The sequence below is a fragment of the Emys orbicularis genome, chromosome 15, assembly GCF_028017835.1.
Source record: "Emys orbicularis isolate rEmyOrb1 chromosome 15, rEmyOrb1.hap1, whole genome shotgun sequence".
Lineage (NCBI taxonomy): Eukaryota > Metazoa > Chordata > Testudines > Emydidae > Emys > Emys orbicularis.
Window position 1 is genome coordinate 26,076,135 of NC_088697.1, and position 144,179 is coordinate 26,220,313.

Here is a 144,179-nt window from a genome sequence, read left to right on the forward strand (position 1 = left end):
AAAGCGTGCAGCACAAAACAGTAAGTTATCAATGGAATTTAAATATACAGTGAAACCCAAATTATTTTTGGTTTGATTGTCTGTTTATTCATTTAATTAAATAAACTCCTTTGCGAGTTTGTGGTAAGTAAGCATGGAGGAAAACAAGCAATAAACACTCTTCAGAATGTCTGTACACAGCTAAAAATAGTTTAAATTATAATTAAAATAAAAAAATGACAGCAATATAACTGCACAGATACTGATGCAGTTTAGATACTGAGGCAGTTTCTTTCTGTCATCGCATAAGTTATCTCCCTGACTTTTCAGTATACATCCCTGGTATAATAATGCATTTATTGATGTCCTACTATGTATTACATATATTGTAAATGTACAAATAATAGATGACGGTTATGGTCATATTGCACAAGTTGAGCTGTTTGTTGACTTAAATTCTGTACAGAATCTGCTGTATATTCCTTGCAAGGTACACATCATAAACTAGTTAAAATTGTTCTAGACCAACCTGATCTTAAAACCCTTAAGATTTGCTCTTGCTGTTGCCACATGGGCGAAATTCCCATTGAATCTGGTGGGCCTTTTACCTGCATCACATATGAAAGATTAGGCTCTCTTATTTTATATGTGATATACTGATTGTGTGGCCAAATCCCAATCCCACTGATGACAATGGGAATTCTGCTATTGACAGGCCTAGCATTTAACAGGATTACTCCCCCCAACCCCTGCCCAAATCTGGACATTTATATGGATAACAAGAATATTCTGAATTATGGCCAGGAAAACAACTCTATTCAGGACAGTGCTTAACTCCCATTTATTCAATATAAGCATGTGCTTTAGTGTTTTCCTGAATTGGGGCCTAAAATAGTAAATATTTTTACAAAATAGTTTTGGAACCCTCATGCTTCAGGGCATAAGCCAACATCCTACTATTGTGAGTCAGGAAGAAACTTTCCTGGAGGCAGGTTATCCTATAACTGCTCATTGCAGACTTTCTTGCATCTTTTCCTGAAGCAGCTGATACTGGCCACTGTCAAAGAGAGGATGCCGGACTAAAAGGACCATTGGGTCTGATCTACTATGGCAATTCCTCATGACTTTAATGGGATTGAGATTTTAGCTCAATATGAAACAAATCACCTCATAAGTAACAGCTTCTTGGGTTCAGTGTGTTGCTTTTTTCATCACAGTGTATTCTTTCTCAGCTCTGGTTTCTATGCGTGACAGATGGCACTTAAAATGTAAAGAAAACGAAGGGGGAAAAACAAAAAACAAACAAAATCCCCCACAAAAACAACAACCCCCCCCACACCTTAAATCTAAATTATTAGCATATCCTTTTGACCTTGTCATTATCCTTGATGAAGGCTGATTACTGTAGAACATCACTAGGGCTGTGAGAAATATTCACAAAGGGGTGAAATTCACCTCTGTGTAGAGAAATCAGCAAAAGGCCCATGTATCATATAAAACCCTGTTGTGAGGTCTTAAACAGGATTTGAGTGATGCATAGGATTTTATGCTGGTCCTCTGCATAGTGGTGAATTTCAGCCAAGAAAACCAGAAAACCTTCAAATTTGGAGTACTCTTTTCATTTCCATTTAGCAAAATTGCTCCAGTTCTTCACTGAAAAATGATCCTCTTTTTCATGTGAGAACTTCACCTCTGACAGCTTTGAAGTTCAAAATTGTGTTCTGATGCAGATCAACGTCATGTGCTTCAGTCTACCTCAGGCATCTGCAACGTACCCACCTGTGTAATATGTAGGCATCTAATATGGTAAGGAAAAGGAATAGTTTGATGCTAGTCTATAATTGGAATAGAGAACTCCCTTCCTCCTGGAGATGAGACAGGATATCTTATGGAACACATTGAGTGTAGCTATTTTGGGGGAACACGAAACTGCTATTTAGCAAAATTTGGGAGTAATGGGGAAGGTGCCAACATAGCCCAGAACAAAATTGCAAATATTTGTTCTGCAAAAGTTTGCAAATGAAAAAGACGCAAAATTCACCATTTTCACACAGTCACTAACATGGTGCAGAAGGCGGTGTTGTCTGAGTTCAGTTCAAGATGAAAAATATATCCTGGCTATGTAGCCTTAGATAACATAGACATTTCCTGCAGTGCAGAAGCCTGGACATATAGTTATATTCTTCCATCAATTAAGCCCTTTCTTATATTCGCCTAGTTTTACATATGAGAACTTTTTGCACGAATGTGACTCTATAGGTGATATGCTAGAATGTTTTTGTGAATGATTCACCTAAAATGTTACGAATATTTTTTTTCCACTGTCATTAAACACAAGAAATAAGAGACATTCTCCAATGCTTAGAAAGGCCATTTTTTGTTTGTTTGTAAGTTTAGCGTTGCCTATTCTTGTAGTAAGGTCTCTCGCCAGTTAAAGCCTCCAGTTGGTCCATGTGTGAGAGGGAGGATGGGGGGGTCTGTTAGTTGCCAAATACCTGTCTCTCCCAATTCTTCGCAGGAACAGAACCCCAAGTATGGAATCTGTCAGGAAATATTAAAATACAGAAAGGCAATGAGAAGGAATAGATCTGGAGCAAGGGTGAAGTTTTCAAACGAGCCAAGTCAATGGGACTTGTGTTCCTAAATTATTTGAGCTCCTTTGAACATTCCATCTCAAATTCAGAAGATACTTTTAATCTGAGACACAGCAGGATTCAGGAGTAACACTCAGATGGGAGCTGAGTGAATTTTTTCAGACTTAATAGTTTATTCTCTCAAAAATGCAGTGGTGGATTGCCCTAAAAATGCATGGATTTGGGTAAAATGCAGCAAATAGTTTTAGTTTTGCTGCTCCCCCCCCCCCAAAAAAGGAGGAAAAGTTTTTTGAAAAAGTTGAGTTGTTGTTTCGAAGAATGTTTCATTTTGACGGTTAGGTAAATGTGTTGGTTTTTTTTAAACAAAAAAGGGTAAACAAATTTTCTCAAAACAAATACAAAAAGATATTTTGTTTCAGGTTGAACTAAATATTTTGTTTGATGTGAAAAGAAATAAAAATAAAAATTTTCAGTTTTTCATTTTGGCAAGAAAAACTGATAAATTTCCATTTCAAGTTGATCTGAACCACCAGATTGAAAAATCAGTTATTTGTTCATCTCTAATTCAGACATGCTTTTTAAAGCACTTCACTGTGAATATAAAATATTTGAGGGCCAGACTCCAACTTTACAATCTCCACTAAATAATGTACAGCACATAGCTCTGTGTGTGTTTATGTCCAGGTCTTGTTGGCTGGCTTAACACTATTAAGAGTCAGTACAGCTATGGGAGAGTGACCTGCATTCTATTCTGGCTCACTTATCAACACAAGGGTCAGCTTGTGTAATAAAAGGTGATGATATGAAAAAAAGAAAGAGCGCAGATGGATTTCCAGCTGCCTGGTTGTGTTTGCAGGCTTGGCACACAGACAGCGCTATCTCCTGACATGAAGTCAAGGAAAGGGAATAAATCTGGATGCCCACAATGACATTTTTCAAATCACTTTCCTGACTATAACAAGGTGCATAAGAAGGGGGACCATAAGTTGCTACCAACCCATAAGCATAAAAGTGCAGTTGAGAAATGCAGCTCTTTTGTATGCTCACTCCCCTGTCTGTTGTGAAACGGACTTGTAAGATAAGCCTCTTAAACCAATCTTCTCTACTCACATGATTTCTGAAGCCTGCAAAGCTCAAACAATGGACTGAATTATCAGACTCTAGGAACAAAGTCTCCTCTGGCTTGTAAAGAGATTTTAATTTTTTTTTTATCTGAAGCGCTTTACCCAGAGGTAATTACCTTTCTGACCATCTGTACAAAGTCCTTGGAATTCTGAGGCGAGAGGCCCTGGAGTTGACAAGTACAGGCCTCCAGAGACGATGCGTGAGCCACTATCAAAATGTTATTTCCTGCAACAAAATGAATAAACACTGATTGTTTGGGAGTTAGAGAAAAAAGCGCTATACAGTGACAACTGTCCAAGGCAAAACCTATCAGTTTGAGGCTTTTAAAGATGGGTTTAATTTTATACAGAACAACACAGTTGATATATGTGGGAAAATATTGCTTATGAATAATACTTCTATCACTTTTTAATCTTCAAAGTGCTTATGGCTAGAACTGGTTGAAAAGTCTTTGTGCTGTTTGTTGTTTTTTGGGCAACCAATAGCTTTGTGAAGAACACAAGAATTTTGGTGAAAAGATTTTGCCTGCTTTGAAATTTTTGATTTTTCAAATGATACAAATATATTTGTTTCAATTTGCTTTGTGAAAAAAAAAATCTCAGCAAAAGTTTTTTTTTCAATTCAAATAAAATGTTTCATTTCATTTGAAATTTTTCAAATTTTGGCCCTACTTCTGGCCAACATTTTCAAACCCAGGTTGCCTAAAGTTTATTCAATCGCCTAAATAAAATCTCCCTGATTAATAGAGATTTCAGTGTGAGCAGTTCTGAAAACCAAGCCACTTTTATTCACATGGATAGGTATGGATTTGGGAGCTAATGTTAGGCACCCAGGTGTGAATATAATGCCTATATTCCTAATTCAAACTGGAAATAAGGCACAGGGTTTTTTGTAAGTGAGGATAATTAATCATTGGAACAATTTACTAAGGGATATGGTTGATTCTCTGTGATTTGAAGTCTTGAAGGTCTGGCCTATATTAGGTCGGCATAACTAAGTCGTGTGAAAAATCCACACCCCATAGCGGCGTAGTTAAACCAACCTAAATCCCCATATAGCCAGCGCTAGGTGGATAGAAGAATTGTTCCGTTGACCTAGCTACTGCCTCTTGGGGAGGTGGATAACCTATGCTGATGGGAGAATCCCTCAGCATAGGTAGTGTGTACACTGAAGTGCTACAGTGGCACAGCTGTGCTGATGTAGCATTTTAAGTGTAGACAAGCCCTCAGCTACAACTGGCTGGCTTTCTACAAGATATGTACCAGTTTAATCACAAGTTATTAGACTTGATGCAGGAATCGGTGAGTGAAATTCTCTGGTTTGTGTTCTATAGGAGGTCAGACGAGATGATCACAATAATGGTCCCTTCCGGCTTTAAAATCTACAAATCTGAATATAATCTGGGGCTCAAATCTGCAAATCTTTATACTGAGCTTAGTGCTTGCTACACTAAGTAATGCCATTATTTTAACAGTACTGCATTTGACTGGAAGCACTTCTAGGATCAGGCCTTTAGCGTTAAAAGTGGGGTTTTATTGTTTTTCCCCCTAAATTCAAATTTGGCCATGTCAGTGCTGACCATTGGTTTTTCAGTTCTTAAGTGTTAGCCAGAGTGTATTTTATTTTAGAATGATTTTTTTTAATTCAACATATGGCTAGTTGTAAAATTCTCAAAGAAATTCATGAGAACGACTGAAAAAGAGCAGAAATTGTTTTGTGTTCACCCATGTTTTCAGGAATTCTATTCAGTAGTAGATCTGGTAGAAACATTTTCATGCTGTTTTTATTTTTCCTCACAAAATTCCAGATTTTCAAAAATGCTCAACCAGCTCTATTTGATAGAATAACTTTGCTGAATCAAACAAGGTGAAAGGAAACAATGCTATAGTAATCCAAGAATCACACCCAATTCTTTCCATTTTCTAAAAGTACTTTATTAACATTAACTCATTATGCCTCAAATATCCATGTGAGATGTGTATTACCCTCATAACGCAAGAACTAGGGGTCACCAAATGAAATTAATAGGCAGCAGGTTTAAAATAAACAAAAGGAAGTATTTTTTCACACAATGCACAGTCAACCTGTGGAACTCCTTGCCAGAGGATGTTGTGAAGGCCAAGACTATAACAAGGTTAAAAAAAGAGCTAGTTAAGTTCATGGAGAATAGGTCCATGAATGGCTATTAACCGGGATGGGCAGGGATGGTGTCCCTAGCCTCTGTTTGCCAGAAGCTGGGAATGGGCAACAGGGGATGGATCACTTGATGATTACGTGTTCTGTTCATTCCCTCTGAAGCACTTGGCATTGGCCACTGTCAGAAGACAGAATACTGGGCTAAATGGACCTTTGGTCTGACCCAGTATGGCCGTTCTTATATTCTTATTTAACAGATAGAGAAACAGGCAGAGAGGTTAAGGCCAAGATTTTCAAACATGACTAGTGATTCTGAGTGCCTCAGTTTGTGAGTGTCCAGCTTGAGGTATCTTAAAGGATCTTGATTTTCAGAAAGCCTTCAATACCTACCCTCTGAAAATCAGGTCCCTTTAAGGAGACTCAAGTCGGGCATGCACAAATTGTCAGCTTCTTTAGAGGCCAATGTTTTCACGCTGGGTTCTTCTACCTGCTTTTTGGGGCAAATTATTTCTAAAAAAGCTTGCGAAAGTATCAGTAAACACAAACAAGTAAAACAGCTGGGGTTCTAGAAATATCCCATCCCAACGCTTTTAATGTTCGGTTTCTATTCACCATAACTGATTTCAACATTTTATTTGAAACATTTTTTTTGGTTTTGTCCGGGTGCAAAACAAGCCTGTGCAGCAGCGATGACCAGCCTAAGGCATCCATACTAGGGCACACAAAGACTCTCCTTCTGGTCCTGGTGGTGGAGATGGGAGGGAGGAAATGGCCTGGAGTGGAGTTGTTCCGTGGCCAGAGAAGACAGGGGAAACCTGCACAGATTGTATAGGTTGTAGGGCCCCTAAAACAATAGGGTCTCATGTGACCACTGGTTCTGGTTCTAGACAAACCTGGTAATAACAGACAATAGAATATTTTACCTAGAAATGGGCCTGAACTACACAGTTTCACCCAGGTCTTGAATCCCCAATGTCTGTGGGCTGAGAGGATTCAGACATGGGGTTTTGACAGAGACAGCAGCTAGCCATTGTTGTTCAGTCCCAGAGTGCCTAATAGTGGTTTTGGATCACTATTGAGGCATTAGATCCCTTTGTACCATGGTGCAGAACAACTTACCTTTGCCTTTGCATTCACTTATGATTTCTTTCGTTACTTGATAGCTTCTACTTATGTACGTGTCGTAAGACTCTGAAACCACTAACTTGCTGACTGGTATATGAGGTCTATGGACAGAAAAATGAACACAGTAAGTTTTCAGGAGGAGAGATTTTAAATGCAAGTTACTTAGACCCTGTACACACTGGTTGAAAACATGCATGCCAATGCCCGTGTGTTAAACAAGAAATCTCTGTTGTTTCTCTAATTCTTCTAAATAACTCAACCCCCTAGACCTTGTTGTTTGTGTAAGGAGCATTTCCATAGGTTATCAGTGGGCTTTGAACCTTGGACTTTAAGCACCCAAGTACAGACCTCCATCTCTTGAGCTAAAGGAGTAATTCCATTAGCTGGCAGCAGTAGTTAACTGTTTTCCTCTATGTACACCAGTCACTAGAGATGGAAAGCAGCATACTTAAACAAGCATGTTACACTTGCAGTCACGTGTAATAGTAATAATAACAATACTTTGCACTTGGATAGGTCCTTTGATCAGAGAATCTCAAAGCAAGTAATTAAACTCCCCAGCACCCAGGAAAGTTTGTGAGTGATATTGACCTTGTTTTAGAGATGGGTAAAATGAAACAGAGACTATGTCTTCACTGAGTTCTTCAAATTTTCCACCAGTACAGCTCTGCCAGTGGTAGCAATGGTGGGAACTCTAGTATAGATGAGGCGCTGGTGTTATTAATCACAGTGTTGTCTAGACCTGCTCAGAGCAGGATCAGATGAAGTGGTGGTAAAAACACCAGGGGCTGCTGCTGCCTTAGAAAAGTATGGTACTGCACTGGTGGGAAATGTTTAAGACCAGCTCAGTGCAACAAGGCCAGAGTGGTTAAGTGACTTGCAGTGTGATTTTGGCCAATGAATTCAATGGGAGTGGTATTGGAGGCAAGCCATTGGAGGAGCTTGAGCCTGGTCTACACTAGGGGGGGGTAGATCTAAGATACGTAACTTCAGCTACGAGAATAGCGTAGCTGAAGTCGACGTATCTTAGATCGACTTACCTCCCATCCTCACGGCACAGGATCGACGGCCGCGGCTCCCCTGTCGACTCCGCTTCCGCCTCTCGCCCTGGTGGAGTTCCGGAGTCGACGGGGAGCATGTAGATGAGACGCGATAAATCGATCCCCGATAGATCTATCGCTACCCGCCGATCCGGCGGGTAGTGTGGACGTACCCTTGGGGTGGGGGAACAGAAGGCCCTATTCCTCTCCCTGGGACACAAGGAAAAGCCCTGTCTCCTCATTCCATCCCAGGATATGAGGAAACTCCCATTGGTGTCAGAAGGAATTACTCATCTCCGACAGCAGGAGACTAGGGCTCCAGGCGTTCATCCGGGCCTCTAGTTTAACCATCAGACCACACAAGAGCAGGTTTCCTTTTTGGCTAGGAGAACATACTTTATAGTCTTCCCAGAAGCTTTGTGTTTCCTGAACTGGCTATTTTCCTGTGGTTCCACTGCTTTGCTTAGTGCTAGCAATGTGATGATACCCTTTTTGGAATAAGTGCAGTGTAAGTATCTCTATTTAGGTGCAATATGCACAATGACTATATATTTCCACAGACCCAAAAAGGTAATTTGTAGGCAGGGAGGACAAAATATAAGCAGCTATATGGTATAATTAGGCATGAAAGGATTGAACGGGTTTTTGGTTTTTTTTGCTTTGGTTGCTTATTTCTACTAGGTCATCCTAAAATAGAGTAACTCTGGTGTAATAGATGGATTCAGGGTTTCTGATGATATCACAAACCACAAAAAGCAGCTGCCAAATAAGTTGTCACCAAACCCCCATGTGTTGGAATTTCCCGTGTTACATTATTTATAAGGTGGGAATGATTTTATCGGAGACCTTTTAGTTTGCATTTAAGATCCTTCCCTTCTTTCTAAAACAGATGGTTTACTGTTGATGAGAATTCACAATAATTCTGAGATTTCACCAATGTGACTGAGTGCTGACCAGGACCACATGACCTTTCCCTAGAATCTATTGCTGTATGGGATTTTTCAGAAGCTGTTTAGGCCTGGTCTACACTGGCAGGGGGGAAGGGGGGGAATCGATCTAAGTTATGCAACTTCAGCTACATGAATAACAGCTGAAGTTGACGTACTTAGATCGACTTACCGTGATGTCTTCACCACAGTGAGTCGACTGCTGCCACTCCCCCATCGACTCTGCCTGCGCCTCTCGCGGTGGTGGAGTACAGGAGTTGACGGGAGAGCGCTCAGGGGTTGATTTATCGCATCTAGACTAGACACGATAAATCGATCCCCTCTGGATTGATCGCTGCCCGCCGATCCGGCGAGTAGTGTAGACATACCCTTAGCATAAATGAATCATAGATTTGGAAGCAGGGAAAACCCAGCAGGTCATCTTGTCTATTCCTTAATTCCTTGCGCGATATGTGGGACTATTCCTACCAAACTGTTTTATTTAGCATCTCTGTATGCCTTCCAGCTGTTTACAACACAGGTAGGCACTGTGCATGAGTCAGCATCCTTACATTTCAAGCAGCAACTCCCTTGGTGCGAGATGGAGCTGTGGTTAGCAGTTGCTGAGAACTTGAGGCTAAATGCAATAGTATTCGACAGCAGAAGCTGCTGGCACCAAAGGGGTTTTATAGAGTTTTAAAAGAACTGGCTGAGGAGCTCACTGGACTGTCAATTGTTGATTTTTCAATAAGTCTTGGAGCACTGGGGAAGTTCCAGAAGACTGAAAGAAAAACTCATGTTGTGCCAATTTTTAAAAAGGACGTGTCAGTTTCCTCTGATTAGAAATGATCAGAAACTTTCCATCAAAATGTTTATTTGAGCGGGAAATGGTTTTTCAATTAAATGAAAATTTTAATGAAAACATTTCTGGTTTCATCAGTAATTTCTGAGTTTTTGCTGAAAACCCCAACCGAAACATTTTAAACTGAAAATGTTCAGCTTTTGGTTGCTGAAAAGTAGAAACAATGTTTGTTTTCAGGCTTCTAGATGAAAACCTCAAAAATTCTGACGAAAATGATTATTTTTTAAAAACCTGTTGTTGAAATTTTTCACTGGGTGGGGAGACAACACCCTTCATTCCACCTCTCATGGAGAATACTTCACTCAGAGGAGCATTTGCGAGGGTTCAGAAGTTAATGTCTGAGCTCCTCTGATGGAAGGCACAACGATCAGTGCTTACTATTAAGCAGTATTAACCACTCAGCTGTATTTTGTACACATACAGATAAAAAAAGGAAACTGGAGTTGGCTTTAAAGCCTCGTCTCCTGCTACTTTACAGGAGAGGGTCGTGAGAGAAAAGAGCCTTCTCCAATAAGAGTTTCATTTGCAATAATATTGAAAGTTCAAAAAAAACATGTGTGTTCTGCATTTGTTCCAGTAACATTTAATGCTCACTTTAGGGAACATGAGCTTTTCGGAAGGGAAACTGAAGACTTATATGGGCACTTCATACCTGGCAATGTCAAATGTGGGAATGATTAAAAAGCAGGGGGGCCACTGCAGGAGCTTCTCATGTTGATTAACCATTAACTTACAATTCTTGTGGACTTTGGCTGCCTTCCCAGCCACAATGAAATAGTAGTCCAGGAAGGAAGGACAAACATCAGAGGAAAATTGAACATTAAGGGCCAGACCTTCCGCTAGTGTAAATTGGTTTAGCTCCTGGAGGAGCCTGGCCCTAAAATGGAGGCATCATAGGGGTGGACAAAGGCAGGAGTCTTGAGACTGGTGGATGCTAACATGTTCCTCAGCATGTTGCCAAGTGTATAATTAAGGGTCCCAACCATGCAATCAGAAACCCAAATCCATATCCAAGATTTGCATCAGTGGGGTAGCTGGGTGTGACTGAGGTCACGAGTTAGCCCAGGCTATAAATGTCCACCACAGAGAACTGACTCAGCTCAGCTAGCTGTTTTTTTACCTTTTGAAGCAGAGATAAGCCTGGACTGCAGAGTTCAGATCCAGAGCCCAAATCCCAAAGCTTTGAAACATGGTTAAAAAAAATAAAAATGCAGGGCTACACCCTGGCCCATGAAATGCCCCACTTTGCACGGCTCAGCTGCACTAATGGAGCATATGAGGATTCCACGGGAATGGGGGAACCTTAGCTCAGGGGGCACAGTTTATCAAGGACATACCTAGAGTGCAGCAATTCTCTGGTGAGCCCTGGCTTCTAGGGCACCATTACTGGCTAATGCAAATTAGAGCAGACCTGAGCCTGCTCTAATTTAGGCTGGGAACTCAATAAGCTCCCAGCAGCCCCAGGGACAGTACAAAGGTAGTCAACAGCTCAGCCAGAGCTTAGGTTTGGGTCCCTGGTGTTTCGTTCCTTTTTCTCCTATGCATTAAATTCAAGATTATTCATTGCTAAGGAAACTCTGTGAGAGTGACATGCCAAGTTCTGCTACCTGTAGGTTGTATCAACACACAGATTGGCTGCAGCTAAATCCACTGCGGGTATCCAGGCAGGTAATGTGGTACCAGAGACCCATTTTGTCCACTCAAATAAGCCCGGCTCTACTCGAATCTTTAGGTTATTTTCTTGTTGCAAACCTGAAAGAAAAAAAAAAAGGGGGGGGGAATCCCTGGAAGCAGGGGGTGGGACTGGGGACAAGAGGATTTAGGATTGGGGTTTTTCTTTTTGGTGGTATTTTGATTAGAAATCAACAAATTCTTCTACGGGTTGGGAGTCAGGGCCAGATGTGCACAACTCCAGTATTTTGCTTGTGCATGTAGCTAGTTGACCATATATATGAATGGCAGGTATGGGCATGTGTCACGTAGGTGCACAGAACTAAAGAAGTGCCCCTCATCTAGACACAACTCTGTATTTTGTATGGAGCACTCTTTGGATTATACGTTTCGAAGGGTTCAGAGCCGATAAGCATGCTGATGATTCTGAAGAGAAGACGATGGCAGCTCCGTGCACACCTTACACTACCACTGGCCAAGGGAGCTAACATGTTAGCCTTTGCTTCCCAGCCCAGTCTGTGCAGCAGCATCTTTCTTGATGACATCAGCATGTTTACTGGTGAAAGAAATTAGTATTAGTTAATAGCTGCAGAACCAGCAGGGGGAGCTCACATTTCCTTACATCACAGAGTGTTGGCATTGGGATGGTGAAGTTAAAAAGGATGTACTGAACACTAAACGTATACATATAGTGCACCATACAAAAGATTTAAAAATCGTATGTTTGGGCACCTGGAAATGGGTAATCGCCCCCCCCCCCCCTCTTTACAGGCTCACATATAAACTACAAAGGCAGTGTTAATATTATAGTAGCACCTAGAGACCAGGGCCCCAGCGTGGTAGGCACTTGTTCAAACATATAACAAAGAGACAGACCCTGTCCTGAGGAGTTCACAATCGAAGCAATATGTACAATCTATGCCTACTAAGAGAATAATCAAGGGAAGGCAACTATTTGCAGAGGGCTTTACTTAGTTGAAAAGCATATACCCATGAATGTTGCCCACGACCCCTGTCCCCCAGGAATATGCCCTGTAATAGTCTGTATGCTGCTATGTACTCAATAGCTCACACATGGTCTAGGGCAGTGGCTCTCAACCTTTCCTGACTACTGTACCCCTTTCAGGCATCTGATTTGTCTTGCGTACGCCCAAATTTCACCTCGCTTACAAAATCAGAGCTAAAAATACAAAAGCGTCACATTGCAGTGTTACTGAAAATTTGCTTACTTTCTCATTTTTATCATATCATTATAAAATAAATCAATTTGAATATAAATACTGTACTTACATTTCAGCATTCAGTATAACTGTAAAACCAAGTACTGACTTTGCTAGTGCTTTTTATGTAGCCTGTTGTAAAACTAGGCAAATATCTAGATGAGTTGATGTACCCCCAGGAAGGTCTCTGTGTACCCCCAGGGGTACATGTACCTCTGGTTGAGAACCACTCATCTAGGGCATTGGAATCTGTTAGACTGAGAATGTAATGTTAATCAGGGCGCTTGGACACAGGAACTGCCATATGAAAACAGGCCATTGATCCATCTAGCTGGTATCCTGACTTCAGTAGAAGCCTCGTATTGTGCCTGACTATTGTACAATGCTATGCAATGGAGGAGAGGAAAGAAAATCCATTTCCTGCCTCAGCTGGCAGTGGCTTCATACCCCAAAGCATGAGGATCCATGTCCCTTGTAACTTAAGCTGTATAGTGCAGGAAAGAGCCGTGCTGTTTTTGAGGCCTTCCATTAAACAAATGGGGTTTCTGTTGCTGGCTTCCCCGGAAAACAGGAAAAATCCAGACTCTCCCCCTTGTCTGCTTCTTACCTTTCAGAATATTGTGTGCTGTCTGTACGCAGCGCAGTGACGGGGAACAGTAGACATGTTCAATAACAGTGTTACTTTCCAGCAAGGCTTCACCTGCAAGCAAAAGTTTAGCATCACTGATACAAACGTTATAGTAGACATCACAGTAATTGCATCATGCATGCTTCAATGAAGTTGTAACATAGCAGGAAGCTAATGAAGTTCTCCAGTTGGACTGGTTATTTTTTTGTAGACCTATTTATCCATCAGATTTTATTTCAGTAGTATACTATGCTTTGTGTCATAGACAGCTGTGAAACGGTGGTACCTTTTTCTGTGCACTGTCCTTTTCAATTTCTAAGAACTCAGTCAGTGTACAGAGAGACAGCAGCCATTTTGTGCTCAGAATGGCTGTAGCCTGTTTCAGGACAGACACACCAACACTGTGCTCTCTCCTGGAGACTTGATTCTTATTTGTTCTTGTAGATTTCTCTATTTTAGATTGCAATCTTACACTGAAAACATAGATTTGCTCTTTGTGCATGGGGAAAAATATAACAGGCTTGAGTCTCATTTCATTTATACTCATGTAAATCAGGAATAACTCCACTTAACTCAGTAGTCCAGAGCCTCATCTGGTGTAAATTACCATGGCTCCATAGTCTTATTTAGTTAATCTGGTGTAAAACCAGTGGAAGTAAGATGAGAATCAGGCCCAACATTATGATTATTTATATTACGGTAGTGCCTCAGGGACCCAAATGAGATTGGGAATCCATTGTGCAAGGTGCTGTACATGTACATTCACATAGTAAGAGACGGTCCCTGCCCTATAAAAAGCTTACAATTTAAATAGACAGGCAGGAGCAGCGCCAGGGTTTTTGCCGCCCTAGGTGGCAGCACTCCTCCTCTGAGCATTCAGGGGGCCTGGGGTCTTCGGCAGCGGGGGTCCTTCCGCTCCGCGTCTTCGGGCACTTTGGCGGTGGGTCCTGGAGCAAGTGAAGGACCCGCTGCCGAATTTCCGCCGAAGATCCAGAGCGGAAGGACCCCCCGCCGCCGAATTTCCGCCGAGGGCGGCAAAATGCCGTCCCCCAAATCCTGCTGCCCTAGGCGACCACCTATTGGAAGCGCCAGCCCTGTAGGCAGGGCAGACAAAGGGAGGGAGAATACAAGGGTTATTAATCTTGTTAAATGTTTAATTATAACTGTACGTATGTTTAACTGGTTTTCGAACCTGTGGGGAAAGCGGAGTGTGCAGCTGAAGGAGATGCATGTATGAAAATCTTTCGCCACTTGATTCTGAGCTGCTGTTTTACTAACCAGGTCAGAGGATTGTTTGAAATGATAGCTCTGGGATTCTTCAAGGTCATGCTAGCATTTGTGCAGAACAGAGATTTCGCCTGTAGATGGCAGGCATGCTGTAACAGTGCTAACAAGCTCTTTTATGTAAGGTAGTGTTGGTCATGTATACATTTCACACACAGAGACCCCTGTGAATGGTGCCAGCGAAGTGTTCTCATTGCTTCCGAATTAGCCCTTCTGTTGTGTATATTATGAGTGCAGGTTTTACTGACCTTCCTTGAGAACTGCCCCTGCAGTCTGACCATACTATTATTATATCCTGATCTGGTTTTATTTAAAAGACCTACATTTTTCAAAGTGTGCAGTAATCTTGGGTTCCCAACATGAGACACTTTAAAGAGGCCTGATGTTCAGAAAGTGCTTTGAAAATCCGATCCTTAAAGGTGTCTCAAGTTGGACAAACCAAAATCTGTAACATTTTCAGGGGTTGTTTCTGAACTCACCAAATAACTTACTCTCACTCTGTAAAAGTAGAGTGGTAGAAGGCTACGTATTCCCCTTATGAAACAGGCCAAGAACAGAATCGGGGAAATGCCTGATTTGACTTGAACTATACTTGACAGTGTAAATATGAAACCCCACTGGGGAGATAAAACCGTGTTTGTGCTGCAAATTACAGATCAAAAATTAAGCGTGTCAAAATCAAGTCAGGAACATATTTTGCATACAGCAACTGTCATGTTAACTGTAATACTTTTACTACCATCATTATCAACAATCTTCCACAGTGTGGCAAATTTACAGGGCACTTTTATGTGCAACGCAGCTGCATGCCTAATTGCTTTGATTTTGTGCATTGTTCTTCCTGCCGCAATGGCAGCTGAATGGGGCCAGGCTGACTTTAAAGGAAGTTCTTTTCTAATTAAATTGAAGAAACTTTCTGAAGGCTCTCAACGTGTCTAAACTCTTTTAGCTTCTGGCACCTGATTGAATTTTTCCGTATTGCACTGCTCTTTCTTTTCTGGGGCGTGGGGGAGGAGATATAAATGCTTCTTGCACAAACTATTGTCTCAGCCGACGAGAGCTTACCAACAAGTCTTGCTTGTGTGCAACCAAACACGGTGATTGGTGCATCTTTTTCATAATCCCTGAAACCACCACTTCTTTGAGGTAAGCTGTGAGGCATATTCAGGTTTGTACGCATATACCTTCCTGTTAGGGGAAAGTTTAGAAGCAGGTGCTGGAATTAGTGGATGACTGAGAAAAGCACTCAGTATCATGCCCATTACAACCCTTCATTCACAACAACTTGCACACAACAGATGTTAACCAGAACTGAGCGGGAAAGGGTTTTCACGTTGTGGGAGCACTTTTCAGAATTCAAAATTTTTCCTGTTCTGAATCAGGAGGAACTATTTCATGAAAATTTTCAGGATTTCCACGGCAATCTGAGAACAATTTCAGTTTGGGCCAATTGAAATGTTTCATTTTGATCATTTCAAAATGTTTGATTTTATTTTGGACCTTTTCAAATTTTAATATTTTTAACTATACTTAGCTTAATTTTCTACATGAAAAGTAATTTGAAACCAAAAAATGGGGATGAATTTTTGTTTCAAAAATGTCAGGAATGGGAGGTTTTGACATTTTCAAGTTTTTTTCCAAACTTTTTTCGAAAGGTAGAGCTGACCCTTTCCCGCAAACAGGGTTGGTTTCAACGAATCGACATGTTCTGATGAAAAAAAAAAATTAATTGAAAAAATCCCAACCAGCTCAAGTACTAACTATGCCTGGAATTACTGTGGATAACTTATTACTATCAGGAATACTGAGGCTTTGTCTATATTGGGGAGTTGCCCCAATTTTAGCCACCAGGGATCACCTAATGGCATTGCTGCAAATCCTAGTGTAGACAAGGCAAACTGTTCTAAGCCGAGATTTGTTCTCATGCCATTTACCCTGGTTTCAATTAGGATTAAGAGCTACCAGTGCAAAGAGTGGCTTTGTCTGTCTGCACTTCTCGCTCCAGTGGAGTACTGGAGTCAACGGGAGAGCGCTCGGCGGTTGATTTATTGCATCTTCACTAGACGCGATAAATCGACCCCCGCTGGATCGATCGCTCCAGAGGTAAGTGTAGACATGCCCTAAGAGTTTGCATTGGGCCCCAATGGCTGGATTACCAATGGCTAGAATCAGGGAAAATCCCTGGTGTAGGAATGGCTTTAGCTTACAAATAAGAATGATTATGGAGAGGTTTTATTGTTTCAGTGAGATCTTAGATTCAGATGATTTCCCACCCCACCTGCAGGGCAGACCAATGTGGTCAAGCATGGTATTCATCCACCACATCCCCACCCCAAGTTGGTAGTTTGCAGTGGCTGCAACCACAGATTAATATTGATGTGGATGGGCTAGATCCACTGAGTGCCTAACCCCACTATGATACAACCCTACTTAATCAAAGGCCTAATTCAAGACTGCAGAGAAGGAGCAGAGCTGTTGGTATTTCACACTGTCCCTTTCCTAACCACTTCAGAGTGCTGTTAAAATGGTATCTCAATCAGCCTTCCCCTATGAGTTACATTCCAGCGGAGTTTGCCCAGGAGACAATCCACTTAAACTTTTCTTGCGCGGTTATTACCCCCAATCTACCCCAAAAGCTAGGGATTAACCGATCCTGCAGCAACTGACTCACCTTTGGCATCAAAACACTGGGACAACCAGTACTTTCCAAACACAACATCCATTCTCTCCCCATGCCGGCAGACAAAAAGACATCGTTTTTGAAGCCCTGGCTGGCTGGTTACTCTCAGGGGCTGAAAGCAAAGTGACAGGAAGTTTGGCCATGGTGAGAATCCAAGTGCCTTTTTCTTAGTTCCAATTTATTTAAGAGTAAGGACCTAACTCTTGAATTAATCCTAGTATGAACAAGGGGCAATGGTCACTCCACTGAAGTAAATTATTTATATCAGTGTAAATGTGGTGTACATGAAAGAAGAAGGCCCTATGTATCCTTGTTCCATAGGTATTCTGGGGACAGATGTTATCTTCAGAGCTTGTGATCTGTAATATCCCCTTAAAGCCAGCAGAGAATTGTAACCTGAGCTCCCCAGCACAGCCAGTCCAATCAGATGTAGAGAATGAGCTGTTGGTGTGAAACTAGCTGCTGGAGATTTGCCATTAAAACCACGCAGAACCTGTTCACCTGGGTTTACTTTAACAGTACCTGATGTACCCCAAGTGAGACTAGATTCCAGTGCCAAGTATGGGGAGCGAGTTTCACTAGCACAGTGAAAGCTTCGGGATTCTTAAGTTTCATTACTCCGGCAAAAAGAGAGCAGACAGGCAGAATGGGAAGATGGCACAATGTTGTGTGCAGATACTACAAACCAATTGCAAAGCTGGTCAATCTAACGTTTAGGCCCCCGTGGTCTTGACAGGGTGACCCTTTAGCTACTGGGAGGGGTGGGGGATGCTTCTGAATATTTTAAAATAAACGTACTGCTGCATTGACATCTTTGGAGAGAGAGACATATTTCATCCACAGAACAGGTATAGCACAGGCAGTGGTAGTGCAAGATTCCCCCCACATTACCCCATGTGTCTCCTTCCTGACCACCTCCACGGTTCAGTTTCTGTCTCCTCCCGCCTCCCTCTCCCCCCCCCCACACACACATTCAGATCTTTGCATTTCTGTCAACACTGGTGGCAGCTTTGTGACATGGACAGCTGTCCGCTGGGAGCAGGACCGAAAGCAACTCATTCAATATATGCCACCAAACAGCCATCTGATTCTAAGGGCTTGTCTTGGAAGCCGGCAAGCTGGGGCATATATTTATATAACTGTCTGTGTGGGTCCTTCTGCTGAGCACTAAGGGTATGTCTACACTGCTGTTAAGTCACTGGCAGCTGGCCTGGGCCAGCTGTCTCGGGCTCAGTTAAGGGGTTGTTTAATTGTGGTGTAGACATTCAGGATTGGGCTCCAGCCTGAACTCTGGGACCCTCCCATCTCAGAGGGTCCTAGAGCCCAGGCTCCAGCCTAGCCCAGCCAGTTCCAGCTGGATTCCAACAGACAGCTTAGCAGCAAATGACTCCCTAGTCTGTTCCCAGTCCTTAGGCCACTGAGTCCTTGTGGGCAAGCCCACCTACATTTTGAAATAGGCTGTGACTCCTGCCTTGCCAAGTTTTCTATATCACTCACCTCCAGGACCCCACCCTGCTTTAATCTGAGTTCCCAAACTTGGGGTGGCAAAGAAGTCTGAGGGACATGACCAGCATTCCTGGCGTATGGCTAGATCAGGGGAGGGCACCCGGGGGTGGGGGGGCAGAGGACTCCGTGCGCTGCCCTCGCCTGCAGACACCGCCCCCCACAGCTCCCATTGGCCGGGAACGGGGAACTGCGGTCAATGGAAGCTTTGGGGTTGGTACCCGCAGGCGAGGGCAGCATGCGGCGGAGCCACCTGCCCCACCCCACCTCCAGGAGCTGCTGCCAGATGCTGGCCACTTCCGGGAGTGGTGCAGCGCCAGGGCAGGCAGGGAGCCATTCGAGGTAAGCAGCGCCGGGCCAGAGCCCGAACTCCTCTTGCACCCCAACCCCTGCCCTGAGCCTGCTAACCCCCTGCCTTGAGCCCCCGCTGCACCCCTTCTGCACCCCAACCACCTGCCCTGAGACCCCTGCTGCACCTGCACCCCAACCCCCTGCTCTGTGCCCCCTCCTGAACCCTACACTCTTCCTGCACCCCAACCCCTTGCCCTGAGACCCTTTCTGCACACCACACCCCCTCCCACAGCCCGCACTCCCTCCCTCCCGCACCCCAATCCCCTGCCCCAGCCCTACATTCATGGCCCTGCATACAATTTCCCCACCCAGGTGTGGCCATCGGGCCAAAAAGTTTGCCCACCCCTGGGCTAGATGGAAAGTGGAGAGATCCTGAAACTATTTGCTGCTGTTAAATGGGGTCACAGTTTGGAAAAGGTTGAGAGAACCACATTTATTGAGCCAGAAATTGCTCAGTTGCAAGGGATGTAAAGCTGATATGATGGGGACGTTCCCTATTTATAAATGTTAATTTAAATAATATAAAGAGGTCTACCCAAGGCTCTAGGTGCCCTAATTAAAAATCACTAATTAATATAACTAATTACTAATTAGTATTTATACTGATTGTATTACTAGTTAATATTACAACAATTCGGTTGTATTTAGCTGTGTTATTCAGTGTCATGAATCCTTACGTGCATTGTCTGGCAGATGATCGTGAGTGGCCCTGTGTCCCCAGGTCCTTGATCTTCTTGCTGTCTTCTTTCCAGAGCTCCGTCATTGAAGGTTAGAGGGGATGGGGAAGAACTGGTACTCAGAATCGAGTAAGATCTGCCACAAATAAAGAGACGCTTGCTTAGAAAATGTTCCTTTGACTTATTGTCCTCAGAGTTGTGCCAGGATGTTCCCAGAGCCTGAGACAGGGCAATAAGTGGTTTTATTATTATTTGTATTCCAGTATGTGCTTGGTGCTGTACATGCACAGAGTAAGGGACAGCCCCAAAGAACTCTACAGTTAATTAGAGACAGGGTTTCTTAACCCATGGGTCGTCACTCCAAACTGGGTCAACAGAATGTGCCCAAGGGCTGCGTGGGAGGCCCAGTGAGGAAAGTGGTTTCTGTCAAAGGGTGGCTGGCGGCCCTGCAGGGGGAGCTGTTGCAGAGCCCATGCCGCACTCCCCCAACAGCCGTGGCTCCGGTCCCGCAGGTCTGGCTGGGCTCGGCTCCCTGCTCTGGGCGTTGAGACCTGTGCATGGGATTGTGGCTCCACTCAGGTTTGACCCAGCCGACCCTCTGTCACGAAAGGGGCTAGCCAGGCCAAACTTGAGTGAGTGGCACTGTGATCCTAGACACCACAATGTCCAGAGCGGGGAGCTATACCCAGCCACCCCACTGGAAGGTGCTCAGATATTAAGATGGTGAGCATGGTGAAAGAATTTATAGACAATAGAATAGTCCTCGGTCCAGATCACAGCATTCTGATAGCCTCCAGAAAGGCCCCTCTGCACACCCTGAGCAACAGAACCAGGGAGCTGTTCTGGGATGGAGTCTTGATTCTTCCATGAGACTGCCTTCTCCTTCACACACTCTTATACTTGAAGTAGAAATCCCAGCTCAGAATACCCTGGAACTTGCCAGGAGGAAGGCAGGGATTATTATTATTACCATGATTTACAGTCACTCCCACCAAGTGTTGGGTACTTTCCAAATACACAAGGAATTATCCTTGCTCTCAGGAGCTCACAGTTGAAGAGTGGAGAGATAATTAGACAGAGATTAGGGAAGATGGAAGAATAATATTCAATTTCTAAGCAGCATGGCAGAAGGGCTTTTTTTTAGAGAGATTTACAGGTACGCAGGGCAGCGGCATACAGATGAGCTCAGGAAGGTCACACCATGCACAGGGTTGAAAGCCAGATCCAATTTTGCGACTGGCCCCTATCTTTATGATGATAATCTGAACCAAAAACTTGGATCTGAATTGTGACAGGTAAGGTAATAATACTGCAATATCCTTGGGAGACCTTATGAATTAAGTTTAAGTATCTTCAGGGTCAATTGTATTAAATGCAAAGCTTATGTATTATGGTGGGCTGGGATTGTATGTAACCTCTCTGGATGGGAGAGGGGGATGTGATGTGAGGCTTGGGAGAGTTCAAAGGACTATATTGAAAATGTGCCAGACAAAAATGGACCTTGGGGACAATAAGTATGAATTGGATTTCCTCAGAAATACCTAGGGAAAGGTTAACAAAAATTCCTCATCGCCAGTTGTGCAAAAACCCAGCCTTTTGAAGCTATGCCCTGAGGAGCTGAGTCATTGTCCGCTAATGAGCTGTTCCAGGAGGTTGGAGATCAAAGGCCCACATCACATAAAGAAATGGCTGAACTGCCCAGTCGAGGTTCTCAGAATCTGAGACAGTTATGAACTAGTAAACGGGGAAAATCTAGGTTGTGGGTTTTGAAGGACTGACCCCTACCAGAGCCCAAGGCTGGAGGGGGGGGGGTGACCCCTGGAAAGCTTTTTAGCATGTGTGTAGATTCTTATATTGGTTTTTAAAAAGTTTTCTTTGTGATGCTTTCATCTTAAAAATTAATCTGCTTGCCTAGAAAGAGTTGTATTGTGACTTATAATTGCTGGCAATTATGTTGTTCATAACCTTGGAAGAGAAAGCAAAGCACAGAGACGGGCCTGTTTAAGCAGTCTGGCTTGCTGGGAATATCACGATGTAGGTAAGGAACTGTGCAGCCTTAAAAACATCCTAGTCAGGAGGGAGAGAGACGCAGGTCTCTGCCCAAGAGAGGTGAAGCCTCGGTGGCACCTGCTGGGTGGATCACGGAGGGGGAATACAAGTGCAGTTGCCCTGAAACTGTGACATGAATATCCCCCAAACTGCAGGGTATGGGAAATCTGCATGCTGGAGCCTACCTCTGATCCCCTTCAAAGTGACTGTCAAGCCATAGCTTCTTGCCTTTTGTGCTGAACACCACAGTGGCCGTGCTGACAAAAGGTGCAGCTGAGACCCCGTGGGAATGGGCAGCAGTGTGCAGCTGGCATATTCCTGGTCCTTTCTCAACCCTTGACGATGGCCAGCAGCAGCATTTATATCCCACTGCCTTAGTCATTTGATAGTGTGGCAAGATGCTGACCCAGGCGGATGGAAAGTGACTTGTCTAGTCTCCTGTTTTCCCTTTATCTCTGAGCAATTGCTCCATTGCTTCTTAGACTCTGTTTCTCCACCTATCCCTCCTTAAAATTCATGCAACGTAGTTGCATCCATTCATGGATGCTAGGAATGGGTAAGAATTACGACGACGCAGAAGCGAACCTCTCTGCAACCTCCAATATCTTGTGGTTGGAGAAGTGCCATAAATCTGACTTTGCCGATGTCTCCCTTGCTCTGCTCGTGACTCAAAAATAGAAACCACTGGAGCCCATTCAAGTTAGTCATCTTCCACACATAGCTCATTATTTGGAAGACCCTAGATAAAAATATCCATTGTCTTCTGGGTGAGGCAATTATGCTCCTTGCCTTCCCCACAACATCGCTGCCAGCAGCGTTGATTCTTCCCTGGGGGCAAAGTATGCCCTTTCCTATATAGCCCTAGAAGGCAGGATCTGAGGAAAGGCTGGCCAAAGAGGTCTCTACCAGTTTTGCTGACGGTAAATCCCCTACAGGCTTTTGGGGGAGGTGGGAGAGGAAAGGGAGTGTTCCTTCAATGTCCCCACTCACTGGAGTTTAGAGGAGATGGGAGCAACAGCCAGTGGATCCACCAGCCGCTGCAAGCTGTAGAATGGGACTGCAGGAGTGGAAGGGGCTACTGAAGCCCAAGTGGTGACTGAGTGTGGCTTGGGAATTGAGGATTTCTTCTCTATCCTCCTGGACCCTGTGCCAAATCTGGCTTGTTGAAGGAGGCCAGGAGTGGCTTTGGCCCTATAAGCGAGAGCAGAAATAGGCAGCCATGTAATATCTAATGCAACAATTTGCAAGTGCTGCTGGTATGAGGCTGGGGGAGGAGAGTACTTCTGCCTTTGCAAACAAGATAAACCTCTCCAGCCAAGCAGCTCAAGCACCTACCAAAGCCTCCAGCTTCAGCAGCCTCCACTTGAGCTGGTCTGAGTCCACAGAACGACAATGGGCGGGTTTCTACAGTCCTGTCCCTTTAAGTTCACATATGAGAGAGACCCACAGTGCTGAGTGTTTGGTTTTGTGGCTCCTGTGGGGAAGCTGCCTATAACTAGCTTTGCTGGGCTTCCCACTTCCCTTCCAGTCTCCAGACACTGCTGCGGGCAGGGAGTTTCTGACTCTGAGTTGGCAGTGCAATAATTCACAGAGACGAATGGGTGCTTAGGGAATAGCCTGCAGACAACTCTCCTCCAAAAAGGACTTGGGACCAGTTATTTTTTGGGGGGGGGTGGCTTAGATTGGTTCCAAGTTGTTACAGCACAATAGCACTGTTAGAAGGAAAGGACCTAAGTCTTTAAATAATGCAGGATGGGAAGCACTTTGTTATTGCAATACTTATGGCCAGACCCTGAGCTGGTGTAAATCAGGGTAGCTCCACTGTGGTCTGTACAACTAGACCAATTCACACTACATGAGGGATGTGGTCCTTGTTTCCTATGTTTTCCTCCTCTGTGTGATTCAAACATGCTGTGGCGTCGGTAACAGAACAGCCATTAGATTACATTTATTGCAAACTCCAAGCTTTCTTCTACATTCCTTACTTTGGGGGGCACACCAGCAAAACATATTAAAGCAAAACCAAAGGAGCCCGATTCCATTATTTCTTCGGTTCTTATATGGCTCCTGTTGTAACTGAGCACCGCCACCACCTAAATTTGAATGCATTCGCCTCCACAACATGCCTGTGAGGTGGGGAAGTGCTATTATCTTCATTGTACAGATAAGGGAACTGAGACACACAAAGACTAAGTGGTTTGCCCAGGGTCACACAGGATGTCGGCGGAACAAGGCATTGAGCCTGGGTTTTCTGAATCCCGGGTGAGCATCCCCACTACTTCACCATCTCCTTTATACTAGTGTAAAATCGGCCGTCACGCCCAAAGTCGCCGGCGTGACCTTGGTGTAAAACTGGTGTCGGAGCATCGGCCCTGCCCCGAGTTCCAGGCCACCAGCTGGAGCTCAGCCCCCATCGGCTTCAGGGGAGAGAGGGAGTGAGGGCGGGGCTCCTGGGAAGACCGTGGGTGGGGCCACAGCCTGGGTTAGGGGAGGCTTAGCCTCCCCTGACCTTCGATACCCACCACCCGTGGACATACCACAATTTTACAGGGCTGTGTGGGGGAAGGGGTCCCAAACCATGGGGCATAGAGGTCCTCAGGAATTGCTGCCCTGGCAGCTGAGAAGTGATCCCACTGTCATTCTGCAGCCTTTGGGCATAGAGAAGCTTCCATCCATGGAGCCTCCCATTACACCGCCCAGCTGGCCTGCTCTAAGCACATCCTATTGCACTTTATTAGGCAAACTAGCCAGGCCTGCTGTCCTTAGGCAGAAGGGGTGGCCTAGTGTTCTATGGAACTCTGCAGTGGACTCTCTAGAAGATTGTGAGCTCTTTAGGGCAGGGGATCACCTTTTTGTTCTGTGTTTGTACAGCGCCTAGCACAATGGGATCCTGGTCCGTGACGAGGGCTCCGATGCACTACCATGATATAAATACATTAATTAATAATTAATAAAATGCAAGTCCTGCAGAGCTGAATCAATCTCTTCCAGCTTTTGTCGTTTACTATATTGGCAGAGTAAGGGAGGGGAGGAAAAGAGGGAAGGGTCTTTCAGAGGAGATCTTCAAAACCAGGTTATGCCTGGACACTAAAGATCCTATTTTGTAGGACACAGGGCTTGCTTCGATGTCCTAGGTTAAAATTTGTCCTCTCCTGATTGCTGTGTGGTGCAGCTGGCTATCTACCAGGATGCTGGCCAACACCCCAGCAATGGCTACTTTTCAATGTGTACAAGGAATTTGTTGAAGGCGCTTTGGCATCCATTTGGGATGGTACAGGCTATATGATCAAAAAGTATGTTTATTGTGATCAGCAGGAAAATATTCACTGTCATTATCACTTTTATCCAACTCCAGGGCTGCCCAGTATTCTCGGCATGAGCCCCAGTTTCGTCAACATGCCACCTGTTTCAAACCCCTTGGAACCTGAGCACCTCTGAATGCCAGACACACGGATCATAACTCAGTGAACTGGGTTGCCATTTTTTCCCAAGGGCAGATCCGTAGTATTGCAGTGAGTATTTCTATCTATGTTGACTTTCATTGGCAATGCTGAAACCCAGGGCCCGTGTGCCTGAAAAGATAGTCTGAATGCCTAGAGGCTTTCCAATTATTATGAAAATCCAGCCTGCTGTACATTGCATTTGGGAGTTGAGCTTAACTTGTCCTAAGTTTGCTTTCTTCTAAATGGCACTTTATTACCTAATATGCACTGTGGGAATCTGTTATGTAAAATCGGTCTGTTTCTGAGTAAGTAAGAATGTTTTTGATAAATGCTCCATATTGCTTTGATTCATTATTTATGTTCTTTAATGGTAATCAGGGAAAGGGGCATTTCCTTTCTTCCCTTTCCTGGAGACAAAGAACTGCTGGAATTGCCAAACTTTTGCTTCCCTTTTAGTTACTGTAATATAATAATAATATTTTTTTAATGTATTGGTGCCCAGGCCCAAAACTCCTCCAGGAACCTTGAGGAAAAATGTAGATTTCAGAATAAAATAGGCCAGCTTGCTATAGAATAGCGTCAGTGTGTGAACACAGATGACAAGCCCATTGCAGTCAGTGAGGTTTTAGTGGAGAAAGGATGGTCTTGTTAGGGCACTAGACTGTATGGGACATTCCCACCTCAGCCACAGACTTTCTGATTAACCTTGGTCAAATCATTTCAATGCTCTATGCCTTGGTTACCAGAGATGTTTCCTCCACTCATGGGGGTGTTGTGAAGATGACTTCATAACTACTTGGGAGGTATGGTGATATTAGAGGGATGGAGCGGTACCATGTAAATACCTGCACAGAGATCTAGAAAGGTTTGTCCCATCTGACTGCAATGTTGAAACCATACGTCAGCAGCCCTTGTCTCATGGGGAGAACTTGGTAAAGTACGGATTAGAGCAACATGACAGACACCTGCAAAATGTGAGCCCTTCTGTTTTGAAGTTGTATGTTGGTGCCCACCAGAGAGAATGCGGCCTTTGGGTTGGGGGGAATTCAGGTCCTGTGTGCAAGGTGTGGTAGTCATTTGCATTGATATGTCGGTTCAAAGCTGGAAAATGAAACTAGCCATTGGGTGTTCATCTGTTACTAACCGCACAGTATGTGACTAAAACTGAAAGGGTAAAAAACAAACAAAAAACCATCCTGAACCTTTCTGTTGTTTTGTTTCTTGCATTTCACTCAACTTGGAGATTTCTTTGGTCGGTTTCTTTTTTTATTCCTAGTCAGTTTCATGCTTCTGTCTCTCTTGTGCTAACACCATGGCCAGCACTGGCTTGTTAACTCTCCCACCCTACCCGCCTTTCCCCAGAAGACTTGTGTGTCCATTGAAGTTTTAAATAAGACATGCCTACATTTGATTTGTAACTTCCTCCCAAAAATGTTGCAACTTCCCCCACCAAAAATTTAAAAGTTGGAGGCCAGATTGTGGCTTGGATTCTGCAGGGTGCAATGCCCCGTTAGAGGGATAGTGGGCAGGAAGATGCTTTCCTTCTCTCCCCTCCCTTATCTTGTGTCGCCATGCGAGGGCTAGTCACAAAGGGCCAGATTTCCCAAGGTATTTAGGCACCTAAAGATGCAGACAGGCATTGGTTTCAATGGGAGTTAAGTTCCTAGGTGCTTCTGAAAATTCCACTAGGCAGCTAGCTGCCTAAATACCTTGGGAAATCTAACCCAATCCTTGGTCCTTATACTCAGGCATCACACACAATGGCACTAACCTCCCCAGAGAGATGGTCTTGCAGGAATGCGCGCTCTGTATCATTCCATTACAAAGGGAGCTGCAAGGAACACTATGGCTCATGCTCCTGGTCTTGCCACTGAGAACTTCTTTATGGGACAGCACACTTCATAATTCCCCACCCCTCTTACTGCAAGGATGTGCCTTTATGGCTGCCATCTCCCTCTGGCCCTGTAATAGTTGGTGGTGACCCTTTGAACAATGTTGCTGGAACACCCTGAGTAGTTATATTGAGTTTCTGGTCCCATGAAGAGGAATAGAGCCTGCTTTTCCTTTTGTTCAGGTGAGTGTTTCTGTGGCTGTATGTTCCTCCCAACATCAGTGACAAAGAGAGACCTTGTTTACTCTACTATCATTTGCATTAGGTGAATCCCACTAGCTGAATTCCACTGTCGCTTCCTGCAGCCAGAGACTGGCCTGAGCATTGCTTACCCATGAAACACCCAGGTCCCGCACTCGTCTGCCTTCGTGATGTAATTCTCAGGCAACAGCCCAGAACAGCCGGTCGCTAGGGAAGTGCCATAAATCCAGCCCTCGCTGGTGCTGGTTTGCTCCACTGGGGACATAAAAATGAAATCCCCTGGAACCAGCTCAAGCTCGTCGTCATTCTGTGGGATGTAGGGATAGATCACTTGCAGTGTCTGGGGAGAAAGAGAGAGCGTGTGAGAAGGGCATTACAGAATCCTGGGCTACGCGAGAAGGCTGAAGGAATGAACTCGCATATGCCTCTCCCCTGCTGTCTACTACCTTCACCCAACTAGACAATTAACCCTTCTTACACCAGTAAAAGAGAGAGCAAAGGAGAATACAGAAATAAATGATAGGCATTAAAAATGGAAAAGCCTTGTGAGATCACCCAGTCCCACACTCCAACTGCTGCAGTCTCAGCTTTCTGCATTGTATTACCTAGTTCTAGTGCTTTATCCAGTCTAGTTTTTAACAGGAGGTGAGAGTAGATGATTACAGTGGTCCCTTCTGGCCTTATAAATCTACAAAAATCATCTTTAGAATGTGCTGTCTGCCACATCCCATCGGGAAAGTATTCAATCCTCATTTCAGTATTCAGTTTCCATTTGCCCCTTTCATCCCCTTGCTCCTAGTCATGCTGCGCCTTGTGCCATTCTAAATAATCCCTCCCCTTCCTTGTTCTCCAATTCAGTAAAAAATTTAAGCATGTGCTTAACTTGAAGCATTCTGTTGACTTGGGCCTACTCAAGTACTTAAAAGTTAAACACGTGCTTTGGTCCACAGTTGAACTGGGGACTTGGTATTTACACACACAAGGTTCCCAAGGATCTTCTTCTATGTATTTACTTATGTTCCAGTTAAAACGCATTTTTCTTCCCCACTCTTTATTGGCTTTGAAAGTGGGGCAATGACCCTTTGTCACTGAGCTAATACATTTGAACTCATGATATTCTGCTCTTTACGAGGACATTAAGAAAACAAAATTAAAGGCACTGAGGAGTGTACTGCCTAGACCATCTCATTTTACAATTATTTCTTAAGATGAATGGGCTCAGGTTTCAAAGTAGGCAGAGAAGTAGCGAGTAATTAGAATTCTACTTCTGTCTGTTGCACTGTGATGTGATGAAAATATATATCCCATTTTGTGTGTTCATGCTTGTTTGTGTATTAGATGTGCACATAGGTGCATGTATCGGGGTGTGAGTGTACAAATATAACATGTAATATTCAAGAGAGCATGGATGGGATTTACACAATTTTTGTTTTGTTTTGTTACATGTTTACAAAAGGGCAAAAAGCCCTGTAAAACTGAACAAAAAATGTTCTTATGGGGGGGGGGAAAGTTGCTTTGAATGTGATTGTGCTGTTCCCTTCTGCCAGCTGGGAGCTAGAATGTATTGTAGGTCATGAGATAGAATGGCAAGTAACCTTCTTTGCTAACTCAAGTGGAGTCAAATGTTGATCAGTAACTTTCCTTGTAAATACCCACAGTCATCCTCCACTTCAACAAAAGGCTTGTTGTCTGACTTATGCACTAGTAACTTTCATCGCAAAGCAAACATCTAATGAGCAACTCTGTCCTTTTTATGTACCTTGTATGCTCCGTAAGGAAATGTGACTTGTCATGCCCAGAGCCGAATGTTGCTCCATTGATTCTAGTATCCTGTTTCTGGCAGTGGCCAGCATCTTCAGAGGAAGATGGAAACTAGTCACTGTCCCTTAATATCCCAAAGCCAAAACTTCCACGCTTGGGCATGCCTAAACCTGAACACTTAATAAAAGTGCCTGATTTTCAGAGTTTCTGAGCATTTGCTACTTCTACTGCAATCAATACGAGTGCTGGGCATATAATTTGGTCTCTCCTATTCTCTCCCTGTGGCACATCATAATCTAGTTTTCTGTGGGCTGTGATACTTTGGTCAAATTTCAGCTGTGGGAATTAGTGTGCAGGTGGCGGGCGGTGCTGATGGCCTGTGATGTACAATAGGTCAGACTGGACGAGTTGGTGCTCCCTTCTGGGCTTAAATTCTGAGAGTATATCTGGATTCTGGCTCTGGCACATATGCCTTGGGGAACAGGCTGAATCTCTGTAAACACCTTGGGACAGGGCCTAGGATGTGCCTTTGTAACTGAGCGGGGCCTGATCTCAGTTTGGAGCTTTGCAGGAATGCTGAGATACAAATCAACAGCAGCCAATTGCAATTATATTTGATTGCTTTCTTTAAAACTGAGATGAACTCCAAAAATTACCTCGTGGTTAGCAAATCTTATATCTCGAGAGAAGATTGCGGCGACCCAGTCGCATCCTAGCTTGACGTCTATGTTCTGTGCTAATTTCTCCAGCGTGGGCAAGTGGCTGGTTTGGAAGTGGTAGGCCAATGTCACGTGCAGCTGTTTCTTATGGGGTTCTACATGCACATCTGAAATGAGAAAGATGCGATCAACAGCAAGCGACTGTCACATTGAACAGCAGACTCTTGCTCCATTTTCAAAGGCATTCACCCCATTAGTGCAGGAGAATTGAGCAAAACCTTTCAGTTAGCAAAGGGAAGACAAATGGCAGTCTGGTCTCTGAAATCAAACCTATAGCGCTGCGCACTGGTAATGCACCATTGATCTGAGTCTGACCCTTAGGAATTAGATTAGAGGAGCATTTGGTACCAGGGAGGACAGGGGTGCTTCATGAAATCTTGTATAACCCACTGCCTGTTTAGTCTGCGTTATGCTTCCCCAGCCTGTGTGCCTGAGGTACAGAGGAGACGAATGTGCGACTGCCTGCAGCTCCAGGGTTTAGCAGTCCTTTGGCTCAAGCTACAGAGGATCATGCTTTTAGCTGTGGAGGTCCCAGGTTCAGGCTTGACATACTTGCCAAACTTGAAAATCTCAATTTTGAGTTCAGAAAACTAATATTTTTGATTGGGAGGTGGGAATTCCTGACATTTTTAAACCGTTTGGGTTTGCAAGGCCATTTTGATTGAAAAATGTCATTTTTCTAGCTAAAGGGCAGCCTTTCCCCCTACCTAAGGGGTTGAGGATCTCTCCAAAAATAGGCTGATCAGAGAGGGCTCCTGCATATGGTGCAGGTCTGATGCTCAAAGGTGATGAGCACTCTCAAACTCCTATTTGACTGCCTCTAACATGGGTGCTCAATATTTCTGAAAAACAGTCAGTGGTTTGTTTTTCTTCTTAATTCCCCCACACTAGATCTTTTCTTTCCTGGCCTCTCCACTCTGTATTTTCTCCAGGGCCGGCTCCAGGCACCAGCCCAGCAAGCAGGTGCTTGGGGCGGCCAACGGAGAGGGGCGGCACGTCCGGCTCTTCGGCGGCGGGTCCCTCAATCCCTCTTGGAGCGAAGGACCAGCTGCCAAATTGCTGCCGAAGACTGAAGTGACGGCGGTAGGGCTTTTTTTTTTTCTTTTTCTTTTTGCTGCTAGGGGCGGCAAAAACCCTGGAGCCGGCCCTGTTTCTATCTGTTCAGTCTGTCATCTTCTGCATCCATTACATTTCCCCCTCTCCCGCTCTGTGCCTTTTTTCCTCCCACAGGTGGAGAACACAAACCTGGGAATGTTAGAGTTCATGTTGAAGTTGAAATATTCAGGTTAACACAGCTTGACGTCCTGGCTCCACTGAAGTCAATAGGAATTTTGCCATAGACTTCGGTGAGGTCAGGACTTCACCCACAGTACTGAAGTATTTTAAAATAAGCCAAACAGAGTTTAAGGTGAGTCGGGGAGTACTCCCAGGATAAGAGGTGAAGCTACTGAGAGAACCTACATAATGAAGGGATTAAAAAAGGTGAACACACAGGTGAAGAAATGAGGAAATGCCAGAAGCTGGGAATGCGCGACAGGGGATGGATCACTTGATGATTACCTACTAGTTAATTCCCTCAGGGGCACCTGGCATTGTCTACTTTCGGCAAACAGGATACGGGGCTAGATGGACCTTTGGTCTGACTCAGTCTGGCCGTTCTTATGTTTTATATAAATCATAATAAACAGAACAGTTCAAACTGGAATACATTGTAAAAATAACTTATTTTTCCTGATTCAACCACATCTAAAAATTAGGGACAGACCAAACGGCAGGCATTTGGAGACTTGGTTCCAAACCCAAAATATCAGGTGCTTGCCCAACCCATTTGAATCTCTCTTATTCAGCAAAAAAGGACACGTTACAGGGGTGATCTCTGAAAAGGGCCTGGGACATTGAATGTGGGTACGCGACATAGCAGTGTGCTAGCAATGCACCCTTAAGAATTAGCTCAGAGGAATATTTGGTCTAAGAGGGAACAAATCTCATGGGAACAGGCTGCCTTGAGATTGTTGGTGCTCGTTCCTTTTTCTGGTTGGACTAGAAGCAGTGAGGGCAGCCATTTGTGCTGTGTTAAATTGCTCAAAAAAAGCAGGTGTTTAAAGCTTACAGCCATTTCCTCCCTCTCCTGAAAGTGAGTGTGTCTCTAGGTCACTGTCAGGTGAAACTCCTGGGGACTCAGGACAGCCTGCATTCTACAAGGCCAAGTATATCTACTTTGTTGTTGTTGTTTTAACTATAGCACCTAAATGGCAGCTGTTCTGAGTTCTGGATGGGGGCTTGCAGCTCTACTTCCGGCCACTATGGGGTGCTGGACCAGCAGCAACATACTCCTGAGAGTCGCAAGTTCTAATCCCTCCCCCTTCCCCATATGTACGGAACTGCTGTTTTGATGCATTTTAACCCAGGTGGTGTAAGCCTATGAAAATCTAGGACCGTCTTTTGCTGTGTCTAGTTTATGCTGGGTGCAGCAGGGGTGGGGAGGGTGGGATGGCAAGGAGCTGGTTACAGCTCTCTGATGCTCTGCTTCAACCTTGTTGCTGTTCCCTCAGGGGCTGTATAGCTGCCGGGGATCGCCAGAGCACATTGAGCTGTGGCTACTCCCACTCCATCCCCCTGTCGTGCTCCCTGCACCAGGGCAAGGAGGCACCGGAGTCAGTTTTGCTGGTTCTGTGCCTGCTGGCCACTCCCATGTGCCATGGGACACTCCAGCAGAGGATTAGGCAGGTTTCTCCTCCCTTTGCATTAGCTAAGTGATGGTAAGCAGGCCAGAGAATCTGGTCCCCAACACGGAATGGTGAATTTCCTCTGGACGTACAAAGGCTGAAAGGGGTTTCCCTTTGGTTGCTGAGGTATTTTACACATCTTCACATAGAGCTGGGCTTGCTTCCGGGAAGCAGAAATGCTGTAAGAAAACTAAACGCACTTTCTGTCCTTGGTGGGGGAAAAAGCTTGTGCCAGCGCAGCTTGTGGTAGTGAGCTGAGCAGGAAATTCTAGCCTCATAGACAAAATGTCTGTTTGAAAGGTTAAAGAACTGTCAAATGTCAACTTCCCTTCCAGGAGATAACACTTCAGAGCAAATGTGATGTGCTCTTTGAACTGAAGACAATAGGTTCTGTGAAGAGGCACTGAAACCCCAGAACACGTGGTGGGGTATTCCTCGCTCGTCTTCCTAGCCCTGGAACCTCGCTTAAAAATCCAACATCACTTCCCTGAGCTTGAAAGCCCTATTTCTGAATGGCATCAAAACTTTTGCATCTGAAAATGCTCTCTGGGGCACCTAGGCCTTGGCTACACTCGCGGATTCACAGCGCTGCCGCGGCAGCGCTGCAAGTACTCCACCTCTCCGAGGGGAATAGCTTGCAGCGCTGCGAGGGAGCGTGCAGCGCTGCAGGTGCTGATTACACTGGCGCTTTACAGCGCTGCACTCGCTGCGCTCAGGGGGGGTGTTTTTTCACACCCCTGAGCGCAGCAAGTGCAGCGCTGTGAATTGCCAGTGTAGCCAAGGCCCTAGGAACATAGGAATCACTAAAGCAGAGCAGAACAATGGGCCATCTAGCATCCTATCTCAGACAGTGGCCAAGGCTGAATACTTCAAAGAAGGCAAAATTCCCACCTTCCCAGACCATGCACCAAACTGGGCAATACAATTGCATGGAGGGTGCCAGGAGGGTAGATAACACAGACACTAACTAGGCTCCTGATTCAGCAAGGCACTTGGGCGCCTGACTAACTTTAAGCACGAGTAGTCTTACTGATGTCACTGGGCTAATTACCTTCCTGTATTGGGGACAGTATTCCTTACATCTCTCCCCTCAGAGTCGAGAATAGAATTCAGGAGTCCTGACACTCAACTCATGCTCTAGCTACTAGATGTCACTGCTTTTCTGTGGACAGCATTAAAAAAAAGCATCTTTCTCAGCGTGCCTCCTGTTAGCCTAGTGTTTTGTCATTGGCTATTCACTGTAAAATGTCAGGCCTACCAAAGACGACGGTTAGTGTGCTGCCATGAAAACGATGCCCGTTGAAACAGCCATTACGGGATAAGTAATAGGCTAAATAAAGCGTATATCCTAGTCCCTGGCATCTTGGATTACGCTACAGTTATTCACTGGACAAAATCAGCTATTTGTTTTAATGGTCACTTTTACTTAAAAGGACATCCTTTATATCAAGCTCTTTCTTAGCATGAATGAAATATCTTGACAGAAGGGGAATGCAATTGTAAGAAGAGCATGTTTTGGGGAGGGTAAATTTAGTGTGAGGACCAGTCTTGGGAATCAAATTAATTTATTTAGTGTCAGATCCTCAGCTGGTGACTTGGGTGGAGTTAAATAAATAAATAAATAAAATAAAAAAATTAATGGAGATATCTTATCTCCTAGAACTGGAAGGGACCTTGAAAGGTCATCGAGTCCAGCCCCCTGCCTTCACTAGCAGGAGCAAGTACTGATTTTGCCCCAGATCCCTAAGTGGCCCCCTCAAGGATTGAACTCACAACCCTGGGTTTAGCAGGCCAATGCTCAAACCACTGAGCTATCCCTCCCCCCAGTTTTGCCAGTTTACACCAGCTGAGACTCTGGCCCTTACTATTTACCACAAAAGGGATACTGTGCAGGGAGTGACACTGCCCCATGCTTCAACCCTGATTTGGAAAAGACCACTTCTGGGGGAAAACAGTCTAGTCTCTCTTCCCCACCCAGTCTAAACTGCTAACAAGGAGGCCAGTTGTGGTGTGGGCATCTCTCCCTTAAGGATTGGACTCTGATTCCCAAACAGCCCATCCTAAGTTTTTATCAGGACCTTCTGGCTAGACTTTGGCAGCACAGTGGGTGCATTTTACCACGACATACCAGGAATATTTGGCACTAGTCAAGATACAACACTTGGAGCCCCTAGAGCTTGCCTTTGACATTTCTTTCCTGTGTACTCACCCACTTTAGAAGCTGCTTCTGTAGCAAAGTCCGCTGCAAACTTCTTGAGGACCTCAGCGCTGTCCTCCTTGACGAAAAGCCCAATGAAGTTCGAAGACGTGTAGAGTTCTAAAGGCAGGGGAGCAGGGAATTTGCATTTCCATCGCATCACTGTGGCCTGCAGGGCTTCATTGAGTGCATCAATCTTGCTGTCTTCGCACTGCCAATGGAAGCAGGACAAATGTTCCTTAGGGGTCAGGAATTCGTTCACTGGGACCGTATATACCCTTGGAGTGTACTCAGAGAAGAAAGGAAGGGTTCAGGGTGATGGACCTGAACGGTTTTACACCTTGGGCTTTCATCAAAGTAGAAGAATGTAAAGAACTAGCATATACCTCAAACAAAATGAAACAAGCAAGAGCTGGGTGAATACAACAAAAACTCTTCCATGGATTTGCATTCAAATATTTCAGCTAACCAACTTCAGAGGTATTCACTTTCCTGTTGCATTTGTTGCATGGCCTAGTTGTTGGGGTTCCCCTGAGACCTCTTCCATTTGGTTCCCTAAGAACTCATCTCATCTCTCGTCTTGTCACTCAGGCTCCTTTATTTGGCATACAACAAAGCTATGTTGAGTTGATTAGATTCAAAAATAGGAGGTGGGTGTAGGCGTACCACACACCCAAAATTACAGGGCAAACCTCTTCCTTTACATATGTTTACCATTACATTGCATTTACTATACATTACATTTTGGGATTGGCTTGGTCACTTTATAGGAACCAATCCCAGGACCGCATGCACTGTCCATACACAGCTTACTCTTTACCTCAACTTATGTTCCAGGCTTATCTTATCCATTGTTATCTTGTCCATTGTAAATGGCTCCCTGGGTGTTCCCCTTTATTTTAGGTAGTACAGACATTCTGTTTCAGATTGCTGATCCATTTACCTCCCTAATCTTGTCTCCCAAGAAATAAAGCCTCATCCATATCTAATTACTCAGGTCAAGCCAGGCCTGCACCAGTGATTATCATGTTTCCAACATGCCCATCAATTTAGTAGCCTTCCAAAGTTAGTGACCCTCTAGGAGGAAGAACTAATCCCCTATCTCTTTCTTATGATTCCTACAAGAGATATGTCAGGTGTCTTGCTCTTCGATTTTATTTTTCAGAAGTTTTACCATAGCCATTCTTATCTAGTCAAATACAATGACAAAGAAAACACAGCAGGAGTACAGCTTTAACATTAACACAGTATGAAATATTCATAGATAAATACTCCTGAGTGTTTATAAGATAAATAATTCCCTAACATCCCATGCACCCTTCCCCCCAAAAAGAAGCATCAGAAGCCCAATATAGCTGGAGTCTCTCTGTAAAGCTCAGAAGAGCTCCATTCATAGTTGGCGCTTGTGCCTCTAGAGGTTAGTGTTAGTTTTTTTTAGGTTAGCTCAGTCAGCCAGTCAAAGAATGTGTGTGGGGGGCGGGGGGTAGCAGATTTCCCTTTCCGTCAAATGACTCTTTCAGTCACTAAATGCTGCAGCAATCCATTTCCTGGCATTACTCAAACAAGGTGGATCTCCTAGAATGCTCAAAACACAGAGACTTGAGGTGGGGGAAACCTCTCCCCCAGTCGCCTTAGAGCACCAAACACTTTCTTCCAAAACATGAACATATGTTGACATTCAAAGACTATCCGAGACAGGTTTGCATTGGAACTGTCACAACTCCAAGATTTGCTATGTGGGGTGAGTCCAGCTTTAAGCAATCACCCAGGTGACCAACAATATCTCTTTAGAATTTTGTTCTGAACGAAATGCAAAACCAGAATTGGATGTTCTGCACATACGATGCCAGATATTGTCCCACCTGTCAGAGCAAAAGGAAATGTTTAGCATCTTCTCCCTTTTTTCTTGCATGGTACAGTCAGTAGGATAAATCAAGGAGTTCACCATTTGTATGTGTTACCCACAAAATGTTTTTGGCTAACATACTTTTTAAGGTGCACTTCAAGTGGATTGTTTGTTGTCTGCCAACAGTTCCCCAGCTCCTTTATAATTTTGAGTCAACGCTTATTGTAGAAAGGACCTTGCTCTATTGGGTAGCTGGTGTTTATCATGAAGATACATGAAGCAGGCTAAAGATGTCTGTTCAGTAATCTCTTTTATGGTTAATGTGTCCATGGTTAGCCTGGAGGATTTGAGTTTTGAGCTATTAGCACATTTTAATAGGGGTTATTCCACATTGGTACCGAAGGAGAGCTGGGGAGATTAGAAGTGGTTATGGATTTGATTTTCTTTGGGGAAAGGCCAGCCAAGCAAAGAATAAGATTGTGACATGGCTGCCCTAAGAATCAAACACTGGACTCCTGGAGGAGCATCTGTGTATATTTTGCCTAGTGATGCTATGGTGATGAGAACGTTAGCGCTGCATGTGACAATCGTTAAGACGATACTGGCGCCAGTCTGTGACTGATACTGATTTAGTACAAGGGACTCGTGAATTCTCTTTTGAGCTCTGCCATTCATTTACTGTGTGACCACGGGCAAGTCACGTCACCTCTCTGTGGTTGTTTCCCCATCTGTAAAATGTGTAGAGTGACACTTCTCTGCTTCAACAAGGGGAACTGCGAAGCTTAATTAATGCTTAAAAAGATCTCTGGATAAAACACCGTATAGAAGTGCAATGCATCATTGGCTTCCAGCAGGACACCATCTCCTAGAAGCCTAATGAAAAATGAGCAAACATATTTTTCAGAGGAATTCAGTGGCCTAGTCTCCAGTGCTATTATTCTGTTAAGACAGTGGTGGCTTGGAATGGACTTGTTTAACAACCATTTTGCTGCCCAGCCTGGTGTGCGTCAAGCGAACCCAGTAATAATATTCCCTGAATTCCCTCCAGCACAAAGCATTTTACGATCACTGGAGAAATATGTAACTCAACCTGCTTGAACCTGGTAATGGTTGCTGCCAAACAAGATGCCCAGGACAACTGAATGAGAAGCACTGGCTCACCATGAAGAACTGGCAAAGAGTAATGTGTGGGAAGATGTTGTGAGCCTTGTTCTTCCCACAGATCTGCTTCGACTGCTGCCAGAAATCAGAGAGCTTCTGAGCCAAGGGGCCGGTGGGGCGCAGGTAGAGGACATATTCCCGAGGCAGGGGGTCATCAAGGAATGGGTCCCCCACATGAGAGAACAACCTGAGAGAGAGGAGGGAAGAGGTGGCTATTTAAGAACGGCAGAAACCTTGAGTAAGAGATTAAATAAAAAGACCCATATTTTTGTAGCAGAAAGAACCAAAATTTGAGTTCTTCCCCACTCCCCATATGTTACTAGCCTGGGGGCCACTGATCTCCCAGGGACCAGGCATGGAAATGTACAATTCTGCAGTCTATATGTCCAGTGTGGCCCAGTTATTATTACTAAGTAGGGAGGAAGTCTGTTCTTTCAGTTAAGACCCTGGACTGGGACTCAGTAGACCTGAGTTCAGTCTTTGGTTCTGCCATAGGCTCTTTGGGTGACCTTGTGTTAAAAGTGCTTCATAATTTTGGGTACCCAATTTGAAATATATTAAAGGGGCCTGATTTCCAGAAGGCAGAAGTTGCAGTACTCTCTGAAAATCATGCCCTTTAACTTGTTCTCAGTGTGGACACTCAAAACCGAGGCACCCAAAAACCTTTGTTACCTTTGAAAATTAAGAGCTCAAACTTGCTCCGTTCCACAACTGTGAAGTGAGGGCAATAAAACTTCCTTTCTCTCACCTAAGTCGACCTTGCCTATTGAGATGGTCAACATTTTGGGGCGGGGACTGTCTCTGACCATGTGTCTTACAGTGCCTAGCACAATGAGACATTGATCTTGCTAGTGTCCCCTAGGTACTGCCGTGGTATCAACAAACAATAACGTGGAGCTTCCATAAATAACATTTCACATTACAATCTGTAAAATATGGTAAATAAATCTTATCCCCTTCTAAAAATTATTTATTACTTCATACCAACCAGTCACATGCTGCTTGGACACTTCTTCCGCCAGTGGATGCCAATGCCTTTTGTCTGAGGAGGGGGAGGTAAAGAATATTCCATTGTTAGTATTAACGGGTAGACAGAAAATGGATAGTAACATCTGCTGCTTGAACTGGACTCGGCAGCCATCAGAAACCCTGGTAACTGTGGTTCTGGATTTGCAGACACAGGCAATAACTAAAGGCCAGAGTCTGATGTCCTAACTCCCATTGAATAATGCATTCCCCTATGAATGCTCCAATTTAACTCAATGAGACTATTTGTGGAGTAAAGCACAGGTAGATTAAGGCAATCCAGGTCCATAGACACCCCCCCGAACTGATGCCCCACCCACTGCGCCATGTCCTGTTCAAGGTGGTAGTGGCAAGGGCCATCCAAACATGGGCAGTCTGCTCAGCTGATGCAGGTCCAGCCACTGCTTCCAGGCTGAAGTTTTGCTCCTTCCTACCCACTACTTCCTCTGGTCAGGTGAGCTGGATTCCTACAAGAGAAGAGAGAACTCCGCTCCTCTGAGCAGTGGTACCATTGCTCGGCTTGAATGAGGGCTTGAGTGAGACTCTGGCCTTAGCTAACCTGAGCGGCACAGTTAATGTCAACTGTGGCACCAAGAACAGTCAATGGGGCAGAGAGCGGTGGAGTAGCTTTCTCTGCAAGGCAGCAAGGTTAGAGCACGGGCAGAGACGTGCCCTGCTGAGACCGTCTAAACCCAGTCACAGTGTTGAATGCCAGATCTTCCAATTTTATCGTCAGCCTTGTGATAGTTAATGTCGTACTTGATGCCCCGGCTTCTGGAGACACGTGATTTTGTGAGAATCTCAGTTTTCATTTTAAGAAAAGCATTTCTAGTGCTCATGGTTGCACAGAAAAGTTTGAAAAAGTGACCCGAGCACACCCCAAAGGCTTAAAAACTAGGAGTCAAACAAAAAGAACTCCAAACTTATTTTTTTAAAAACTCATAATTGTTTTTAGCCAATCTTGTGACTTTCTGGGATCTGACTCATGATTTTGGAAGGTGAGGGGTTGGCAACATGGCATTCACATATTGCCTCATTGCAAGCATACCCTGCTTAGGAGGTATATTCTCTCTTCAGGCTTTCATTGTGAAAGGGCTGCAGTGTTTTATTTACAAACACAGGGAATATGGTTTCCCACTGCTTACAAAAATATCTTCCTGCTCCCTGCTCAATCTCTTAGCTGCCCCATGGCGCTTTACATGTCATATCAGCACCATTTGTAAGCAGGACTTATCTAAATGTGAACATACATGGAATCTGGATCTATTCTAAATGCACCTTATTACAGACTCAATAAAATTAAATGTTGCTTGATCAGTTTACAAAAGACAGCGTGCAGTGTCTGTTTTCTTTCTCTTTCACTTGGTGTGCTTCATTATAGATAAGCCCCTTTGTTTCAGATCCATTGCTAACAGGATTTTAAAATGACCTACTTATTGGCCTTTTGATCAGCATGAAAATCAAAGTGGATGGATATGAAAATACAGTCATCTCATTCAGCTTTAAGAGGAGCAGAGAAAAGCAACCACCACCAGGGGGCACAAAGCAAATATTTTCAGCCTGGCATAACCTATGGAAAAACTGCTAAATGTGTGCAGCTCCTGTTAAATTGATCACGTTCCTGTCCTGATTTTTCCCTTTTAAGTGCATAAATATTCCCTGTTATTCTAACAAAGAATAAATAAAAATGTACCAGGAAAATACAGGAGGAAATCAATACACTGCAATTTAATGTTGGATAGCACCTGTTTATCCAAAAATGTTTCCCCAAATATCGATATAATGCACTGAAAAGCAGCTATACCTGGGGTGGTCAATTAGTCTACAGAACTCATTGCTACAGTACGTCAATGAGGTCAAGAACTCATTAGGATTCAAAAAAGGATTAGATGTTTATATGGATATAATTGTGTATATTAAAACATGAAGAACAACTTTGGAAAGGATAGAAACCTCATGTTTCAGGGCATAAGCTGACCTCTCATAATTGGCGGTCAGGAGGAAACTTCCACGGGGAGCAGGTTATCTCATAACTCCTACTGCAGGGTGTCTTTCTCTGACGCAACTGGTTCCGCCCCACTGTTGGAGACAGGATACTAGACTGAGGCTACGTCTTCACTACCCGCCTGAATCGGCGGGTAGAAATCGATCTCTCGGGGATCGAATTATCGCGTCTCGTCGGGACGCGACAATCGATCCCCGAATCGACGCTTGTACTCCACCGGCGCAGGTAGGAGTAAGCGCCGTCGACGGGGGAGCCGCGGAGGTTGATTTGCCGCCGTCCTCACAGCGGGGTAAGTCGGCTCAGATACGTCGAATTCAGCTACGCTATTCGCGTAGCTGAATTTGCGTATCTTAAATCGACCCCCCCCCCCCGTAGTGAGGACGCAGCCCTAGATACACCATTCGTCTGATCTAGTCTGGCATGTGCTGCACAAGCACACAGCCTGCTTTACAACATCATGGGGAAGGAGAAAGTTTGATGCAGGGCACTAGGACAAAACCACGGCTCTTACAAAAAGCGCCGTGTGCAGCAGAGACTGCCTCAATTTCTAAGGATGCCTCCAAAATGCCATATCATGGGACCCTATATAACTGTCTCATCAGGAGAAAGGGGACTGAACAGATCCCACTGAAAGGTGAACCCCAGTGGTTCCAGCAGGGAGTCTATATACTTGAAATTCAGGGCTTTGAAGCCTTGAACAATCAGTCATATACGTACAGTGGCATCTTTCCCAGGATCAAGCAGCAGAAGCATTCAGCTACATGTACAGCTTCTGTGAAGGTAACAATTCTGCTTGCTGCCCTCACCTCTTCAGCAGGTCCAGGAACACGGGGCTGGGACCAACACAGGAAGTGGCTGGTTTTATTTGCCAGCTGTTAAACTGGTCTAAGCGGCTGCCTTCGTACTCTTCTATGGAGAGTATAATCTGTCTCAGAACTCTATACAGTAAAAATTTGCCTCATGACAGGAAAAGCTCTATTCAGCTGCTAGCTGATACCCTCAAACTTGTTAAATATTATGTTATGGCTTATTGTAAAGTGAAGACTTCCTGATATCTTTAAGCTGACCGCTGACAGTGCATGTAGGCCGAGCTGATAGAATCAATACGAATATCCTGCATTATTATCTTCTGAGAGAATGTACAGTTGGGTTGGAGGACATACTGGTTTAAAATGAGTGCAAAGGGCCTGGAGTCAGCACTTCTGGGAGGGAATTAGTCTAGTGTTTAGAGCAGGGAAATGGAGTCCGTGCTCTCCAGCATTGTACTCTTAGTTCTGCCAATGGCTCCCTGTGAAGATTTGCTATGCCTCAGTTTCCCTATCTATCCTTAGTTAAGGTTTTTGAAAGCACACGGATATCCGTGCAGGAATAGCGCTGCACAAGTGCCAAGTCTTCCTAATACACTAGCACGGACATGCATGAATGAGAGAGACTCAAACCACCGAGTCGGCTACATTCCATCTATTCAGTTGCTTCTCCCCACAAATACGTGCTCTCATTTTGAGAAATTAAGAGGAAGGCAAAAGGTACTGACGCAGAAAGGCCAGTGTTGCAAATGTGTGATTATGAAAACACTTCCTACTCAATGTTTGTGCTGCCCTTATCTGCCAGCATTCCATTGCAATCAGTGGAACACTGGGACATTCCCAGCTCACGCCTCCTATTAGGACATAACATTGCATAGCGTCATTGTGTCCCTGGTGTGTTCTACCTAGATGCACTTTGTCTAGCATAGCTCTAAATGACTCACACAGTGAAGCTTCCATTGCTTTCTTTGGAAGACTATTGCACAGTTCGCTAAGCCCTGGGGATGCAGAGCCTGGGGGGTGCCAATCCTCAGCTGGTGTAAACTGCTATATACCCATTAGCTTCAATGGAGCTTTGCCCATTTATACCAGCTAAATTTCTGGCCCTAGAGTTTCCTTAGCTCTGTTTCTTCCACTCACTCCCAGTCAAACTGCCTCAGATCAACCAAACAACCCCTCTCCTCTCTCTCCTTGCTTGTTTACATTAGTGGTTCTCAACTAGGTGTACAAGTACCCCTGGGGGGACACAGAGGTCTTCAGGGGTACATCAGCTCATCTAGATATTGGCCTAGTTTTACAACAGGCTACATTAAAAGCTCAAGCGAAGTCAGTACAGACAAAAATTTCATACAGACAATGACTTGTTTATACTGCTGTATATATACTATACACTGAAATGTAAGTACAATATTTATATTCCAATTGATTTATTTTATAATTCTCTGGTATGAATGAGAAAGTCAGCCATTGTTCAGTAACAGTGTGCTGTGACACTTTTGTATTTTTATGTTTGATTTTGGAAACAAGTAGTTTTTAAGTGAGGTGAAACTTGAGGTACGCAAGACAAATCAGACTCCCGAAAGGGGTACAGTTGTCTGAAAAGGTTAAGAACTACTGGTTTACACCCTTTAAAATGCTGTTGAAACTTCACTCTCCACACCATAGACCTGGTGCATCTAATGCATTTAAGTTCTATTGTATCCACAGCAGCAAATCTCCATTTACATTAAAAATTTACTTCCTGCAAAGCCCCACTTGCTTTGAAATGAGCCATTTCTCCAGTGCATAGTGTGGGCTCACAGGCTGGCTCATGCCCCTGATTTAGTCTCTCCAGACCCCAGAGCAGATAATTCCAGGCATCATGCATTGTGCAGCAGGACATAGGGTGCTGCCACCCACCCCTCTTGCCTCATTCTCTACATGAACCTATGAATGTTTTCTTGGAACGAGTGGTACAATAAAGCTCTGTTAGAATAGACAGCAGCTCTCTCTCTGCTGCCTTTTGTACTCAAGGGACCCAGAAAGACGTTAGAAAAATGTTAGTCTGGGCTAAACGCTCCCTTGTTGACGAGCAACTTCAGAAGGTAAATGCCTTTTTCCCCCTCCCACCCCTCCAGTTCTGTCAGGGAGCATCCCCCCGCCCCCACTTCCACCCCCGCAGCCCAGTTTAATTTTCAGTACAAGGAAGGAAATTGCATAAGGTAAATTTTTGTCATGGCATTTGAGATAGAGAAACTATTTCTTTTCATGCTATTTAGTGCAAGGGAAAGGTAACTGTGCTTCAGACTGATGCCCTCTGTCACCACAAAACAGGGACAGTAAAGAATTCCCCCCAAATGCCCTGTTCGTTAGCCATCGACTCAGACATGGAAGGGACATTCCTCAGGGTGCTTAGTCTCCGCAGCCCTGTTAGCACTCAGGTCGACATCTTCAAAGCTGGGTGCTGACAGTTAGGTATGTACATTTATATGCAGTCACCTAAATAAATCACCTGATTTTTACATCTGCTGACCACCTGCAGTGGGAGCCAGTGGACTGTATTCATCCCCTCTGAAAATCACTGAAATCCATAGTCAAGTCACCTCATTAAGTGCTTAACTGTAGGCACATGGGGTTGAAATTTGTTGTCTGATGTGGAGGCCGGTTTCAATTGGGTGGTTTTGTGAAATGGCTACTTCAGGATAGGACCTAGACTGAGCCCACCTCAATTCTGACAGGTCACTAAACAGCCATCAGATGATAATTTCAGGTCGTTACTAACTGGAGCTGGACTCAGCCTGGAGACCTACAGGAGAAAAGGCTTCACAGAGCATTACTAATCCTTTGAGCCTTGTGGCTTTTAACAGACTTAACACCAGGAGTCACTTCATCCACCACCACATGCAGCCACCTCTGAGGTGAGATAGGAACACGTGTTTAATAAGGACACAGTACAATGGTTCGGAGCAGGACGTGAGGAGGATACTGCATCCAAATGAAATTACAGAGGGGACTGAAAGTGGGCAAGCTAGAATTTGTTAACCTCTTAACATCTCTCCTGAAAGTGTCATGAGATCTTCAACCATCATAAATCTTTGGGCTCTCCAATCATCTGTGTGCCCATTAAAACCTTGCTAAGACAGGAATTTGGTATTAAGTCAAAAGGATGAGCACCCCCTTCTAAATCACCAGTAAAACAGCACCTAAATGTTCCTATGAAGTCTCCCAGCCAAACTCTGCACCCTGATCTTGTAAGATGTTGCAGGGCCACAGCATAAATGGTATTGCTGCACAGGGACAGCTGAATAACACATTCGCAGTTAATAAGTAAACAGCACACAATACCCATTTCAGCCCACAGCTGTTTAATGGAAAAACATATAGCCCTGTGTACTACACAACTTAACTCATTACTGTAAAAGGATTTTGGCTTCCTGTAATTTTCATGGTGGAGAAAACAGTAATGGGGGGGGGGGGGGGGATGTCAATTCAGCTTGGAGATACATGTCAATAAACATAAAGCATAATGGCCAAAACCCATTTACTTCAAGGGAAATGACTTTAAGGGAATGATGCATTAACCATAAAGAGAAACTTCAGTCTCAGTAACAGCATATTGAAATCTTTTCTCCTCTCGCTAATTGCTCCGCTTTCTTACTGGAGCCCTGTTTAAAAGAGAGCACACATTTGCTATCAATGGGGCGGCAGCTTGCGGGGTAACGAATTAGGAGCTAACATGTACTTGTGGAAATGGCCTTTTCATCTTCAGAATGAAATTGCACAATGGAAAAGGAAAAAGGAGAAACTGCTATTTTTGGAACAGCAATGTGTCTTTCTCTATGGAGAACAAATTCTGCCTGCTTTGCATTTTATAGAACAATAAAAGCAACTGTATTTCCTGAGCCAGAAAAGGACAATATCCAAAACTGGGGGTGGGGACAGGATGTTCAAATCCAGAGGAAGGATGGTGTTGTGGTTAAGGCACTAAACTGGGGTGCAGATCTGTGCTCAATTTCTTGCTCTGCCACAAGATGCCCTTTTGTGACGTTGGCATAGCCACTTAATCTCTGTGTCTCAGTTCCCCATCTGTGAAATGGGGATAATAATCATCCCTATCTCCCTTTTGTCTGTCTTGTCTATTTAGGGGTCAGTCCTGCAAGGTGCCGGCCCTGCTCCAGCAAAGGACTTAAACACATGCTCAAACCTATTGACTTCATTATCATTTCTCAGTTAACTTATTTAAATAAACACCCCTGTCTCCTCCACTCCACTGTAGCCCTTCAGGTACAGCAGAACAGTGGAGACTTCCTGTCTTAACCTCTCCTCCTGAACATCGTCCTGCCCCCCCCCCCCATTAAAATACACAGAGCTCAGAAAGATGAAGGGCTGAGTAAACCCAAGTGGGATTTGAACCTACAGTTCCAGAGAGTTTATTGCTTATCCAAAATTGATGTTTAGGATATAATTAAACTGTCCCCACTGGATGCTATATAGAGCTTCGTGAATTTCCCCATAACTATCCACTATTCTTCTAAAATTGTGAGAAGAGGGTCACATTTTGCCCTCGGTGATACTGTGAGCTGCATGTTTGTCAAAAAGAGCTTGGTCCACTGTGTGTGCCTGTGGACAAAAGCACAAATATGCTACCAATATTCTCTACTTCTGAGCCAGCTACAATGAAGCCATCAGCCCACGCAAGCACTGAGGGATTTGTGAATGAGCATAAGCATCAGTACGGGGGAAAAACTAAATCTCCTATTTTATGATGGTGCCTCATGCCTGTACAAACTTCTTATCTGTGAACAAAGCTCCTCGGGGGGAAGAATTCATCATTTTAAGTAGCCTCTAAATCTCTGGTCCATAAAATATTTAGCTGCGTAAATAAGGATTTGTTGGAAACTGCATTAAACATGATGGAAAAATCTGGCTCTTTTCAACATTAGATTTGGTTTGAAGCTGCCCGACATGGCAGGGAAAGAATTATGGAGTCATAATTTATGCCAAATGGGGCTGTTTAAAAGAAGAGTGCTATGAAGTGGAGTGTTTTTGTTGTGATTATAAAATATTTTTATTTTTGCTTTTAAATATATATCTATATTTAAAGTTTAACTTTCCAGCCTGCTGTGGTTTATGGTCAAAGAATAGAAAATACAATGCTGCTGGCTCAGGGGACTTATAACAGGATACAGACCTTTTCAAGATTAAGCTTAGCAGTAGAACAGATTGGAACGTGCTCGTAAATTGTATGCTGTGTCCTCCATAGTGGTTTCTCCACCTACAGCCATAACCACCTACTACTACTGCAGACAGATAATAGCAGTATTCCTTTACTTTAAGTGGCAGAGGTCTTAGCTTTGGTGCAGAAGTCCCGGGGTTCAAACCCTGGTGATGACCAGTGAGTAAAGGAGAGTCATTGTGTATCCTTTGCAAACAATTAATTTGCCGGCTTTGGGCCTTTTTTCTGTTTTCAAATTGTCCTTCAAGGTTTTTAGTTTTTTTTTATTAATATTCATTTTTCAGAATTGTTCACCAAATAGTTTTTACTAGCAAAGGTGGGGAAATGGACACATTTGTCTGACTAATTACTGCATTCAATAAATAGTTGCACATTCAAGAGCAACTTTGAAAGTGAAATATCTGTCTCTGATTCTTTCAGGCAGTCTAATTTCTTGATTATTTGATGGGGGAAAATACTAAAATTCCTGAATAATTTTTCAACCACCTCCTAGTTTTTTCCCAGACACATTCGGGTATGATGGGTTTTTGCAAACAGTTTGAAGAGGTTGATCCTTTGAGACTATTCAATATTCAGAATTCGCTCTGTGTAATTGGTCACCTAAATCACATGATATTGTTTCTGTTGCCTGTTTGGATGATCTAACCACTGTAAATAGGCTGAATGCACACAGAAATCACTAAGGATTTAGTTCCTATTGGGTGCCGGGGGAGGAGAGGAACAAGTTCCTGCTAGATTTTCCTCTTCTGCATGCATTTTAAGAACTAAACTACATAGGTGTTACTGCAGGCAAGTAACTCCCATCCTGTAACATACTGTTTTGGTCAGACAAGTAAATTTCACTCCCTTATCCTAGCTTATTCTGCTGCTACTTTTAACACAAAATGTGGGACCCACACTCCTCCCTAGTGTTTGGCCAAATGACTCTAGTTGCTGCTACAGCAGTCACAAGGCTGGGGTGTATTTTCTGCTGCTAAATCATGAGACCCATTAAAAATACGCACACAATTTGGGAAAATCTCCCTAATTTAGGTCAGCAAATACCATAAACAGGCCAGAGCTCTGCAAAGATCCCCCCCTCTCTCTCTGAAATACAGGAATTTTCAAATGAACATTATTGCAGAGTGGCTGCACAGGCTGCAGATAGACTGGAAGATTTTATCCCCTAGGTCAAATAAATATTTATAGAACGTACATGACAACACAGTAAGATTGAGGTTTTTTCCCTTCCTTTCCCCTGAGCAGTGGCTGCCATATCTCAGTACTCATTAATACCAAAGGCAATTAATAGAAAAGAGAGAAAAGTGGGAAACCCAACCAGAAACAGGATTGGTAAGCACGCTGTTCACGTTGTGAATTTAGAGTTGCCATAATTAATGATGTTTTCTTGAGGGGGTGATCCAGCTGCCCAAAATGCAATCCTGCCATGTGACTATTTTTGTTTTAAGTGCAGAAGAGTTGGGGGCTGTGTGTGTGTGTGTGCGCGCGCTCTTTTTTATTATTATTTTTTTAATTTTTTTTAGTTACATAACCTCTTGAAGGCAGAAGACTCATATGTGCTGCAGGATGTTTTTCTTCTTTAACACATGTGCACCAAGACATCCCCTTAATTCTTTGCTTTGCCAGCTTGTTAAATCAAACCCCAAAGAGGGAAGTACAGCTTAAAAAAAAAAAAAAAGGCATTCTGCACAATTAGAGGAATCTAGCAGCCATTTTATGTTTGTAAAGAGATAGACATTCATTTAAAAAAATTATCTTGTTTAAAACAAAATGACAGTGTGGGCCTCTGGATAAGTAGGGGCCTGGACCTTAAAAGATCTGGATTCAGTTCCCAGCTCTACCACACACTCCTTGTGTGACCTTGGACAAGTTATTTAGAGCCAATTTCTCAACTGTTGTACGATGGCATAGCTCCATAAAAATCTCCACGTACCTCTGTTCCTCTTAATGCCTCTAAAATGGAGGAAACAACCCTTCCTTTCTCCTAGTCTATCTAGATTGTGCAGCACCTAGCACACCAGGGTTCTGAGCTAGGCTGGGGCTGTGAAGTGCACTGTAATGCTCACACCACAACAAGGGGCCTTTACGATACAGTATTGCCCACCTCAAGTGTTTTGTTTTATTAAATAAGTTTTGGATTCTTTTTGTTTCCTGGTTTTTTGAGTTGACATTTTTCCCCAAGCTTTTTTCTGCAACCATGAGGCCAGCAGTAACTACTACTATTTTTTTAATGAAAGTTAAAAATTCTCTAGAAATAACATGACTCAAGGTGTTGGGCTTTAAGAAACACCTCACATATCAAGACTCATGAAAAAAATTGCGCAAGTTGATAATACTTAGGCTAGTTGTGGCTGGACTGCCAAAGGTTCTCAGGCAGGCATTGAGAAAAGGAATGCTAGATATACCACGAGTTTAACATTGGTAGGTGACATTAAATGTATACTATAAGAGAAATTAGGTAACGCCTACCTCTGTTAACTCATTTACAGGAATCTGAATTTTAATAAGACTCATCAAGCTGTTATATTTGATGGTACAAGTGCTTTCAGATGTACAGGTTGTAATAATGGAGTGAATCAAATGTTATTCCTCTGTGGGCAGGGGGGTAGTCAGTAGAATTAGAACTCATACTATACATACTGTATTTGATGTAATAGTGGCTTTAAACACCATCTAGTATTTTGCACCGCAGCTGAGACTTGAGCAAGCTTTCGCTATTCAATTTTTTTCTCAACAGTGTGAGGGATCGAGTTTTCCCCCCACAAATACTAATACAGTTTTAGCTAACCAGGAAGACAATGTCTTTGCAAGGAGCCAAGTTAGAGGTTTAAATGTGCTCAAATGTACCATCTGGAGTGACAGTGATAGCCAGAAAAGGAAGTGGTTGTCATATTGATTGGAAATAAATAAAGTTCCTTTACAGGGTTTGACAAATGTGATGCTTTCTCTCTTACTCCTGTGTTCCCCGTACAGAAATGACCTGGAATGGAACAGAGATGTGCACCATCTCTGTCCCTTATAGCAAGGGCCTTTTATTGCTAGAGCAGGATCCCATCATAGGTAGCTTTCTGACAGATCATGGATCTATTATGAAGCTTCTCAGAGTGAGGAGATGGGTGGGCTTGCTGGCTGTGGCAGCTGCTACTTAACGTACTAACCATAATTGTGTCTCTGTTATTTTGCGCTCTTGTCTCTCTGTCTCTGCATTCATCTGCAGTTTCCCATCTTATACGTGGACTGTTGGCTCTTTGGGCCAGAGATCGTCTTTTTGTTTGGGGTGTGTATAGTGCCTAGTGAAATAGGGCCCCATTCCCTGATCGGGGTCACGAGACATTACAGCAACACAAATAAGAACTATGATGCAGCATGCCCCACTTGTATTGCCTGATGTAGTTATCCCCATTTTACAGATAGGGGGAGTAAGACTCAGAGAGGTAGTGACTTGTCCAGAAGCACACAGTGAGTCCTGGAAGAGTGAAGGAGAGAGGCCTCCTGACACCTGGCCCTAGGCTCAACCTAAAACCTAGAGAGGAGTAGATTTTGCTAAACACAGTGACTGAGGCTACAATCTCGCCCAGAGAGTTCCGGGAGAAAGAGACACTTTCCTCCCTCCCCCATCGCCATTTCCTAGTGTAGCCCCAAGTTGCTCTTTCTGAATGGAGTTTTTGTGTATCAGACGTCTTGAAGAGAAAAAATAAATGCAAGAAGTAGCATTTTAAAGTGTTGCTGTTAACATTTTCCAGCATCTCAGGGTTTCAAAACAGGAAACTTGGGGGCGGTACAGTTGCTCAATTTGTCAGACAGATGCTGTTCTATGAAGTCGGTTGCACAGAGTTACACCAGGAACTGCAAGTTTAAAAGCTGCCGCCTTAGTAACTTCCTGGGGTGAATTCTCAGTGTGATGAATCGAGGTTTTGGGGTGTTACTTTCACCAGCAGCAGTGGGAGACACCGTGGGCTAATTTCTCCTAACCCCACCCCACCATGTGTCATGCTGAGAATTCATTTTCATTCCACAGAGACTAACAAACCAGTTATGGGGAGGTCTTCCCAGCTCAGCTAAGAAGAAATCAATGGAGAGAAGAAGAGATCAGCATCGATGTGAATAGTTAGAGGCTGAAAATAAAGGGTCAGTCTACTGTATATTGAATCTGAAGTTAGAGATGAGCCCTGTGACACAAAGTTCTGATCCAGATCCAAACTTCCCCACAGATTGGAGTCAGGGGGTCTGAATCGAGGACTTTGGCTCAAGCCATCTCAAGTGAAAATGTTTAAACATTTGCCCTGTCTTTGCAGAAACAAAACAAAGGCCAAACTTTGCCAGGAAGTTTGCAAAACGTATGAGCAACAAAATATAACATTAAAGTTCCCCACACTCTGGATGGGCATGTTTGTTTATAATGTAGATTTAACCCAACAAGATACAAAGTAATTGGAGACTATGGATCCAGTTTACAAATAGGCCATCCTAATTTATTTGTTGATGTTCAGATGTTATATGTGCTGTTGGACAAAAATAATGTAATGGGTGAAACATAATAGACAGATTAGTACCTTGAAAGGGAGCATAATTGAGGATCTAAATGCAGGACATGGATAAATTATTAAGATGCATACATGTGAAAAATGGACTGTAGGCCTGATCATAAGAACACAAGTGCTGCCTTACTGGGTCAGACCACTGTCCAGCTTTCCCAGTTTTCTGTCTCCAACAGTGGCCCATACCAGAGCTTCAGGGGGAATGTACAGAACAGGGTAATTATGGATTGATCAACCCCTGTCTTCTGGCAGTCAGACATTTAGGGTTGCCCTGAGCATGGGGTTGCCTCCCTGACAATCTTGGCTGGTAGATATCGATGGATCTAACCTGCATGAACTAATCCAGTTCTTTTTTGAACTTATACTGTACTCCTTGTCCATGTAAGACTCAACCCCCCCCTCCCCCCGATTTGTGTAGGAGTGCAAAGAACCTAGGAACGTGCAGATCAAGTCCTTATTTTGGTCCAAAGTGGTTCCATTCCACTTTTTGTGGAAGCATCTGTTTATTATGAGGGATATGTAGGAAAGCACTTGCAACATTGCTGAAAAGGCAAACCCACAAGATGGAAATAGGGAAGTAGATGCCCCCAAAGGAGGCTAACCACAATCTCACAGCTAAAATGACACACACAATGCAACGGGAAGGAAGTCTGAGAAATTAAGGAAGGTGGAAGGAAGAACGATGGATGCTAATACAGTTGGTTTAGATGTCAAAGCAGAAACTCTGCTCTGGAGAACTCTGTTCAGGAACTTTTTTACTTTGTTTTTTAAATACCTCCTGGGGCTGTGATCTTGTTGGGATCCTGCAAACTAAGTAGGTTCAGACCAGCCCAATACTTGAAAGGGAGACCTCTGAGAAAACCCAGAGTGCTTAAGTGACTCAAAGTGTGAGGCACACTTCCCTCTGAGTCAGTACTGAATCAATGCCATGGCATAACGCTGGGGGTTGGGAGCATTTTAGTATTACAATGTACATCCTTTGGCTGAGACATCAAACTGCAGTCTTGGCCTCTCATTTTTTTATATATGCACTTCAATAAAAAAGTTAAAGCTCACATGGAACTTTCCAGAAGAGTAAGGCAGGATTTGGGCCAAAGTTCAATTTAGGTAACTACATTCTGTCTCCCTAAATTCCATCTGTAGATTTAAATGGATATGGTATTGATGCTCTCCTGTCTTCAGATGTTATTACCTTTGCTTGACCCAAGATGTTAGGAAGGCACCAGTAAAACACAGACGTATCAAAACTTTTTGGCTGGGGCCCCCCATTGGCTTAACTCCACTCCCTTTGAATACCAGCCGAAGTAGATTTATGCAATGCTGAATCCTTTTAAAAAACTTACCCTTTGACCAAGTTTTGAGCAAAACATTACTATAGCAATGTCTGTCTCTTTTTCCCGCCACGCCACCAGCCTTAAGATCGTTTGATGGTAGAGTCTATAGAACAGTAAAATTATTTTACTGTTCTAAAAATGAATTCCATTGTATACGTCTGCAAACTGGAAGTTTTAAATTGTGGGCCAGAGTCTAATTTCAGTTTCATCAGTGTAAGTCGGCTGAGTTCAATGACGTTTTTTCAGATTTACACCGTTGAAGGCATATCTTGGTTCTAAGTTTCCTAAATGTCTGAGAGTTAACTGTGGGAGGGGTTAAGACAAGGCCAGTGGGGGAGGGGGGATATATAATATATATGAAGTCTAAAAGAGAACAGGAAATAAGGAACGGTGATAAGGAACAATACTGAGAAACACTGAGATAAAGAAGGATCCCAAAACACGGTGAGAAACTCTTCAGAAATGCGGAGAACATTTTTCTCCAAATGCTTTTCTGGTTTTATCAAAGCCAGAGATGAAGTAGGATGAGATCTTGATAAGTCTTACTGGTAGCGTGAGTTGTCTTTACTCATGGATGTGATCTCATTGACCTGAACTGGATGACTCAGAAGAGGAGAGACTCCATATGGAAGTAAGGGTTTGTAGGATGGAGCCCATAAATGGCAAACTAGGAGGCGGAAACAGGCCTCATCTGGAAAGCCCTTAATCAGGCCTGGATTCAGAAAGCACCCTTGTTCAAGGAGGGTGCATACGCGTGCCCTTAACTTCGGCATGAGCTTAAATCCTATTGACTTTGCTGGGATTTAAGCATGATCTTAAAATTAAGCACATGCTTAAGTGCTTTTTTGAAAAGGGATGGACATAAGCACGTGCTTCGGTGTTTTCTCAGATTGTGCCTTATTCATTCTTCACTCAGGCAAAACTTCTAAGGATTTTAAAATGAACACTTGCCAGGGTAAAAACCATGTATAAACTGGATAAAGACCTCTAGAATTGGTGTGATAAATGACCAAATCAATGTGTATTTGCTAGATTGGAATTGCTCCCATTTCTTTACTGTTAATTTAAAAATTGTAGTATTACTTTTAAATAACCAACACAAGCCCTTTACTACCCCCCTCTCCTCATATACAGGGGCATCTTGGATGCAGTTTTTCCCTGTACGCATCTATTTCCCCATGACCCACTTCCCACCCCCAGACAAGGGCTGTACTGTGAAAGGCTGTGTGGTCCAGTCACTGGGGGGGCTGGACTGGTGACATGGATGCTAATCCCAGTTCTGCCAGTGACCTTCTATGTGACCTTGGGTGGGTCACTTCACCTTTCCATATTTCTATTTCTCCCTCCTTTGTTTAGACTGTAAACTCTTGAGGATAGAGGCTGTTTCTTGTATGTCTGTACAGCACCTAGCATAGTGGGATTCTGATCTCCGTTGGGCGCTACCATCATACTACAAAATTACCAGACCATCTCACTCTCTCCTGCGAACCCTTTCAGTCTCTTCTCCATCTTTTTAGGAATAAACCCAACCAGGGCCAAATTTTAAAGGGCTCGTCTTCAATGTAGCGTAAATTCAAACTATAAGGAGAGTTTTGCCCCAACCCAAATTCCTGTCCACACAAAGCGATCTCTAAACTCTAGTGAAGTTGTGCTGTAAGCTCGAGCTAACTGGCCTGTCTGGGAGTGGGTGGAAGCTGACGTGCTCCTGCTGCCCAAGCAAGCAATGCAGTGGGCATGCAGCAGCCTGAGCTACAACAACTCCTCAGATGCTAATCCAGTCACTGAGCTAATCCAGCCACTCTGTGCTGCTCTCAGGCTGCTCTGCGTGTCAGGCGCCATTCAGCAGCGTGGTGGCTCTCCCTACAGCAAAGCTAGCTCGAGGGCAATAACTTGAGGTAACTGTTGCAGGTTAGAGAGGCCCTGTAAATGCTCAGTACCCAGCATCTCTGACTGGGAGTGATGGGAGCTACTGAGCACTACTGAAAATCTGGTCACTTCACTGAGGTGCCTAAACGGGAGCAGAGCTTTTGTGAAAATCTGGCTATGAAGGTGCTCGGACATCGGCAGTCACATGTTCCATTTGGGATTGTCCTTCAAATTTGGAACCCGCTTGAGCTCAGATTGTGAAAGTCCCAGAAGCCAGCTCTGTTCTTTATTCGTCCGCTCCCCCGGCTAATATCACTAGTGTACCCTGAACTTCTGGGAGGCCACAAGGCTGGTCGAGCAAAGGATGAAGAGTCGGGAGATCTGCGTTCGATTTCCAGCTCAGACTCCCTGTCCAAGTCACTCATGCTCAAACTGACCTATTCATAAAAGTATAAAAATATCTACTGGCCACATCCTGCTGCCCTGATATAAACTGTTTGGTTGATGTCTTCGCCAGCAAGTAAAGATTGTGAGATTGAGACCTCACTTTTGTAAAGATCTTTGCCTATAGAGAGGCTCGGATGACAGGTGCTATGTAAGTGTGAAGCATTATTATCATTTTATTCTGTACAACAGCCCAAGATGGATAGAAAGCACCCCACTTTAGCATCTTTCTGGAAGAATATCACCTTCCAGGCTGCTTAGCACCTCACCCCACTACCAGGGTTGGCTCTGAAGCCAAGTCCGGGGTGAAAGAGTCAAAGGCTTTGCCAACTTAATCTCTTCAGTCACGCTAGCATAATCTGGTTGCCATAGCATAGTTCTCCCCCGCTCTAGAGTAGAAGTAACAGATGTGGGAGAGTATTTCTAAAATTATTCGTCATACAGAAGTTTTACAACTGATCCAGATCTTGCTATTTTGCATGAGTGTTCAATAGCCCGACAGCTTTCTAAGAAGTGCAAATTATTCCTTGCATGAAAATGAAATGCTAGCAGTGTAACTGCATCCCAGTTCAGCCTGGGGGCACAGCTCTTTGCATCACGCTGACTAGGCAATCTAGGATTTGCAATGCCCATTCCTTGCAGGCCAGCTTGCCATCTATCATGGTTGCACTTAAATGGCTTGCTATCCAGATGGTGACTGATGGCATGTAAGCCAGTTCAGAGTGTGTCACTAACTGCAGCATTAGCAAGTTCTGCACATCAGCAGTGGTGCTCAAGAAAAGCACAATGCAGCATCACAAAACACCACCTGTGCTGCATCTAGGCCCTACCACTTTCTACCCTGATGGCTCTTGCATATAACAGAGAGCCTAAAACTCTCCTGGTTTTGAGAGACTGCTTTACTATGCATGCTGCTATGACTACTGTAAAGTGTCTAGACTGCTGCTGACTTCCTTTGCAATAAATATTCAGGAGGTGTTTTAAGAGGGGTAGGGAAGAAGAGAGAATATCAATTAAAAACAAAAGCCATTGCCGTAGCATTCTAAGGAGTAGATGCTAAATAAATTTGCAGTACATCATGCATACCAAATGTGCCTATAAAGGAGGGACAGTCCCTATGCGATTTTTTTTTTTAAGCAAAATCTCTGTCAACCCCATACTTCCAAGAAGCTCTGCCCAATGCATTTCTTTGGAATTGAAAGATGCAGGCCTATTTTTACCCCTCAACAGCCCTATTTATTGAGTTCAGACACTGGCACGGTATGCACTGCATGTTGAAGCTGCTGTTTACAGTTTGGAGACCAGCATAGCTGCACTATGGCCGATCCTAAGCATTCAAAAATCATGAGTCAGTCCCCACCACAATCATTAGATTGGCTTTTAAAGAGCGTGAGATTTAAAAAATAAAATAAAATGAAGGTGGGTTCTTTTTATTCGCGGTCTGGTTTTTCAGCTGGTAGGGTCACTTCTGTCCAATTTTCAAGCTTTTTCCGCAATGAGGAGAGCTAGAAACCTACTTTTATGTTTTCATGGTCTATACTTGCTACAGGTATGTCAGTTAGGGATGTGATTTTTTGCAGACATATTTATACCGCTAAAAGCCCTAGTTAGTGTAATCGCAGGTACACCTCTACCCCGATATAACGCGACCCAATGTAACACGAATTCGGATATAACGCGGTAAAGCAGTGCTCCAGGGGGGCGGGGCTGCGCACTGTGGTGGATCAAAGCAAGTTCGATATAACGCGGTTTCACCTATAACGCGGTAAGATTTTTTTGGCTCCCGAGGACAGCGTTATATCGAGGTAGAGGTGTATATCAGTACAGAAGTGCATAAGCTACACTGAAGCACTGGACATCAGCAATGGTAGCAGATTCTCAGGCAGTCCCATGACTCCAGGAGCTAGGGTTTTAAGAAAATCACCAAATATCGCAAGATTTGTGATAAAATCATGAGCGTTGGCAATGCTGCACTTGATGGCCTCCCCAGATCTGCAGACTCCAATGCACCCCAGTACAGGAAATTGAGATCATGTCACCTCAGCCTCAATCCTCCCTATTCTCTTAGAAATCCAGGTCACATCCATGGATTTCCTACTGCCTTTGTGCTTCTCTCCCTCTGAGCTCCTCAGATGACAGTGCTATATAATAAGTTAATCATGATAAACTTACAAGAACTTTCAACTCTGCAGCTCCCGCCATCTAAAAGAGTTGCCATGTATCCCTCGGCATCCTTGGCACGCTCTCATTTCAAATCACAGCTGAAAACAAACCCCTCTTCCCAATTTCCTAAGCCACTTTGTTTCGTCCTCTGTCACTGTTTACAATTTAACTCTCTCATTGCATCGTTTAACTCTGCAAAGCTCGGGGTGGGGATGGACGGACGGACCTGGTTTCGATGCCAGATGCAATTAAAATGGTGTGAAGTGATGCTGACATGCATGGCGTAATCAGGACGCATGCTGTTTGCAGGAGACAAAACAGAATGCTGCAATAGCTCTCCCTTCTTATGCCAGGTTTTGGGGTATTTGTAAACAATGGGCCTGATCCTGTACTGACTTCTGTGCAGACAGATTGAGGTGCGCACACACATAGCCGCACCCTACAAGAAAAATTAGGAAATATAGCAAGATTGTTTGCCGCACTGAATCGCATAGGTAGGGTGGGATTTTCAGAATGGTTCCGCATGAGCCTGACTTTGCTCCCATTGGCTTTGATGTGGGTAGACCGAGGCTAACGCTGAGTGTTAGAAAATCCCATGCTGTCATCCTCCTCTTGCTGCATTCACTTAAAAATACAAAAGTGCAATTAAATCAAGTGACAGTGTCTGGGCTGTGTATAATTAATTAGTGAATCAAAGGCTGCCTTATATCTTTGATCAACATTTAGCAATCCTGCCACTGGCTCTTATTGTTATCAATGAGTATTGTGTATCCCCTTAAAAAAGAGCATTGTATGCAATCTGATCTGATCTGTATGAGCAGACCCCTTCAATGTAAGAGTAAGGGTTCATCCACATGGATAAGATTGCAGGACGAAGGCCTTAACTTCCAAACGTGCCCAGCCAGGCAAGAGGTTAAAGCTTGAGAGCAAATAGCTTAGAGGTCCAAGGCTATCTACAGCTCTGGCGGGGGCTGGGGGGGGGGGGATGTTAGCTGAGTCACTGCAGGATCCCTAGCACCAGAAGAAGCAATGTTCCTGGCCCAACCTATCAAGTGTGTTTAAGGTATTTAGGTCACTGAGCAGGGGTAGAAACAAGCACACGGTGGTGGTATCTTACTTTGTCACCTATTAGGGTTTTATTTTTTTTCAGTTAAAGTGACATTAAAACAGCACAGTGTGCAGAGCTGCTGGAGAAGAAGGGCCAGATTCTGCTTTTGGTTACACTAGTGTAAATCCCCAGTAACTCCATCTGTGTCACGGGAAGCAGAATCTGTCCCAGAGGCCAGATATTTTCTGTACTTGCAATTAGCATGAAGCAGCAGGACAACAGGGAAGGAGAAAAGGAAAACCAATTCTGGGTGGCTCTTTATTGCTTTATGGCAGGTTTGCTTTCTTCCCACCGTCAGATATTTCAATAACATTTCAAGCAGAGTTGGTTCCTTAGTAGCAGTCAATCTGGATGCAGTTAAGAATTGCTCATGTAACGTGCAGGCTAGACTAGTTAATGCCTTATGCCCCAAGGGGAGATGGAGGGAACTTTATTCAGTTCCCATCACATAAACAGACACAACTGGTGCTAACGGCCCACGTTGTGGGCAGTGTCCGTGATTGGGCCAGAGAGAATGAAAAGCCCTTTCATGAGGTGCTTGACAGGGTGGCATGAGGCAATCTTGCCCAGGCAGTTCCTGTTCTGGAGATCAACTGTAGGGTTACCATACGTCCGGTTTTTCCCGGACATGTCCGGCTTTTCGGCACTCAAACCCCCGTCCGGGGGGAATTGCCAAAAAGCTGAACATGTCCGGGAAAATGCCGGCCAGGCACTTCCCCTCCCGCGGCGGCTCTGCTCCTCCCCTGACTCTTCGGCTCTGTTTAAGAGCCGGGCTGCCCGAGCGCTACCGGCTTCGGGCAGCCCCCATGCCTCCGGACCCTGCGCCGCCGGAGCCCAGGAGGGGAAGTGCCCGGCCGGGGGCGCAGGGTCCGGAGGCATGGGGGCTGCCCGAAGCCCGAGCGCTACCGGCTTCACGGTTTGCCGGGCAGCCTCCAGACCCTGCGCCCCCGGCTGGGCGCTTCCCCTCTCGGGCTCCAGCTGCGCTGGGGAAGCGCCGGCCGGGGGCGCAGGGTCTGGGGGCTGCCCGGCAAACCGTGAAGCCGGTAGTGCTCGGGCAGCCCTTTCCACGTGGCTGGGAGTGGGAGGGAGGAGGGGGCGGAGTTAGGGCGGGGTTGGGGCGGGGAAGGGGTGGAGTTGGGGCGGGGCTGGGGTGGGGAAATGGGCGGGGCCAGGACCCCATGGAGGGTCCTCTTTTTTTATTTGTTAAGTATGGTAACCCTAATCAACTGAGAGCTTCCATCTCTAGAGCTGCAACGCCACACCTTTCACCAGCACTAAATTAACGCAGAAAGGTTTATTTAAAAAAAAATGCCTAAAATTATCTGTCCATTTTAGGTATTTGCATAGCTCCCATTACTGTCATATCTGAGCCCTTCAGTCTTTATTGTATTTATCCTCGCAGAACCCCTGTATAGTAGGGAAGGCTTCTTATCGCCATTTTACAGAGGGGGAACTGAGGGCACAGAGAGACTAAGTGACGCAGAGTAAATCTGTGCTGGGACAGGGAACTGAACCTATGCCTCCCAAGTAGTCAGGGCTTAGGGGGAAGGAAGAATGGTGTTATGCCTAAGGAACTGGGTTGGGACTCAGAGATCTGTATTTATGGCCTGCTCCTGCTCCCATGGGAGTCTTTGCACTGGCTTCAAAGGCAGCTGGATCAGGCCCTTAATACGTGGCTCTGCCACAGGCTTCATATGTGACCATGGATAAGTCACTTAATGTCTCTTTGACTTGGTTCTCAATCTTTTGCTGGTACGTTCTGTCCCTTTCTCCCACCCTTTGTCTTGTATGATTAGAGGATAAAGTCCTCTTGGCAGAGCTGCTTTTGCTGTGCGTTTGTACAGCGCCTGGCACACGACGGCCTCTTGGCATGGCTGTAATTATGATAATAATAATAATAATACTTGTGCATTAATAAATACAGAAAAGAAAAAGCAATCAGTGAGAGGTGAGTTGTACACAATGTGCTCTCCAAACTATCTACTGAGCTAAAGAGGAAGTTCTGCTAGTTCAAGCCATGCAACCATCTTTTACATCTGACTCATGATTTCTTTATACGCTGCTAAAATGTCCCCTGTAGAAAAGCTTTTTTTCTTTTCTGTTTTGAAATATGACTTGCATTTCTAGATCATTAACTTGCCAAGTCCCCTTAGATACACAGTCCAATATCAATGAAAGGCACAATGTTGTAAAGCTAGCTGACTTGTGGGCAATAATCATTCCTTCTATGGTGTGCTGGAGCATTTCTGAAGGATGACACCCTCAAATAGCTCCTTGAAATACATTTACAGTACCATGTGGCTCAGAACTGCATGAGACATGTTATATCCACATTGCTCAAAGCTGGGAGAAGTTGCATGATATTGCTATGTGAGTGTGCCTTATAGTAAAAACCGTAAACCTAGTAATGTTTAATGTGACACTATTAATAGGCACCTCCCTGACCCAAAGTGGTTTTATTTCTCTTAATGTGTTTCTGAAATATTCAATGACAATCCACTTTTCATGTTTATATAAGTAAGCCAGAGTACAATGACATTTCCTATTTTATGTGTAACCTATTCATATCAGTGACCTTGGGGACACCGCGAGATGGAATTTAGTAGTTTAAAATTGATCTTAAAATGGTTACAATTTAGTGGAAATATCTGTTGTTCGTTCTCTCTGTCTCTCTCTCTCTCACAAACAAATTCTCTATATACATATGTATACGTTCTATTTAGATAGATATACGCACACACAATACTCTTGATAATAAACTTAAAAATAAAGATTTATAACTTCTGTTTATGTAGGACCTACAAAAAGAATACTTTGTACTCTTGTGCTGCCTTTGCTGAATGTGCAATAGCAATTAAAACTATTCCCATTCAGATGCTGTTATGAAATATATGAATTTTAAGTTATTTTGAAGTGCATTATAATCCTTAAGTTATATTGCTCCTTTTTTAATGCATTATTTAGATTTTAGGCTCTTTCCTTACAAATGACATGCTTAAAGAGGGGCTGATGCTTTATGGAAAACTGTAGAGACTATTCTGATTATAAACCATATTCCTCCTCCTGTTTTATTGTTTATTGCCAGCAATGTTTGCATGACTGCAGGATCTTTGTTGTTCAGGAATTCATTTACACATGAAATCCCCTGAATTCCCATGGCACATCCTTCCCTCCACCCATGAAATTGTAGTCCCCGTCTGTGAGATCTCAAAAAGAGGCAGAGAAAGAGAGGCGGTGGCAGGGGATAGTTGATAGTTATTCAGTGGCTGAGATCCTCAGCTGCAACCCAAGAAAGCTAAGCACAATTCAGGGAGAGATAGGTGCAAAGATGACTCTGGGGAGGCAGTGTGGCTTACTAGATAGTGCCCTGGAAGGGGACTTGAGACCTGGGTTCTATTCCCAGCTCTTCTGCTGGGGGACTTTGGGCTACTCATTTCCCTTCTTTGTTCCTCAGTTTCCCTATCTGTAAAACAGGGATAATGATGTTGACCTCCTTTGTTAAAGTGCTTTGTGATCTAGGGATGAAAAGTGCTATATAAGAGAGAGGTTTTATTAGTATATGTTACTAAAGGCTTCTTCCGAAGACCATTGAAGCCAGTAGAAAGACTCTCATTGGCTTGAAAGGCCTTTAGATCAGATGCTTAAACTGAGGTGATCCTTCCAGGGCCAGCTCTGCTGGCTTTTTAGGGCTGCTTTTTCACGGCTGGCACAGTTGAAAGTGACCACAGTGTGGGGTCTGAGCCTTTGTGTCCATGTGTATGTGGGATGATGATAGTTTTATATCCCACCGTGCCTCACAGAGGCACTGCCAGATTTAATTCATTAGGCTGAAATTTTCAAACTTGGGTCACTAAAGCCAGGCACCCACATTCATTAGCAGGAGCCTAATTAAAAGTGGCTGTTTTTTTTCTTCTTCTCAAAGGTACTGATAAGAACCCATGACTCTAATGGGAACAGCAGGTGCCCTGTATCTTTGAAAACCAGGCTATTTTTATTAAGGCACCATTGTTTGGATTTAGCTGCTTTACCTTACATATCCAAGTGTGGAAGTGTTGGGGGCCTTGATGTTTCCAGTTGAAGATGAAATGGATCACTTGATGATTACCTGCTCTGTTCATTCCCTCTGGGGCACTGGCCACTGTCGGAAGACAGGAGACTGGGCTAGATCAGTCTGACCCAGTAGGGCCATTCTTATGTTCTTAAATCCTCTGACATCCAGAGTGCCTTTAGCCCTCATGGAGGGTGCTCAGCACTTTGCAAAATCAAGCCCTAAATGAATTCAAAGTCATAGAAAATTGTCATCTGAGGAATAAACAGTAGGAATGGATGGAATCCTAGGGCCTGTCTATGCTACAGAAACCACCATGGCAAGGGAGCTGCCTGCAATATAGCAGTTCTTTGACACAGTTAAAATCATGGTTAGGTTATGTCTACAGTACAAGATGGAACAGTGCTGGGTCAACAGCCATGTTCTAATTAAGTTACTCCACACAAGCCCTAAGGAAACAAACAAAGAAATAAACAAAAACAACAAAAAAACCATTTGCTTGCAAATATCCTTTGATCTGAAGACTGGGAGGCGGGTAGGAATAATTCAAAATTGCTTCTGAAATGGGATGTTTTAGTTTTGCAGGTGACACGAACAACTTTTTAAACATATAATTTATAGGGGAAGTCACTCAGATGAAATTATGGATTAAAAAAATACCCAGCAATGTGTCAAGGATGTGAAATCCTTTAGAGTATTTTAAAAGCTCCTTTATGTGCTATTTGTCGTGTTGCCAGCTTTGGTGACTTTCATCACAAAGGTGATATTGGCTGTGTTTTCTTAAAGCCCCAGCTTCTGGAGTCAAGTGATTATATAAGAACCTTGGTGTTTATTGTTCAGAAAAAGTAAGTTCTCAGTCTTCATGACTGGACAGAAAATCTTAAAAACATGACCTGAGTGTACCCTGTAGGCTCAGAACCAAGAAGGGAAATTGGAAAAACCCCCATTTTTTTAATCTCATGAACTTTAAGCCAGTCTCATGAGTTTCTGGCTCCTGATTCGTGATATCTGAACACTTAGACTTGGCAATATTGTATTGGGAAGTGGATGGTCCAACTCTTCAGTCCCCCCAGAATTCTGTAGCAATTCTACATAGGAATGTGGGAAATATGGTAGGATTAGTGGTTGGGATGTGGTTAGCCAGCATGTTCCAATATCCTGCAAATCTGTTACTGGTTAGGCAGAAGGGGAAACATCTGAGAGAGTCTAATAATTTTTTAAGAGAGGCTCGGTGCATTACAGATACCATCACTGTTCTACCTCTATTCCCCCAAATCAAGGCCACTTGAATTCATACGTACATGGTGCATGTAAAGGGGTAAGGTGGGCTTGTATTTGCTGAAGATAAACATTGTTTTATGTGGATGAGATTGTCAGTCAATCGTTGAATTTTATTATAATATAAAATATTCAACACTCCTTATCTGTAATACAGTAGTGACTAGAGGCCCCCATCTGAGATCAGGGCTCATTGTGCTGGGGCTGCACATATGCCAAGTACAAGGCAGGCCGTGCACCAAAGAATTCACCATCTAAATAGACAAGGCTGGGAGAACGGAAGTATTTTTCTCCCCATTTCACAGATGGGGAACTGAGGCACAGAGAGACAAAGTGACTTGCCCAGGATCACACAGGGAGTCTGCAGCAGAGCTAGAAATCATACCCAGGTCTTTTGAATCTCAGCTCAGGCCCTTTGGGCTGCTCTACATGACAAAGTTAGGTCAACCTAGCTACCGTCACTCAGGGGCATGGAAATTTCGCTCCCCTGAGAGATGTAGTTAAGCACATCTGAGTCTCGGTGTAGACACTGCTAGGTTGTTGGAAGAATTCTTCCGTTGACCTAGCTACTGTATCTCGGAGCGGTGTATTTACTACAGGGAAAGAAGAACTCCTTCCATCGCTCTAGGAAGTGTCCGCACTACAGCTGTGATGCTGTAACTTGTCTAGTACAGACATACCCTTAATCACAAGATCATCCTTCCTCTAAAGCCTCTTGTTTAAGGATTTAAAAGTGCAAATATGAAGAGCAGCCCGCCATCAATTCATCACTCCTTATTTAAGCCAAACTCCCCTAGCTGTTTGGAAGTCATTCTCAGGGCAGGAACCTCCGAGGTGCAGCTCACCCATAGCTCGCATTCGCCTAGGTCTCCTGACTCCCAGTCCCTATCTACAGGATCCTGCTGTCTCCCACAAGCTGACCAATAGACACAAAATCTGAGCCAACACCGGCTAAACACAGAAAGCCCTCAGAGGCTTAGTGAGTTAATGGCTGTAAAACTCTTTGAAGCTGAAAAGTGCTATTTAAGCGTTAGTTTTAGTACCCCTTATACTATGAAGCATTTATAGCCCTATGCATCTTCAAAGTGCTATGCAAACAATTAATTAATTAATTACAGTCTTGTGATGTTTGGGGTTTGATGTAGCTCTGAATGTCAGGAGCTCAGAAGGGGGAAGAATTGCTCTGGGTTCTGTGATCTAGACTGTGGTGATTACTACTTGTATTTCAGTAGTGCCCATCACTACCATGATCAGAGCCCAACAAGTGGGTGTGTGCGTGTGACAGGTCTCTCATCTGTGCAGATCCACAGAGCAAGCAGGACTGGTACAGGCCCAAGGGAGCGTTGGCAAGCTGTAACAGCTCCTGCTTTCAGCTCTAGAAGTCACTGGTTCAGTCCCTGGTATGTCAGCTAAGATGGCAGCTGTCATATTAAACACAGTACCAAGAGCACAAGCTGACATAATGCCTGCCTTGAAAAGCGTACCAACCTACCTTAAAACAAGATGCAACAAATAGATGGGGGAGGATAAGGTAACAGTCGTTAAACTGAGATTTTCAAAGGGGCCTGTAAGTGTCCAATTCCCATTGATCTTTGATAGGCGTTGGGGGCCAAATTCTCTAGGCTCCTTAACGCCTACCTCAAGTCCTCATCCAGAGCCTACTGAAATCAAGGGGACTCTTTCCATTGACTTCACTGGGCTTTTGATCAGGCCCATATATAGTCCAGTAATGTGCACTGCTTGAATGTCCAAAACATATGGCAATTTCTCTCTTTAAAACCTCCTCCTATTTCTCCCCCCCCAACACACACACATCAACATCTGTGCATTTTATTAAGCCTCTAAAGAAAGTTACACATAGCCCTCAAGGGGACCCAAACCCTCTACACATACAGATGGGCAGCCAGACCCTGAAATGACTCCTTACACCTTTCTCTTTCCCAGTTCAACTGCCACTCTCAGCCCAGTGAGGTCAGTAAAGTCTCTGAACCAAATTCAGCCGTGGGATCAGTGGGCACAGCCTCAACAGACACCAGTGAGAGCAGCAGCTGCTCATTTGGATCTCTGTCCACAAGTGGTAGGGTTGCAGAGTATCTCGCCTGCCACTTCCAGAAAGACTTTGCCCACTGAGGAGAGGCTAGAGTGTGCAGTTATCAGTCTTTTGCAACAAGGCTGGGCGTAACTTCCCGTCAGCAGCATGGCTCCCCCCATGAGGGACGGAATTATACTGGGCAATGGAACTGTACAGATGCAGCATCATGCTGTGATCATCATGAGGTGACGTTTGTGGCTCCTGGAGACTCCATCAGATAGCTAAATGGCTCTCCCAGCCATTAAAGGTTGTGTACAACACTGCTATAGAGCAGGACTCGTTGAACATTTTCTTTTGAATTTTTTTTGTTTAATGGAAAATTGGGTTTTCGGCAAAACAAAAATAGGCATGGAAAGCATTCTCAAGCACATCCCTGCTGGACAAAAGTTAGTGACATGGAATAATTTCTGCCCTTCCTCTTATGCAAAGATTGCAACCCCCGCCATCTACAAAGGAGATAGGGTTTGCTTCTAAAGTCAAACAATAACCTTTCAGTGGATTTCATCACTTCCGTAATAAACAAAACACGATTCCCTTTCAAGCTTATCTATGTGCCAAGTTCTGTGGTTATAATACAATAGCTGCATTGTTCTTTTGCTAGGCGGTCTAATATGTATTTTGGTCTGATGACAATTATTTTAGTAAATTGTTAACTCTTTCAGTGCAGAAAATGCATCCCCTAAGCGGGGATCACATGCCAGTGTACAACACTAATTCTTATCAGATGCTTACTTGACTATAATAGAAAGTAACATAAACTTGGAACGTCTCAGTATTAGATTACATGTAAATTACTGTGACTCATAGTGGAAAGTTGTAGGTAATTACACAAGCTTTATTTAACCACCATCTTGTGATTCCCCCCCCCCCCCCCCCCCTTTATGTGTGTGAGATAGAAATTCATATGTACTACAAAAGGATAAACACCCACAGGTGTCTTGGCAGAAATGTATGAGCTTAAAAGTTACAAGTGTATTCTTATCCACCATACTTACTCTTCTTAGGGTGGGGTGAACATCAAAGGATTTGAAGTACTGGTTCAGTTTGGATAATAATATGCTAATTTCTGTGTGCATAATGCTGCCAAGAAACTCAAAAGCACTTTATAAAGGCGGAGAAGTATTTTTAATTAGTTATTCCCATTTTACAGATGGAGAAACTGAGGCATAGGGAAGGGATGGATCCACAAAAGGACTTAGGCACCTAACTGCCACTTCAGATGCCTAAATCCAGCATCTAGGTGTCACAAAATTCCTGCTCAGCTGCCACCTAATCCTGGGGGTGCCTGAAATCCCTTGGCACCTGACTTTCCACCATTAAAGTTCCTGATGTGTCTCACTTTCTGTCAGCGAATGTGTGCACAGCTGCCTCAGTCTAGGTGCTCAGGCACTGAGCTCATGCCTAAGCCCAGCGGAATCCTCAAACTAGACCTCCCCATACAGGGCATGATTCAGTAGGCATGCTCCTAGCATGCCTAACCCTACATAAAACAGTCAGGGTGAGAGAGGCCTTCCCTTATAAACTTTAGCCCTATTATTAGGGCACTCAACTAGGAGACTCCAGTTCAATTCTCAGGGGAGTGTTATAACCACTGGGCTACAGAGTCATTCTCCCTCTCTCTGGCCAAATGCATATTTAATTATTTAGTTATTTATACACAGTGGAACAGTTTCAACAGTGGAGGTTGAGAGAGAGCCCCACACCAGAATATCCCATAGCCCAGTGGCTGGAGCATTCTCCTGAGAGGTGGGAAACCCAAGTCCAAATCCTTTCTCCACATCAGCCAGAGGGGGGAACAGAATCTGGGCCTCCCACATCCCAGATGAGAGCTCTAACCACTGGGTGAAATATTTTAAAGGAGGCCTCCTTCTCTCTTTCTCCCTCCCGCCCCCTGCCACCTCTGGTTTCTTGCAAGAAATGGCTTAGGCCCCTAACTCCAAGTAAGGGATCACGGCTGTGAATCCCAAGTGGAGATAGGCACCTTCCTCTGGCTTGGATTTAGGCACTTAACTCTCTTTGAGGGGCCAGGTTTATGTCATACTCGTCTCCCCAGCATTTCCTATCAGTTAGCTTAGGTGGCTCCTCACTTAGCTTGCTGGCTTTTGTGCATCCCAGTCTTAGATGCTTAACTCTCCCTATGCATCTTATGGGCAGCCTCAGCGTCTAACTCGAGGCTGTAGATTTTACTGGGTGGCAAGTTAGGTATTGCAATGTCTAAATCCCTCTGTGAATATAGCCTGAAGTGACTTGTTCACAGTGAGTGAGTGAAAAAAACTGCAGTTAGAACCAAGGGGACTGCCTCCCAGTCCTGTGATTTAATCCCTACCTTCCTTAACTAAACTATGAGAAACTCTTGAATCTGCAAGAGCATGCTGGAAATCAAGCAAGAACAGGCAAGATTTTTAGCTCTTCTTGGCTGGAAATATTGAGAACAGCTTTTTTTTTTTTTTTTTTACGTTGTACTTTGGCAATTCCAGCTCTAGTCCCCGCCAAAATCGAAAATGAACAAAAAATAAGAGCCAAAAATGTTAAGTTTTGTTTGAAATTGGTTCCAGAAATGGCTGAAAGTTTGGGGATGGGGGAGAGATGTTTATTTTTTCCTGAATCAGTTCAACCCACCCTAACCTAATCTATACTGTAAAAACATTCCGAGGAAGAAAGGGAAAACAACTTTGCAACAGAGATTTCATTTCTCATAGACACAAGATTATAAAACAAATAGAGCCAGATAATATGGCTGGATTTTTGGAAAATGACTGAAAAAAAGTGTATTATCTTTAGAAAAGTCTTTTCCCTATTACTCATCCTATCCAACTCCCATACTACACAGGATTCTTCCCAACAGTATATTCTCAGTTGCTTTGTCCAGTCTAGTTTTAAAAGGTTTAAGGAATGGAGCCTCCAGCAGTTCCCATGGGAAAGTATGCCTTTGTCCAACAAACCTTCGAACATAATTTGCCTTTGTTCATTTTCACCCCATTGCTCCTAAATAAACCTTAAACAACTGCATTTCCATCCTTGGTGCTCTTAAAGACCACCCTGCATGGAATATCAGTAGGGCCTCAACATGGATCTTTGGAACCATAGTACAGACCTCTTAAGCTAAAGGAGCATCTCCATTCACTGGTAGCAGTAATTGGTTGTTACTGTCTATGCGGACCAGCCACTGTGCCAGTGTGTGTCACTGGCATCTTACAGCTAGTTGAGGATGGTTTTCATATCCCATTTAGCCAAGCTAAACCCATTCAGTTCTTTTCATCCAATCATTTTAGTTGCTCTTCTCTGAATTCCCTTGAATTTGTCAACATCTTTCCGCTGCTTATCTTTCTGTGTTCAAAATCTTTGAGTCTTTCTCATGAGTGCTGTATGAAGGGGGATTTTCACTCTCCACGAGATGCCCATGCATCCCCAACTGCCATGAGTTGGGATTTACAAAGGAGCCCCTGGGAGTTTTTGATGCCAAAATCCCACTGAAATTTTAAGAATCCCATTGAAATTTGACTGTCTTACTTCTTCAGGCTCCTTTGAAAATCCCAGCTGCCAGTGACATTTTGCAACCGCATTGCACTGATCGCTCATTAAAAATGGCTGTGCAAGTTAAAAGTTACATTCCCTTGGTGCTTCAGTGCAGTAACCTGCAGGGTTCTAGAAGGAAATGAACATTACTGCCCAACTGGCTAGGTAGTACGTTACTGGAGAGTTGGGGTTTTATCTTTCTATAAAGCTTTATGGATAGACAGAGGCAGTCCAACAGTCTGATCTGTCACGACATATCGTATGTTTGTGTATCATCGTATGTTTGTGTATCATCATGAAGTGAGTTCTAGCTCTTTCTTTATAATGATCTCATTCTTCCTTTTGCTTTCCCCATCTGTTAGTTTGTATTCCCCTGTTATCATTCATCATTTACTTAGACTGTAATCTCTTCGGGACTGGAACCGTCTTTTCCTTACATGGATGTACAGTGCACACTTAGGACTTCAGCTGTGATTGGAGACTCTAAGTCCTATCACAATATAAATGAATACAATAATAATTAGTGATGTGGGATGGGACCAGCATTTGTATTTGCTTGTCCAGTGCTACATACTGTTAACATCTCTGGAGAAAGATAGATACAAAAGGACAAATGGTTGCATTTATTTTATATTTGTTGGGCCTAACGCAGAGCTGGGTAAAAACGTTAACATTTTCAAAATTTCGCTGAAAATTTTTTTGTGAAAACACTTGGAAACATTTTCTCAATTTTTTTCCTGCATTTTTGGGCCTCTTCTAGTCTAAAGTATAAAGACATTTTGTCTATGATCATGCTATATTGGGGCGCAGTAACATATTTCTAAATGGACCTCAAGAAGAAGAGCAACATATGATGGGTAAATACAAACGCAGGTTGGTGGAGCTCCATAAGCAAATACAGATGAAAGCAAATTAATAATCATTTAGAGAAACTATGTTCAGATTTCTGGAGTGTGTGTGTGTGTGTGTGTACACACTTCCTATGCAGTATGTAAACCAGTTGCAACAGTGATTAAGGTTGCCTTGTGGTCCTCTCCGATCACATCATGTCAGAAAACCATTTTCCTGGTAGTCCAAGAGGTTAAATCTGGAATGCACTGAACTCAGTAGCAAAACTCCTAATGACTACAGTGGGACCAGAATTTGGCCTTTATTCTCTTGAAAAATAATGGGCTGAATTCTGTGTTGAGAATTTGCCCTAGCAGACAATATGGCTCCTTGTATTTAAAAGGGAGACATAAACATGACACAAGGGAAAAGTCAATAATTACGTTTTGGGAATTTACCATGGGTCCCGGAGCTGGAATTTTGTTTAGCTGCATGATTAAGTGTGTGATAGACGGAGAGGCAGATCAGTCGTGAATCTTGGATTCATTAAGGAACTTTCACGTGACTCTGGTTAAGGCATGGAAAACCATTTTTGAGCTGTGGTTACAGGTGGGGCAAGTGTTATGAAATAGCTCCAGAATCCCTGATAATTCATATTTTAATCCTTGCCCTGAAACCTGCACAAAGCAATTAACCCAGAAGTCATCTCCAGAGAAATTAGCCTTCCCCAGCCTTTTCTTCATTTCTCTGACGGAAAAGAATGAAACTGCTTTTGTGTTGTTGCAAACTGACATTTTCAAGGTGCATGAACCAGTCCGACAATTGTCTAAGTATAGAACAAGCTCTAATAAGCTGAAAAAGGCTCAATCAAAGCTGGCTGATTAGTCTGTATCAGATAGAAGAGTTAAAAGCTAGAAAAACACTTGTGTGAAAAACAGAGAAACGTAAAGGCTAAGGCTGCTCTAACCACTAAGTAACAACTTCATCTCCCACTTACCTCCCACGCACAACTGGAAATAACTTTAAATAATTAATTTAAATGTGTCTATATTGCACATACTTGTTTAATGACTTAAAGGGGCAGTGCTCCAAATAGGAACACATTTTAATTTTCCTTAGTTTTAAATTACCCATTATAGTTTTGCTTTTACGTTCCACCTCTCATCTGAGAATTTCAGAATGCTTCAAAGGCATTATCGAATGATGCCTCATAGTGCCCTTCTCAGATATTTATTGTCCCTGGGGAAATGGAGGCGATGACAGGTTTAATGACTCACCTAAGGTCACACAGTAAGTCAGTGTCGGAGCCAAAAAATGACACACTGATTCTCAGCCCTGCATTATAACCATTAGAAAATGTTCCCTCTACTATTACTGTGACTCCTTCCACTCTCTTCTACTTCTGCCCATGTGTTTCACTCACCTGCCACGTCCTGTCTTAAACTAAGATTATAAACTGTGGGGTGGAGGAAGTTGTCTTTTAATACATGTCTGCACAATGTATAATGAGACACTGATCTAGTTAGGGCCTCTTGGATTTAACACAATATAATAAATAATGTATTTGGGATGTGATCAACATAGTTAAACAGCAGGGTTGGTGGCAGGAGGGCGGTTTGGAGGAAGAAGAGGAAGGTAACCATAGGAGCTATCGTGTCATCTTTGGAATTATATTACAGATGGAAAAACCCTACTGGGTCATGTTATCATTCTACTGGCAATGGAGCATTGTTCTCTTCTCTTCAGTGTACTGTTTTTAGGACACCTATCATCTCGTTAATAAGCAGGGCTTTGTCCAGCCTAGTTCCTGCAAACTTGGATTTGAATCTGTTTTAGGTCATAATTGAATTGAATCCAGTGACATTATCTTAATCCCCACTTTACATTCTTCCCAACACAAAACTACCATGCAGTTGAGTAACTGACAGTCTCTGCTCTGGATAGGGTAAACAGAAGTCTCTATCCATTGTGTCTTGTTATCCAGACCACATTAATCACTAGGGAAATGACTCACAACTGTTTCCATCCAGGAACCCCTATGTTACAACAGAACCCCCCCCTCCCATCTACCCATAAAGAAAGGGCACTGACCCTCTGAAACCTGTTCACACCTCCTGGGATGAGATCCCATATGCTGTAGAACCCACGTACAAAGCATGAGTAACCACATTAATATAAATCAAACCTGTACATAAGAACATAAGAACGGCCATACCGGGTCAGACCAAAGGTCCATCTAGCCCAGTATCCTGTCTACCGACAGTGGCCAATGCCAGGTGCCCCAGAGGGAGCGGACCTAACAGGCAATGATCAAGTGATCTCTCTCCTGCCATCCATCTCCATCCTCTGACAAACAGAGGCTAGGGACACCATTCCTTACCCATCCTGGCTAATAGCCATTAATGGACTTAACCACCATGAATTTATCCACTTCTCTTTTAAACGCTGTTATAGTCCTAGCCTTCACAACCTCCTCAGGTAAGGAGTTCCACAAGTTGACTGTGCGCTGCGTGAAGAAGAACTTCCTTGTATTTGTTTTAAACCTGCTGCCTATTAATTTCATTTGGTGATCCCTAGTTCTTGTAAGTAAATAACTTTTCCTTATCCACTTTCTCCACATCACTCATGATTTTATATACCTCTATCATATCCTCCCTTAGTCTCCTCTTTTCCAAGCTGAAGAGTCCTAGCCTCTTTAATCTCTCCTCATATGGGACCCGTTCCAAACCCTTAATCATTTTAGTTGCCCTTTTCTGAACCTTTTCTAGTGCCAGTATATCTTTTTTGAGATGAGGAGACCACATCTGTACGCAGTATTCGAGATGTGGGCGTACCATCGATTTATATAAGGGCAATAATATATTCTCAGTCTTATTCTCTGTCCCCTTTTTAATGATCCCTGTGGTGCACTAAGACACCAACGGATATTTGCATAGCACTTGGCTGACCTTTTATGCTTTGTTCTGGTCTTTCGCTTATGTGAGTTTCACTCCATTTGAGAGATGTCGTGAGACCACTACCTCAGTCTTCTGGATGCTCAACCGGAGACAGCTAGAGTTGTGGGTGTTCAGCATTGCTGAAAATCAGGCCCAAGCAGTGTCCCAAGCCGGACACTCAAAATCAGTAGTCACTTGGGAAAAATTGGCCTAGGTGAATTTGTGCTCACTTGGTTTGGTGCAGGAAAGCGCACAGAAGCCTGGATGCTTTTCTGAATCATCTGATCCTTTTCACTCCTGGGCTGGAAAGCTCATGAAACCAAGTGCTGGCTTAGTCTCTGTTTCTCCCTATCCTCTCACCCACTTCCCAGCTGTAAAATGGAAGTGAAAGAACTTGTCTGATCAGTGCAGAACCTGAAAGCTTTTTTGGTGAGAGTTCATCTCCAGGAATGGAAAAAGGTTCAGGATATAGTTGTTATATTTTTGGAACTATTTCCCCTATCCCTATCATAGATCTCCTCTCAAAATATCCTGGGCTGGTGCAAGGCCATCATGTTACCATCTTGCATTCCAGTGCCATGAGGCATCACCAAGATGCTGCAGCGAGGATGCGCAGTGCAATACCATGGTGATGCCTTTTAATCTCCTCCTGTTGCTGTTCCTCAGTTGGACAGTCCTCCAGGGAATGATGGGCAAACCCCACAGCTCTCTTTAGATCCATCCAAGAGTCCCTTGTATTATGTTCCTGCCCTTACCTGCCTGTTTGCCAACTTCTCATACAATCACCTCTGTGTCTTCTTCCACCCCCCCACATGCTTTCTACAACTTCCCCGAGCTCACCACAAGCAAGTCCCTCTTAAAGACTCTCTTCTGCTCTGCTGCCTACAACAAATCCAGTTGACTTGTATAAAATTCCTTATTTGTTGCTGCTTTTCCCCTGACCTCAGTCTACATGTCTGCCCTGTCCTTAGATGGTGAGCATCTTGGAGCAGGGATCATTCCTTCTTGATTGTCCACTTAGCATGTTGCGAGTACAACCACAAACAAATAATAACTTTTCCAAGCCCATTTCATTTGGAAATTCAGGCTTGACATCTTGTGAGAATCATCTCCGTCAAAAGATGATAGGTACTTCCTTGTTCTGGTTGGCTAGGAAATACTAACAGAACAACTTCCTGTGTGGTATCAGGATTCATATGAACCATGTAGCCTGTTTCATGTTAGTCAGAACCAATTCTACAGGTCGCCAAAGGGAGCCAACCAAAAGCAGACAGCATCTGCTGTAATCATTTTGTTAACAAGGAGAAAAGCATGACCTTTTAAACACTGTTTTCCCCCTTTATAACTACATGGTACAGAGAGAGTAATTATAGACCCCAAAGCTGACAGTTACCAATGACACAAATAAACGCCCAAACAAACCCAACTGCTGCTCAGTCTCCAGAAGTTTTGTAGAGGACCTTGCATTGTCAAAATACCTAAGGTATGCTTTGAACTCCGCTTCTTTTTCCCAGTGTTTCACCAGAACAAATCTCTGCTTAGTGGGAAGGCATAACCTGAGAAGGAGTCACACCCATGGAGCTTTCTGAACCTCAAGTGTGTTGCTTTAATTTCCAGTTGTAAGTGGCAGATGGTCGCTTAGTATGGATTTTAAATCTGATCACATCTAATAGGATGTGATTTTTTTTTGCTTAGAACACTTGTCTATTTCTATATGAACAAACCATAAATTCTCACTAACACTCTGTGCAGAACAACCCTATAGTCGAGAAACCATGATCTGATTCATTATTATATAGAAATAAGGATCATGCCATCTGCAGCCCATAAAACCTATGACCAACAGCATAATTATTTATTGGTATTACGGTAGTACCCAGCTGATATCAGGGCTCCAAAGTGTTGGATGCTTCACATTCGTACAGTACGAGAGAGCCCTGCCCCAAAAAGCTTACAGTGAAGACAGAGTATGGAAGTATTATTATCTCCAATTTACATATGGGGAACTGAGGCACAGAGACTTGTCTTGATCAACATCATACAAGGAGCATGTGGTGGAACCAGGAACTGAACTCAGATCTCCTGATTCCCAGTCCAGTGTGCTAACCACAAGATTGACCAACCTTCCTCTCTAGAGCCGTTGATAGAGCTCAAGATGCAAAATTTCGGTGTGACGTCTGAACATCAAAATTTGGGCCTGAGATTTTTGCTTCAGCCCATTATAACAGTAGTGAGCTATATCAAAATTAAGATGCAGATGCAAGTCCAGGTTTCTGAGCCCCCAAAATGCAGATCTGCGGTTTCAGGTTGGGCCTAACTCAGCCTGAGAACAAACATGGTCTGGTAGATTGCCCCATGTGGCTGTGATGGGCTGGTTAGATTTGCCAAGTGAAAAGCCAGTTATCAAGGGGGAAAGAGGTGGGTGGGGAGGCACAGGTCTGAGTGCATGGAAGAAAGGAAGAGAAAGGGGACTTGCTCCTCTCACTATCTCCCTGCTCTGCATGTGTGCATATGTGTATGGAGTTGGCAAGAGGACTTGTGCAACTCAGGCAGGCTCCTTGGAAGGTGCATGGGTGGGGTACGGTGTCAACGTGTGATGGGTCTCATAGGAGTTGGTCCCTGATGTGCACAAGTGCTTGGCTAACTGCCTGTCATTTTCCCCAGCTGGCTTATGGCTCCTTCCAAGAGCCAATCAGCATAGTTCACAAAAAAACTAGACAAAACACTTTCAAACTGACGCGGAGATCAGGACAAGCCCTTAAAACGGGGGACGTGCTTGGTTTTCAGGAACACGCGGTCCCCCAGGAACTCCTGGCTCAGGAGCCAGAAGGGTTGCACAGGTGACTATTAGGTCAGGATGGAGGGCCAAATATTTCTGAAAGAGATTTTCTTTCATGAATCAGTGTTGTTCCTGCAGTGAGATTCAGGTTCAACTTCTTCCCCTGTCTCCCCTCCTACGTACACTGCTTGCACAGACCTTGGCTACCTACTGGAGTTTTCAGCTGCCTGCCAAGTCCGCCAGTATATAAATAATGATTTGGCAACATTTACCCAGGAGATGCACAATCTGTAACTGATTGCTGCAAATAACAAGCAAGCTGAAAAGGGAGCTCAAGGCGCTAACTGATTGGGCTCTGAGTATTAGGGTGGCCAACTTTTTGGTCTAGAAGGTAACTCTTGTCCAGCGTCTTTCAACCAAGGATTTCAAAGCATTTTGCAAATATTAAGCCAGGACATTAAGTCCCATGGAAAGAATGCAATGAGGGAGCTGCTCTGCTGTCTTGCGGTAGCGTTGCTTGCTCAGTTGGACAGTATGCTACATGGGGTTCAGCTGCAATGATAGGCACTCATCCCCCTCCGGAGCAGAGGGAAGGTTTGGTAACGAATCTTGCCAAGAATGAAGGAAGTCCTGCCTAGATTAAATCATACCGAGCTGACTGTGTGCCTTTACCCCACGCAACCTGCTAAGGGCTAAATTATGGCTTCCCAGTGCAGGTGCAGCAGAAGTAAGGAACCATTTCCCCCGTCTACACAACGTGTCTACATTCTGCGACATTCGTCCCGGAGGTCACCTGTGAGGTGGGGGAAGGCCAGGTGGAGCTCTGACTGCAGCACTCCTGACCTGAAGAGGGGACATGTCAGGGCAGACGCAGGTGTGGCCTCAGCCCCTCTCCCTTATGCAATGGCGGGCAGGGAAGGTTCAAGCAGGTTCCACCTGCAGACCAGGAGTCGCTGCTGATCTTAAGTGCACTTTCCCTTGAACTGCACAGGCGCATCAGGCAATTCTGGCCTGACTCTGGCAGTGTACCGGTGCTGTGAAGGAGAATTCCCTCAGCACAGGGCAGATGTAAGCAGCCTCTTGTCCTGTACTCGCAGGCCCCAGGGTAGGGTGTGTGCTAGACAGCAGGACTGGGGCAAAACAAGGCTGGTCAGGGGCAGGCAGGGACATGCTAGAATTTACACTGGGAATTATTTTGGTCCTTGCATCTGCTCAGAATCCAGGTGGCGTAAAGGTGGCTTAAAACCACCTTTGCCCTGTTCTCCGTCAGCCGAGCCTGAGAGATGCAAAACAACCTTTTTCGCTGCCTTCTGAAGTGCTATAACCCTGTCCCGCTCACAGCATGCCTCTGGCTCTGACAACCCTAAAGCCTCCCATGCTGCTTTGCATTTTTACAGTCATGCCCTCTTCTATTGCTGTGATCTCTGAGCAACATTCTTAGCCATGTCCTCCACGGAAGCAGTGCCGACTGGGTGAGAGGCATCCTATGGGAAAGGGCAGGCGCTAGAAATGAGTTTTTCTCTGGGTTAGAAGCTGTGGGTTCCATGTTTAGAGCAGGACTTAGAATTCTGGAGGCCCAACTTCCATTTGGGCCTGGGAGAAGGGCGAGATCTGGGAAGCTGCATTTTTTCCCCACCTGTCTGCACAAGCTGCCCCTCTAGTAAACGAGGAATATACTAGGTACTTTCCTCACAAATGTGCTGTAGTTTTTCTTAATGCTTCTTTGTATAAAATGCTCTGAGCATCCTCAATAAAGGATGCTATGTAAATGCAAAACATTCCCATTAACAATTCATAGATGTCTTTCGTACGGAGAGTATTGAGATTTATCTCTCAACGTGAACACTCAGCAGGGTGGAATATTTGTCTTTGATCTGTCATTCCAGCAATTCAGTGCAACAGAAGCCAACAGACTACTTAATATCTTCCTTCAGTATTTACCCGAGTTGTATTTGTAGTCTTTAAAAAAAAAAAAAAAAAAAAAAACCCCAAACCCATTGTAAGATATATGCACAGGATGTGTGATTGCAGGAGGTGGAGAGAGGAGGTTGTAAACTGCCCTTATGACACTTGGTAGTTCCAGTTTAGCCCCGGAACTGAAAAATGACCCATTTGTGCGAGGCTGTTCAAATACCATTAGGGCTTATCTCCTGTAGAATGTAACAGCTGCACCTGCTAAGAGAAGAGTGACCCGAGATCACTTAAAAGTAGCCTTCGGGCACTGAACGGCTTTGAAGTGGCCCATGTTTAGATTCCATTCAGCCTTCCAAGGACACTTGGGGAAGGTTTTAATTTTAATCCCAGCATCTGATGCACATTTGGTGGTAGAATAAAGATTCATTCATACTACGCACACAGATTTGCCTCTGTGCTGTTACGGGGCTTGTGCCAAACCTATAAAGGGTGGTGTTTTCTTCTCCACATTTGCCCTGAAAGTCCCGCCCCAAACCTTTGAAGAAGTTTAAACCAATAACTCCCTTTGTCCAGGGGTGGGTCAAAGAGGTGGTGTCTGGATCTAGATTAGAGGGGAGAATCAGGTTCCAGGCTGAATCATGTTTAGGTTTCCTATTTGGTTATGGATTAAGACAGTACTGAAATCTTGCATGATTTCTACCATATCAAATGGTAGAAATATTGTGAGATCACCTGGATTTTGCCCGTATCCAGAAAATATCACCCTTGTAATTTTGGAACCAAAACTGTAGCGACAGAATTGCCCCTGGGGAATCCAAATCTGAATCTTCCTCCACTAATGCAAAAGGGTTTGGATTCAAGATCTGATTTTGCCATCTCTAGCTGAGACCAACCTTCAACAAAATCTTGGAAGCAGCTTTGTGCTAGTGCTAGGCAAAAAAAATCAGGTGTTAATCCATTATCAAATCTGCAGGAGACTGTGTATCTAATCCAACAGTCTGTAAAGATTGCATGCACTCTAACCACCGGTATTAGTTTATCAGGCAAATTATGTCTCACCTCAAGCTGTGTGCAGTAGTCATGCAATATACAAATGAAAAAGATGGGACTGGGACTCAGACATGGGGTAAATTTTCAAAAGTGCCTAAGTGATTTAGAAGCCTAAATCCAATTTTCAAAAGCGTCTTAGGTACTCTGCAGTATCCCATTGCCTTTTTCGTGGCACTTGGGTTCTTAAGTCACTTAGGAGTGAGACATCACTTTGGTACTTAGCAGTCACTTGCACGGTACAGAAAAACAGCATTTTCACATCCCTGCTATGATTAAAAATAGCTCTGAACATAAAGGGCCAGATCCTCAGTTGGTATAAATAGAAGTAGCTCAGTTGAAGTCATGGGTGTGGTTCCATTGACTTCAATGGAGTGACGCCTGTCAATGCCAGCGGAGTATATGTTCAGAAGACAAGCTGCAGCTTTTGGAACAGAAACTATTATAAAATGTCAGAGGCACGCTGAGTGCCATCTCGTGAGCTGTCCAAACAGGCAAGAGAACCATCAAGTGGAAGTGAGTAGTTTTGCCACCCACGCTGCTGATACGATATCCTATTGTGCCTTTAAAGGCCTGCATATTCGTTTATTAGGGATCAATCCATTTTGTTTTTGTAGAGATCATGATCTTTCCATTTGGGACTGAATCATGGTCCAAAGGAAAGTAAATGGCCAAACTCTCACTGATTGCAAGATCTGGCTCTCAAACTGTAGATTAGATCAGATTAACTCCAGGACAAACTCCGAGGTCCTTCATAATTTTTACTCATGCCCACTCCTGTTCACTGCACTGGCATTGTTCCTGACTAAGCAGTGTACAAAACTGAGGGCCAGATTCTGCACTCATTGACGTCTGTGTGAATCCAAGGTAACTCCAATGACCTCATTTTGCATTTACGCTGTTGTAACTGGGAGTACTGTAGTATATAAAAGACCTCTGGATTTTGCCCCCTGATTTTAAAAAGCTTGACTCAGGGACCTTGTTTTATATACCTGTAAAGAACCGTGTATTATGTTACCTATTCGGTTCTAAGGAGCTAAGGCTGGTATTTTCAGAGGAATTAGGTGTCTGGGATTTAATACCGTGTCCCAAGGGAATTAGGTGTCTGGGATTTAATACCGTCAAGTGTCCAAACTACTGAATGATTTTGTAAACTGATTTATAATCCAGTCCTTCCCTGTTGATATTGCCCACAGGAAACTGCACTAGCACCCTGCTGATAAGGGACCATGTTTAGACAGTTCTTGCTAACCCTGACTGGCTGTAATGTACATTGGGCCTAAGTGACATAAAAATGTATCAGAACATGAAGGCATTCTGGATGCAGATCATAGGTGCTGTAATTAGGGGTGCTGCTGCACCCCCGGACTTGAAGTGGTTTCCATTATATACAAGGTTCACAGTTCGGTTCAATGGCCTCAGCATGCCCACTATACAAGTTGTTCCAGCAGCCCTGATGCACATTGTCTAGTGAGGAAAGATCCCCAACCAGCAACTTAATCTCTACATGTTGAAATCTCATGCTGAACATTTCAGTTGTTTATCATACACATGCACGTAGCATTCTAAAACATAAGGATAATTTTCTTCTACTGGTTGTTTTGTTGTTCACACAAATCTATATTTCTCCGGACTCCTACAGTAACTTCCTTCCTTAAATTCCCTCCATTTCCTTTTCAGATCAATAAGATCAGACTCCTCTAAATTATGTTGGTTATGATGTGATTACAGTCCATAACTGCACGCTCATTGATTTTGATGTGGCTTTTCGTATTGTCTTTGTCATGTCTCTATGAACTGCCATGGGCCAGATCCATCTCTGGTGTAGCACTTTTAATGGAGTTATAGCAGGAAAGCATGTGGCCCCATCTGTACTACTGAATTGTTAATATCTGTTGAAGGCTAGGATTATAATGGATTAGACACATTGGTCAATGTATTTTGTGCTGGCAAAATATAGACTTAGAATAATATACAACATTTGCTAAACACATCTAAAAGAATCAAGCCTATGCCATGTACAGCAGCTTTTCCTAATATCCATTGATTTGTAATATACATCAGCAGCACACACAGTAATGGATCAGAAGGCGACTTGGGTAGATTTGGCAAGGGGGGGGGGATGTTAACCTTTTTATTTCAGGGCCACTCAGTGTACTTTCTTAACCCCCCAGAGGACTGTAGAAGGAAATAACTATAGTACACTAATAACAGCACTTGGGGTTTAGTTGGGGTGTGTGTTGGAGGGATAGCTTAGTAACACAGGGTTTGAAACATATAAGGACTAACTGCTCTCTCTCCCATTGCTGTAGATCAGGAGAGACATCACTGAATTCAAAGGAATTACAATGGTGTAAACCTGGAACCCCACTGAGTTCAGTGGAGTCACTCTTGACTTACACTGGTGTAAACGTGCGATCAGAATCAAGCCATTTCACTTCCTGAAATCGCTGGTTCGTATCCTGCCAGGGTCAGCTCAGCCCTTTGCCCTTCCAGTTGTGTGCAACCATGCAGTGGTGCGACTCTTTCAGAGAAAACCACAATATCAAAAGGTCCTGTGGGCAATACACAGACACTAAATGTAAAGCACTTTGCATAAGATTAGGGGCATGAGAGTGCTCTGGTGTCCAAACCATTTTCCTCCCCGGTCTGTGCAGTGTCCTTTGCACTGATTGCTTGATAACCTTCTTCCCAGAAGTGGCTGTTGCATGCACAGTCTATAATTTGCACAGCCCTGTAAGCTACAAGGCACTATATAAATGTAAAATATTATTGGGCACGCACCCATACCTTGTAATCTGTGATCAGGACGACACATTAAAGCCTAAACAGACCTACTATGTTGTAAAGCAGGTTGTGTTTGTACAATTATAACGCCCCCACATATTCACCCTGTGGGCTGAACCAGTTTTTCTCAACAGGCCTGCCTATAGTCAGCTAGACTGATGCGAAGGGGCTGGAGGCTAGACATAACAGCCCTGGGAGAGGGGGCCTATTGGAGTGTCCCAGCGCAGCTAGCAGCCCAGAGGAGGGGGTGGGCCAGGGTGTTGAAGATATGGATGGGGTGTCCCTTATGCCTTGCGTCTGTTGTGCCCCCTGTAATAGCCCACAGAGGTCACTGAAGAAGGGGTACAAGTTAGGGCTTCTTCCAGGGCTGGCCTAGGTTTGTCTGGGGGCTGAGCCAAATAACCAGAAAATCACTTTTAAAAACAAACAAACCCAACTTTCAGGCGGGGTTTAATCCATGATGAAGAAGGGGGAGGGTAAGAAAGCCCACCTTTTAACAGTCCCTGTGCAGGTCACCTTTCACTATGGTGCGTACGTAAATACACTCTCAATGCATCTGGGTCCATTGTCCGTCCCTAATTCCACTGTTAGAAGGCTAAAAATACAGCTGATCGGTTATGTAGATTTACAGTTATTCATCTGAGGGTTTGTGACCTTTGTTCAGTTCTTAGCCACTGCTCTATTACCCATTTCCTGCGCTGGGCAGACATGTTCTGAGCTCAAGGTCAGTAGCGTTGCTGTCTGTCAGCCTCTTGTGATCAGATACACATGTCTGGGAGAGGGACTGGAGGAAAAGGAAGGAAGACTGCGCTTCTGGACAGGATTCAACTGTTTCATTGTCTTAAGCTACCTTAGGAATACAGGGTTCAGCGAGAGGATTAAAAATACACACAGCAACACAGGCAAATCTACAGCACGTTTGTGCAATGTGCTAGGAAATTGTTAGCACTGATGAGATAAGAAGTCTCCCCGGTACCATTACATTTATACTGAATGGTCTCTAATGGTGGGGCAGAGGGGAGAGAATTATTTAATCGGCGAGGAAGGGCACAGCTGGAACTAGGCTGCAGTTTTGGGGAGTCAGGTGAAATTTTCAAAAGTGCTTCGGTGACTTAGGCATCACTGGAAAGTCAATGGGATTTAGGCACCGAAGTTGTTTAGGTGCTTTCTGAACATTTTACATAGCATCTTTACAGATTTTAAGGCATGCAGTTTTGTAAAATACAGAGCCTGCTTCCCCTTGCTTAATCACTTACACCTGTGCAGAGTGGGTGGCAAACATTGCCATTCTGACTTAGGGTGACCAGATGTCCCGATTCCCTGCAATCAGTGGGACCTAAGCACATGCCTGCAGTTAGACATGTGCTTAAGGACTTTGCTGAATGGGAAGCTGTGGGTATGTCTACATTGCAATCAGGAAGCGCAATTGTAGCACGTGTAGGGATACCCCAGCTACCTTGCTAAAAATTATGTAGGGGGAGCAGCATGCACTAGCTGGCTGTGACCCGGGGTATCTACTCAGGCAGCTAGTCCAGGCCACAGCTTTGCTGCTACTTTTAGTGAGCTAGTTCAATCAAAGCTGGGTTTGTCTACACATGCTGCAGTCATCTCCTGATTGCCAAACGCTCTTCTCTACACTCAGGACTAACCCCAAATGGTCCAGATGCTTCCATGCCGAACTCTAAGCAATTGGTGTAAATCCCTGCATGTCCTTGTCTATTGTTAGAGCTCAGCACAAATGCCAGTTACACCACTAATGGCAGTGGGGCTATTCAGCTTTACTGCACTGGCTGAGTTTACAGATGACCTAGATATGACTAGCATGCAAGTGGGGGAGAAAGATCTCAGCTTAGATTCCCATTCACTTCAGTGAGCTCTGAATCAGGCCCTTAAATGAGAAGCAATAATGATGCAGTTACAGTAACAGCAGCGGCCAACGCGATCATTTTGGGGTATTTCATACTTCCCTGCACATGAGAGAATGATCTGATTAAAATTAAAGACAAAAATCTGTTGGAAATTTGTGTTGCTACAGGAAACTATGGGCTGGGGAAGCCTACGCTGATATGAGAGAGAGAGAGAGAAAACCAGCTGACCTTTTCTAACCTAGTCTCAGAGTTACAATGATGGATTTAAAAAGTGCCATATTGCAAGAGATCAGAGTTAGAGCTGATAACGAGAACGAACAGCTTCCTCTGGCTATCACTTCTCATTTACTATAATACAATCTACTTCTTTAAAAAAAAAAAAAGCTTTTCTTAATAGGTTTTAGACCCCCTCCCCTCCATGAAATATGGTTAGAAGATTGTAGGCACTAATAATACAAAAGCAAGTCTTGTGGTGGTCATTTTGTGCCACGTAGAATAGAGGATGAGGCTAAATTCTGCTCTTGGTTAAAGCCATGGGAATCCAGAGTGACTCCATGGCTTTCAGTGAAGCGAGTTCAAGTTTATAGCAGAATCTGCCCCACGATAATCTACAGTTCTGTGTGAGGGAAATTGACAAGATTTTAGGAGAATTAGGAGACCAGATTAAACACAGTGTTCCTGAAGAAGCCAGGAGCTTCAGAGATCCCGGCTCTAGTGAGGGCTCACTGTGTGGCTTTGGGCAAGGTTAGAGTCTTTCCTTAGGCACCTCAGCCATCTGACTCCAGGGCGTAGGTTCCCATTCGTGGATCGCTGAGCAGAGCTAGGCAGCTCCCTGCAGCCTGCACTTAGGCGCCTATCTCCGAAATAGGGGTGTGGGCTGCCCTCTTGTCACCCCCTCCATCCCCGTCAATGCACTGTCTTTTGTGGATCACATTCTTAAGGGTCCTTTCTCTCCCCATTCATTATGTATGGAGCCTAGGCGTCTAATTTGGCTTTGTGGATCATAGTGCTGTCCTTGTGATTTTTTTCTTGGCGTCTAAAAGTTAGGTGCTATGACGCTCAGCATTGTAACGCATAAGTCCACTCATGGTGTTTTTGAAAACTTTACTCCTGGGCTTTATACCTAACTCTGCCACTTACTTGCTGCCTGGCGCTGGACAGGTTACTCAGGGTCAGCTTTTCAAAAGTTTTTAATTTTAGGTGCCTTTAATTTTAGGTGCCTTTAATTTTAGATACCTAAGGGGCCTGATTTTCACAGGTGATGAGCACTCACCCTTCCCAATGCCCAGAATAGAGATTCTAGATGCTCAGCACGTCTAAAAATCAGTGTTTAAAATGGGACACACACACACACACACACACACACACACACACACACACACACACACACACACGCAAAAAAGTCATTTTCGAAAACGTAGGGTTTGTCTTTCTGTACTGCAGTTTTCTCATCTGTGAAATGGGGATAATAATAATTCCCTGCCTCACAGTGGTGAGAGGATTGACATTTGGGGTACTCAAATTCCAGTTGACTATACGGGTGCATACAGTTATTATAGCATAATATGTATGTTTGAAATTAAAACTCAGAGAAGAGTGAATCCTTGCATGTGTACGTCCATTGGGTCAGAGTCTCCAGCAACAGAATGGTCTGTGGGTAGAGTGATAGTTACACATGCAACCAAATAACTGAATCGTGCAAAATATCACAACAAACAGGACGTATGGTACACATTAAAAAAACCAACTAGCTGACGAAAACCAAGAGGAAATGGAATTAGAGACCTAATCCAGATAACCGAATGTAGCTATTCTAATGCTGGATCCGAGCTGGCTAACTGGAACACTGACAGTGATGTAGAATCAGCAGAAATTCTGACTGTGCTACAGATTTTAAAAATAAAGGTTTTTGAAAGACCCCCCCATCCAGAAAGCACCTAAGCATGCGAGTAGTCCCAGTTGAAGCCAGTGGGGCTACTCGTGTGTTTAAAGTTAAGCAATGTACTTAAGTGCTTTCGCCAGACTGGCTCCTAAATTCATAGCAATTTCCTCCTCTGGGTTGGATCACAGTGGAATCCCAAGCAGTTTTTGATGAAGCTCACGCTCTATTGAAAATCCACACCAGGCTCTAAATGTTCCACCCTCGTTCCTCTTAAATCTTCAAAGCTCAAGTGAAATTTATGTGGTGCATTTGCCATGCACCAGCCCTCTGAACACGGATGACCTTCATGCAGACCGGTATAGATGTTGGAATGGGCATGGCCAGTGTTTCCTGGATGTTTTCAGAGGACAGCCTGGTCTCAATGTTCGTCTCATTTAATAAAAGAAAAATAGGGTACAGTAGCAAGAATTTCCAGTGAATTTTATATTGTGATTGAAAAATTGTCTCCTGCGTTGACATTTACTTTGCAGCAAAGGGATCATTATCTAGTCACAACATTCAATCCCACTTTTATGATCTCAGATTAATTGTTCGGTTGTTTCAAATATTCATATGATTGGAAGGATGTTCAATAGAAGAGCCAGCTGCATACAACACAAATTCAAAACTAACTTGTTACATCTAAGGTCAAGAGAACTGGCTTGGAAAATATGAGATTCCTTCCTCACCACAGTTACACCCAACCTGTGAAACCATAAAAACCCTTTGTCCGTTCCTAAAATGACACTCAAACCAAACATACTTTAAAGTTCTGAAATATTCAGTTAACAAAACATCTTTCGATTTATGCTACTGCCTCTGCACATCTGAGTTCAAAGGTTGGATTAGAATCTAAAGTGTCACGTGAGAGGCCATTTTTGTGGTGTTTGCAGCCTAAGAGTGATTTCAGACTGCTGAAAAGCGCCCTGATTTCCAGAGGAGCTGAGCATCCATGGGCCAAGATTTTCACAAGTGATTATTTGGTTTGGGTGTCCAACTTGGGACAACTGAAAGGGGCCTGGTTTTCAGAAAGCGCTGAGCAGCCGCTCTCTGGATATCAGGCCCCTGTAAGGTACCTCACACTGGTCATCCCAAATCACTAGTAACTTCTGAAAATCTTGTCCTGGATTTAATCAATTCTGACTCAAAAAACAAAACAAACAAACAAAAAAACACCCACGGGTGAAATTCACCCCTGTGCTGGGACCCACTCAAGTAATGCATGGGCCTTTGCTGGTCCTCTGTGAATTTCACCTTGGGTATGTCGACATTATGGGTGCTACAGCTGCACCACCAAAGGGTAGACACTTTCTGTATTGACAGCAGGGATTTTTCCATTGATGTATGTAATCCACCTCCCCGAGTGACAATTGCTAGGTCAACAGAACAATTCTTCCATCAACTTTGCTGCGTCGATGCCAGGGATTAGGTTTGGCTTAATTACAGTGCTCAGGATGTGTGAATTTGTCATATCCCTGAGGGTACGTCTACACTTACCTCCGGGTCCGACGGCAGGCAATCGATGTTCTGGGATCGATTTATCGCGTCTTGTCTAGACGCGATAAATCGATCCCGGATCGATCCCGGAAGTGCTCGCCGTCGACGCCGGTACTCCAGCTCGGCGAGAGGAGTACGCGGCATCGACGGGGGAGCCTTCCTGCTGCGTCTGGACCCGCGGTAAGTTCGGACTAAGGTACTTCGAATTCAGCTACGTTATTATGGTATTTTTATGACTGCCCATCACCACAGTATCTGAACACCTCACAATCTTTAGCATATTTATCCTCATCACATCCCCGGGAGGTTGGGCAGTGCTATTACCCCCATTTTACAGATGGTCAGGAGAGGCACAGAGAGACTAAGTGACTTGCTCAGGGTCACAAAAGAAGTCTGTGGTGGAGCAGGGAATTGCCCCCAGGTCTTTTGAGGCCCAAGCTAGCCCTCTAGCCATGGGACTATTCTTCCCCTAAGTCTGCTCAGAAGTCTCAGTCCGCAGGGAGGATAATTTCCTTTAGTCGGTGGAGTAAAAGTTAGTCATGGTCATGAAAAACAGTACAAGATCATTTGTGGGAGATATTTCAAATGGTGATTTCCCGCTTCAGGTGCTATTTGGTCTTAGTGTGTGAAAGATTGGTGCTCAGAGACAAGGGCTTGTGGCTGCCTTGGCTGATTTTCATCCCGTGCTCAAATGCTTACATGTCAGAGTAACTTCCTGTTTTATTTGACAAGCTTTTCCACTGACCTTCTAAATGTCAGAAAGAATTAAAAACAGAAACCCCCGCTATGACTGCATCTTCTCCACTCTCTCTGGGTCTCAGGCAATTAATGAAGGGGCAAATAGCCATTGCGGCTTGATCCGACACTTCCTGAGGTTCATGGAAGTCTTTCCACTCACTTCAGTGGGCACTGGTTCAGGCCTTGTACACAGAGGGCTATATTGTAGCTTTTAAGCCACAGACTGTATTGGGCTAGCCTGTGAAGGGAGTGCACGGCAATCCCGGAAGGAATCCCATTTGACTCACCCTGGATCCCTCTGCAGGGTGCAAGAAAGAACCCTCCAGGGCAGCAACCATGTGCTTCTGCTGTAGAGTATATTCCCCTCATGTTCTCCACACTGGCTCAGCCCCACTGACCACAAGGGAGGGGGTGAAGCTCTGGTCCTACCATCATCCCGGGCCCTTTGGACAGCCTAGAGCTGCCAGTTGTGTTAGAATCACAAGCTGGACCTCCATGAGCTGAGCCTTTTTCTCAATAAAAACCCTAGCAACTCACCTACACTTTTGCTCCTGCTGTTGCGATCACTAGTGGAGCAGCACTAGTGGTAGCAGTGGTGGGAACGTTCAACCACCATGTCTTCTAGGCCTGCTCTTAATACAGGGGGAGACCACAAGATTGTTAACACAGCAATGATGGGTCTGCACTAGCGCTCCTGTTGGAGCTGGGAAATATTTAAAGACGAATCATCTATAGGGCCCTACTGAATTCACGGTCCATTCTGGTCAATTTCACGGTCAGAGGGTTTTTAAAATAGCAAATTTCATGATTTCAGCTATTTAAATCTGAAAGGTCACGGTGTTGTAATTGTAGGGGTCCTGACCCAAAAAGGAGTTCTGGTGGGGAGGTCGCAATACGGCTACCCTTACTGCTGCGCTGCTGCAGGCGGCGGTGCTGCCTTGGGAGCTGGAGAGTGGTGGTTGCTGGCCGGGAGCCCAGTTCTGAAGGCAGAGCCACCGCCAGCAGCAGCGCTGAAGTAAGGATGGCATTGTATGGTATTGCCACCCTTACTTCTGTGCTGCTGCCTGCAGAGGTAGGCCCTCAGTCAGCAGCCGCCGCTCTCCGGCCGCCCAGCTCTGAAGGCAGCAGCACAGAAGTAAGGATGGCATGGTATGGTGTTGCGTTTTTCATGGCCGTGAATGTGGTAGGGCCCTAATCATCTAGTATAGACACAGCCACACAATCCTTGTGCTAAGAGAGCTCCAGCACTCTCTTCCGCCGTGTGCACACAGACAGGCAAAGCTACAACATGGCTGCACAGTTCCATGCAGCAAATTCCAGCCACCAGTTCTTACACATGCCCCTTAAAGAACTGTTTGTTTGTCCAGTCTATTTTCTCACTTAGTTTGGCACTCTTGACTCACATCTTTTAAAACCCAGTTAGCACCAGCCTGGCCCATCCAAAAACCAAACACAAGGCAGAGAAATCAACAGCAGTCACCGGCGTTTCCTGAGAGAACAACAAAAGAATCCCAGCAGGAGTCCAACGTTGATTGACAAAGGAACAGCGATGGACCCTGTTTTAAGGTTGACTGACAAAGGAAACCCCAGCAAGAGGCACTGGTCAGGTACCCTATGTATCTATGACTAAATCACTGAAGTACTATCCCTGCAAAAGCTCTCCCACTGCCTTGCATTTTAAATGGAGTTAAAAGCCATGTCCCTATACGACAACTTTTACACGAAAACAACTTGCAGTGCTCTGAGACATCACTGTCCTTTTCAGATTGTTGGGAAGGATTTCAAACACATTGATCCCGGTTGCCATGCATCAGCTTTTGAGCAGGAATCTTCAATGAAATCAACCAGGAGCATTGACCCCAAAAGCTGAGAGCTTTCATGAAGTTAATTCATATTTCTCTTGGGAGAAGATATCTACTAAGCCTCATTGCAAAGGATCAGTGCAACCAAGTTTGATTTTGAAACTGAAAATTCCAATAAGGGTTGTGTTTTTGTGAGAGCAGGACATTAGGAGAAAACAGCAAATACTGCAGATTTTTTTGTGTGTGCGCAAAATTGGACCAATTTTGTAAAATCAAAATGAAGCACAAAAAACCCTGGAAGGGCAGGTCCCACTGTGGTGTGATAGGCCCTGATCCTGCAGCTGGCTCCAGATAAGAAGAATCTTGTGCCCCTGAATGGCAGGGGTGCTGGAACAATGTGTGTAGAGGGCGTGCTGTGAGCCATTGAACCAAACTGTAAACCCTGTCTATGACGGAAACCACTTCAAGCCTGGGGGGCTGCCGCACCCCAGCACCTATGCTGTATGGAGCCCCGCTGACTTCCATGGGTGGTTCACACTGGCATGGGAGTCTGCCATTGCAGATGATACAGTTGCAGCATCGTGGCTATAGGTTGCATAGGTGTATAGGTGCCACTCGGATGACAAGAAAATGTAGGGTCGGGTGACCAGATAGCAACTGTGAAAAAACGGGACAGGGAGTGGGGGGTAATAGGCGCCTATATAAGAAAAAGTCCCCCAAAATGGGACTGTCCCTTTAAAAACGGGACCTCTGGTCACCCTAAGTGTCGTTGACCAGGATGGAAGGTGAGCGCACATGGATCTGTGGGACATTAGGATGCCAGCTGCCAGGTGCAATGGAACAGCGTACCATTGCACCGTGACACCATAACAGGAGCGCTCTGCTTCAGGCCTCCTTCAGTGCATAGGGCTCAGATTTGTGGGGCCATCTTGAGTCACTCGCTGCTCACAGCCCTCTGCACTTGGCTAAATTTACACTGACACATTTCAGACTAGAATGATCACACCACGCAGGAGACCAGCTGCACAGCCACTGTCTGGGAAACAGCCCTGCATTCTCTGTTACGTGCTGTGACTCTTTAAAGTGTGCTCAAGCCCCCAGGTGCTCTTATTGAAGGCAGTAATGGGCATCTTGTAGGTGTGTAGATAATGGCCTGGGAGGCACAGCAGCAGTGAGTCACCATTTACAAAGATACTGCATAGCTGGTGTAAAAATATATTGCGAGGAGAGAGGGGGGAAATACCGAAGATATAGCTTTTTTCCCAAAGACTTGGGGACAGATTCGTATGTACTCTAAAACCTCTTTGCCTTGCCAGACTGGTGCAAAAGAGCCCACTGGCAGAGTGGCATAAAGGGGCCTTGGTGCAAATGAGAACCAGGTTATTTCTGAGCAAACTCCTCAGCTGATATATATTAGCATTTCTCCATTGAAGTCAATGGCCCTATGCCAATTTACACCAGCTGAGGACTTGGCCCTTTGGACAGATACTCATAGACAGGAAGGCTACTTTACACCCTTCCAACAGCATAAAGGAGCGTTAAAGGGAGTGTGAAGGTAACATACTGGGTGTATATGTGATTGACATTTAGGCTGATTGTAAGGCTCCATATACACTGCCAGCCTAAATGAGAATCGCGCCCCCACCCCCACCCCCACCCCATGTTTCAGAACGGTCTGAATTCTGACTCAGAGAAATTATTGCAGTTTATCCACTGGTAATATACTGTAATCTGATGTTTACTATTAATTACCAACCACACTCATTTCAAGCATGCGATGAAGGGAAATATTTTTTTGTGGAGAATAAGCTTAAAAAAATCATATGTGGAGAGGAATGTGGTTCTTGCTAGAGAAATCAGAATAATACTGTGTAATTCTATAGTACCCTTTATTCAAAAAACTTGACAAACATTAATTAATTAAGTCTATCTCTGTGGCTTCAAACAAGTCAATGCACCTCTCTGATTTAATTTCTCCGTTTGTAAAATGGAGAGAACACTCACTCACCTTACATGGGGTCTGGGAAGCTCACTTCATTTATTTTTGACCTTCTATGAAGATGAAAAGTGCTAACTATTAGCTAGTATTACACTTACATAGGATGGAATTCACCTCTGTACAGAGGGCCGTATGCACTACTTAAGTTCCACTTTATCCTCAAAACAGTGGTGCCTAGAACTTTGCACCAGCCCTCTACACAGTGACAGGGGTGAATTTCACCAAAATATTATTAATGAGAAGAATCAGGAATAAAAGCTCTTATTGGAGACAATGCTGAGATCAAAATCTATCGTGCCGACCAACGCTGTCTCTTGTGCTCTCCCTGTGTCTGACTGTCTGCATCCACCTGTTGTCTCTTGTCATCTGTTTAGATTGCAAGCTCTTTGAGGCAGGCAAACTCTTTTTGTTTGGTGTTTGTATAGCACCTAGCACTATATATATAGGTCCTGGTCCATGATCAGGGGTCCTAAGTTGCTACTGCAATATAAATAAAACAATAATGTTTTATATTAGTGCAAAACAGGAGAAATAGAATTTGGCAGCAAAAATCCTGTTCTTCCCCAAAAAATAAGGTATAGTTTAGGAAAATAAATATACTGCTGCTTTATGCATCACAGGTGTCCCCAATGTTACTGAAAACATCCCTTCTGTAATCATGAGGAAAACACAGAGCACTTTGCTCTCAACTACTCATGTTCAAAAGTTAAGGATGGGCTTAAGTGTTTTGTTGAATCAGGCGTTAATGGGAACTGGATCAGATCCTAGTGGAGTAAGAATTGTTTATATTTCGTTGGGATGGGGGTGGAGAAGATAATAAGTCTTGTGCTTTTAAGAATCGAGAGAGGAAAAATATGTCTAATGCACTCCCTCCTCTCCAGCAGAAATTATTTAGCAGTCACTATTCGCAAATGATTAATTCTGAACTATCATGAACTGCAATGCCTACTTAATAATATGTAAAAGGAAGAAATGACACTTGCTTCAAATTGCTTGTAATAACGGTGACGGGAAGAGTGTAAGTGAAATATGGTTAAAACCTCTTTCAGTGTCAAGCTATTAAAGGTCTCGCTGTTTATCAGAGCTACGTATCTTCAACTTTGCCTCTAAGCTCCTAGGTTTGCTCAGCCGCAGAGTTAACCTTTTGTCAGTATTTCCATAATGATCCCCCCCATTGACGAGCGTTGACTTGCATGACATTGGCCTGGCATGAAAGAGTGCACTAGACCCCCCAGTCCCAGAGACATTTGACAGTCGGGGGGGGGGAGGGGGGCGGACGGGACGGGACACAAATAAACGAACAAAATCTATTTGACCAAACAAAATTGCTGTCTTTTTAAAGTTTTGTCCTATTGGCTGGTGTGTTTGAGATAGAGCCATGGCACCTCTCCCTGATCCCCATCTACTTATCTTTTGAAGCTGCTCCAGTTTCTGGTGAAAGTCATTGGCAACAAGATCAGCCCTTTGCCCACAAGACAAATCACCAGTGAGAAGGACAAGAACAAGCAAGTGTTATGTTGCTTGCATTTATTTTGATATCAAAATGGGCTAAGGTCCACAGGTCCCTGGCAAGTTGCTAATGCCTCCCGGGATATTGTAAATGTTTGACAGCCCTGCATCATAGCGTTCTGAGATGCAGGATCACGGGGATCAGTGTACTTCCACTGACTTGACTCTAGGCCGGGAACTCATCACATAATGCTATTTGTATGTTTAAATGCAGGATCCCAGTAAGGGGAGCTAACTGCACAAAGGTGCAATGCAGCTCTTTCCCTGCCCCGCAAACTAGGCGGGTGTATAAGAAAAACTTCCACCGGGAAGCTTTCATTCTGCACGACTGGCACTTACACCGCAAATATCCCAATGACTCATTGACCTTGGCATGGTTGTTATAAGCAATCTTTGCATAAGGATGCACCATTCTTAAACAGTTTCCCCAGTCTCCCAGGCACAAGTGTCCCGGTTGTCAATATTGCAGAAATGTCTTTTTGTTTCACCTCTCTCGGCTCCCCTCCCACCTCCTCAAGAAACAGGATTACTGTGAAGACAGGTCAAGCTGTGGTTTATGTATAAAATACCTCCAAGCAAAGATGCAGTGTTGCTGCAGCCACAGCACTTTAGGTTGTGATCTTATCACAGGGACAGGCTTGGTCAGCACTTGAGTCAGATGGTCTCTTTTGCAAGCACTGCAAGAACTTGTGATGGCAATTCAATGGGTGTCACTCTTCTCTCGAAGGGCTCGATACAGCAATGAGCTCTGTGCCAGAGATGCCTGTGCCTGCTCACCCAGAGCCCCAGAGTACAGGGGTGTGCATTCAAGGAGCTCAATGCAGGTCTGGGGCCTAACCCAGTATAGAAATCATGTCCCAGCACGGTGTCTGGTAACACTGGGGAGTCACTGCCTTTTGAATGAGACATACAAAGAGTGACCACTTGTAATTAATAAAGGTCCTCTTCAGAAATGATTAGGGATGTCACATCTAATGTCATGACCAGAATGCAACTCAGATGATTGCAGTCATGTGTCTTCCCAAATTTCCTTGCAGTTTCAACTTCCTGCAGTATCCTGAATTTCTTTTCCCAAAAACGGGTGTAACATTAGGGTGCACCGTTAAATAGCTGCCATGCTTGAACCCAGAGGTGGCCGCCTTTCACGGTCGTCAGAGTGGGATGAAAAGTGCTACAGAGAGGGTAAAATCATATTTTTCTCAAACTCCTCTGTAATATTAAGTGACTTTCTGCACTAATAGCTGTATCATTTTAGTTTTCTTTGACATGTTAAAATCTGAACTGTGAAGTTTCCTTGCTTCATTGTCCAGGAGTAAGCAGTGGATCCACTAACAGCTATGCAGGGCTTCAGAAGTATTGGTGTCAGGGCTAGGGTGACCAGACAGCAAATGTGAAAAATCAGGACAGGGTGGGAGGTAATAGGAGCCTATATAAGAAAAAGACCCAAAAATCGGGACTGTCCCTATAAAATCTGGACATCTGGTCATCCTAGTCAGGGCTGTATGCAGACTATGTCGAGGTAATTCTGGAAAACAAGGTTTTCTTTGCTTGTCCATCCTTATAGCATACATTCTCTTAGTCAAGGAATATTGAGGGAGGCTATCAAAATAAGACTACCTCATCAGCCCCTATCCTCAAACAACTCTCTGGGCTCCCTATTCATTTCAGGACAAACTGTCCTCCCTGGTTTCTAAAAACCTCTCTGAATTTGACCTTGCAGACCCAGGGCAAAATTTTCAAAAGTGTTTAGTCCCTAAGTCCCATTTTCAAAAATCACTTAAGGCCAGATTTTCAAGGACTAAAGTCCATGGGAGTTAGACACCTAACCTGCTTTGGCGCTTTTGAAAATTCCACTAGGTGCCCATCTGCATCTTTAGACACCTAAATTCCTTTGAAAATCTGGCCCTTATGATCTTAAGTTCCTAAGGCATGTTTGAAAATGGGACTTAGGCACTTTTGAAAATTTTTACTCTTTGTCTTTTAATATTTCTTCTGTCCACAGACATCTAATTTGTCCCATCATACACTCTTGTCATTCTTGGTGCAAATGCCTTCTCTGAGACGCATGGTACAATCTCCCTATAACTCTCTGCCCAGTCAACCATCCAGATTTCCAGCTCTCCTCTGAACATTTTTATTTCCTCCCTTCTCCGATTGTTTAGTTCCTTCTGTTTATTATTTTATGTTGTAACTACATTATTTAAATCTGTAATGCATTTCATAATACAGATTGCATTAAAAGCACTATACAAAATAAAGATGGTGTATTACAGCCAATCTATCTGAATGATTGCTCCATTTCTCTTTTTATTCACCTTTCTCATTTCCTCCAATCGGTTTCATTCCGTTATTTTTACCAAAAAAAAACAAAAAGAAAAAACCCCGTTAAGATATGTGAGAGACAAAGTGGGCGAGGTTATATCAGATCTGAAGAAGAGCTCTTTGTAGCTCGAAAGCTTATCTCATCAAGAGAAGTTGGTCCACTAAAAGATATTGCGCCACCCTTATCCCTCATACCCTGAGACCAACACAGCTGCACCAATGCTGCAAACGGTAGGAAATGCATTCAAAGACAGGATTCATTTCCTAAAGAGACAGGTTCTCTTTTTCGTAGAGAAGAAGGATGGTCTTGTGATTAAGATACTGGACTGAGCCTCGGGTATGTGAGTTCAATTTCTCGTTCTGCCACGGCAAGTAACTTAATTTCTCTGTGCTTCAGTTCCTCATCTGTAAAATGGGGATAACGATACTTCCCATTTTTGTAGTCTGTAAAGATCTTTGAGACAGGGACTGTCTTTGACTATGTGTCTATTCTATGCCTAACACAACGGGGCTTTTAGGCACTACTGTAATACAAATAAAATAATAACAATCCCTCAATCCTGGAGCAGAATTTGCAGTGAAGTCAATGAAAATTCCACATGTGGAATGATAGTGGGATATGGCTCCAAATGAATGTTTGCTGAAGTCTTTTTCCAGTGTTCCTTCCCTACAGCTGCTAACTCAATTGCAGTATCTGTGTTCAATTGCACAGCCCAGCCCCATGCTTCCCTCTTGGATCCATTCCAGCACAGATGTACACAATTGTTCAGAGGTCCCAATGCTGAACCTAGGAACTGCAGCCCATGAACTAGACCATTTAATTACTCAAGATATTGCTCAAGCCAGGATGCAGAATTTCATCTGTTAAAAGCCAGAGTATGCAAAAAGCCTTCTGTCTCATTACTCCCCCAAACAGTTAAATAAGTACTCAAAAGGGAAAAAATAAGCGCTGCAGAGAGAAAAGCAGATCTGGATGAGTAATTTGTAAGGGATTGCTTATTCAATTAATTATGCCTCTTTTTTTTTAACTGTTCACCGAGTGAACAGATTGGGATCTTCAACAAATTTGCTATTTAAAATTGTTGACCAAATAATCCCTTGGTTTGCAGCTTGCTTCTGAGTGTTCAGTATTTGAAATGGAAGTGGTTTTGATTAGACATGTGGTACTATGAATATTTGTATTACAGGCGCACACAGAGGCTCGAGCCAGGATCAAGACGCCATTGTCTTGAGTGCTGTACAAATGAAGTCCCTGCCCCAAGTAGCTTGTGGGCCTGGTACCAGTATATTCTGTTCCATGGCTGGATGCGATTGGCTCCAGCGTGATTACATACTTGAAATTCACTCTCTTCCAGTATGCCCTTAAAAATTGCTCTGTCAAGGAACATTCCCATCGGTAAACACGTTCATTAGGGGTGGAATTCATCCCTGCACAGAAGGTCAACACAAGGCTCAAAGCACCACTTGAATCCTCCTTAAGTCCCATTAAAGCCCAAAGAGCTTAAGTGATGCACAGACCTTGTGCTGTTCCTGTGGACAAGGATGAATTTCAGCCTAGACTATTTGCAAAAAGCTAGCGCGATGGGGGCACACACATGCGGGAAATGAATTTATTTCAGGCTCCAATTATTTTTTTTTTTTTCAGTATTCTCCCAGCGTTAGTGCAAACCCTGGAGGGATAGGAGCCTCTTTACTGAAATGCTGCTATGTTGCTCTGTCTGTTACTAGGCAAACATGTTTTAACAGCACAGAAAACACGTTTGGAACACAGGAGAGGATTTCACTATGTAGAAATTGGACTGAGTCCCTCTAATTTGAGGCTCATCGTGAAGTAATAAATACCCATATTCTAACTCCTGCTGGTACTCCATAGCTACCGAGGGCCAAAACAAAACAACAACCTCTTGGTTCTGCTGAGGTGGGGGACAGGAAGTGGTGTAGCTTTCTATGTTGCCTCCTCTTTGGCCCCCTGGATGGTTCAGTGCTGAGCTCAACCCGGTGTTCTCCATGGGAACGTGGGGTCATGTACGGTAGGGGAAGTGGCAGAGTTGATCTAGTGGGATGGAAGCCTCGTGGATCCATTGTGAACCTCCTGAATACACCAGTCGCCCATGGAACTCATTCCCACTCGGTGTCCCGCTCTGTTCTCCTACAGTGAGGGCTGAGCCACATATAGGGAATGTCTACACTATCGAGCTGGGTGCCCCCAGCATGGGCCTATTGTCTCCGATGGGCACATACTCAAGGTGGCTAGTCACGCCTGCCGCTTGTATCCCCACAGCTGCACTCAGTAGGGTGTTAGCTCAACCAGAGCTGGCTAGTGAGGATATGTCTCCTCGAGCTGGGAATTGCAGCCCCAGCTCGAAGTGCAGACCTGCCTATACAGGTTGATGAGCCTGCTACAGCTTTGACTAAATGCTTGGCAGCAGAGGTTCATGCTTTTAGAACCAGCGGTCCCAGGTACAATCGGTCGACTGACCTACCCAGAGCCACGGCAATTATATTAAGCCTTATATATTTTTATTGTGTTCGTCATTTATAATGTGGTATAGAATCATAGACTTTAAGGTCAGAAGGGACCATTATGATCGTCTAGTCTGACGACCTGCACGACGCAGGCCACAGAATCTCACCCACCCACTCCTGTATCAACCCCCTAACCTATGTCTGAGCTATTGAAGTCCTAGAAACTTGAATATGAAAATCTCAGCCTTAGTCTCCTCCCTTTGCACAGAAATGCGCATTTGGATAAAAGGCTTCTTCTGGGAAGCAGCAATCTTGTGGGAATCACCCCGACAACGTGCTCTGTACTGCTCAGAAACCCTGCACTTTTGGGATCCTGACCACTGACCTGTGGATTATTCCAGAATAGCCCACCACGGGCAGCAGCAATTACCAGTCTGCTTTTATTTTTGTTTTGCTTCTTACTGACATTTTAATAACCATTTAATTGCAACATTATCAGCAGACTGGGATACAGTGCCAAGAGCTATGTTATACACTGAGTCATCCAATTCCAGCACAAAGTTTATCAGTTAAATATACTATTATGGTATCCTGTTGTATGTAAAGAACTAGCTGGTTTCCCCCCTGAGTCCAAATACTTTATGATACTTAACCTTTAAGTTCGGGGGTATTTTTGCTACCTGTTCTTTGTATTTAACGCTCCCAGCTGGTCTATCTAGGCTTTGGTTTCATTTTTATGTACTGCAACTATGAAGCAAGCTTTCATTAAGCAAGGATGTGAACTGCATGGTAACCAGGTACTCAGCCGAAGGTAAAATAGCTGGCTGTCAAACTAGACATCACTGTCATAGAGGTAATAATTGTTTTTATCTTTCATATCAAGCATTTCTTTCCCCCATCTAGGCTGAGTAATATGCTAGTGCATTTCCATCCAATCTGGGTGCATTAAGTCATTGCTTCCTCAGTATGCCAATCTGCAAGCATCCTGTTTAAATGCTACATCCCACTTTCTATATATGGCTATAGATCATTGACACACATATAGAGCATAAGTAGGACAACTGGAAAACGCACATTGGATTTTGAGTGTGTGTATGTTCTAGTGAAAGCCATGGTGGCCATATGAATCCATAGATGATGTCTGTCCTCAAAATCATGTGTATCTGTGTACCTATAAAAAACTGTACAGAAAATAGTCGGAAGCCGGCTGAGTTCTGATATCTCAACTACAAAAGGCAAATCGAGGCAGATCAAGCAATCGTCCAAATTCCCCTAGTCTGTTTTACAGCCTAAAGTACCCCACTCAGTAGCCATCATTTTAACAAGGGGGCTGGGGAAGGTCAGTATTACATTATTTTTAGGTTGCTGCCTAATGACTTTTAAGCACAGCAAAGAAATGTTACAACAGATTACTGCTAAATTGTGCAAGAAAAACACAGGACGTTGGATTCCAAAGGTTTGGGGGTTTGAACACTGCTTCCATTGAGTTCACCGGCATGTAGATTACAGAAATGAGCTCAGGTGATTGAACGAGCTAAAATAACTGCTGAGGAATAACCATTGTCAAAAGAATGGCTAAGGAATGTGGTTTCTAACGGCACAGTGCTGAAGTCCAGTTTCCTGTCTAGCTGGACATCCAAAACTTCCGAAGCAATTTCTCACCACGATAGGGATACAGGCCAGTGTAGCTCGGCGCATCCATTCAGCGGCCAGGCCTGGCACTGTTTTCACAGCCCTGTGAATAAGCTTATTTTTTTTTCCGTTGCACCCCAGCCCCGTTGCACCCGAATAACAGTCGCCGTAAAATAACCACGCAATGGATGCTACTTTCTCCACCTGCCTTCCCGAGCCCCAGTTCGCTTCCCTGGCCATGAATATGCAATACACGCGCGCCACTCCCACCTCGCTGCAAATTGACACCCCAGCCTGCAAACCACTGCAGTGGATGGGCTCTGCCTCTGCAGTTCAGCAGCTCGGAGCGGAGCCTCTCCTCGAAAGCCCCCCCGGCTTCCTAAACAAACCCATCCTCCGAAAAATGAAATCGGCCAAGGCCATTTGGAGCGAGGCGCACCTGCATTACCTAGCGATAGGCACCCAGCACAGGCAGCGGCTCATCGCATCACGTTCTCCTGCATAGCCACCAGATAGACACACGCCTTCCATCCTGGATCAACATGCAAACCAGAAATTGCAAACTCCCCCCCCCCCCCCCTTTTAACCAGCTAGCCTTTATCACAGACAAGGGGGGGGGGGACTCAAAGGAGGGAGGGGGGAAGTAAAGATGTCCCAACTTACGCCCTGGCTTTGGGAAATCCCATTGATAAAAGGATATCCAGAGACGACCCGTGTTTGATTGTCCCCGTTCGGTGCTGTCTGTTTCTTCTGGGGGTGACTTTGCTGTAGAGATCGTCTTTGGCAGCCATGGTGTGTGGTGTGGAGTTGTTGTACTGGGCCATCATTCAGCCATCGCAAGACACACAAAACACCACACCGGAAAGAAAGAAAAAAAAAAAAAGAGAGAGAGAGAGAGCGAGACAGCTGATCCACACACCGAGCAAGGCAAGCGGCTGCTGTTGTATTGCTGTGTGTCTCTCTGTCTCAGCAGCTGAGCGTGGAAACATACAGCACAGCTTCCTGGTGTAAAGCAACCCCCCCCCTCCCCACCCCAGCTCTCACAAAGTCATCGCTGGTGCTGGACTAGCTCCCCAGTTTAAAAGTCTCTTTCCCACTCTGTGACACACATGTGCAGCAAATGAAAGCCATGCAATCGCACTTCCTCCTCTTGAAAAGTCAGGAATTTGCAATGAGTAATTTCTGAATGGATCAGAAAGGCAAAAAGAAGCCCTTGTGGGCAGGCTTTGCCTTTTCCTCTCCTGGAAACCCTCCCCTCTCTTAAAGCTGCAGTGGATTTTATACCAGGCAGCAGACATTTAACCGGTGTGCGTTGCTGAATGCTTTGAACAAGCACTGCTGTTTTTGACCCAAACCCAGTATGCCAGTTTGTGGGGCTGCTTTTGTGAACCTAAAAAGCCAGTTCCTCAAAATATCCCTACATGGTTGGTTGTTTGCACTGGACAGCTACACTCAAATGTGTCAACTCCCAGTACTTTTCCCTGCTTTTTGATCTAAGCATGAAATTGCAAAAATAAAGTTTTGTCATGGGATATTTGTTTGGAAAAACTGAACATCTAAATTACAACACTGGCTTCTTGTTATTGTAGCAAATCCGTGGCCATTTTAGGGCTTGCTGTTGTCATTTTAAGGCTGCATATTAGGAGATTCCCAGCATTCCCAGACAGACTTCAGCTCCTCCTGCTCTTGAAGCACAATACCTACAGCCTGAACATCTCAGTCTGCTCCTAACACTATAGGGTATATGACCCTCAGTTGTGCATTTCTGATTCCAGCCAAGAGGGGGCAGTGATCCATATGCAAACTAGCCAATTCATCGCCATATTAAACCCAGCGATTGCTGGACCTAATCAAAATGAAGATTTTAATAATTATTTTATTTTAAGAAGCATGGGAAGTTATCACATATGTTGCATGGCTTGGACTTGAATTATGCAGAAATGCCTATCACCTTCCACATAAATAAGTGGAATGGGTCAGGCTAGACAGGAATGTGCACTTTGTCATCATAAGCCTCTTTGGGGCTCTGCCTAAGACTATTGGATGAGCAAGGCTTTGCTGTGGTAGCCATGACAGTAGACAACTTGTAGGCAGTGGTTAAAGCAGATTGAAACAAGAGTGGGAAGCTCTCATCACACTGGCCAATGAGCAGAGGGAGCTATTGGGGGAAGTGGGATGCTTACTCAAGCCAGACTGAGCAGAGTAAACTCCCCCTTGGCTTTAGAATTGGAATGGGAGAGCTTTACTCTTCTTCTAAACTTCTCCCTGTAGGTGAGAAACATAAGAACGGCCATACTAGGTCAGACCAATGGTCCATCTAGCCTAGTATCTTGTCTTCTGTCAGTGGCTAATGCCAGATGCTTCAGGGGGAATGAACAGGACAGGGCAATTATCAAAGTGATCCATCCCCTTATTTTAACTCCTGTTTGTAGCCCTTGGATCATTCTGCACAGCCTACCGTTCCTTGCTTGTCAAATACTGCCCGATGGCACGTCTGTTCTGCATGGGTTTGCCTCTTTCCTTTAATGCCTGCTCCTGTATAGGACTCTTTCCTTCTCTTCCAACCCCCCCCCCCCTTTTTTTGTCTTTAACAAGGTGGGTGTTTTGCTCTTTAGTGCAGAAGTATTTTTGAAGTTTGTGTGCTATTGTATTTGAGTTCAGGGTATCACACTTTAGGGTGCGTGGGAGGTGGACCAGGGAGATTATTCTTGAGATATCCTATCTATGCAAATCCTCCTTCCTCTCATCTCTCCTTTGTCTCCTTTCCCTCACACACACTCTCTCAAACTTCTCGGTCCCTCTCTCTTCAAACATTTGCCACCCCTTCTTTCCCACCCATAAACAGCAAAGGGGCCAGTATTGCCAACCCTTGTGATATATAGTGTTTTTCTTAAAGTCCTAGCTCCTGGAGGGAATCATGTTGTTATGTAAGACTCTCAGCTTTCATTTAAAAATAAGAGTAAGATTTTAGCTCTCCTGGTTGCAGAGAAAAAGCCTGAAAGGTTGGCCCCTTAAAGGAGAAGGCAAATAAAAAGAACCCCATACTTATTATTTTTATAAATTTTGTGATTTTGTAAAGCCAATGTCATGGGGGATTTTGAGAGGGGGAATGACTCATGATTTTTACATGTTTGGGGTTGGCAGGATTGTTCCGAGCATCATTAATAACATTTTCAAAAAGGAATTGAAAAGAAATGTTCTTGTTAATTTCATGTCCCATGCGCAGCTCTTCCAAGTCACAGAATCAGTGAAGTAAGAGATGGAAAATGACCCTTTAGATCCCCCTCCATCTCCTTGCCAAAGCAGGAGAGTTCCCAGCAGTGTGTTTCCCTTAGTGCTTTAGCCAAAGTCAGGGTGAGAGAAAGCAGCATTTTGTGATCAGCCCATCAGCGTTAAACTGGCGTCTGTGTTCTCACAGTGACAGCCGGGCTAAAGTCCCATCAAAATTAAAGCACAAGTCGACAATATACAAAATACCACTTGCTCAACTCAGTATTTGTTCTGAAGTCACTTGGAACCTCTGTGATGTTCCCAAAACAAGGAGGCTGGACTGATGTAAATCAGGAGGAACTTCCTTCATGCCAGTGAATGAAATCCTGGTCCTGTTGAAATCAATGGGTCCTTGGCCATTGACTTCAATGGGACCAGGATTTTACTCTGCTCTGAGTGAGACAAGAATCAGGCTGCTAGTTTCAGCAGCAGCTTTAATGGCGGAATCACCATTCAAATTAAGGATTATCATCAGTTTTACCGTAGTACCTAGGAGCCCTCGTCATGGACCTGGTCCCCATTGTGCAAGGTGTTGCACAAAGATTCCATTTGTACTAGATCCGTGGTTGTAACAGATGAGATGTAAAAGCCCAAGTTAGCTTCAATCCTTTCTATTACCCAAACTCCCCGACTCCCACAGCGAAATAAATACTGCAAACAGCTGTCTAGAAAAGTCTGATAAGCAAATATAACAAGTGCGAGAGTTGGCGTTAGCCAGCAGAGATCTGCACAGATTATTGTATTTCTTAAATGGATCTGGATATGCTCCAGGTACTGCTTGATTTTCTTTGCTCCAGATGTATTACTTGACCTTGAAATAATAATAATTTGTTATTGCAGTAGCTCCCAGAGGCTTTAACTGGGTCAGGGCCCCATTGTGATAAACACAGCACAAACGTATAGTCAATGACAGACCCTGCACTACAGCATTTATAGTCTAAGGCCTGATCCTGCAATTCACTTCCTGTAGATGGATTGCTGCACCCACACGCATTCCCACTGAAGTCAATAAGGGTAGCACCAATTCAGATATTTCTTGGGGGGTGGAGGGAGAGAGAGAATTCTGGTACCCATCTCCCCTTGGTACTCCCCTGGAACTGCAATCATACCCCATGATTGTAGGATAAACATACTCTGTGAGCTGGTTGAAATTTTTCAAAAACACATTGTTTCATGTTTTCCCCACCCACCCACCCCCAAAATGAAAATATTTTCTGTTTTCTAAATTTTTCAGATACTTTTTAAAATGAAACTTGAAAACAAAAATATTTCCAGTGGTTTGATTTTTCATGTTTTTGGTTTTTCCTTCCCTCTCCTCTCCCCTCCCCTTTCTTCAGTGACAAAACAGAAGAAGGGAAAAGGTAGAAACCACAACTGAAAAGCTGAACATTTTTTGATCCTGACACTTTTCTATGCATATATAGGTTGGTGGTGAAAAATTCCTAAGCTATGAGAAATCGCACCATTCCAAAACCTGTGAAATTAAAACAATTTCAAAATGTTTGAAAATTTTCACACACACACACCCTATTTCATTTCTCCACCGGCTCTTTTTTCTCTATAAGACCTATGCAAGTGCTAACATTATGCAATGAGAGTAATTCTATTGATTTACCACTCACAATGCACATGTGTATGCCTGTGCAGAATATGAGCCGATGCATGTCCCATGCTAAAATGCTTTTCTACTACCACGTTATAGCAGTGGTCCTCAGTGAATCACAAATATTATCCGTTCGCCTCCTACAGGAAAAGTGCATTAAAGGGGTCTCTTTATATCACTTCCTTCAACAGTGGAAGAAATGCTACAGAACCATTTATATTTTATTTATTTTGGGTAGAAGTCCTCTGAAATAGCCACATGAAGTCAGTGGGAGTTTTACTGTAAACTTCAATAGGAGCAAGATCATGCTCTTAAAGAATTTAGGTCAAGACTACCCAGCTTTCTGCTCTAGTAGAGTGGTTTACTGACTAACAATAGAAATATGGTGAAATAAACACCAGAAGAGCAGGAGATATAAAGGGAGCAAGCGGGGGGGCAGCGGGGGGGTGGGGGGGAGACTGTCTTCCTCTTTCATAACTTCCTCCTCCTAAAAAGGTTCCAGTACTTTCAGAAAAAGCTCATACAAGAGTCCGCTTTTGAATAATAATAATTATTATTATTAGACAGACCAGGTGGGGGAGGTAATATCTTTTATTGGATCAACTTCTGTGGGTGAGAGAGACAAGCTTTTGCGCTTCCTGGAAGCTTGTCTCTCTCACCCACAGAAGTTGGTCCAATAAAAGATATTCCCTCCCCCCATCTTGTCTCTCTAATATCCTGGGACCAACATGGCTAAAACTATTGCAGCCAATAATTATTATTATTAATTTGCATTGCTGCAGCACCTCAGAGCTCCAGTCTTGGACCAGGATCCTGTTGTGCTAAGCACTGCACGAAAACAGAACAAAAAGTTGTTCCCCTCCCCAAAGCTCCTGCAGTCTAAACCGGATCCAAAAAATAGTAAATTAAACAGTAATGTGTAATAAGACATGTGCTTTTAGGCCTTTTGGGTCCTGATCCTGCAACCACTTGCACACTGGAGTAATTTTACTGACACAAATATTGTAAGGGATTAAGTGTGTGTGTGTTATGTTAACAATTTGTTAAAGTGTTTGCAGGATCAAGCTTTTGGACACACACACACACAAACCGGAGCTGGTTGAAAAAATGCAAACAAAAAATAATGGTCGAAAACTTCTTTTGCATTTTTTCCATCAAAATTACGTGGATAGAAAATTTAGTCAACATTAAAAAAATTGATTAGCTGGTTGAAAAGCAACAAAAAAATTTGTGAAAAATTAGTCAAAATTTGCTTTTTTGTTGTTGTGTGTTTGGGCGGGGGGGGGGGAGGGAATTGAAATTCAGCAAATTTCAGCCAGCTCTCTCTGGAATTCTGACTTTTTCTTTGTGGGTGACATGTATGGCGGCTCACACTGCTAGCAACTTACAGGCTCACCTAGACAAGTTCAGAGCGAGTACTGCTGTTTGGGGAATGCGGTTGAACGACATTCCTGAATCAGAGGGGTAGCCCTGTTAGTCTGGATCTGTAAAAGCAGCAAAGAGTCCTGTGGCACCTTATAGACTAACAGACGTATTGGAGCATGAGCTTTCGTGGGTGAATACCCACTTCGTCGGATGCATGTAGTGGAAATTTCCAGAGACAGGTATAAATATGCAAGCAAGAGTGAGTCAGGCTAGAGATAACGAGGTTAGTTCAAACAGGGGGAATGAGGCCCTCTTCTAGCAGTTGAGGTGTGAACACCAAGGGAGGAGAAACTGCTTTTGTAGTTGGCTAGCCATTCCTGAAGTCACAGAATCATAGAATATCAGGGTTGGAAGGGAGCTCAGGAGGTCATCTAGTACAACCCCCTGTTCAAAGCAGGACCAATACCCAACATTAAAAGCCTTAAAGCCCAAGACAACTTTGTCCAGATCTTATACCTTTCTGTGTTCCAATAACTGGGCTGAAATGATAATTGAATAGGGTTCTGCTTAGTGGGGAGACTTTTCTTCCTTTTCCTGGCATCTAGCTGTCTAACTATTAATATGCCCATCTCCCCAGTCACCATAATATTTGAGTCCCTCCAGAGTATTTAAAAATAAAAATAACTTCTAGTTTGCTATCAGAGAACAGGAATCCATATTTTGTCCAGAAGGTATTAGAAGGATTGTACCTGCTTAACCTCAGGATTTTGTCGTGAGTCTCAGGCTTCATTAGGTCCTCAGGATCAAACCATTTGGTGCCACAGAGCCCATGGCCCCAGGCACTGCAACAGAAATACATGGGAAAGGGCCAGTTCTCTGCTAGTGTAAATTGTCATCGTTCCATTGGCTTCAATAGACACCAGCTGAGAATCTGGCCCAGATTGTCCGCACAGGCCACAAAGAAGGAAGAGCTTGATTGTACTTGCCTGGGTTTACTTCAAGTTGGGGAGATATATTCCGGATTAAAAATAAAATCCCACAATCCCTCCATTTGCCCCCAAAGAGAAACAGACAGACAGATCCTGGTTAGGGTTGGGGTTCAGAGCAGGCCAGTCAAGATGCAAATCATAGATTTAACTACTGAAGTCAGTTATGAGTCAACTGCTAATATTCCCTTCAGACACATTGACATGAGAGAAGAAAGATCAGTGAAGAGGCGTATGCAGAATATTCAGGGTAGGAGATGACCAGGATCATTTTGAACTTCCCTGCTGGCTAGTCCAGCTCTGAGCTTGCATAACTTTCAACTCCACCCCCTTCCTGGTTAATAAATAATCATAATCATTAATAAAATATTTAAAAAGGCTTTGGCAGGCAGGTTGACCTATTTTTGGCTTGAAGGCAATGGCGCGTTCTGTGTGAGTCAGGGCAGCTGGAGTCTTTCATCTCTGGTGCGTCTGTGTGTGAAATGATTTGCTGATTTGAGTCTTGTTCCTCTTGAGCCGAATTCTCCTCAAGGTTACATGACTGCAGTTCCATTGGAGTGAATGGAATTGTACCAGCGTAAGTGAGAACAGAATTACGGCATTTGGTAACAGCTGGCAACCGTGTTTAGCAGGTTTAGCGGACAGGCCCAGGATTGAATGGGTCATAAAGAATGAACAAACTTCTGGGTCAGGGTGAGAGGTCGGGTAGTGTGGGCGGGAAGCCCATACTGTGTCTGTTGAGTAAATAAACACAGCTCTGATTTTCAAAGGGGAATAAAGGAGATCAATGCCCAGATGTAATGGGAGTTGCGTGCCCAACTCCCATAGGCTCCTACGGAAGTTCCAACCCAAATGATTTTGGTCTTCAGTACTGTAACTTACTCCAAGGAAGCCCTAAAGACAAGCTATAGAAATAGCATGCCAAAAAAGTACTGAGTTTGCTCTATTTCTGGCCCATTTGTATCTGTAGCATTCTTATGGAACTGAATGTTCTCCATCCATCCTCTGCAGAGTGTAATATTTTTGCTAGGAGGTATACCCTTTAGCTTTCTGTGGGCCTAATATTGTTCCTATTGAAATTTTATGGCAAAACTCCTACTGAAAGCGGGATCAGGCCCTCTAAATCTTTTCCTTGAAGCCACCAGTTAGAATGTCAGGATCAAATCCATTTATGCTAGGTTGTAGGGTGACCAGACAGCAAGTGTGAAAAATCGGGACGGGGGTGGGGGGTAATAGGAGCCTATATAAGAAAAATACCCAAAAATCGGGACTGTCCCTATAAAATCGGGACATCTGGTCATGCTACTAGATTGAGATGCATGGTTAACTAGTTCCTGTAGCAGAATGACAGTCTGGCAATCGATTAAATAATTTGCACCAGAGTTCTAAAAAGAACATCTGAACTAAAAAGCATCTTGTACATGAGCTACCCCATAAGCTGTATTTTTATGTCTGTCTCTCTTATAGGTGTATGTATCTGGTTCATTATTATTACTGTCTTATTATTTGCTTGGGTGTGCGCCAAGAAATAACTAGTTACAATACAAAGCTGTTGGGATTTCCTCCCTCCCACACACACAGCAAAATATACTGATTGGCAGAAGGTAATACAAAGTTTGCAGAATTTCTGCAAAGGCTTTTATTTTTACGGTAGCTTTCTATTTTATTATTTTTGTTTTGATGTATTTGGCCACATTCATATATGCTTGAAGGGATTCTTGTCAAATAGTTTAGGGGAATAATAGATTTTGCAGATTTAAAACAACAAAGGTAGGGAAGATAAACAAAAAACGAAAGCAAATCAACAACTAACAACAACTAACTCTTACAGGAACAGAATTATTAGACGTTATATGTCCCTGGTATTGACGCCATTGAAATCTGTAGGGTTGTACTAGCATCAGTGAGATTAGTAATAAACTGAAGTCAGTGGAGTGATACCAGGGATAACTTTGAGCCATTTTCATGAGTTTCTTAAAATTTTCCTCTGCAGTTTTGGATACGATAACATTGTGTAAATGCAGGAGAAATAGACTGTGAAAGTCTGACTATAAATGATAGCAAAAATGACTAATCTAGTTTCACTGGGCAACCTAAGTGAAATGGGGAAAAAAGTAAAATAAAACAGCAATAATGGAGAAAGGTCCATGCAAATTCTATTTTTTTCATATGTTTCAGTTTTAGTAATTGGAAGCGGTTAGTAACACTGGTCAGCCGTTTTTAAAGATACAGTATGATTTTTAGCTTTAAACTGCCCTATAATAGCACATATCTTGTAACACAGAAGAGGGATTATTTAAAAATGTGTATGTCTGTTGTGCATGTGTGTGTATATTTACGTGTACACAGAGGACCTTCCCTTAGTATACAAACATAAAATTATAATTAGGGTTATTGGGGAAGAAAATATGGATATAACTTTGAACCATTTAAATATGATCTGAATTATGTGATATAAAGAATAGTTTCACTTGAGCCACCAAATATTGAGGATCAGATCATATTTAAATGGATCATCTAAATCTACATTGTATTATAGGCTAAACATGATTTACTGGCTCTGTTATCCTGTCAGGGAATGACATTCTCCCATGTGAAGACAGTCGGCACTAGGCCCACACAATATTTTAGTCCCAGTTCTAATGAAATTTTGTGTTCACAGCGCACAGAACCTAAATCCGCAAGATGCACCGATTTCAATTGCTACTGTTTTAATCTGACTAAGCAACGCACTGGATAAAACACATTCTGTCTCTCTGGCCAGGGCATTAATCTTTAAAAATAGTAGTCAGCACAAACATAGCACTTTTCAGCGGCAAAAAGCTTTATTCAGATTCACAAACTAAGGCCCAGATTCTAGAAAAACTTATGCATGTGGGAATAAGCAGGAAGAACTCGAAATGCTAGTAAATAAACACAACTATGACATAGTTGGCATCACAGAGACCTGGTGGGATAATACACAGGATTGGAATATTGGTATAGAAGGGTACAGCTTGCTCAGGAAGGACCGGCAGGGAAGAAAGGGAGGAGGTGTTGCCTTATATATTAAAAATGTACACACTTGGACTGAGATTGAGATGGAAATAGGAGACAGACTTGTTGAAAGTCTCTGGGTAAGGATAAAAGGGATAAAAAACAAGGGTGATATCATGGTCGGGGTCCACTACAGACCACCTAACCAGGTAGAAGAGGTGGATGAGTTTTTTTTTAAACAGCTAACAGGACTTGGTGGTGATGCGGGACTTCAACAGACATCTGTTGGGAAAATAACAGAGCGGGGCACAGATTATCCAATAAATTCTTGGAATGTATTGGAGACAATGTTTTATTTCAGAAGGTGGAGACAGCTACCAGGGAAGAGGCTGTTTTAGATTTGATTTTGACAAATAGGGAGGGACTGGTTGAGAATTTGAAAGTGGAAGGCAGCTTGGGTGAAAGTGATCATGAAATGATAGAGTTCATGATTCTAAGGAATGGTACCAAGCTGGGAGGGGTTGCAAGTGCTTTGGAGGATAGGATTAAAATTCAAAATGATCTGGACAAACTGGAGAAATGATCTGAAGTAAATAGGATGAAATTCAATAAGGACAAATGCAAAGTACTCCACTTAGGAAGGAAAAATCAGTTGCACACATACAAAATGGGAAATGACTACCTAGGAAGGAGTACTGTGGAAAGGGATCTGGGGGTCATAGTGGACCACAAGCTAAATATGAGTCAATAATGTAACGTGGTTGCAAAAAAAAAGTGAACATAATTCTGGGATGTATTAGCAGGAGTGTTGTAAACAAGGCACAAGAAGTAATTCTTCCGCTCTACTCCGTATTGTTTAGGCCTCAACTGGAGTATTGTGTCCAGTTCTGGGCGTCACATTTCAGGAAAGATGTGGACAAATTGGAGAGAGTCCAGAGAAGAGCAACAAAAATGATTAAAGGTCTGGAAAACATGACCTGTGAGGGAAGATTGAAAAAATTGGGTTTGTTTAGTCTGGAAAAGAGAAGACTGAGAGGGGATATAACAGTTTTCAAGTATGTAAAAGGTTGTTACAAGAAGGAGGAAGAAAATTTGTTCTCCTTGACCTCTGAGGATAGGACAAGAAGCAATGGGCTTAAATTGCAGCAAGGGTGGCTTAGGTTGGACATCAGGAAAAACTTCCTAACTGTCAGGGTGGGTAAACACTGGAATAAATTGCCTAGGGAGGTTGTGGAATCTCCACCATTGGAGATTTTTAAGAGCAGGTTGGACAAACACCTGTCAGGAACGGTCTAGATAATTAGTCCTGCCACGAGTGCAGGGGACTGGACTAGATGACTTCTCGAGGTCCCTTCCAGTCCTATGATTCTACGTGTTTTTCAGATCTAGGCTTAATGTAAGACTTGATGCCATGTTCCACACACAATGTAGAAATAAATGTGTGACTTTGTATCTTCATTTGCAGAGTGTACTTCAGTGTAAAGTGACTTGCAGTTGTATTATTCTCCATCTGTTTCTCATTCTATCTGACTCCAGAGAACTTTTCTGCACTGTATACTCCTCATTTTAGAGAATACAGAGTTTGGCTTTGAGATTAATGCTTTTATTTAGTTGTCTTTGAACTGGGATCTGATCTCACTTACTCCACTGTAATTTAACATTAATCCCACTAAAGTCAACAGGGTGATGCTGTTTTCATAGCAGTGGCAGGGAAATCAAAATGAGACCCCAAACATCTGTTTAATAATGAAGATGATCTTTGGAGCAGGGAGTGTCAATTACTATACATTTGTACAGTGCCTGCCGTAATGGGGCCCAGCCCCAGCTGAAGCCTCTAGCCACTACTTTCAGTGTATATCTAGCAATAATGAAGCATGAGAGACTTGAACCTCAGAGAAAAGCAACAAGGAACTTCTCCCGAGAGTTGCTTAAGTGCCCGTCAGTCCATGTTCTTATGGAAAAGTCCATTGTAGTTCTTAGAACAGAGAGGCAAACAGGAGGGTTCTATAGAAACGTAATAGGATTCTATAGAAATTACAGTAAACCCTAAAGAATTTAATAGAGAAGGATAAACTTGGAATCAGATCTTTGAATCATCCTATAGCAGTTCACAGGAGGAATAAAATTTCTTATTAAATTTAAAGGGCAGTCCAACCCCTCTGTTTTTTGCCATAAAATCCAATAGAGCTTTCCCATATAAGCCACAAAAATAAACACAGAGAGTGCTATAGACATCAAAATAAGAGGCCAGATTCTGATTCCAGTTATACTGGTTTGTTAACACTGCCTTTTTTAAGCTGGTTTGTCAATAAATAGGATAAATAATATCTTCATTTAAACAAAAAAAATTGGATCACACTTTTTTTTTTTTTTTTTTTAAACATTTCATATAGATTCCTGATTCAGGTCCCATGGAACTTAAATACATGCTTAAAGTTAAGCATGTGCTGAAGTACTTTCCTGAATCGGGTCCATACCTAGCAGGATTTCCTGCACACAGGTTGATTCTGATATGTAATCTATTAGGATGGACCCCAGCATCCATGTGGAGTCTCATTGAAGTTAATGGAACTTCTTATGGAGGCGGGATCTGTGCTAAGGAACTGAGGCAAAAGGACTACAATGGATGGATCAGTTTATTTTATACCATTCTATCTAGGTAAGGATTCCAAATTATTTGAAAAGTCTGGTTATTGATCAGATGGTTTTCAAAAAGGCTTTAAATGTCTTAATATGCTTTCTCACCGACACCATATTCTGGTGCTCTAGTTCCCTCTTGTGTTTGATGTTAATATTGTATTTCATCTTTGCTTTCGGAATTATGCATTCACTGCGTATCGATGAGTCTCAAGCAGCAAGAGCCAATCAGTCAATTTCCTGATCGATTAAAGTATGACACGTACAAAGATGATTTCCTTTTTTTTTTTCTTGGCTGAGAGAAGTTTGCTCAATGCAGCTTGTACAGTTCCAGGTTGGGCTCTGTGTTCATTGCACTGTGCAAATGGCGAAGAATATCCCAACAGCAAAAGCTGAACGCATCCATTTGTGGAACTACGGGAGAGAATCAGAAGAAAGGTATTGGTGTAGGGAGGAGTGTGTGTGTGTGTTAGGGCAGCTGAACAAATCGGCTATCTGAGGCACCTTTGAACATGCTTGAATAGCTATGGGATGCTGAGATTATGAATCAAACAGCTTGAAAGAGGAATCATTGCTTTGTACTAGTGGTTGGGGGTACAGCAATTCCTTTCCTGGAATCATGGAGTTTCCACTGAATGGTCCCATCAGGAGTAGGGGTGTCTTCCTGGGGAAATGACAGGGATTTGTCTCTGCTGCCAACTTATGGTCCATCTACACTGGGACATTGGTATTCTCCATTCCTTTTCTGCATGTTGCCTATTTAGACTGAAGTCAGGGACTTTATCTTCGTGTGAAGCACTTAGCACATCTTGGAGGTTAAATAATAATATGAATATTATCCTTTCGCTTACTCTAGGTAAGCTCTGGCTACCACAGCCTTCCCGCTAGTCAATGAGGGAAGGTGCTTCACTGTGCTATAAGCCACATAGCTGGAGATCACGCTGACTGGCTCAGCATTAGGCATGGAATTTCCATAAGGCTGAGGGGAGGGTGTGTGGTGCTAGGGGACTATGGCATTACCCATCTCCTGCGGGGAGGAGCCCATGTTGGGGAAAAGCAGTGCCCCAAAGGAACGTTTAAAAAGGCTGAGGCCAGGGCCTAGTTCTCTTCTCACACTGAAGTAAATCTGGTCATAGAGATTACACCTGGCTGAAACCAACATCGAAGAGATCAGAATCAGATCCCAATTATAGTGTTTTTTGAAAGCATCCTGAACTATATGAGGAGGGCAAAAAAAGGACTGGGGTTTTCCTGTACGAGTTGGAGTTCAGATGATATTTTCCTAAACTCTTATGATTGTGAGCCCCATTGAGAAGGCAATGGAGTTATTTGTGTGAATAACTTCTCACCAGAGTAAGGAAAGGGGGATACCATCCCCTAATTAATAGTTGTTCCTGTTGCTTAGCTTGCGAGCTCACTCTGCAAATTAAAATAAATCCATCCTGAGTTCCTGTAGTGATTGTATCTTACTTGGGTCAAGCTGGTGTTCCTTTGTTCTCCTGTTTGACAGTACTTGAAATAGACTCCTCCAGCTTGCCTGTTCTCTTCAGGATTTTGCATGTCTCTAAAACTGTCCCCTCTCAGGCCTGGCCTACACTTATATTAGAATGATCTAGCTATGTCACTCAGGGCTGTGAAAAATGTCATGGCTGGAGTGGTGTAGTTAGCGTGACCTAAGCCCCAGTGTAGACACAGCTAGGTCAGTGGAAGAATTGTGCTGCTGTAGTGCTTGTAGTGTAGACATAGCCTTAGTTTTCTCTTGTTTAGCGAACACAGAGCTAATTTTTCCAGCCTCTTTCAGTGACTATGATGCTCGAGTCACTCTATCCTTCTAATTTCTCCCAGCTCTACCATCTTTTAAATATGTCATATCTTTATTATGACAGTGACAAAACTGGATGTCGTATTTCAAACAGGGCTTTATCGGTTACCCAGGGCTAGAATGTAATTGACACCGACTGCACCTCTGGAAATCCCAATCTCTCTATTTCATTATTTTACTGCTTCTAAACTCTCTGCCAAAGGCTGAAGAATTGTATCCACTGGTTTCTGCACAGTGGGATTTTGAGGGTACAATATAGGGGTGGGAGAACATGGCTGATTTGCGGGTTCAAAGATTTCAGTACATTTTCGCAAAGGATTTGGAAGCTTTTTAGAAAACATTTTTTATTAACACAAAATTGCTCAGAATGAAGGTGTCCCCCAACCAGGCATCCCTAAAATAATTAGAATGATTCACTCTTATTGATTATTACTGGAATCAGAAATGTATTATTAGCGCTATTAATGACCATTGGAATTAAAACTAAATGTAAACAAAAAGGTGCTAAAGCTAATGTTGTCAATTTGTCTTTTCAGTGAAAATATTTTATAGCAAAAATAAACCAACTGTGCACGTAATATTAGAGATTGTGGGGGTGGGGGTGGAGGTGGGTGGGAGTGTCTAGTCAAAAAGCCTGGGTCTGAATTTCAACAACCCTAAAGTTGTGGTGGGTCTTTGGATCCAGGGGTTTAGATCCTGCCCTTCTTTACATTGCTTTTCTTTCTTCAGGGCTTGATGGGAAAGCATTCCCAACTCTTTTTCTGCTGTACCCTGGGACAGGAAAGATTGAGATACCCTTTGCCTGTCAGCTTGCCTCTCACTTCATCACCATTACTGAAAAACAGCCTCCTCTGGGGTGAAATGTAGTAGCTGTTTAACAGAGGTTAACCTTGTGGCTTTAAAAATGGGCTTTCTTAAATTCTTCCTTACCTGACATTCTGCCTATAGAATACCGGGGATATTTGGTGCCATTTATCCAGTATTTTAGCACTCTCGCCTATTGATTTTGAACAGTGCTGAAGGAAATGTTTACAACAGGTCAGGTGAAGAGGGAAGAGGTGATCTGAATGCCGGACTAAAATGGCTTGTTTTCATTGACTTTCTCCTAGCTGGAAACCTGCCAATTATTTATTACAAAACAGAGAGAAGAAAAGATGAAGCAAGATACAGGACTCTCAGGCCAAGTATGAGATTGAAGATGAGGTTTTCAGCCATGCTGTCGGACCTATAATGAGACTGCATTAGTCCATTTAGCTGGAATAGGAGTGTGAGCCAAAAGCCTGCTCTTTGAATACTATAAGGTGCTTTGTTAGCGGTGGATAATGGATCGCTGCTTATTAGCAGTGAATTTCAGTCCTTTGAGATTAAATACAACTTTCAGCATAGAAAAAATAACCCCCAAGCCAGTCTGAGCCACAAACAAAACAAGCCAAATGAATTAGTTTTATTTATTCATCTAAATTCCCATCCAATTCAGCTTGGGATTTAACTTTCAGCCTGTGAGTTAGTCCCATTGAAGTCAAGCACAAGAGTTCTTTAATTCCCTGCCCTAAACCTAATGACTGTTAAACAGCTACCACATTTCTGCCTAGGGCTGGACGCATTTTAGGGGTGACAAAGTGAGATGTGCAAGTGTGATTTCAGTGGGTGTACCCCTAAGCTTAAAGTCCTGTACCTAGAATCAGGATCTTATCTGTGAAATGGCCATTTTCAAATAGTCTCTGGGAAGCACAATGCATAATTGCAACGGGGTGCATGACCTGAATTCCAGTAAGCAAAGAGTTAACTTCCTGATCAGATCTCACACAGGTGTTTAGGTGGTGTAGCTAGAAAGGTCCAGTGAGGTGTACAGAGGCAATCAAGGAAATTCTGTAATAGTCGCTAAAAGGGTTTGACTGAAGCAGAGCTGCCCATTTGGAGCTTAGAAGACTGGGGTAGATTCTAACTTAAGGTGGGGTTTTGTTGTTTGCTTCTATTTTTAAGTACCAATTATTTGTTTCTTTGTAACTGGATCTTAAGGCTCAAAAGAAAGAAGCTTTGGTGTTCAGGGGGAATTTCTCTTAGTGAAATGGCATTGCTGTGCATTGAGCAGTGGTATTTCTTTAGGTGATAACTAAAGTTGGTCAAAACAGCATTTCTGTTCCATAGGAAATGCCAATTTCCAGATTTTTTTTCTTTTGAATTTCAACAAAACTAAAAGAAATTAAAATTTCCTTTGAAACAAAATTTTCAAAAATATCTTGTTTTGTGCCTGTTGGCATGTTTTGTGGTGATTTTTAATTGTCCTAAAATTGTATGATCATCTATAATATACAAAGCAACAGAGTGTCCTGTGGCACCTTTAAGACTAACAGATGTGTTGGAGCATAAGCTTTCGTGGGTGAATACCCACTTCGTCACCCACGAAAGCTTATGATCCAACACATCTGTTAGTCTTAAAGGTGCCACAGGACTCTGTTGCTTTTTACAGATCCAGACTAACACGGCTACCCCTCTGATACTATAATATACTAAAATTTTGAGATGGAAGAATTTGTGTAGAAACAAAAATTCAAAATGTTCTGACAAGGTCAGAATGGAATGTTTCGAACTTACTGAAATGCTGCTTTTTCTTTTCTTTTTTTGGGGGGGGTCAAAATGAAATTTTGTTAAGATCCACACACTCCTTCAAAAAGGTGTGATTTTGACAAAACTGCACTTTCCGATGGAACATTTTTTCCATCAGAAATGTTTTGACCAGCTCCAATGAGGACAATATAGCAGTAGTAGGGGACTGATAAAATAGTGGGAGCAGTAGCAAGCAACAAGATTGTTGAATATTATCTGAGTCAGCTTCTCTCATGTGCAACAGAGGCAAAAGGTATTTCCTGTGGTAGCAGGAATTTCTGGGAGGGGAGGGAAGGGATGGGGTGAGTGTATCTGGAGAGAGCAGGGGCATTGATCTCTTGACTCCAAACTGAACTAATAGTCCATGCCTGTAAAATTTGGAATTTTTATAATGGATGGTTGCATTTTATTATGCAAAACTTTTGCCTAGCTTCCATTTAGTCCTTTTCCTTTCATTTTTGCAATTTAGCTCAAACTAGCCTTTCTGGTAAGTGGCTGTCCCACTATGTCCACAGCTAGTAGCTACATGGGGCCTGATCCATAGCCCAGTGTAGTTAGTGGAAAGATTCCCACTCACTTCAAATGGGCTTTGGATCAGGCCCATAGTGAAGCCACATGTACTCCTGGCCATGGTTTGAAAAGGCCTCATTTGTCACCACCACCATTTGCTTCTCTATCCCAGTACAATCCAAGCATAAAAGGCCAAGAAATTCTGCCTACTCAGGCAGAGTATTAACAAAATAATGTTGCATACAAATAATTCTCAGAGCTGGCTCTTTTGCTTCTCAGCCTGGCATCATTAAAACACCCTGTCTAGTTGTAATCGTGTGGATGCTGCCAATATTGTGCTTGCCTTGGATCAATCTTTCAAAGCAGTGAACCTGATCTTGGCTAAATGTAGAGTATCCGTGTCAGGCAGTGCATCTACGATGCCTGCAGTGGTAAGTGTCTCCCCATGAACGGTCAGGATAGTAGACTATTTTGACATGGAGCTCTGCTTGCAATGTGTCTGACCAAGATTCCATAGCCTTAAGGTATAGGTTTAGGTGCATGTGCCTGCTATTTAGGCTGTCTGAGAGGGAGCAGTAGACAGCCAGGGCCTGACACATTATTGCTCTGTGCCCCTTTGCATGATAGATCAGGTGTAAGACCCTGCCATAGAAAACCTTCAGTGCAGGGGACGTCTATGCCCAGGTGTGGAGTCAGCTCCGCCAGCTCTGCACCAGTTCTGCAGTAGCCTTGTGTGCAAGGGGCATTCTAGGGCAAAGTGGAAGGAGGGGCATGATTGGATAGGTGTGTGGCCAGGCTGGATCTGCAGCCCCGTAGACCCCATAGGGGACACTGTAGCAGGGGAAATAATGAGGGTAGCCACCAGAGATGTCCTAGCCCATGTAGGGTGGTTGCATTGGCTCCTGCAACCCTTGAATGCAGAGAGGTAAAAACACCTCCTGTCTTTTCCTGCACTAGTGCCAATGCAGATCTAACATACGCTTACACAGTGTGCTCTCTGACTCCCTAGTGACTAATCCATGTATAGTGGTCTATGAATATGCTACAGCTTTGAGCTAAGGAAGCCGGTCTCTGGAGGGGGAGGGGGTAGAGGGGAGTTAGTTCAGGCTAAGGAGGCTAATGTTTTTGGATCCAGGTTCAATTCAAACTACCGCCAGGGGCATTGTATTACGCTGCCATGAGTCTGTTGTCCCCAATAGCCCCCCAGAAAGGGCTTTTGTAATTTGCCTGACATGAGTGTCCTGTTGTATTTAGGCTACAGGTGTATCTCCCTCCCTACTCTGTTTGTTTACACAACAAAGGACCTGATTCCCCACTCCATCACATCAGTTTTGGGCTGGTGCAATTCTGTGGAGATGTATGGACTTACATCAGTATAACAGAGGAAAACACAGCCTAATATCAACATTTGTCTGGACAAAGGGCTCTCACATGACCAAAGAAACAGGGGCTTAAAATCAGGGGCAACTGTCCAACCTTAGCATATGGATTGGGAAGGGCTATTCTGCCAAATGTTCATGCCTAAGGGAGAGTGTGGGCAGACAAAGGGTTAAAATTACCACCTCTCTTTATGCCCAGCATTTGCGTAGCTAATTGTTCATGACATCTGCTTGGGGTTCACGTGGTGCTTAACGCCACACTGAGCTGTCAATCAGGTGAGCTCTGTATCATGAATACATGTTTGTTCAAATGAGCATTCCCTTCCTTCCTCTTTAATGCTGGGGGTTGCAGAAAAGGAGATGCCCACTCATCCCCCTAGACAGATGACCTTTGCCTAAGGAAGGGCTTTGAGTAATAGTCTAGCTTAGGTTTGGTTGGTTTTTAACTGTTGATTGCAGATGTTAATTTAATTGTGACAACTAATTGCAATGCAGCTTCGTGGTTCTTGGGGCCTTTTCAACTTTTGAGTTCTGTGCCAATGTCTTTCCTTAGAGAAACAACATTCAGGGGCTAATTCTCCCACTGAGAGATAGGAATTAACTTCCATACAAGCATCTTCCATTGGCTTCAAGGGAGGTTAGTCATAACTTGCAGTGGGCATTGGTATTCCAAGGTGCTAGCTGGACACTCAGGTCCTCCACTTATCCATGGAGTCGGCATGGTGGGGAAAGTGGCAATGCAAGTCATCCTCCCACCAATTTACCTCCACTCTGGTGACTTCTAAGGGTGAGAAAGCAATTCTGCCTTCATAACCCATTCCATCCTGGGCCTCTTTGCTGGCCAACAATGTGGGGATGATTTTCATAACAGGGAGCTCAGAATACAGAAAACTGCTGAGACCACCAACCCACCATCAGCCTTGTAACATCTGGCCATGCAGTACATGGGTTGGATTTCAAGTAGAAACCTTTTGAGACAGATCCTCATCTCCGCTTGAAGTCTATGGATTTATGTTGATTTACACCTACTGAGGACCTGTCCTGTAGAGGTGACAAGTTGTATATAACTAAGCTCCCCTCTTGCCCCTAATGAGGTTGTCTCATCCAAGTCAGGTCTGGGTCAGATAAAGAGAGGGAGCTGAAGCTTGTGCTGCCTGCATTGCACCTGTTTTCTGTATTAACATGGGCTTTCATCTCCATGGCTGTCATGTTGGCACTTTTCCCCTAGCACTAAATTGACTGCATAGAATCAAACCATTGTGCCCTGTGTGACTGTGTGTGGACTAAGGTTTAGGCTGTTCTGTGATTCTTTCTCGAGTCTGTGCTTGCTGGGAAAAATCAAAAGAGTGGAGAGAAACACGTTGGCAAATGACTCCCTCTCCAGACCTTGTTTCATGATTAAAGGCGCATGCAGACTGATTTTTCACTTGCTGCAGTAATTGACTAGGCCATTACTGGGGGGAAGCTGTTCTAGACTTGATTTTAACAAATAGGGAGGAACTCGTTGAGAATTTGAAAGTAGAAGGCAGCTTGGGTGAACGTGATCATGAAATCATAGAGTTCGCAATTCTAAGGAAGGGTAGAAGGGAGAACAGCAAAATAGAGACAATGGATTTCAGGAAGGCGGATTTTGGTAAGCTCAGAGAGCTGATAGGTAAGGTCCCATGGGAATCAAGACTGAGGGGAAAAACAACTGAGGAGAGTTGGCAGTTTTTCAAAGGGACACTATTAAGGGCCCAAAAGCAAGCTATTCCGCTGGTTAGGAAAGATAGAAAATGTGGCAAAAGACCACCTTGGCTTAACCACGAGATCTTGCATGATCTAAAAAATAAAAAGGAGTCATACAAAAAATGGAAACTAGGACAGATTACAAAGGATGAATATAGGCAAACAACACAGGAATGCAGGGGCAAGATTAGAAAGGCAAAGGCACAAAATGAGCTCAAACTAGCTACGGGAATAAATGGGAACAAGAAGACTTTTTATCAATACATTAGAAGCAAGAGGAAGACCAAAGACAGGGTAGGCCCACTGCTTAGTGAAGAGGGAGAAACAGTAACAGGAAACTTGGAAATGGCAGAGATGCTTAATGACTTCTTTGTTTCGGTCTTCACCGAGAAGTCTGAAGGAATGCCTAACATAGTGAATGCTAATGGGAAGGGGGTAGGTTTAGCAGATAAAATAAAAAAAAGAACAAGTTAAAAATCACTTAGAAAAGTTAGATGCCTGCAAGTCACCAGGGCCTGATGAAATGCATCCTAGAATACTCAAGGAGCTAATAGAGGAGGTATCTGAGCCTCTAGCTATTATCTTTGGAAAATCATGGGAGACGGGAGAGATTCCAGAAGACTGGAAAAGGGCAAATATAGTGCCCATCTATAAAAAGGGAAATAAAAACAACCCAGGAAACTACAGACCAGTTAGTTTAACTTCTGTGCCAGGGAAGATAATGGAGCAAGTAATTAAGGAAATCATCTGCAAACACTTGGAAGGTGGTAAGGTGATAGGGAACAGCCAGCATGGATTTGTAAAGAACAAATCATGTCAAACCAATCTGATAGCTTTCTTTGATAGGATAATGAGTCTTGTGGATAAGGGAGAAGCTGTGGATGTGGTATACCTAGACTTTAGTAAGGCATTTGATATGGTCTCGCATGATATTCTTATCGACAAACTAGGCAAATACAATTTAGATGGGGCTACTATAAGGTGGGTGCATAACTGGCTGGATAACCGTACTCAGAGAGTTGTTATTAATGGTTCCCAATCCTGCTGGAAAGGCATAACGAGTGGGGTTCCGCAGGGGTCTGTTTTGGGACCGGCTCTGTTCAATATCTTCATTAACGACTTAGATATTGGCATAGAAAGTACGCTTATTAAGTTTGCGGATGATACCAAACTGGGAGGGATTGCAACTGCTTTGGAGGACAGGGTCATAATTCAAAAAGATCTGGACAAATTGGAGAAATGGTCTGAGTTAAACAGGATGAAGTTTAACAAAGACAAATGCAAAGTGCTCCACTTAGGAAGAAAAAATCAGTTTCACACATAGAGAATGGGAAGAGACTGTCTAGGAAGGAGTACGGCAGAAAGGGATCTAGGGGTTATAGTGGACCACAAGCTAAATATGAGTCAACAGTGTGATGCTGTTGCAAAAAAAGCAAACATGATTCTGGGATGTATTAACAGGTGTGTTGTGAGCAAGACACGAGAAGTCATTCTTCCGCTCTACTCTGCTCTGGTTAGGCCTCAGCTGGAGTATTGTGTCCAGTTCTGGGCACCGCATTTCAAGAAAGATGTGGAGAAATTGGAAAGGGTCCAGAGAAGAGCAACAAGAATGATTAAAGGTCTTGAGAACATGACCTATGAAGGAAGGCTGAAAGAATTGGGTTTGTTTAGTTTGGAAAAGAGAAGACTGAGAGGGGACATGATAGCAGTTTTCAGGTATCTAAAAGGGTGTCATAAGGAGGAGGGAGAAAACTTGTTCACCTTAGCCTCTGAGGATAGAACAAGAAGCAATGGGCTTAAACTGCAGCAAGGGAGGTCTAGGTTGGACATTAGGAAAAAGTTCCTAACTGTCAGGGTGGTTAAACACTGGAATAAATTGCCTAGGGAGGTTGTGGAATCTCCATCTCTGGAGCTATTTAAGAGTAGGTTAGATAAATGTCTATCAGGGATGGTCTAGACAGTATTTGGTCCTGCCATGCGGGCAGGGGACTGGACTCGATGACCTCTCGAGGTCCCTTCCAGTCCTAGAATCTATGAATCTATGAATTATTTGGGTCTCTCACAGGACTGCCTGTGCCAAATGAATGCTGAGACTCTACAGCCAAAAACACTGCTCTTCAGAGAAGCCCAGTGCAAATAGGATAGGGAAGCAGAAGTCTAGGTATTTTCTTTATAGTAGGTTGGGATTAATGATGCTCATTCTTTTGCTGTTGCCACCTCAAGTTATTCTTTGTCAGCACAGGCTTATTCAATGTGAGGAGGAAAGCAGATCGCTTTGAGCAGAAGGCTTCTGATAGAAAACCACATGATTTGCCTTGATCCTTAGCTCTGGCAAAGGAGAACTCTGTGCTCTCAGGAAGGAGGTTGCAAAGGTGTTTTTAAGCCACTTTTACGCTCCCACGATCCTGGGGTTGCTCAGCCTACAGGCTGTACTAACTTGTGCCAGCGGCCACTGAGCTCAATGGGGCATTGTGATCATTGGGTATCACCAGGGTACCACAAAGCCCTGGCCACCCCCCCCTGCCTCCAGCCACGTCCCTCTTCTGGTTGCAGGGAGAGAGATGGCACAGGAGCTGTTATGTCAGCTCTATTTCATGCTCCGGTGATCCTCTGATAGCCAGCATCAGAGCAGCTTTGCATCCTATTGCTGGGGAGCTAAAACTGGAGCTTGGATCTCGGTGAACCTCATCAGCATCTAATTTGGCTCTTTAAGAAAGCGCATGCACAGCCATTTCTATTACAGTGATTACAATGCAACTGTGAGTAATTTGCAGTGGTGTAGCAGCTGTGTTGGTCCTAGGATATGAGACACACAAGGTGGGTGAGCGAATATCTTTTATTGGACCAACATCTGTTGGTGAAAGAGGCAAGCTTTCGAGCTCCACAGAGCTCTTCAGGTCTTGTCTTTCTCCAATCAAAGTTGTTCCAATAAAAGATATTCGCTCACCCACCTTGTCTCCGTGAGTAATTTAGCATTCAGCACATTTAAATGCAGTTCCAAGCCATTCACGTAGGAAATTCATTTTTCACATAGGCTATTTATGATTAATACTTGTGCATACAGAGAGAATTAGTTCTCACAGAGAAATAAATATTTCAAGCATTAGTTATTATAAAGGAAGTAATGACTGTTGGTGTGTATTAACCTCTTTTTTTCTTGATTTATGTAGCTTGTAAATAGCTGGCTGGAAAAAGTCAAATACTTTGCTGCAAATTTTTGAAAGAAATACTAATTCCTTTTGTGCAGTTTTTTTGGTAGAAATGTTCTTCTTTTAAATGAAAAACTGATTTTTAATAAAAAAGGTTTACTGTGAAAACCAGAAAATTTCAAAAGAAACAAATTTTCCACACATTTGTTTTGAGAAAAGTTAATTATTGTTGTTTAAAATATATTGATTTACTCTTTTGTTGATAAGATTTTTCAGATTTTAAACGTGCCAGGACAGAGACCACATTTTATTTTGTACAGTGCCTAACACCTTTATATGTATTCTAAGACTGTTCCCGACTGGACTCAGATCCATGTAGGTTTTACTTTGCTGAGCAGAGAGTTGGATGGCCTTTCTCCACCCTGGTTGATTAAGTCAAGGGTACAGTTTAGCCCTCTTCTAACAGAGTAATGCTCCAATGTATATATGTCCTCCTACTGTTTGTCAAGGTCTTGCCTGATATGATGATATTGTTTTTCTTACTGCCATGCGAAAGGGATGCCAGATCTTGAAGGAGCACTAGTTAAATTCCAGGAGGCAATGTGACCTGACAGAAAGGGAGAGAGAGCAGCCTCTCTGCTGGCAATAGATGAGTTCTGTCAGGGGAAAAATTGGAAGAGTTAGGGCTCCCCTGTGTGCTAATTAGTGGGAAGCAAATCTATTGTAGTCCAAAAGGAGCTTTGCCAGTGGACCTGTCTCAGAAGCTGATGGGTCACTAGAGATGCCTGTCAATCAATAAGGGAAAAACAACCATTAACTTTATTGCCAAGCCATTATGGAGGAGACCCAAGGATCATGTTGATGGTGCCTCTCTGGTTAGAATATTGGCCTCTAACGGGTCATTTGGTCAAATCCCAGCTAGTCAATACCTGGTAAAGTCATTTCCCTAAACCACGTAGCCTAAAATGGAATCCTAGTGGTGAGGAAGCAAGGTAACCACTCCTGGGAGTAACAGCTCACTGATGAGATTAAGGGGGCTGCAATCCGGGCCACAATTTAAAAACTGATATTGCAATACTGAAATCAATGGATCTGATCAAGAAATCAGTTGAAAATAGATTTTTTTTCTCAGCACATTGAAGCCTTCCTTGGTATTTCTTCACCTCCAATATTTTATTTTGAATCATTTGCTTTTTAGAAAACACCTCTACGACTTGAGCTTTTCAGTCGCCTGGTCTGCTGTGAGTGGGTGTCAAAGGGCGCTTCTTCAGCTACTCCGTAAATTGTGCTGCCTCGCCTGTTTTTTGTGGTCTCTCAGTCACAAAAACACCCAGGCTGGTTCCCTTTCACCATGTGTGTATTTTAACCTTCAGTTTCAACACCTAGCAGAACCTACCACAAGTATACAGACAGAGGAGACTTCCACACAGCTTCTCTCTACTCACCCCCACTCACTTCCTGTTCCTGCCAATTCTATATCTTCCCTTATTTAACGAATTACCTTATTAGCCCAATCATTGCCCCAAGTGTCAACAATCTCCATAATAGGTTAATTGCCTCCAATTAAGCCTGGCATCTTCTCTGTTACACAATTATCTAAGTGACCAGGGTGCTGTCGCTAACACTGTGTGACAGTGGGCTATACTGAATTTCTGTTTGTTGTTATTATTATTTATTATTTGTTACTGTAATGCCTAGGAATCATGGACCAGGATGCCACTGTGCTAGGTGCTTGTCAAACACAGAACCAAATGACAAGTTTCCTGCCCCACAGAATTTATAATCTAATGTCAAGAGATTATTTAGGATGTGTCTTTAAAATAATGTCAAGAGTGACTCAAGCATTTGATTATGATCTGTCTTTTTGGCATTTGTATAAATTCAAATGCCCCCCACCCCCTAATTCTTGCAGTGTGTAAAAGAACAAGAAACCAGACCACCGTGGACCAACATCAAAACACTAAAACATCAACACAAAATGAACCTGACTTTCCTGGAGAAATGTGACACATACTTACAGTGTTTGCAAGAGCTATTACTGACTGACTGTTTTGTCCTATCTAATGTATCTAGGTACTTATATGGACCCCATCTCTGTACTATCTGCTGCCAGAACAATTTATTGTACCATCGCTTTCATAGATTGATAGACTTTTAAGGCCACAGGAGACCATTATGATAATCTAGTCTGACCTCCTGCATAACACAGGCCAAAGAAACTCACCCAATAATTTCTGCGTTGAGACCATAATTTCTGTTTGGGTTAAAGTGTATCTTGATTTAAAGACTGCAAGTGATGAATACAACTAGTATGTTTCAGGATGTCAATTATAGAGCAGCTTTGCCATCTGGTGGAGAGGGAGAGAAAGAGAAAGCAGTGTACTCAAACAATAGCATGAAAGAAAGAATAGGAGAAATATTTTTTGCCAGAACTTCTGTTGATACTATGAGCCACAGGAACAAAGCTTGTTTCACTTCTGCTTATGGGCTCCATCCTGAAGTTTTTCCTCAAACAAAAAAGTCCCTTTGGCTTCTGTGTAAGTTTTGCTAGAGTGAAAGACTTCAGTGTGCCATCTCATTTTCCCTAAAGAAAAAAATACATGAAGCTGCATATGAGTGTGGTTTAATGGTTAAAACAGGAGATAGGACTTTGGAGTTCAGGGTAAAATTTTCCAAATCACTTAAGTTCCATTTTAAAAGATGAGTTAGGAGCCTAGGTTTAATTGACTTTCAATGAGACTCAGACTCCTAAGTCTAATGAAAATGGGACTTACATGCTTTTGAAAATTTCCTCCCTAATCTTAGCTCTCCCAATGACTCCATGTGGGACCTTGAGGAAGTCACTTAATCATTCTGTGCCTCATTTCCCCCACATGTAAAGTGGGAATACTTCCCTATCTTGCAGGGGTGTTGAGGCTTAACTAATATATGTAAAGTGCTTTGAGATCCTTGGATGAAAAAAGCTGAGGGTGAAGAATTAGTATAATTTTTCCTTTACTGTAACAAGGAAGCTAAAAGGAGGTAGCACTGTTCCAGTCATGACCTTACTCCACTTGGTTATTTAACATGATGCATCACAAGGGGAACAGAAATAGGTATATCAAGGAGGAAATGGCTAGGAAATGATGCTATGGAGTTTTAAGTGACTTGTTACTGTTAAATTCAGTAACTGTGAATTTGTTCTGATGATGGTAATTTTTCCTTGCTAATTAAGTGATTGCCTCTCTGCTTTTAGAAAGAGTAATTCAGTATCAATTAAGGACACTGAGGGTCTATTTTTTTTTTAATCTAGGTTTTCAGCACTTTTTTTTTAAATTTATGATGGATTTAAATTTTCACTGTTGTAAGAAATTATGGGGGAGGTCAGACAGTAATGGGGGGTCAGACAATAATTATTTCATGACAGTAGGCACTGAGATTCAAAAAGTTAAAGCTTAATAACCATTCAGACACAAACTGTCAATATCATATGTCAACATTTTAGCCTGAAACCAAACTCTAATAAGTTTGCAAGCAGCACCCCTCTCACTTTGCCTTCTGTACATTTTGAATATTATCAGTGGAAATATTTTTTCATCAGTTGATGTGTTGTACGATGAAGTCAATATGTACATTGATATTACCCGATTAAAATCTAATCCTTCCAAGCCTATGTGTATATTCTCCAGAGTCAGAGAATAATATGAGGCTAACCTCCTGGAAGCCAGCTTTACTGCAGAACGGCCATCTTATCTGAATAAACAGAAACATGGGGATGCTAGGAAGGCAAATGGATTCTAGCTAATAAACTGTCTTCAGACCGGGAGATGGCAATGGAGCAAGCAGTGATCTCCCCACCCCAGTTGCCTGTGCCTGCATTAATTACATGTATCCATGGTACTCTGAATCCTAGGAGCCCACGCCTGACACAGAAAACATAAGGCCAGTCTGATAAAGGGCCCATTGTAAGTGCTGAGCCCTTCTGCCCCAATGAAAAGAAACAAGATGTTTCTGACACCCCCTGAGGAGTGTGACAGCGTGATGGAATGATGGCCACACAGTCACCTCCCAGAGGGGTGGTGGAAAGGTGTCGTCTGTATATGTTAGGCCAGAAAATCTTGCCGTCTGCCCAGTTCATTTCCGCGTGCTTGTTCTGAACTGATATGCTATTGGTTTTATAAAACCATGTTTGTTTGTTTTAATTTGTCCGGATAAATTTACGGTGCCTGAAAGTGGAGAACTGATAGCACTGGCTGGAGTCATGTACCAGGTACACCAGGTGAGAGCTGTGCAAAAATGGTCTCCTGGCTTAAGACTTATGGCATCTGGGTTCTATTCCCTTCTCTGCCACCGACTCACTCTGTGGTCTTTGGTAAGTCCCATCCTCTGTTTGTGCCTCAGTTTCCTCATCTGAAAAACTGGGAAATGATACTTCATAGAGACGCTAAATTCATTCACATTGGTAAAGGGCTTTGAGAGCCTTGTATGAAAGAGGCTAGATGCAAATGCAAAGTGCTGTGGTTATAATGTGTGTGGACCCAGATTAGCACACAGGACCTTAACCCTTCCAAGGCTGAGGATCAAGGCTCTCTCCCATGGAGTGAGAGCAGTTACAGAGCTGGGCACACCAATTAGCTGGTCTCTCGGCTGGCAACAATGCCAGTGTTCATCAGGGGAAACAAACAGCTTCCTTGCATATGGGCCTAGATCCTTATTTGTCAGGATCCTTGATTAATCAACCATTGGACATGACCAGTCGTGTCTCAGTCTTTGTGGAAATAGCAAGATTTTACTGATAGTTTATCTCAATCTGGCCAGAGTTGGGGGGTTTGGATCAGGCATTCTGGTTTGGGCACAATTATTATTTATCAAAAGCCAATGGGAGTTAGGCATTTTGTAAATCCCACTATCTGCATCTTTAGGCACCTTTGTAAATCTGGCCCAAGGAGTGTACTCAGCCATCCGGCACGTATGAGGTCGGTCGGTCTGTCTGCTTCCCCAGTAACAGACCTCACAAAATGTCTGCAGCCAGGCAGACTTTGTAAAAATTTAAAGGTGCAGTGCATGTAGAACAGTCACAACAGTTCATAATTTCATACATTACAAAAATAATTATTGTACCCCAGCTCAGATAGGAGCCCCATTGTGCTAGGTGTTACACAAATGCATAGGAAGAGACAAACCCCACCCCAAAGAGCTTGCCACCCAAATAGGCAAGACAAAGACTGGGAGAAGGGAAGTATGATCTTCACTTTATAAATGGGCAACAGAGGAATAGAGACGTTAAGTGACTTGCCCAGGGTCATACAATGAGTCTGTAGCAGAGGCAGGAACTGAACCCAGAGCTGTGGAGTCCCACTTTGATGCCTTAACAAGACTATTCTTCAGCCAAATTAAAACTGTGGGATTGTGGTGTCTTTATAGAATCCTTGGTGCCTCTGTCTGTCTGCTTAATCTTTTTATACAGCACCCACCACCAGGGCGTCTAGATGCCATTCTCCCCACCCCTTAACCGTGCCAGAGTTGATCCTGAATACTGCAAAAATCTATATGGTTTCCATATGTGACAAGTGCACTTCCCCCCACCTTTAGGCAGACCTTCACTTTACATTCCACATGCCTCACGTATGATAAATACAGCCATCAGTTATAGCTTAAAAAAATACAGAGGGTATCCAATTAGCATATATCACACTTAGCCATATTTTAAAGCTCCCCCTCCCCCCCACACACACAGTTCCATCAGATCTTATGCACTGTAACAACACAGGCCTGTGCGTCTGTCACCATCACATCCCGCAGGCTGCATAAAATCAAGGCATCAAGTTTTTTAATTGAATGCATAATAAGGCCAGTGGCAGGTTTAATTAACAAAACTTGTCCTGTGTGTGCACCTGGAAGTGAAAAGAAGTTTAATCGAGAGGAGTTGGCAAGTGCCAACAGCTCTGCACTGGTTTGGTTTGGTTTAAACCAGGCTTTGTACTGAGTGGCTTTAGGTCCTGATTAATTGTCTTTTTCTTGAGCTTGATGAAATTGTTCCAACCTGCCTTGTAATAAGAACTACAAGTGATTTGAAAAATGCCTTGAAAATTAGAATGAGTAAACTGCTTATGTTTTTAGGTATTTATGTAGCCCCATTGCTCTCGTCTCTGATATGTCTACACTGTAAAATAAAAGTGTACTCTCATCTTGAGTTAGCTAACGCAAGTTAGCTATCTCTGGCTAAAATATCAATGAAGACATGGCAACTCTACTTTTTAATTCAAGTTAGTAGCTCAAGTTAAGCTTTAACTCGAGCTGCCAACTTGAGTTAAAAGCTGAGTTGCCATGCCCTTATTGCTATTGTAACCTGAATAAGCTTATCTCAGTTAAGAACACACCTTTTTTGCAGTGTAGACATTCCGTGAGAGTGTACACTAGAAACAAGATGTGTTCTTAACTCATGTTAGCCTAACATGCTGTAACTAACATCATGTAAAATCCTAATGAAGACGAGGCAGTTTGTAGCTTTCATATGTTAGCAGGTTGAGATAAAGACTCCAAGAGGGCCTAGAGTTTAACGTGACATGCTAACACATGTTGACATTATTGTCTTCACTAGGAATTTCCTCTACCATGTGTTAGCTAGCATGATGTAAGAACGCACCTTTTTTTCCTAGGGAAGACAAGGCCTGAGAGTGTCCCAACATGCATGAGGTTGGGTTCTATTGTTATCATCCCCATATTGCACATGGAGTACTGAAGCACAGAAAGGGGGCTGCGACTTGCCCAAGGCCATACAGAGAATCTGTGGCAGAGCTTGGCATTGAACCAGATCTCCTGAGTTCTAGTGAAATGCGTTAAGAAGCCTATCCTTTGTCCCTCTGTCCAACCACTATTAACCTCCCCCAACTTAACCTAAACTCAATCCTCCTGTGGATTTGTTAATGTTTGTACAACTTAATTCATCCCTGGGTTTTTAAGAGATGAGCCTTTTACCCTTTTTGTCAAAATTTTGAAAAAAAATGAACCTCCTCTATAGTTGGTAGAAAAGCCGGATGGAAAATAAAATTCGCGAAAGCTCTGTCAATGTTTCCCCCAACATTTTACATCCAAAAGCAAATTTGTGATGGAAATTTTTGTCAGAAATGGAAAAGTTTCAACCAGCTCTAGCTTAAAGTAAAGAGGGATCTGAACCCAAACGCTTGACCCAGTTACCACTGAACCATGGAGATGTTTGGACCTGGACCAGAACTTTGCCTCTGCTCCCTCTCTATAATAGGCTGAACCCAAACCTCAGAGCTGAAGGCTTCAGTGGGGTTTGTGGGTGCTCAGCGCTTCTCGGCATCTGGTTCTTAATTGCCTAGTGGCTGTAACAGAAGGACATTCCTTTCTCTGTGCACACAGATTCCCAGGCCAGAAGGGACAATTGTGGTCATCTAGTCTGACCTCCTGTATAACAAATATAGCCTTGAAGCTGAGAGAGGAAGGGTGGTCTTGTAATGGAGACACTGGACTAGGAGACAGGAGATCTATGTTTAGTTCTGCCCCAGATTTCTTGTGTGACCTTGAGCAAATCACGTCATCTCTCTCTCTGCCTTGTTTTCCAAAGTGGATAATGGGAAATGTGTGTGAATTTAGAGTTAACCCTAATCCCAATATTTGAAATGCCTTCCACAAGCCAACTATTCTCTCCTCCTTCAAATCCTTCCTCCAGACCCACTTTGTGCTGACTGCATGAATGGTATCAGCCAAACAACGATGGGTAGGTTGAGAAGCAGCTGAATTTGTAGACGTGGGGAGAGGATGGATGAGCTTGTGGCTAAGGCACTGCAGTGAGACTGAGTACAAGGTTAAATAGCTGCCTCTGCCCCATATTTCCTCTGTGATCTTGTGCAGTTCATTTAGACTGGCATTTTCAAAGGGACCTAAACGGGTTAGGTGCCCAAATCCCATAGAACATCAAGGAGAGTTGGGTGTTTAATTGCCTTGGGGTCTTTGGGAAGATTCCAGCCTTAATCAATCTTTCCCCTCTGTAAAATGGGTACAATAATAATTCCTTTCTCTGTCTTTCCTACTTAGATTCTAAGCTTCTCAGACACGGACTCTGTCTTAAAGTATGCCTGCACTACAAGCTGTGCTGCTGTAGCACCATAGTGTAGACACCTCCTACACTGACAGAAGGGGTTTTCCTGTCAATGTAGTTAATCCGCCTGTGAGAGGCAGTGGCTAGAATTCTTCCGTCGACCTATCTGTGTTCACAGTGGGGGTTAGATCGACCTAACTACTTCACACAGGGCATTCAATTATTTCACAGGCTTAATCGATGTAGCTTTGTCAACCTAAGTTTTAGGTGTAGACCAGGCCTTACTATTGATGTGTGTGCACGTACAGCACCAAGCACAGTGGGGCTCTGATCTCACTCAGAACCTCTAGGCACTACCCTAATAGTAGTAAGCATTACTTAGCCCCATATATCAGGATCGTGCAGCTCTGAAGATCTTTATCAAGTCGACTTATAGCAAAGGATGTGGGTGTTGTATGGGGAGGTTGAATTCATTCAAGCCGTCAAAATACTCTTCCTTCTGTTCACCGAGTTAACATGCCCTCCTTTCCTTTTTGTCTGAGAAGGTGTTTGACATGGTGTTTTAGAACATGGCCTGTCTTCAAGACGTTAGTGACAGCTGTTGTGGGAATATAGGAAGGAAATTATGATTCCTTAATGATAGCGTGTCACTGCATGTCTCTTCACTTTATGTGTCTTTAGACATACGTTCCCGTTGCCAGTGTCTCTGTCACAGCATACGTGCAATTAATCATATATTGATGATGACATATGTATACAGTGCATTAAAAATATGTTTTTCTTTGAAAAAGGCATAGTCTCCCTTTGTTTTTTTTAAAGTCTGGAATTAGCAGAGGAGGTGCCCAGGTGGTAACCCTATCTCCTGTACTGTGGGAGAGCTTGAATCCAAATCTGGCTGTTGACATTGGGATCTTCCACTATCAGCGATGACTGACCTGCAAAATATTCAGTTACAAATCAGGCATTTTGGAGATGGTGGCTTCTTGCCTAAAATCAGGTGCAGTTCCAGTTTAATATCTGATCTGACCTCTGGTGCTTTGTTCCTACAAATCCAGGAAAGAGAGCAAGACTGTTAACCAGACAAACTAACAAAAGCACATCACCACTGTGAGTCATAGTTGTTCTTCTACCTCCAGCCATCGCAGAATAGCTTGTCAAAAGACTATTCTGAAAAGTGACCACAAAGTCTGGCATCTGCTTTAAGGGACATAGTGGAATGATAAGGCTGTTTAAATTAATATATTTCATAATTGCCCCTACTGCCAGGGCCGGCACAACCCATTAGGCGACTTAGGCAGTCGTCTAGGGCGCTGACATTTGGGGGGCGGTGACTGCGGTGGCCGAACATCCAGCTGCCGTGGTTGACGGCGGTATTTTGGGGGCAGGACCTTCTGCCGCCTCCGTCGGGGGCGCCATTTTGGGGGCGGGACTTTCCGCCACCTAGGGCGCCAAAAAGGCTGCCGGCGTTCCTGCCTACTGCATATGGCTGAAATTCACCCCATGCTGATGGCCAACACAAGGTTTATGCACCGTTTACATCTCACTTAATCCCTGTTTAGAGGGTTTAAATGATACATAGCCCACTCTCCGGGCGTGAATTTCACCCTATGTGAATTGCTGTATATGCACAGAAGATTTGTATCTCTCCAGTAGGGTTACACTTACCGTTCTCATGCAGTCTCCACAAATCCCCAACGATTTGAAACAAAGCAAGAATAACAATATCAAAAAAAGCGCATCGGATTATGTATGGTGTGATGCACTGGAGCTCCAGCAACCACAAACAAGACTCACCAGAATAAAACCTACACATGAAAACAGACACTATTATATAGAATGTGTCCCGAAGGTTTCTAAGTGTAGCTGGCATTTTGGAAACCATCGCTGTGGTGACCGACTAAAAGTTCTTGCATTTGCCTTGGAATTCCTTGCTGCAAGGAATGATGAGTTGCAGTGCAGGTTGGCTTGATGGAAAATCATGGAGAATTTGCAAATGTCTCCCCGAAGGAAATTTCTCCTCTTGGTGCTCACCTCTGGTGGAAGGGAGTTGCTTGTAGGAAGAGAAGAAACAAGGAGGCTGAAGCTGTTTAACTGTTTTAATACCTGATACCTATTACCACAGAAATACCCAGCAAGCTGACTTTCCACTCTTCCGCTCAGAGCACCGTACCAGGGAGGAATGTCTCCAGAGGGCAGCATCCATGGGAATGACTCTATTGTCCCAGCTTCTTCCAGTGTACCTTCTTCTGAAGAAACCTCCGTGATCTCAATCCCTTAGAGTGACATATCTACAATACTCCATCAGGTGAAAGTCACTCCTTTGCAGGTGATCTGCATAAGACCCACGTACCATTTAAACCCTATTTTGTAGATATGAGTGCTGCTTAGGGGTTTATTTAATCTCATAAGCGTAGGTTTTCTTTTATGAATGATATAGGGTGGGGAGACAGGAGAAGGAAAGGTTTGACTTTGGTTGCACTGTGATGAAATATACACGGGAGACAAGGTGGAGAGGATCTATCTATAGGTATTTCTGCAGCACCTTTTGCCATATCTCTTAAACAGTGCTCTACTTTGGAAATAAGAAACAAGACTCATGTTCTTTCCTGTAGGTCACGTCTATGGAACAGCAGCCACAGGAGGTCACTATTGCACCATGTATATGGCTGCAAAAACCAGGTTGGCCTTGTAATACAACTTGACTCTGAAAAGAAGGTTAAATCCCTCCAGGACAGTTCTGGACAGTTTGCCACACCATTTTACCTGAAGGACATGGTTTGCTAAACATGCTACAAATGATACATATTTGCCCAGTGGAACCCAGAGCTCACGAGGCGGAGCAAATTCCTGGAGGCAACTCGGATTCTAGCAGGAGTGCTGTAAATACTGGAAAATCAGTGCCGTCTGGCTTTCATGAATATGCTGTTTTTTGTTTTTTCTTCTGGGGACACTGGCTGGCTCAGATATGAATTGATAATGGGATATGAAGCCTTTTGTCTCTAGATCCCTGGGTTTGTAATTGGCCCGAGTTCACACTTAGAGCATCTGACAGCTGTTTGGTTTCATAGATGAAATGGTCTGGCAGACTCAATCCAGTTCTAGTGGACACCTGTGTCCACACCCTCAAATGCACTGTTGCAGCTCAGGCGGCCCGCTTACTGGCAACCTCACTGGAGAGGCCACGGACTGAACTGGCCACTCTTACTGAACCCTCCTCTCAGCCCCAAAAGGGGATTCCTCCTGGGTAGCGTTGAGCCCCATTGGGTATGTCTGCACTGCAGTGAGGGCTGTGACTACAGCACATATAGACCTAGCCACTCAAGTACAGACCCAGGGCCCTGAGTGGGCTTGTACAACCCATGCTGTCATCTGTGCTTCACTGCTATTGTTACTCGAGCTAGCGAGCTCAAAGTTAGCTCAGGTATGTCACACCTCTGACTGCGCCATAGACTTACCCATTGGTAGGGAGGTGTGGGTGAAACTGGCCTGGCTGCTCTTAGGGCTATACCTGGACAGAGACAGACTGTGATTCTCCAGCCTTTCCCCAGCACTCAGTGCACTGAAATATATTTGAAGTCCTACCCTGTCACAGGGAGGATAAGGATGTTTATGTTATGCCGTCAGAGAATTTATAGGTATTGGTGGGACGCCGGCAGAAGAGAATCCAATTCATCACCAGTAAGGCTCTAGGGCTGTTGGGTGAAAGAAAGTTCACCCGGTTAGGGGCAGAGTAACCTTGTTTTTCTGCACCTCTCCAAACACATGCTCTACCCTCTTCTAACCAAATACTTAAGGCCACAGCCCTCCTGAACCTTTTCCACAAACTGTTGGGTTTAGTCTTTCTAGTCAATCTGTGCAGTTCTTCTCAACGGTATCAGGTGAACTTTTCATTAGATTGTTCCTCCTGACCTTTGTAATGCAAATCAGTGCACCCTAATCCCCATCTTTGATGTTAGGCCATGAACAGTCTACCCTTCCTCCCAAATTCTCTACTGAACCTCCTTAAAAATATAGGGTTCACTTACCTGGCTCATGCATAACATTGGGAGGAGGATGGGGAAGCTCAGACAATTCATTCTCTCCTCCCACACATGTACAAAGGGTTCCGATGCCACGGTGATGAGCACAGTATAAGAATCTGAAAGAATAGAATGGGGGCTGGGCATAATTGTCCTTGCATTCCCCTGATTTGCAAGTCTCTCGACTCCCCAGAAGAGGTCTGGCTAAGTGTGGGACATGACCCCAGCCCCTTCGGACTATCTAGTGGAGCTCAGCCCACCCAGGGTGGGAGCACACTCTGTCCTTTCTTTAAGAGTGGGTCAGTGGCTAAGCTCCTTCGGAGCTGTGCCTCTACACTGCCACCAATTGTGGACTTTGTCGTAACCCATGGATCCCAGAAGTGCTGAGCACCCACAACTCCCAAATGAAGTCAATGTGAGCTGGCCAGTGGTAAGCGCCTATGAAAATCTGGCCCTAAATAGCCTCCTTCAGAAGTAGATTAATGCCCCCACTACAACTCACATTTGGCATGTAATGACTTTGCTGAAGTCGAGGCCTTAATGTCTGAACCCTACCCATGTTGTGCATGTAGTTCTAATTGCTCGGTCTTCTAACGCCTACAGCATTTGCACTCAAACACCTTAGCTGCTTGCAATGCACGGCTTTCTGATTCCTGAGGGAGGGGAGAAAGGGAGTGTCTTCATCAGAGATTACAGCAGGACACTGGGAGTCTGAACTTTTGAGTTTTATTCCCAGCACTGTCTACTGAAGTTTTGATCTCGATCTGAACTTCCCGTAAAGTTTGTTTGGATCAGGCATGTTGGTTCAGGCCCTTGTCGGTACTTAGAACTAAGAGCAGGTGCCATCAGTGCGGTATGCGAAGCCCCCAGCTTGATCAAAAGGCTTTGTTAGAAGTGTGGTTTTGGAGGGAAGAAACCTATGCACTGACCCCTTTCAGTATCATCTGATGCATGCACCATGATTAGAAAGAGCATGGGAGTTAAAAATAACCTGTGGAGGAGGCACTTTAATGAGCAATTATCATTCCATTCCATTGACTTCTACAGCAAGAATCTCCATGTGTTTAGTCTTCTCGAAAGAACATGCCAGATGTTAGAGTGAGTGACTTGTTAAGTCCCTGAATACTGTTCTCATTGGTGTGCTGAACCATTGTTAGTTCTTTTTTTATGACTATTAATATAATTGGACTCTGAACATTGTGACCTGATAATGCACAAGAATCTTGGCTGGCTTTCTGACGGGGGCCCAGTTTGTGAATAGAAGGTGTGGACAGCATGTGACAGAACAAAGAAATGTTTCTGCATGCAAAAGATCTCCTGTAACTTAATCTTAGATGGAATCATTTGCCTTCAGAAATTATGCCTCCTAGCAAAATCTGCCTCTTGCATTTCAACATCCTGAACTGTAGTCTTCAAGGAAGCTTTTGTGTTCGCAGGCATTGTTATGCTCCCAAAAGAGAATGTTCTTCAGAAATGATTGACTACAAGGCCAATTCTACCTTCACTGCATTTTAATATGGAGAAAGCAACAAGTGAAGAAGGCTTCCTGTTGCAAAACGATTGAGGCATGTTGCCATTCAGGCCTACACAGAGGAGCTGTAACTGGATTACTGGGATTTTACATGCTACAGAACCCACCCTCTGTTTTTTTTAGCCAGATTGGCCAAACTCAATGAAGTGCATCATCGCTAGTTTAGCCTTGCCTTTGGTGTCCATCAGTAGATGCTCATTAAGATCAGGGAGCAGCATGTTTGGAGATTAATAATTCTCGGACTTGAATCTTTGATCTGAAGAATCTGGGAAGAAAAGGACAGAAATTGCAGCAGCCTGCATGGAGCAGCCTGATTAGCTACCCCAGGTTGATCAACTTTTCTGCCAGATGTAGACCGAGCTTGAAAAACAATGGAGAGTGCTGTCTTTGCAATCTTGCCTCTATACTACTATCATGTTTCATTACTGCCTCTGTTGCAGGCTTGAACAACTTCATATAAGCCTAGAACTGAGCTGAATCTTTGCCCAAAACCTAGTCTTGGCAGAATATACTTTGGGGTTAAAATTAACATTTATTTGCTAATATTTCAAATTTTCACAAGTCTTTGAGCCATATTGTTTACTCCAGGACTAGAAGCATCAAAACACCACGAGGGAGACTCTTGTGGCTCAGCCAAACAGTGGAGAGAGAGATAATCTTGTAAGTGACCCTGATCTTGCAGGATTTCCAGAGTAACAAGTTATGATTAAAGATGTATACATTTTGGATGGATCTTTTGGGCCAGATTTTCATACTTGCTTTGAGTTGTACCTTATTCCATAAGAAGGAACTTTAAAGCTGTGGAGTAAAAGCTGACAGTGTTGATGACCACAGTGATGCAGTGTTGGTCATACATTTTGGATTTTTGGAAGTATAATGAAAAGGTTAAATCAAAGCCCAGCATATGTTGTGGCAACCTGGGAGCTAAATTCTATGATAAGATCCCTTGGTGTCTTTAGAACTTCTGTGTGGCAGATTGGAAATTCTGTGATTAAATAAATTCAAAATTGGATGGTTTTGCTGAATGAAATATGAAATAAGGTTGAGACTTTCAAAGCCATGTATGGGATGGGATTTAGATACATATATTCCATTAAAATTGCTGAAAGATGTATCTAAAGGGGGGTAAATATCCACAGGCAACTGCTGCATGGTGATACCATATTTTTCATAGACTCACCAGGTGGCTCAAGAAGAATAGGATGTGGAACCTTCCCACTGGAGCTAGTCAGATTTATCCCCCAGGGAAAATGTAAATTCCAAAATATTTAGTTTCCAAAATGCTGCTGTGGTGCCTCATGGGAGTTGTAGTTTAGGTGTCTCATGCTCCCATTCTCCTGTATAGACTGTGCTCCCTGGTCAAATACATCCCTCATGATGCACCATGGTCTTCCCTCTTGGTGAGGGGAGATGGTGCATCATGGGAGTCACATGACTGCAGTGCATAATAGGAGATGTAGTCCAGGTGTGGGGGACATAGAGGAGAATGGGGACATGAAGAAACTGAACATCCAGGAGGCACTGCAGCGGTATATCTGAACTGAAATATTTCAGGCTTGGGGCATTCAGATTTTTTACAAAAAAAAGAAATTGTTTTCTACAGTATGCAGATACTTTTAACAAAAAATCTTTTCATTGAGTCAAAAACCCCAATTTTCCTCTGAAAAAACAATTTTGACAGAAAAATTTCATCCAGCCCTACATTCAACATACTCTAGGTTACTTGTTTGTATGACCCAGAATGATGGTAATCAGGAACATTGCCATCTGTTTTCACATGTCTTGTGTCAAATGAGTCTCTAGTCTATGGTTGTCTGCATAGAGAGGTGTCTGTCTTCGCAGAAACGCCCAAGGTTGTATCAGACCAGAGAATACAACTACCTTCTCTACTTCAGAGCTTGTTCTTTCAGGCAGAGGCATGAGGCACGCTGATGGGGAAGCTGACAGTGTCTCTACATATTGTACCTATTCTGAAGTCTTTCAGTCTTCAGATGCTGCCGATGTGACCCCTTTTAGACAAATACATTAGCCATGGTGTGAAATATATTGAACATGAAGAATCAAATAATCAGTTACACTTGGGATTTTTGTCAGAGGTGCTGCATTAGGTGCTTTCAACTTTGTCCTTGTTTTTTATTCTTTTATTGGCAAAGCAGTTCCTAGAATATCCGCTATTGTTGCTAGAAAAAGTGGCTTCCTGTGATATGAAGTAATTTTTGAAATAGGAAACATATGGCTGGTCCCTAAAACAAAGCAATATTCAGGTGCTGATGGGTTACATCTCCAGTCACGTTACAGGAAGCTCTGTGTGTGTGTGTGTGTGTGTGTGTGTGTGTGTGTGTACATGCACTGGAAACCTTGCTGCAGAGGCTATAGCACTAATGTCTGGGGGAAAACTGAATATTATTTAAGCATAGAAATATATTTACACTTTTAACTGTATTAAAATCCTCTGCTGTTACTACTTTAAACAAACACCACTCAGCATTACTTATATAACACTTTGCATTTCTTATAACTAATTAGTAATACTAAGCTACATCCACTACTAGCGTAAATCAGTGTAGCTCCATTGATTTTAATATGCATCCAAGTTAAAATGATCTAAGAACACAGGGATTTTGTGTTGGGATGGGACATCAGAAGAACTGGGTTCTGTTCCTATCGCTGACACTGGCTCACTATGGGGTTGTATGCAAGTGAAGTCACCTTTTGGTGCCAAATTTTCCCTCGTCTGTAAAATGGGGATGTGATCACCATCATCATCGTGGAAAATCCCAAAGGGACGTAGCCTCCTTGCAGATCAGACACCATTCTGATCAGTCTCTAGCTAGGTCCTTAACACAGTCTGGCTGGTCGTTCAGTCTTCGTCCATCTCTGGCTTATTGCGACACCAAAGGCTTTGGCATTCAGGTGGTCACCAATTGGGTAGTGGCTGATATTCCTTGGTAAATGCTTTTTGAAATTCATTGGTTTTCCATCCTGGAACTAGAAAACCACCAAAGCTCCTTAAATCCCTAGGTTTCTTGTCTATCACATAGGTGTTCTTGGGTGGGGCTAAAAAGGAAAGGGAAAGCTGCTGTAGTGGTGGCTAATGGGATTGATGGGGTGTCATCTCCTCTCCCAAACTTGCTGAAAGATGGAAAAGCCTCCGGTGGTTGTTGTCGTCAGATGTTCGTCTGCGTTTGTTCCCTCTGTATGCCGTCCCAGCTCTGCACAGGTAGCTGGCACAGCAGACCTCTAGCGAACTGCCCAATAAATCGAAGGCCCCCGGCCAGGTTTATTGTCGACGAAGCACATTCCTAGCTCCCCAGATCGATGTCTACAGTTACACTAGCACATGTAGGCCCATGACAATGGATGCAGCTCAGTGAATGGCAGGACTTTCCATTCCCTCCTAGGCTGGCCAAAGACACTCCCTCCGAGACTCCATTTTATACACCAATACAAACAAGTTACGGGTTGTCCCTCTGACATAGTTATTGCCCCCTGACGTAGGTTGTTATCACCCATTACCTTGTACATGTTGGTTCGATCAAAACATCTCTCTCCATTATACTGTCACCCTGACCATATCTTTGAGAGGTCAGTGTGTTCCTGTTATATTTTGGCTGGGGGGGGTGTTTGTACCATACTTGGTATCGGGGTGTTCTGGTACCATCCTTCTGGAATGTCGTTGTGTGAGTGTCCTGTGCCTAGCCTTTCTTAGAAGTGTGTGTGTTTTTGCAATACCAGCCCAGGCTCTTTGAGTGTGTACGCAGGCAGAGCCTGACTCCTGCTCACAGCCTGTCTCTTGCTGACTTTGCTTTATATTAGCAAAGCTTTGACCACTACTTTAGCTCAGGCCTCAAACCAGGCCTCTGATATAAGGGCTTATGTCTCAGGCTCTCTTCCTACTACATTCCCCCATTTTTTGTCTTTTTATGGGAAGGATGAAAGCATAATGCATGGACTGAAGATGATCCAGTGGGTTAAACACTGTTATGTGGTTACCTTACTTTACCACCCACACATTCATGCCCCATTGGTCTCTTAGTCTGCACATTCCCTCGTACGACTGATGGACAGTCTTGTTCGCAAGATGACTATGAGTCGGCAATGCGACGTGGCCGTGAAAAAAGCTAATGCGGTCTTGGGATGCATTAGGCGAGGTATTTCTAGTAGGGATAAGGAGGTGCTGCTTCCGTTATACAAGGCGTTGGTGAGACCTCATTTGGAGTACTGTGTGCAGTTCTGGTCTCCCATGTTTAAGAAGGATGAACTCAAACTGGAACGGGTACAAAGAAGGGCTACTAAGATGATCCGAGGAATGGAAAACCTGCCGTATGAAAGGAGACTCGAGGAGCTCGGTTTGTTTACCCTAACCAAAAGGAGGCTGAGGGGGGATATGATTGCTCTCTTTAAATATATCAGAGGGATAAATACCAGGGAGGGAGAGGAATTATTTCAGTTTAGTACTAATGTGGACACGAGAACAAATGGATATAAACTGACCGTCGGGAAGTTTAGGCTTGAAATTAGACGACGGTTTCTAACCGTCAGAGGGGTGAAGTTCTGGAATAGCCTTCCGAGGGAAACGGTGGGGGCGAAAGACCTCTCTGGCTTTAATATTAAGCTTGATAAGTTTATGGAGGGGATGGTTTGATGGGATAATGTGATTTTAGTCAATAAGTCAATAACGTGCCATCGCTGGTAATTAGTATCAATGGTCAATGTGGGTCTGGCTGGAGAATCTTGCCCGCATGCTCGGGGTTCTGCTGATCACCATATTTGGGGTCGGGAAGGAATTTTCCTCCAGGGTAGATTGGCAGAGGCCCTGGAGGTTTTTCGCCTTCCTCCGCAGCATGGGGCAGGGGTCGCTTGCTGGAGGATTCTCTGTGACTTAAAGTCTTTAAATCATGATTTGGGGACTTCAACAGCTGAGTCATGGGAGAGAATTATTCGAGGAGTGGGTGGGTCAGATTATGTGGCCTGCATCATGCGGGAGGTCAGACTAGATGATCATAATGGTCCCTTCTGACCTTAAAGTCTATGAGTCTATGACAGATTTTATTTTCCAATTGATTTGAGTCCCTTATGGTGGGCCTAAGAATGTTAGGCCTGGGACTTTGATTAAGGAATATAGTTTTATGACTGAGCCTTAAAGGCACTCTCTAATTAATATATATGAGAAATACGGTTATGGTGCCTATATTTGTAGTGTGTGTGTATAGTAAGTATGTGTAAATATGACACCACCTTATATCCAAGCATAACAATCCGTTTCCAATTTGGTATTGTGGTTTGGCCCTTCTGGCACTGCAGATAGCATCACACTCCTATTAGGGCATTTACATTTACCACCTGTATTATTATTGTAGTAGGCTAAGTGTTTTGAAATACTGGGATAGGTATTATTACAGTGCTATGCATATGAGAAGTAAAACAGAAATTTGGAGTAGTGACATTGCAAATGAGGCCTTTACATATACATTTCTTGTAATTAGTTACTAGTACTACACAGTAGTACAATTAGTTATTAGTACTACACAGTAATATCCATCCATGTTATAGGTTACCCTTAGTGCTGGTTGTCACGCTCTGGTAAGCTTTACTGGCCAGGAAACAGAATGGTTAGTTTCTCTTTTCCATTGGTTGCATTGCTCTGTGATACACCAGTAGCTGACTTTGATCCAGTTATTTCTTATAGCTGCTGTCTTCCAGATAATCTACTGAATGGACCAATTCATCAAATATTCCTGTGCCAGGATTTAGTATTGGTACCCAGACACTGAACAAGATTGTTTTGAATAACATGTGCATATCTTCCTTTCCTCGGTGAAAAGACTCTCTGTAGCGGTGCTAGGATCCCTGAAACAAACCTGCATGCCAACGTTTTTTTTCTGGGCTTTGACTGCAAAGGTCAGATGCTGGATTCCCTCCTGCTCTGCGAAGTTTCCTTTTGCTCAGACCTGAAGGCTTGACTCGGGCTCGTCTCCAGTATTAATATTGCTCCATGTAACCTCATCGGGATTGGAAGATTTGCAAACCTTGTATGAAGTCTGTGAAGAACTGGGTGGCAAACAAATTAAGGGCTATATAAAATTGAGGTCAATTTGCCACAGGGCTCTCACTGATGTCAATGGGAGTTCCGCATGCTGGATGGAGGGCAATATTAGGCCCTTAGAGTTCATCTTGTCTTTATTTCCATTCACAGAGCCCCAGCACTTGCAATTGTTCTCTCTGCTCCAAAGCTTCTTTCCACTATCCTCTGTGCTTGCTTCCATTATCACCCAGTTACCCAATTAGTACCCTGTTAACCATCCACACCTGCAGCATTCTCACTCTAGACAAGTGTGCTGTTGCTTTTAACCCTTTGTCTGTACATGACTAAGCACGGATCACAACATACTGTGCAGCAGTTGAAAAGGAAATACATGTCCTAGCATTTGCAAAATGCCTGCTTTAAATTCCTTCACAGATATATACAAAATAGACCACAGGTCTTTGAGAACCTGTTAAAAAAGAGGGGGAAATGCATTTGAATCTGTCAGGAGGTACTCCAGGGGTGGGGACCCCCATTACAGAAGACTATTCTATAAATGTCCATTAGGGCGATTCTTGCACCTTTCCCAGAAGCTTCCCATCCTACCCCAGCATTCATAGGTTGATGCTTACACAAAATTTGATGTGACTCTTCTGTGTGACTGGCAAAGAATTATTTATGATGGGGCAGTACAAGCAGAAGTCTTTAGCGTTCAGCGCTCTAAACCAGAGATGATATAGAAGAGTATTTTATACTCTACGATGTAGCTCCTTGGGTCCCAAAGTGCTATAATAAGGAACCCAGAAAGCACAAACAAACTACATGCGGGAGTTCACCTCAGAAGTGCACCTGCTTCCGAGGTGACACACAACCGCTGTTAACCATGCATAGCACCTTTACACAACAGCTTAGCACAATGGAGCCATGGTCCATGACTGGAGCTCCTAGAACAGGGGTTCTCAAACTGTTGGTCGGGATCCGTCAGGGGGTCGTGAGGTTATTACATAGGGGGGTCGCGAGCTGTCAGCCTCCACCCTAAACCCCGCTTTGCCTCCCGCATTTATAATGGTGTTAAATATATAAAAAGTGTTTTGAATTTATAAGGGGGGGTCACACTCAGAGGTTTGCTATGCGAAAAGGGTCACCAGGACAAAAGTTTGAGAACTACTGTCCTAGATGCTACTGTAATACAAGTAATGCATGGAAAAGAATACTGTGCCCCATTTAAACTGCAGGGAGGCACAATGGA

General features: G+C 43.6%; 1 protein-coding gene across 1 annotated transcript; it reads right to left on the minus strand.

Moving 5' to 3' along the window:
- Window positions 1-2,382: 2,382 nt before the first annotated feature.
- On the minus strand, window positions 2,383-100,106 carry UBASH3B (ubiquitin associated and SH3 domain containing B). Its single transcript, XM_065417189.1, has 14 exons — window positions 99,943-100,106; window positions 38,784-38,837; window positions 37,796-37,982; window positions 34,801-34,999; window positions 29,803-29,972; window positions 27,517-27,725; window positions 19,802-19,937; window positions 17,262-17,382; window positions 15,656-15,778; window positions 13,286-13,378; window positions 11,395-11,539; window positions 6,954-7,060; window positions 3,814-3,923; window positions 2,383-2,520 (listed from the first exon to the last, which is right to left on the minus strand). Exons 1-14 carry the CDS (start codon window positions 100,104-100,106, stop codon window positions 2,383-2,385), a joined length of 1,956 nt encoding a protein of 651 aa, XP_065273261.1.
- Between the last annotated feature and the right edge of the window lie 44,073 nt (window positions 100,107-144,179).

Coding starts and splice junctions, on each gene's coding strand:
- UBASH3B (XM_065417189.1), bottom strand. CDS start 100,106: ATGATGGCCCAGTACAACAACTCCACACCACACACCATGGCTGCCAAA. Junction 11,540..13,285: donor AGCACACAATATTCTGAAAG/GTAAGAAGCAGA, acceptor TTTTTCTTTCAG/GTTTGCAACAAGAAAATAAC. Junction 7,061..11,394: donor TGTGTTGATACAACCTACAG/GTAGCAGAACTT, acceptor TTCTGTCCATAG/ACCTCATATACCAGTCAGCA.